This window comes from Furipterus horrens, unplaced genomic scaffold (assembly GCF_987537825.1).
Source record: "Furipterus horrens unplaced genomic scaffold, mFurHor1.1.pri manual_scaffold_10, whole genome shotgun sequence".
Classification (NCBI taxonomy): domain Eukaryota; kingdom Metazoa; phylum Chordata; class Mammalia; order Chiroptera; family Furipteridae; genus Furipterus; species Furipterus horrens.
The window spans coordinates 53962565-54106743 of NW_028327180.1; the positions used below are offsets into that span (position 1 = coordinate 53962565).

At 41.8% G+C, this 144179-nt stretch overlaps 2 protein-coding genes and 1 pseudogene across 2 annotated transcripts; 1 reads left to right on the plus strand and 2 right to left on the minus strand.

The window, feature by feature from the left end:
- Positions 1–263: 263 nt before the first annotated feature.
- Positions 264–28664, minus strand: KCTD9 (potassium channel tetramerization domain containing 9). Its single transcript, XM_090290280.1, has 12 exons — positions 28546–28664; positions 18175–18296; positions 16287–16330; positions 13826–13922; positions 13162–13220; positions 12825–12953; positions 9581–9648; positions 9397–9492; positions 8572–8721; positions 4803–4908; positions 3990–4123; positions 264–2173 (listed from the first exon to the last, which is right to left on the minus strand). The coding sequence occupies exons 1-12, from the start codon at positions 28591–28593 to the stop codon at positions 2057–2059; spliced, it is 1170 nt and encodes a 389-aa protein (XP_090146406.1). The 5' UTR covers positions 28594–28664; the 3' UTR covers positions 264–2056.
- Positions 28665–30520: 1856 nt separating this feature from the next.
- Positions 30521–81848, plus strand: CDCA2 (cell division cycle associated 2). Its single transcript, XM_090290281.1, has 14 exons — positions 30521–30581; positions 30676–30849; positions 32251–32405; positions 47144–47294; positions 48969–49165; positions 50656–50740; positions 55778–55986; positions 58157–58241; positions 59095–59339; positions 64456–64534; positions 65644–65732; positions 67205–67342; positions 77804–77975; positions 80275–81848. The coding sequence occupies exons 1-14, from the start codon at positions 30521–30523 to the stop codon at positions 81390–81392; spliced, it is 2958 nt and encodes a 985-aa protein (XP_090146407.1). The 3' UTR covers positions 81393–81848.
- LOC150000248 (large ribosomal subunit protein uL15 pseudogene) lies at positions 33998–34519 on the minus strand (annotated as a pseudogene).
- Positions 81849–144179: the final 62331 nt, after the last annotated feature.

The following is a 144179-nucleotide window of genomic DNA, read 5'->3' on the forward strand; positions in this document are numbered from 1 at the left end:
GTTCTGGGGGGAAATGTATTTGAACAACCTAATAAAACTAACTGGTAATGTTCATCAGCTAAAGAATGATACAAATTAAATGAATTTTAGAAGGCAGTCTTTTCTTTTTTGAAACGTCTTTGTGTTGTGAGCATGGTGGATTTTAAAAGGATCATAAAATAATGCTTAAATAAATAAACTTACTTTACTGGCAGTTTCAAATAACTAATCCATAGTAAGTGTTATACTGTATTTCTTTTCAAAAGCAAGACAAGAAACTCGTCTTCATTTCACATTGTTTATTAATGCAGTATACATTAGACCCAAACTATGCAGTTTCTAAGAAAACCATGTTTAGATCTTTTGGATTCTTCTGCACTCTTAGGTTATGTATACAGAGGTACCCTTCAGTGGATGAACAACATGTTCCATAATTATTGAAAATATAGTACAGAGTGAAATGACTTAAATATAATTTAGGCACATATTGATTATGAAAATAGATATATCTCTTAATACAATACTTCTCTGTCTTGGTAAAAATAATAAAGCAAAGAAAATAATTCATTTCTGAAGTTGCTTTCCTTGACCTGTAAAGGTCTGATCTCCTCCCACGATGCATATATACCCTTTACTGGAAGGAAAGCTTTGCATATGTGTATACAGAAGAATAAGCTACGTGAATGTTAAAGACATGCCATCCTCCCAAAGGAGACAAAGTGGTTTTTAGTGATTCATTGTCTCCACTTGATGGGTCTGGAGAGTTCAAAGCCCATTTGGACACAGCTTATATACCTGCTCCTGGGGGACAGGAAAGGACACTGTTAACTGGTAAGGAAGGACAGGCCTCTCTCTGCTAAGGCAGAGACAGAAAGACTCAAGGAAATCAGGCGAAAATGTATTCAAACCAAACCAAACCAAACCAGACCCGAGAACAGAAGTAAAAGAACCACAGGTGCTGACTGATTGGTATTACATTTTGGACCAGCCAAATGCTTTTGTTTTTATTTACCTTTTTTTTTGGTGACTATAATCAAACAGTCAATCTAAAAGCCCCCATTCCACACTGTAGGGTTTGAGCTGCAAGTATATTGTGTTGCCTTCTAAAAAATGACTTCGCCGTATCCATCCCTATTTTATAGCTTCGACTGCAATGGATTGAGACTTAGTATCTATTTCTAAGCTGGTCCTGTTTCAACTATTTGGCCATTGGATTAAATATTAGTAACACACCTTGGTTTTTTGGTTTTGCAGTACCTTCCTATGCTTGTTTTGACGGTATAGGGAGGGAATGAGGCTGGTAGTATAAACAGATTAACCTGCCTGGCCTGGTGTTGCTTAGGAGGCAGTTCTAAGGACAGCTCATTTAAAAGCTGTTGCTCTAGGGGCCTCCTTGTTCCACGTGGAGGTCCCCGGAGACCCCAGCAAACATCCCTACACAGTGAGATCTTTCATTCGACTGTCTCTGTCAGCAAGAAGGGAGGAGTTCTTTAATTTAGCTACTATTTTGTTTTTAAAAATAAACCTTATAAAAAGGAACCTGAAGAGCGAGCTACGTTCGCACAAGGTGACGGGTAAAGCTGGGAAGCTACCTCTACAGCTTCTCACAAACCTGAACAACCTCTTGAAAATGTTCATGAAGGTTTACAATTTAAATATCCATATGCCTCTCGAGGCTCAATAAATACACTGTATACGTTGTGCTTCTCATAAATTAAAATCATCAAATTTCAAGCCAAGATGGTACAATATTTCCACATCAAGCCTATTTTAAAGCAAATATAAGATACTATTCCTGGTCACAAAGCCAGGGCAAACCCCCCTACTCCACTCAAAAGGCAGCAATCTAATCTAGCTTCCCTATGTCTGTAAATGCGTGCTTCTCTGGTAAAATCAGAATGTGGGAAAAAGTAACTTTTTCCCCGTATGCACCACTGAGAACAAGCATAGTCCTCTAAATGCTTTTCTTTTTAATTTGCCTACAGTACTATTTCTTATACAGACAGCTGAGTGGAGAAATAAAAGCAACAAGGAAGACATTTTTCATCTCGAGCTTCCTCCTGCAGCCCTGTCGCTCTCATCTGACGCTTTGGGACATGTGCAGCGGGGTCAGCATCTCCTCAAAGATGGCGCCCTTCACGTTGGACCCTCTCAGATTGGCTTCCTGCAGGTCACACCCAGACAGGTCGCAATTCTGAAAGACAGGAACCACACCCATGGAACTAATACAGAGACTTATGACTTGACCTGGTCCTGTTCCAAAATGATTCCTGGGCATGTGAGGAAAATGTTCCTATAGAATAAAACTCCGTTACTTCTGGAAAGCTTCTGTTTCAGAAGGAAGTCAGATTCTCTGGTATCTGTACTTGTTCTCTAGCTGATGCTCCCGCTGACCACCACAAATATATCACACACACACACACACACATACATGCACGCACGCGCACACAGAGGTTAACAAGGAAGCATGTCCCTTCTGATCATGTATTTTAGAAGCAGTCATTTAAAATCCAGAATGAACTCCAATGTAGTAAATATTATCTAAACAATTTTACCACAATCCAAGAACAACAATGAAAGGCATAGGAGGGGCAGGGAGACTATTTTTTAAAATCTGAGAGAGATTTTACTTAACAATTAAATTGTATAATAGATTTTTCCATTCCTCAACCCCAACATTTTTATAGCAGGAATTGCCTATTTTTTAACCCCCCAAATTATGTGTACAATTCAATGAGTTTTAACAAATGTAGACCAAAGTGTAGCTACTTTTAAATTTCTCTGAGATCACAGAGCGACAGATGAGACAGAGAGCCTGACCAAGTCCCCGGGGATGGTGGGGAAAATGGTGAGAGCGCAGGGTGACTGCACATAAGCTTTCAGGACACAGAGTCAGCAGCTGCCCCTCAGCAGTCAGCCTGATTAGTCTTTGTGATCTGCTGGACAGAGGGAGGCTTTGCTGTTTAACCACACTGACTGCAGGGCATCGAAAATCAAGGAAAAAAATCATCATTTTAGGTGACAGTAACAAATAATAAAAAAAATTAAATAACAGTGCTTAAATAGGTTTATATCTTCAGCCTTAGGCTGCTTCTTTTGCCTTTAAGTTTACTAGGACCTGCTACTCTGCTGCTTAGAGCTATCAAAAGAACGAGACAAAAACATTTTTCAACCAATCAACAGCAAGCTAAATTTTGAGGTACTGTTCTCTACAACCTGCACCAGATTTTCTCGTCTGCGGATAGGACTCTACTGTTCAATATGACAGCACCACATGTGGCCACTGATGTTTAAATGAATTAAAATTAAATCAAACTTAAAAACCCATTTGCCACTTACACTGGCCACATTTCAAGTACTCAGCAGCCATGTGTGGCGGGCAGCCGCTGCTCTGAACACACCGAACGTGTCCAGCAGGGCTGTGGGCTGCCAGGTATGGCTGATGCAGGCCCAGCGACAGCTGAGGAGTCGCTGGAGCCCACGTGCAGAATACAGAGCTGACGGGTGAGATGACTGGGCCAAGTTACAAGCTCACGCTGAGATTTAGAGAATATGATGCCAATTTAGAATAGGCTTTCCCTAAATCTGATTTCAAACCTGGATATCGTTTACATTTCCCAAGTAGTTCAAGAAATAATCTGGCCCCATTTAATTGTTTGAAATTAAAACTTAAGAAAAGCAATACATTAGGTTAATAAAGCACCTACCAAACTTAATCCCCATGAGAAAAACTAAGTAAAAGAGAAATGACATCAACTTCAAACGTCCGATGAATCTCCCAGTCCGGAGCTGGTATCCCTGGCTTAGCTGCCAATCCTCCTCTGGAACTCACATTGGTTTAAACAAGCACCTGCAAGGAGACGTCCCTCCAGCTGTGCTGGCCTGTCACCTGGAAGTTTTTACCAGCCAACTGGTAAATGATTTCAATAAATTTATGATTTCAGTAAGTTCTGCATGAGGTACTCAGTGATTCCAGATGAACAAAAACTCTTTAAAAATGGGTGACTCACCTCTAAATCAGTTCCTGCCAGAGTTGCTCCTCTGAGGTTACAGTTCTTCAACTTTGCATTTTTTAAGGTAGCGACTCTCAGGTTAATTCCTGTCATTTGACTTCCTTCCATGTCTACACCTTTTAGGTTAGCACCTAGAGTGAACATATTTGGGGATTAGTTGTAATAAAAGGATTTCTAGTCATTTAACTTCAAAAACACTGCAATACGACTTACATGGAGGCGAATGATGGCAGGCGCCTTCAGCTTTGGAAAATGACCCTGAACCATAACTCTCAGTGTCTGAACCAACTTACGCAGACAAGAGTTCACTGTCAATGGTACGTTAGCTCAGAGCACGAATGAAGAATGTTTCCGTCTCTATCTTTGAGCGAGGACTTTAATTCGGTCTTAGGGTAATTAGCACTTTCATAATTGCCTCCGTAAGTTTATGACAAGGGAGACAAGTGCTCTGTCCTCTCAGTACACAAGTAAACAAAGTGACCAATGCACAGATACAAAAAGGCAGTAGGAAATTCACAAACATTGTAACTAAAAATGACAAGAACTGCTCAGATTTGTGCAAACTGAAGTTCTCAGTTTTGGTTGCTATATGAGTATGCTGTTCTGTTTGAAAGTTTAAGAAGTTGACGTTTAATTCCCCAACTGAGGCCTTCCCGGGTTGTCATGTTGGCCAGCGTGCGATGGTCACCGTGCCACTGATGCTCCCTATATGGTGCCAGAGGAAATCTACCCGGAACAATTGCTTTGCTGGGCTTTTTACTTCACAGCATGTTTTCCCCTTAGAAACGGTAATTAGAGCCAGAATCTCACCTTCTAAATTGGCTTTAATACCAGAAGGATCTTCAAAATTACACTGTTTCAGGGAAGCCCCCTCTGCGTTGGAACAGAGCATCTTGACTCCCTGGAGATTTGCACACTGGCAAAGAAAAGAGAGAATTCCGTGTTTTAAGGTTTAGAATTTTGTTTGGAAAAGAAAAAAATTGGCTTGAACAGTTGTTAAACACTCTTTTTTTTAACTTCCGCAGCTAAAAGTCTTTTGAAAAGAAATGGTGTATCAGGCCATTGCTAGCAATACAAGGAGCCTGGTCCTGGGGCATGGAATCTGACCCACTGCGGTAGGACGAGGCAGGAAAGACAGGCTTGCCCACTGTCCTGGAGTTTTGCAAGTGTTCTTACACATTAAGTAGGTGAAGGAAATGTAAGCCGTTCTGGAAGAATTGACAGCTTTAGAGAAACGGGATGGGCGGAGCTAGTTCTGGGACATGCGCAGCAGAGGCGCAAGGGAAGGTCTGCTCCCAGGTCCTCCGCGTGGGGTGGGGCTGGGAAGTTCATGTGTAAATAAGGGGGGGGGGGCGGGTATCCAGGGGCCCCAATGGCACTTGCTAGTTAGTCTCTCCTTTGTATAATCTCAGAAATAGGCACCTGGAAAAGACATACAGGAATGTGAGCAGTCTTTCATCAGAGCTAGTAACAGCTATTAACAGGCTAACTTCTCTTTCTTTCACTCTCCAGCCACTGTAATTTTCATTTAGAAGGTCTTTTACTTTTTCTCTTGCCGTACAAGAGACACTTCAAGTTTCGATAAGGAAGTTGGGAGTCAGAGCTCTGACATACCCATTTCCATTTTTATAAACCACCCTGGGCTTGACAACTGACAGTTGCAGTGTATGGAGAAGGAAAGCACAAACTTGTTAGGGGTATGGATTTTCTCTTCCTATTACTGTAGCCATCAGTCATGCTATTACTACCTTCAGAATACAAAAGTCAGCAATTCAAGGCATCACATAGCTACAAATCAGTAACAAGTTGTTAATTGGGTCTTTTTGTACCAACCATTGCCACACAATAGTCAGCCTTTAAGCACCCAAATCACAATGCAAAAATACAGAGTAAAAAACTAGAAAGTGGATATTAGAATTTTAAATTATGTCACTTTATCTCAAAGGGTTTAGTGCCATCAGTCAGATCAGAACTTTGACAACTACTAGGTAAGGGAGGAAGCTATTTGTGAGGATAACATTAACATTAGACTTTCACAAAATTATGACCATTGAAGTAGATATGAATGTTAAAGTGTTTAAAATCCAGTAAGGCATATATAAGGGTTCATGCAGTTGATATAAGTAGAACAGTGAAGAAATCTACAAAGCTAAGGCTGATTAAGTTATGTTACAGCTACACCTACCAAGGAAAACGCTTGATTCAGAGTGCTATTTAATTGCCCTGTGGTCAGTTCTAGTGAGAGGGAGGTAAGCTACCGGTCATTCAGACCACAGGTAATGGGCACAGGGACACACATGCCCCTCCATACTTGCACATTAATACAAGGTAGTACAGACACTGAAACTGAGAGATAGATAGGATAAGGAGCACCTAAAAGCACTGAAATAACTAAAAAATAACTGGATTCTTTTTGTACTTAAAAAATCTAGCAAGACAGGAAGCCAAGACACAAAGGTAAATGCCTGGTTCTCTGCAATGCTCCCAGGTAAAACAGGTACAGATTATCACAAGGTCCCAAGGTGATTATGTGAGTGTTGTCCATGCTCCTGGTTGTGCTATGGAATCTTACAAAGACTCAAATACATGAGAAATTCAGTGAGTTCTCTGTCTTCACCCACAGAAAGCGCTTCACCCTCTAGTCATTAAAGGGTAAAGCAGGTCACCAACACTGAGTGCTCAGCTGCTAAGTCTGCCAGAACCGTAGCTGAGAGTTGTCCAAGAGGCGGTGGGGTTCGAGGAAAGCAGTGGGTTATTATGGTTACTTTTTAAAGTATGATAGTGGTATTAACATTATGTTTTTTAAATGGTCCTTACCTGTAAGAGATAAATAAATATTTAGAGGTGAAATAATGAATTGCTTCAAAATAATCTGTGGGGAGGTATAGAAAAAACAAAACGGTTTATGTGCTGATATTTATTGAAGCTGTTATGGAAGTACAAGGGAGCGTTCTTTACACTACTCTATTTTAGTTTATGTTTGAAATTTTCCAAATGAAAAAAGGCATTTAGGAAATGGAGAGAAGACACACGCTTGTGAGTCTAGTTCCAACTCTGCGAACACACTAGCTTTGGGCTTGGGCAAGTCTCTGCTTTCAGCTTCGCAGTCTATAAGCCAGCAGGGCCACACTCGACCAAGGTCCCTTCCTGCTGCTGCCATTGGGCAAGCCTCGGGTGGGAGTATGCGGACTGGATGCCTGGCGGCTGCTCACTGCACCAGCTTCCGGGGAGCCGCCTAAAGCCAACGGCAGTGCGCAGAGCCCGCTGGCAGACCCGATGGGGCGGCACAACCGTGGGCTGTGTAAACGGCGGCAGCAATTGACGCCCCCCCCGGCGGCCGCAGCACTGCAGGGCTCCCGTGAAGGACTCAGAGCCCGGCAGGGGTAAACTGGGTGAGAAGGCCGGTAATGCGGCCGCCTGCTCGGCACCCACTGTGTCGTGCGGACACTGCTGCACCAACTGTGTGTCAGCAGCCGTCGTCACGTGCTGAGGACGCGTAACAATTAGTTGTGGCATTCACAGCCCACACGCTGAGGGCAATGACCTTTCCACATATGCCGTTTTCATCATTAATAATCAAATTTACCATTGTATATAGTTTATCAAATGATAAACTATATGATACCATATGGGTAGAACAAGTATTTACAGATAAAAAAATATGGTTCAGCTTCACATTTAGCAATACTCTAATTAAGTAGAAAAAACAGTTGTATTGAATCATACAGATTGTTTAAGCTCTTTTTTTGTCCTTAAAAACCAACCAAGCTGCCTCTTCACATTTCACTATTTAAAGACTAAGTCCTTCAAACCTTTTCTTTGTGCTGTTCATCTTTTGCTTCTTTTGCTACCAATATGATCCTTCATCATAAAATGGAACAAGGAGAGTAATAAAAGAAAAAATAAAGAAATGTATATTGAAAATATATTGGTAGACTTGGTTACTAGATCTGATATAAGCTTCATGGAAAAACAGGTTGTAATTAAGGAATAAAACCAAAATTATAAAATGTAATAAACACTTATTCAGTGACTACTAAAAGCAAGTATTTATTATTTTAAGTGTTGTTAATTCGAAAGACATATAAACATATATAGATACAGGCCTTGGCATTAAGGATTAAAGTTTTTAGAAGTTAGGAGATTTCACTGTTGGTTCTACATCTTTCATCTAACCCCAAATTAGCACAGGTAATTGCTGCATACGCACATAAATCTACACATACACACATACACATGGACCTACATGTAAACAGATAAGACATATGTAGAGAGAAGGAGCAAGCCAAAGTTATAAAACCAACCTACTTCACTTTCAGAGCCTTCGGTGTTATCAGTGTTTAAGTAAGAGCTTCAGCAAAAGACATGTTATTTTTGCTCTTTGAGAATGTTCAATAGACCAAAGAGGAAAAAGGACTCCTGGACACGGACAAGAGTGTGGTGACTGCTGGGGGGAGGGCAGTATAAGGAGATTAAATGGTCATAGAAAAAAGATACAATAAAAAAAAAAAGAGAGAGAGAGAGAATGCTTAATAGACTAAAAATTTCATTTTCTCTTATAACCAAAAATGATTCTTACGTCAAGCACTGATCCAGAGAGATCAGCTCTTTCAAGATTTGCACAGCAGAGATTAGCATGTGCAAGATTGCAGCGGCTTAAATTGGCCATTTTGAAGTTGATGTACCGAAGGTCCAAACGAGAAAGATCAGCACCACTGAAGTTTAAACCCTGAAATTAAAAAAAAACACAAATTGTCACAACATCCAAACCTTCTGTTGTGTCAATTTTTTGGAGTTTATTACAAAATATGATCAAATGGAACACAGATATATGAAATCAATGTCCTGAATGTTTCTAGAGAAGAAACTGTTTACATGTAGCATTTGAATGCAGCCTAGCTATATCTCATTTATGTACAGAACTTTCTGAAGAGGGATCTCTGTTAGCCACATACCCATTGACAAGTACTATTTTTGTGAAACCTAATTATAATTATATTTAATTTATTTTAATAATTCAATAATTCAAGATAGTTTCATTTTTGCAAAGGCAATATTGTGGTTTTTAAAACCTTTAATGCTATAAAATATAAATATAAAAGTATCTGCCCCAGTCTAGCCATATGTTACTGTACAAACAATTGACATTTTATTTTATTGTTGAAATTTCTATGCATTACTCAAAAAGTTCTACATGTGGTAAAATTGGACCATAAAAAAGGCTATTACACATCTCTTTTTTGCTAACCACTCTGGGATTACATCAATGCTATGGCCCATAATTAAAATTCTGTCTTGCATGAAAAAGGAAAATGAGGCAAAAAAAGAAATCCTAGAAGAATGCGAAACATTATTCACAGATTTGCCGACACAAATAACTCACGTAAAATTCTGCTGTGATTACCTGGCAACGCAGTTCTGATTTGGTTGGGGTGGCTAGCAGAAATCGGACAAATTCCTTTCGAGATATTGGTGAATGATCCTCTGGTGGTTGAGAATTCTTGAAAAAAGATATTAAGAAATTAATGAAGCATTTTGGTAGACAGCTACAATAAACATAACACTGGCTAGTGCAAAAAGAACCTTACCTTTATTGCCACTTCTAGCTGTTCAATCAATGAGTCGATACCAAAAAATCTGGCTTCTTCTAACACACCTATCATAATAAAAATGATTTGACTTTTATGGAAAACTTCATTTTAATATGTCCACAGCTGTTTATGTTAAATTCTCACAATAAAAGAGAAATTCATCCAGTAGGCTATCATTCAATATAGAAGAAAAATAACATGTTTAGAACACAATAGGATATTTTAAAATATTTGTAAAACAAAGAAAGTAGTTTACATTCAGCAAAAGAAAAAATGGAAAACTAATTAAATAGAATGAAAGGCTTCCACATTTCAAAATCATTTCTGAAAAGTACTTTAAAGAAGCCACAGGCAAAAAATCCTTATATCACACATTCCTCAAGTATTGATATAGTGATTTGTGACTCCAATAAAAAATAATTAGTTCACCTACTCTTAATATTCCACTGACCTATTCCAGTGGGGCAGATCTGAATAGGTTTGTCACAAATATACTTACTAAACTAGGAATTTATAGAAATGATCAGGGTAAACTTCAAAGCAAAAGTCAAAAGTATAACTCAGAAAACCTTCCTTACAAGAGAATTAACCTTAAAAAAATGTTTTATTTATTTCTTAGAAAGAAAGGAAGGGAGGGAGAAAGAGAGGGAGGGAAACACTGATGTGAGAGAGAAACACTGATCGGCTGCCTCCTGCACAGGCCCTGACCGAGGACTGAACGGGCAACTTAGGCATGTGCCCTGACAGGGAACTGAACCAGTGACCCCTCGGTTTGTGGTACGACACCCAACCAACTGAGCCACACCAGCCAGGGCTTTTTTTTCCATATCAAACTAGGTTTCAGATAATTCATGTTAACTTCAGGGAAGCAGATAATGAAATGCTAGAAAAGTCCTCAAGTTAGTACAATAATTGAAGTGAGGTGAGATTTAGCTAAAAAATATGGAAAAGATGATTTAAGCAGGGAAAAAGTTTTGAAGACAAATCAAAGAAGAAAAAGAAACATAATTCACTGGAAAAAGTGAAGGTCCTTAAAGGCAGGGAATGAAAAAAACAACGGAGGTGAACAGAAAACATAACGAGGAGAGCACAAATTAGGAAGAGCAAGAAATAAGATTATTTCAGTAAGTGGGAAGAAGATAATACAAACGAGGATGGATTATTTTAAAGCGTGTAATTACTTGGGGTAACTTGTAGCCAATGTAAAGAGTTTGGTGGAAATTGTACTAATTAAAAAGAACAGAGAAATTAATCAGGAGAGAGCTCTGTTTGCTGAACAACTGAATGAAAGAGCAACAGCAGAGAAAGGCAAGAGAGGAAGGAAAGCACCGCTCGGTAATGTGGAGCACCGCTCAAGCCAGAGAGAGCAGGAGACGAGGAATGCTGTCACTGCAATGAAAATGGGAAGCTAAGGAGCCCGCAGAGCACCCGCTGCTGAGGTTTAAAGGGAATCGAAAGAGGGCGGCCATTACAGTGAAAAGCAGCAGTGATGTGGGTACTGAAAAGAAAAGGTTTTTTAACAAAATGGATCATTGATCATATTTACAATAATAATTTCTGCAGAATGGCTAAAATAAAAACAGTTTACAACACCAACTGTAAGCTGCAGCCCCCAAGGCTGATTCTGACACATTTAACATGCAGTTTTTTCAAAATCGGATTTCACTAAAATTTTAGATTTCCAGGTTTTCTTTAAAACAAATCAAGGCTCTGGCACCCCAGGCCCATACCCGTGGCGATACATTCAAGAGCACCACACTGCCTGCCACCCCTCAAGTCAGAACAAATCTGGTCCCATGGGGTCCTGTAAACTTTGAATGTGCAACCACAGAGGTGTGGCCAGGTGGCTCAAAAACGGACAATGGCACTGGCCTGCACTTCTGTCTGGAAGGGAGCTCGCTGCTTCTCCAGTGCTCACCCTGAAGCCAGACACGTCAGTTCCTCCCAGTTCGCCCCTGGTGCTTTCACAGCTGCTGTCCCTTGAGTGAGCCAGCCTGTGCCGGGCCCTTTTAAGAGGACGCCTGGGTCTAAAGCGCCTGGCCCTTTCTCTCACCTCGATAAATCCCTGCTGACTTTCACTCTGCCCAGCACTGGTGTCCCATGGGGGGGTTGGGACCCCTCTTTTCTCACAGGGGGACCTTGGCAGCAGAGATATCCTCGCAATTCTTAACTGCCACATGTGGGTGTGGAATGAGCCCATTTTGGATCTCCTCCCAGTCTGAATGTGATTTCTACTTTATATCCTCACTTACAGGCATTCTGTTCAGCTAGTCTTCAGGTGGTTATCTAGGGTGGTGGTCCTATAGTTCAGCTGTAATTTTGATGTGGTTGTGGGAGGAGGGGAGCACAGCATTTCCCTCCTCTTCCATCTTGACCGGAAGTCTCAATGAGTGTATTTTTAACACTCACAGGGGGCTCTGGGAGACTTTCCACAAGACTACCTACCTGTGCCTCTCTATTTCTATCTATTTCCACACCTTTCACACGGTGCCCCGCAACACTTGTTAACATATGCAATCCCTGACTATTTAGTCAAGGGCACTGACCTCTTTTCAAATAAAAAATGACAACAGCCAACACAATAATCAGTCACCTGGTGTGAATGAATCAAAATTATACCTATTTTTTTGTGTCAGATCAGCAAAAAATATAAAATAGCCTTTGGTGTGCCATAGGACTTTAGTAACTAGTTTATGTGTGCCAGAAGATGAAAAAGGTTGAAAATCACTGCTCTATACACTCATACACAGACCCTTGAACAATGGGGGTTAGAGTATCGACCCTGACGCAGTCAATAATCTGCATATAACTTTTGAATCCTCCAAAAGTTCAGTTGTCCTTGGAATCTGTGAGTGACTGGTTGTAGGAACCCCAACAGATAGCAAAATCCATGGATGTTCAAGCCCCTTGTATAAGATGGCACAGAACAACACAATGGTCAGCCCTCTACAAGCAGGGATTCCCAACCATGGATCAAAAATAGTGTTTCTGAGCTGCGCTTGGTTGAATCCGAGGATGTGAAACCTGCGGATACGGAGGGCTAGCTGTGTAACAGTCACTGAAAACAAGGCATGTCGAAGTGGGCTCCTGCAGCTCAAACACGTGTTGTTCAAGGGTCAACTGCACAAGTAAACCATTTAGATATACCTTCACTTTATGAAAATAGACTAAATTACTAAGCAAGTGAAAACATAGTAAAAATGATACTTACAAAATGCGAGGAATTGTATCAAAAACTCACCTAGTAGATTAATGCCATCATTAACAATGAGCTGTCCGTGGCGCAAGTAGTTCAAAATGGGCTCAAAGTACTCCGGGCTTCGGTCAATTAAGAAAGCTCCTCTATGATCTTGCTTATTTCCCCAGACACCTATGTTACCATTGAAATGAAGAAAGTCCCCCACAGTCAAAAAGCAAAGTTAGCAATGTATGGAAGAAAAACTGTGTAACCTACCAGTAAGTTTTTACTTTAGTAAAAATTATGGATATCATTAAAAAGTACAGAAGGACAAGAGACACGAAGTCAATACAGCTACAAGTCGATCATACAAAATGTGAAAACGGCGTGTAGCACTCACCTTTGTCCTTAAACATGTGGGCCAGCATACTGTCGGGCTCTTTGTTCACTAAAGTGCTCCTAAGAATTCAGGGAAAAAAATTGATTTCTCCATTTGCCTTTACAAACAAACATATTTAAGTCAAGAGTATACTTGATCCCAGCTGCTCTCTCAAACAGATGCATATTATAACCTGGCAGGCGGTGCTGGGGAACAAAAACGTGCAGTAAGTTGCCATTTATCAAAATCCCTTCTAAATGGCACTTCCTTTGACTAACATACTGTTTTCGTTTCCTTTAATTTAAAAACGAATCTATCCACCTAGCAAGCTAGTACATCACAGTAATCTTGATCTAAACTTCTATCTTCGTATCCCTTACTAATGAAAGCAGCTGTAGTTTCCATGAATTTAATCCTGTTAACTGTTATTTGTGTTGCACATACATTAGTGAATACCTAAAAAGCATGTTCTAAAACACTGAAGTCAGGCTTTTCAGGCTTTTCTCTGAAATGGCTTGTAAATCCTATTTCTTCCCTTTTCTTTAAAAGAAACTTTCTAAAACAATGGTTTCCAATCTCACAGTATATTTAAGCAGCCTTTCAGTGCCTTCTAAGGAAGTCAGCAAACTGAAGAACAAGGGTACACAGTGTCCCGACACCCAGGCACACAGGCACGTACACCTACCGTGTGGTGGTAAAGTACCGCCCTCCCACATTCAGCGTGAGCCAGTCCGTGTGAGAGCCTGATGGCCCTTCAGGTGGTTTAGACTCTGTCTGAGGACCTATTGATGGCATGCAGAAAAGAATAAACATCCTTACATTTGGGATCTGGGGAAGATGAAAATAGCATGATGTTCAAAACTAGAAACACACATGACAGTTGTACCAGCATTACTAGGACAGCAAGACTGATACTCACGGACAACATCTAAAACGAAACGAGGTGATAAGGTATCCCATCCTCACTAACAGCTACAAGAGCAGTGCGGGATTAGCAGCCTTGAAGGAAGAAGCGGAGGGAACATCAGGGTAGGTGATGAACCTAAGAATTCTAAAGGAATCCATAAATATTCACATCACAGCTCAGCGGATGCATTAGAGAAAAGCAGACCGAGAGCGGGAGGAGTGTGGCCATTCCTCCTGTCAGTGATGCAAGCAGTATGCAGTCAGGGCTCAAGAGGCTGGAAATGAACTCTCAGAACCCACCAGCCAAACCTTCCTTCCAGGACCAAGACCCATATTGCAGACAAGATGTTGGGAAAAGAACCCAAGTTGAATGGAATACAGACAAAGAAAAAGGGGTTACAGCTAATAGTAAGAAAGGTTCTATATTCTAAAGAACCAGAATATATGAGAAGGTGAGTTCCATATTTTTCTAACACTTCATAAAAACCACAGAAAAAGGAACTCTAGAGCCATGAAATGAGAAAACCTTTCCTAGGTCAGCCCTCCCTTCTCCCGTTACAGAAAACTAACTTCACATAAAACTGAGCAACAGAAAAGGATTGAGATCAAATTCCAAATCAAGTTTTTCAAAAGAATAAGAATTACATTCCTAAGAAATGTGCCAGAAAGAAATGCCTATGAAATAGATTAAAAACTGCAACCTAATTATTCCAAAACATTCTAAAAGAAGTAATAGAAGTTCTGTAAGAATGATATAAACCAGAATTACAGAATTCAGAATGAGGTGAAAGAACCCAGGAGACAATGGGAAATAAAAAGGAAAACAATTTTGGAAATGAAGATTAAACTGGAAGACACACAGGAGTAAATAAACACAACCGATAATGCCATTAAGTAAATGAGTAATTATGTGACATTATTATTCCATCCCCAATGTCCCTGAAAATCAAGATTATTGATATGGACGAAAGGAGATGTAAGACAGAAGTTAAATAAAAATCTTATAATCTGGGTTACATACTGGAAGTATTAGCATTAACCCATGAAATAATGACATGTTATATATAAAGGCTTATATCATAAAAAACATACATATAAATTTTATATCTGCCTAGTATGTATTTCCAACTCCTGTCCACTAAAAAGCCTAGTAACCACGGTGTGCCCAACAACAAGTGGGCCTCCCTAGCACCCAGACTGGTGTTTTGAAATGACATTTCTCACTAAAAGAATTCATGGCTTCTTGGAGAAATCGTCAGTCAGTCTCTAAGACAGGAGAAGTATAAGACTAACACCTTGCTATTCCAGATAGTAAGGAAGCTATGAAAGCCAAACGAGGTTGCATTAAAAGGACTTGAAGAGGTTTCTGCCAGCCCAGAGCAGGATAATCCAGGCATCAATTAATGCAGAGGATGAAAATATACCAAATATTTTTAAATCCAAGAGTTCGCAAGGATAAAACAAAAGCGAACACCAATGATCACTTCTTATTTTGTTTGTATGCATGCAATGAACCAGTTAAGTGCCCACTGCCTGAGAACCACAGATCAGAAAACATGTTTTGCTCCCAAGTAGAGACAGAGAAGAGTATGCACTTACTCCTAAGATGGAAAATGCCCATGTGATGACCCAGAAAACGACCTCCACTCACCAAATACAATTACTGTGATGGTTCAAAAAATCCTGAAATAAAGTGTGATCGTGTGGAACTAAATATATCAAATACCTGATAAACAGTATTTGCTGTCTAAGCCTTCTACACCTGCAGAAGCTTTCTTCCAAGCAGTGTGCAGTGTGCGTGCGCGTGTGTGTGTGGCTGACACAAACTAAATTTTGATTGATTTGATTTGATCATTCTGAAGGACTGTCAAACATTACTTATGTTATGGTACATACTTAACCATATGTAATATAACAAGAGAAATTGTGACAACTATGAAAAAGAAAATTTCAAAAAAATTGTAATTTCTAAAATCCAAACTATCCTATCATGTCATATTTAATGCATCTGTACACTTCCAAAGCACTTTAAAGGCATGTAAAAGGTAAGGTATCTATACCAAAATATGATCTTACCATTCAAATTAAAAATTTAACATGCACACCCAGTGCAGAATCAAAAAGGGTATGGAGATCTGAATATTATCACAAAATACTTTTTAATGTTAAGCTATGTCAAAGATGTCACTTCATCTTTTTTATTTTGGCAGACAAAATTGGTTTTTAAGGAAGTCACTTACCAATGAATGGTTCTCCTTCACACACAAATAAAACATCATCATCCCTGGGGGAGATCAAAATTTAAAAAGCCACTATCAAAATCCAGAAATTACACTGATTATCTGTTGAACACAGGGACTGTTCCTTAGAATTATGTAGATTAGACAGGTTTTGCTATCAATCCATATAGCAAAACTGACTATATAAGTTCCCAGTGCTTTCTCTGTTTAACTGCCTGACTTAACTGTCTTTGGATTTAAATTCAAGTAAGATTCTGCACATGAAAGTACTTTTGAAATGGAAAACAAACAAAGAAAGCAAAACCCACTATACAAATTAGAATTCAGCTTTCTTATGGGTTGAAGAATGTACTGTTATGTTCAAAGGATATGATTAAAGCCACAGCCAACTCTTCTTTTTTATTTTAATTCTGTAATCCTAAGTAAATTACTGGGGTTTTCTCCCAAATCATCATCTGCTTTGTGCTTTGGAAATGAAAATAAACTTTTGTATTAAATGTAGGAAGAATATAGCTAGAAATGACTGCTGTCAACACTCACCTACTCTACACCCACCACTCCCCGCCAAATGTAAATGACTGCACACAATCCGAAATCCAGATTATCAGTGTGCATCCTCCCCAGTCCCAGCCCTCCCACCATCACTATTATCAGAGATTGCTCTGTGGACCACACATTATCAAACAGGGAGACATTTTATAGTTTGGAAGGCTTATGACCTTGTATACTGCAGAAATTTTTATTTCCTGTAAAACATCACAGGAACACATTGAATTTTCCTTAAAAGTAGAGTCTGTACTTGTTAAGAAATTTAGGTTGATGGAAATCATTCAACAATGTGACTCAATTATGCACAAAAACAGAAAGAATCTGGAAGATTCTTTGAAGATATTGAAAAAGTAAGAAATTCTACTTTATTTGGATTTTAAATCTGTATCTCTTAAGTTTATAATCTTCTCTACTTGCTCACTATGCCAGTTAACTTTTTAAGACTAGTATGAAAATTTGTTTTCTTCTCATTAACAAAATTAACTAGTAACTCTATGACCTGTAAGTTATTTAACTTTTCAGATGTTGAGTTTCTTCATTTATAAAATGAAGGACTAGACATGATTAACTTAAAAGGCAGTACACATATTATATTGAAATGTCATTCTGACCTGGGGTTAAATGAAAATTAAACTTTGTATACTATTATAATAAAGAACATCATTATTTTCACTCCCCCAATTTAAAAATACCCATGCTTTGCCAGTGCAATGGGACAACATGGGCAAAGGAAATACAACACGCCTGGCACGATGTCAATAGTAATCCGTGTTCCCTTCCCGTCTCTGTTAAGCCTCGAAGTTCTATGATCCTATGAGGACGGAATGAGGTGAACTAGATACTTGTTTTAAAAAGATTAACTCTGCCAGGAATATTTAAAAACCAAAACCAAAACCACTATTGTGGTGGATCACTGATTAGTTAACTCTGCTTAGCAAGTTTTCACCAAAGTACATCTCTGTAATATTTATATAATTCAAAGTATTCTTAGGAAACCCATTGAACAATAAGAAATAGCACATACATTAGAGGTCAATTACATTTCTAACATTAAAAAATGCATGTCTTATTAGCTCCATCTCTAGTACAAGGAATTTCCTCATAGCTATATATGAACTATGCAGAAAGACTATCAATATATTGGAATGAACCAAGGATTTTCTATCTTATCGACACACCCAAAATCCAAATGATTTAAATTCCAAAGAGCAAATTCAAGGCAATCATTTGCCAAAATCCTGAACTCTTTTAATAGTGATTAAACCATTGCCTCAGGGAAAATAGCATAGAACCAAGAATTATCTTCTTGGTAGAAAGCTTATAAAAAGGTGAAATTTACCTGATCAAAGCAATATCATCAATCAGTCCACCTTTTCCATTATACACACTCGTGGCTTTTATGCCGAGTTTACTGCTGGCCACAGAAAGCAAATCAGATAAAGTCCCATATACAGCGACCACCTGTAAAACACATAAGATTAATGTGAACAATTTACATAACAAACTTCATCACTTATGAATTATAAACTATCACACTATAAACAGGACTAAAATATTAGACTATCACGTAAAAGGAGATTTTGAGAGGTCCTTAAAGAGTGTCCCTTTTTCCTCTATGACTCCATTATTTACTTAGTGCCTAATATTGCTGAAACCTAAAACTAGAGAATCAGAAATTGTGTCTGACTACAAATAATCTACAATCTTAAGGCATGTTCAATAGTTTTCTAGTTCTGCAGATCCATACTTTAATGCAGAGTCTGACATTTCCAGCTGGTCTGGTGACTTGAGATGGTCATTTAAACTTTGTGTTTCTGCTGCTTTCCCTAGAAAGGAAGGAAACTGTGCACCTACACCAGGAGGTCCTGGGGATAATGTGAGTTGAGCTTAGGCAAGTGCCTGAGACCTAGGAAGTCTTTATGATGGTGTTACATTATTCTTCCGGCATAGGAATGGTTTATTTTTAAAATGGGGATAATTTACTGCTGTTTAACTGTGACATTTATTACATTAACTACCATACGAAAGGTTAACAACTTCGTACCTCATTTAATTCTTCAATACTACTGACTTTATAAAAGCCAGACTTTACCTCACATTCTAAACCAGGTAAGTTGTGCGGTTTGATCTATGCAGTTGAATCGATCTGTTCTGCTTTCAGTCAGGCAGCCTAATGTATGGGAAAGATACACACAATTGCTTAGGGAGGGGGTTGAGAATCTATAGATAGTGAATTTCTTGCTCCAGTTGTAATTGTAACTATGGGTTCCCAGTGGATGAGTTGTACAGCTGTACCATTATCAGTTGGGATTTCCAAAAGTTAAGAATAAAAAGTAGATGAGCTGAACATGAAGCACTTACAGCCAATTCACTTCCCACAGGATACTGGGTAAATGTGCCATAGGAAATGAGAACTGGGGCTGATCCTTGGTTTGCCAGTGCCTGGAGCACAGCAGACACTGAATTTTTAGTTAAATAAGTGATTACCAGGGTATGGAGGGACTTGTTTGCTAATAAGGAGCGTGCAATATTTAATAGCAGAGTACTCAGATTCCAACTGTTTTCTCTTGTATCATAAGGATAAAAAGCCAGAAGTGTTGCAAGCTGAGGCATTTTGGTGAAGGGTTGTAGGCAAGCACAATTTAAAGGGGACTAGATGGATTATTAAAATAATGTATAATCCAAGGGTCCATAAATGGATGAATGGATAAATAACATGTTATATATATATACAAGGGAATATTATTCAGCTATAAAAAGCAATGAAATTCTGCTACATGCTACATGGATGAATCTTGAAAACATATGCTAAGTGAAATAAACCAAACAATAAACGGATAAATATTGTATGATTCCACTTACATGAGAGAATTAGAACAGGCAAATTCATAAAGACAAAGTAAAATAAAGGTTATTAGGGCAGAGGGGGAAATGGAGACATTGCTTAATGGGTATAGAGTTTCTGGTTGGGATGATGAAAAAGTTTTGGAAATAAATAGTAGGGAGGTTATACACATTTTGTGAATGTACTTAATACAAATAAATGGTACGCTTAAAAGTGGCTAAAGCGGTAACTTTTATATTATATTTTTCCATATTAAAAAAAATCCAAAGCACTTGGCAGTGTCTTGCACATAGCAGACACACCATGAATGATGAAAACTCGAATAAAACGTGTCCCCCTAATTCCTGTCATTGTTTACCTCTGTAACAGAGCCCGGGAATCTAACCTTTTTGCAGATACATGATCCTGAGAGAAAAGGAAGAGAATTAAAATACAGAAGATGTGTACAGGGTATGGGAAAAGAAAACAGAAAAAAAGAATTAAAAAATGCAAAGGAGCAAGAGACTGACCAAAGCAAATGCAAAACAACTTTTACAGCCTGGGAAGTCTACGGGTGGGAGGTAAGCAAATCCTCCCGTCCAACATTAGCATTCGTGCCATAGCTGTCACTATTCTAGAATTTTCTAGATAGATCTTTCTCCTTCTCCTCTTATTTATCTCTGCTTCTTGTACATCTCTATGTGGCTTTCTTTAGCCTGGCATTATCCCCTCCTTACCCTCACTCACATCAATTTTCTCTTCCGCATTTCTTTTCATTTCTCCCTCAATTGGCCATATCAGAAAATGGATGTAAATTTAATGCACCTGTCTACATAATGCACTTATATTCAAATATTAGAGCGTAACATTTTATGATTTTTCAAAGATACATAAAATTAAATTGTTTTCTACTTCCATATGATGACTTATTTTTCTCGTGTGGCTCAGTTGTCTCCCAATGAAAATAAAGTCTACCCACCTGTTCTAAAAATGCCCTGTCCAATTTGGAATCCACTAGCTAAAGAAGTTATTTACATTCTAGCCTGTTAACATTAACTAAAAATTAAAAGTCAGTTCACTCATCACACTAGCCATAGTTCAGTGCTCACCAGCCACGACAGCTAGTGGGTACCACGTTGACTGGCACAGATGTGGAATATTCCTGCCATCACAGAGACTTCTATTGGACAGTGCTGGTCCAAAGAGCAAAGTAAAATAAAGAACAAAGAAATATCTGTTTTCATTGTTAGGCTTGACCATACCATAGCAATGCACAGCAACAAACTGATAGAATTCAACTCTGCAACCTGTTTGCTTTATACGAAGGGGTGAGTAGCTGCCATCTTTCCTTTCTTCCCCACTGAAGTCAAATTTGATTCTAAGACAAAAAACAAACAAAAAAACCCCATACATAGAGTTTTGCGATTCTCAGGGCAATCAAAGCACAACAGGAGATTCCTTGTAGGTTGCAAAACTAATCAGGAACACATTCTAGGTATCAACTGAGTTTAATTTTTAATTTATTAGCACTAAAATCATCCCTAATGTAGTATCAAACACAATTCACCATTTGACTAAAATATTTTCTGATCTGACTTTCTATCTAGACTATGTAGAGGTTTGATGAAAAAGTTTTAATCTGTAGAAAGCCAAGTGCTACACCCCTCTCTGTAGCCAGAAAATAACCACAGCCAGTTTAAAAAGGATCCACTTGATTGAATGTTACATTGCCTGGCTTATAGTAGGCCTTTGACCAATATCTCTTACATTTGGATGAAATTTTCATTGCTTTCCGAGTGCTGAACTAGCACCTGCGTTTCTGTGTGCCAGTGATATTTAGTTCTTTCCACTGACATACTAAGTTGAAACACAAGACGTACATAGTATAAATGCATATCTAATGACATCCATAAAACTACTGGAAGCGGCTGACTTTGGATAATGGCATTATGGTTGACTTATTTGCTGTGATTTTTCTATTTTGTTTTCCAGACCTGTTACAATGAACTTGTGGTACTTATTCAATAAAGGACAAAAGTTATAATTTATTGTAAGGTCACCACTGCTCTATATGCTTGTTTTTGAAATAAAAATTATCTTTTGCAGTTGACAATTAATCTAGCAATTGACAATTTCCTTTAAGTGAGATAATCAAAGGGTCATCAACTACATAAAATAAAGTAATGCAAAGAATTCTGTAATTCTGTAAATTTGAAGATTTCCCTTAAATTGGACCACTATACCTATTTTCCACTTGGAGTGGATTCTTGGCATTTGTTTTTCAACTAGGTCACTTTAGTTTGACTCAGTTGGGCATATTAATACTAACAAATGAGATGGAATTTTATTGCAAAATTAATATTCTAAAGTTCTCCTAGATAAACTAATCAGAATATCAGATTTAAAAATAGTCTGCTTAAAAAGTTTCAAACAGACTGGCACATGATGAACCTTTTCTATATAAAAACTTTGTTGGGAAAAGGCAGCTTTCTCCCAGACAAAAAAGTGAACAGAGGCCACTGTCCCTTTTCTAAACCCTTTCCCCACAGAGCAGGGAAGCCGGTGCCATATCTGAGACTCCATCAACCTGGCTAAAACTGTTTGACCCACCTTGGAGATCCCCAGACTCCACCCAACTTATGGGCCCACCCAAGCTGCTTTTCTATAGGAATGGCTGGTTGTGGCTCATGCTTCACAACTTCCTAAATCCTATCAAACAAGCCACAGCTGGCCTCAGTGAGTCCTTGGCCCGGCAGAGGCAACAACCGGCCTAGATTCACAGCTTGGCTTTGCCTGGGAATCTCCAAGCCCAGCACAAGTAGGAGCCATCTCAGATCGCTTTATAGCTCAGGCAGGGTGCCCTCAGGCCAAACACAGGTGGAGGGATCTGACCTTGGCCTGTACTACCCAGGAAATCCCAGGGCCAGCACACCCAGTGGGCAGCTACAGAGCACGGTGGTGACACTTCCCTGCACGTGCACAGCTGATCATCCACGAAGGGCAGAGTTTGGTGGTCAGTGCTCACAGCCAGTCCTTGCAGCTGACTAGCCTGGGTAAAACCGTCCCATTGATCTGCCAACAGCAACCAAGGCTCAACCAAGAGGAGGGTGTACTCAGCCCTCACGAAGGGCACATCTCGAGTACCCAGTTTGGGTGACAGGGGAACTGTGTCACTGGATCCTACAGGACACCTACTACGTTAGGCCATACTACCAAGACAGAGTCAAAGCAGCTCTACCCAATACACAGAAACAAACACAGGGAGGCTCCCAAAACGAGGAGACAAAAAACATGGCCCAAATGAAAGAAAAGATAAAACTCCAGAGAAAGAGCTAAATGAAATGGAGATAAGCAATCTATCAGATTCAGAGTTCAAAGCACTGGTTATAAGGATGCTCAATGAACTTAGTGAGGACCTCAGCAGCATAAAAAAGAACCAGTCAGAAATGAAGGATACACTAATTGAAATAAAGAACAATTTACAAGGAAACAACAGTAAAGTGAATGAAGCAGAGAATCAAATCAATGATTTGGAACATAAGGAACCAAAAACAACCAATGAGAACAAGAAGAAAAAAGAATAAAAAAAAAAAAACAATGAGGACTTCCGGCCAAGATGGAGGCTTAGACGGACACGCTAGGTCTCCCTCTACAACTAGAGAGGAATACAACTACTTCAAAACAAAGGATAACTAGAAATTCCAGAAAATAAAACTACACGGAAGCCCAACATATGAAGTTATAAACCAGCGGTGCCATTCGGGCAGGTAAGAGTTAAAGAGGGCAGCGCTGTTTGCGGTCGCACCTGGGACAGCGGCGGGGCGGCGAAAAATTCCGGCTGCAGTCAAGCCCCTGGCAGTACGCGACCCCAGCGCTGGGGAAAGCAGCCACCGCATCGCCTTGAACAGTGAGGTCCAGGGGGGCGGGAGGATGGATCCCGGTCTCCTAGCTGAATAACTGTGTGAATCCATATTGGACCCCCGCCCCCAAAGAAAGCACCACAGGGCTGCGAAATAGGGCGCGGACAGGCGCCGGTCGCTGAATTGTGACGCGTACACAGGCACTGCCCCCGACAGCCGGCCCAAGAAAACAAAACGCATCTGTCAAAATGAGGCAGGCAACTATAGAAATCCTGGTGGCACAGCTCACCAGGCAACAGATAGAGAACCTGACAGATGAACAGATAAGAAACCTGTCAGAGGCTCAGTTCTGGGCCATTGTTATCAGGTGGCTTACAGAATTCACAAAAGAGCAGGAAAAAGATAAGAAAGAAGCGAAAAACATTCATAACGAAAGGAACAAAACCACATACGAGACAGATGGTGAGGAAAAAAAATCCAGAGTTCATTTCAACAAACTGGAATATGGAGAAGGAACAAGCAGTCAACCAATGCAGAGAGAGGAAATGGGAAGCAACAATGAGAGGATCAGAAACCTCTGGGACAGCTATAAAAGGCCCAACATAAGAATCATTGGTTTGCCAGAGAGTGAGGAAGATGAACTAGAACTTGAAAAATTGAGTGAAAATATAATAAAGGAGAACTTCCCAGACTTGGGGAAGGGAATAGACTTGCAGGTCCAGGAAGCAAGGAGAGTTCCCAAGAGACTGGACCCAGGGAGAACCACTCCAAGACACATTATAATCAAAATGTCAAAAATTAAAGAGAGAATCTTAAAAGCAGCAAGAGAGAAGAAAAGAATTATGTACAAAGGGGTCCCAATTAGACTATCAGCTGACTTCTCAAGGGAGACCCTACAGGCAAGAAGGGACTGGCAAGAAATATTCAAAGTAATGAAAATCCAAAACCTACAACCATGAATACTCTATCCAGCGAAATTGTCATTCAGAATAGAAGGACAGAGAAAGTGTTTCCAGGACAAAATAAAACTGAAAGAGTTCATTAGATCCAAACCACTGTTATATGAGATGTTAAAGGGACTGGTTTAAAAAACAGAAGCTAGGGAGATGAAACAAAGGCAAACTAAACAGGCAACGAGAGTGGAAAAGGAACTGTGGGTACGGGAAGCATATTGGGGGGAGGTCAACAGGGAGGGGGAGTGGGGAGAGGGAGGGAGATGATATAGGAATTGGGGATCATGGTAGGAGGGAATGGAATAGATGGAGAGAGGTTGGGAGGAACTGTATGCACAACTAATGGACATAATCTAAAAGGGGGGGACAACTGGAGGGAGGGGGGGCCACCGGGTGGAGGGGAGCAGAGGGAAGGGAAATTGGCACAAATGTAATATTTTAATCAATAAAACACATTAAATCTGAAAAAAAACAAAAAAAAACAATGAGGCTAGTATAAGCAGCCTATGGGACAACTTCAAGACACCCAACATTCACATCATTAGGGGTCCCAGAAGGAGAAGAGGAAGAGCAAGAAATTGGAAATCTATTTGAAAAGACAGTGAAAGAAAACTTCCCTAATTTGGTGAAGGAAATAAGACATGCAAGTCCAAGAAGCACAGAGAGTCCCAAACAAGATGGATGCAAGGAGGCCCACTCCAAGACATATATTTAAGATGCCAAAGGTTAAAGTTAAAGAGAATAATCCTCAAAGCAGCATGACAAAAGAAGTTAATTACCTATGGGGGAGTTCCCATAAGACTGTCAGCTCATTTCTCAAAAGAAACTTTGCAGGCTAGAAGGGATTGGCAAGAAGTATTCCAAGTCATGAAAAGCAGGGACCTAGAGCCAAGATTGCTCTACCCAGGAAAGCTATCATTTAGAATCCAAGGGCTTCCCAGACAAGAAAAAATTGGGTTCATCATCATCAAGCCATTATGATATGAAATGTTAAAGGGACTTATTTAAGAAAAAGATCAACACTATGAACAATAAAATGGCAAAGAATATAAATCTATCAACAATTGAATCTAAAAAACAAACTGAGCAAACAAGAACAGAGACAAAATCATGGATATGGAGAGCATTTTCATGGTTGCCAGATGCGAGGGGAGTTGGGGGAATGGGTGAAGAGGTGAGGGAATTAATAAGTACAAGTAGGTAGTTACAGAATAGCCATCGGGATGTAAAGTACAATATGGGAAATGGAGCAGCCAAATAACTTATATGTATGACCCATGGACATGAACAATGGTGTGGGGATTGCCTGAGGGAGTGAGGGGTGCTGAGTAGAGGGAGCAAAGGGGGAAAAATCAGGACAACTGTAATAGCATAATCAATAAAATATAATTTAAAAAATCTCAGTTTATATTAGGTGCCATTTTTTTGTTGTTGTTGCTTATTAGGGCTTGCAGGGTTAATATTGTCTTCAATCTGCAGCTTCTTTGAAGGAATCTTTTAAAATCACTTGGCATTTGGTGAGGGTTAACTTAGTTACAAATGGATAATACAAATCTTAACCTGGTCCTTGTAAGCTTCCATACATTGCAACATGCCAAAGTGAACCAACCCAGTGAAGAAGCCGTCCATGTGAACACGCTCCTTGTCCCTCAGGAGACTTGGGACCAGCTGACACTATCAGTGACTGAAAGCACCTGTCTTTCCAGAATGGGAAAAAACCAAGTTTTAACATTATTTTATAATTTATAGTAAAAACTATAAGTCAAAGGTATAATATTTCTTCTTAAACTCCACTGGATCCTCCTGGACAGCCTCTGTCGCGCAGCATCTCATCATGGAAAGCACTTTTAGAGAATACACAGCCCTCTCTTCTATCGCAAAACATGCACTAGTTTTACTTGATTATCACTAATCACAGAAAAGGCATGGTGAGCATATGGTGTTGTCCCCTGCATTGACTCTGTGCTTCCCCAACCCCACGCTTCACGGTCCTCTCTGGCAATCACTGAATAAGTTTCATGGGATATTAATTTATTTGAAGAAGAAGAAGAAAAAAAAAAGACATTCTTATGACCAGAAAACAAAAATACAAGCTAGGTAAATACAGAGATCGTGGAAGTGACATGGGTATTCCAACTGGTGGATGGGAAAATCAGACTCTTATTTTGTAGTAATACTTTGCTCCAGCAAGTTTTTCATGAACATCATGTCATGATTACGCCACCCTGGCTAAATACAGTCACTTTATATAAAATTGTAAGCTGTTATGTATTATTCTGCTCTCTTTTGTCAAATAATAGCAATTCTAATACTTTTTTTAATCAGTGAAGAGGAAACGCTTTGGCATAGAATATGTTTTCCAGTTGAGTAGTAAGGATTATGACATGACTTATTTTTATTATTGACTCATACTAGTATTTTCCACTTTAGGTTTTTATGATCTTTCTAAGATAAACATTTATCTTTAATTATTTGAGGTGTGTTTTTCCAGTCTTCTAAGGTTCCCTAGGAAAATATTTTAAAGGAATAAAAATTTAAATCCAAAAATCTAACAGAGTCAACACTAAACAGCTTTAAAAACATATTAAAGATAATATGGCAAGACTAACCCAGCCGAGCTTTGACAAGGGCAAAACTCAGTGGCTTCAGAAAAAATTTAGTCTCGTTAAATATTTATGCCTGGGTCTAAACATCTTGTCTTGCATGGAATAACACAGCAGAAATATTGGATTTAAAGGTCAATCAGAGGTCTGCTTTTGAGAACATATTACAGTTGTAAATTTGGATATACTAAATCTTTCTTCCAGTAACAATATAAGTGTTAGACTGTGAATGTAGGTGACAAACAGGTTGAGAAAGTTAATAATGGTCGGAAATAATGTAAATCTTGGCAAACATCTTTTGAAGCAGCATTTATGAAACTCAAAAACTTGCGTTTATGCCAGTTCTGTTTTATATGAGTATTAAAATTCGAAGGCCGGAAGAACACAAAATTATAGTCAACAAACTACACTGTGGTTCAAATTTTTAGAGGATGTTTACGCAAAACTGCAGAATAGTTGGAAAACCATTTTTTACATCGTGGCACAATTACACTATTTAGAAATTTAGACTGTTTCCAAAATATGCAGGAGACAAAGTATTCTGGCAAGTGATACGAAGCTAATTTACCTTAACCTTAGACTCTTAAGGTTTAGTTACTTGTAAATGTCATTGAGCCACACCATAAATGTCTGCCCTGAACAAATTCTCCAAAAAAGCTGAACAACTTTCATGGGTGGGGCAAGAGCTGGGAAGGAAATGGATTCATTGGGGCTTGCTCCCGCGTTGGAACAATATTTAGCACCACGCCCTCAACAAGGGCCTAACAGCAAGGATTACGGTCAGATCGATCCCATTTGGCCTACTGTCACAGTCCCCTATAAGAACTGAAATAAGGCGAGATTAAAGAGAGAGAGAGCACAGAAGTTTGGCGGCGGCGGGGCTTGGGACACCTAAGGGGGAACCATCAAGAAAATGCCCCTTATGTTCAAGCGTCTCTTCGACCTGGGATAGAAGAGTACTTCCCTTATCCACTGAGAGAGTTCCATTCTTTTTACCCGACCAACCTCGCATGCTTTAGTTGCTAGCACCACTTTCTGCGGCAGACCATTAGTCAGCACGAAAGGGGAATGGGGCGCCTTCTCTAGCCAGGGTTGGGGGCAGCGGGGTCTTCGGGGAGCAGGTGGAAGAGGAGCATCAACACCCGGCGCTTGGACGACAGCGGCCCTCCCACGCCCTCTTCTCTCGGCCCCATACCTGGACTTGGGAGCAATGAAGCACAAGCTGACCTGAGCTAGTCCCGAGAGCGGCTGGGGAGTCCAAGGGCAGGCTCCAGGTAGGAACCCGGAGTTTGGGAAGAGGCCGCGGGGACCCGACCATCACCTCCCGGACACCCCCCACCCCGGCGCACGCCCACCTCCCAGCCCTTCTCCCCAACTTCAGCCCTCTGCCCTGCGAGCGCGCTCCGCACTCCGCTGCCCTAGCGCCCCGCAGCCGGGCCCGCCTCGCCTCCTCCCGACCGACCCCCTTACCTTTCCATTCTTGGGGCTGCCGTTAAGGAACAGGGTCACCCGCCTCATCGCGCTGCCCCCACTGGGTCCTGAGTGAGTCGCCACCCTCCCACCTGGCTCTCCTCCCACCTTTTTCTTCTCCCACCCTTCCCCTCCCTCCACCCACTCGGGCTCTCCTCCCTTCGCCACCTTCCTTCTCTTGCGGACACAGACCACACAAGCACGCACTCTCAGTCCCACCCCAGGACTGGCTGGTCGTCCTGCCCACCCCGCCCCTGGGCGCCTCAGCCAGCCGGGGGCCCTTCCCCCAACTTTCTCGAGTGACTCTAAGCTCCACCAATCAACCGGCAGCACCGGCCAGAACTCAGCCAATCATCACCCTGTATTGGGTGGGCTCATACTAACTCCGCCCAGGCGGAGGGAGGAAAGAGAGGGCTGCCATCCCGCAGACGGGAAGGGTTATCAGCCAATCAGAGCAGAAGCTGGAACCCAGCGGCGGCTCAAAGCTTTACTGAGCAGGCGCAAACCGAGCACCAGGTAGATCTCATCTGCATACGGAGGTGGGGTTTGAGAAAAGTGGAGCGCTCGAAGTGATTCTGAGCGCCTCTAGCTGAAACCCCGCCCATAGCCCAACCCACACAAGAAACGGCTGCCGTCGGAGCTGGCTGATTGGATTAGACCACCCGTCATTCTGTCAGGATTGGTCCAGTGATTCTTTTCGAAGTTTACAACATCCAATTAAAAGACGGGGGCGGAGACCTCAAAGGTGTAACTGAAGGGTTCCTCCGCGAGACTCTCACAGGAAGTAGTCCCCACAAGCACAGGTTAGCTGGTGTTCTCCGTGTTTAGTGAGTCACTTGCAGCTAGCGGTCGCTTCTCCCCGAGTCCACTAGACCACTCGTGTTCCTGGGACGGCGAGGTACAGGCATGGGAGGGATCGGGGTGCGGCGGACATGTGCGAGTGGTGGAGGCGTAGAGAGATTCGTAGAGTAACTGCAGGATGCCGAGGAGGCGGGGCGGGCGATTTGAATCCGGCGGCGGGCGGTGGCCGTGTGGAGCTGAAGTGTAGGTACTGCATCCTGGGGCCGCGCCGTCAGCGACTCGGGACGCTGCAACCTTCCCGGCCACTGGCTCTCCAGGGAACCCTTCAGGGCGAAAGAGCGGAGGTCTAGAAGGCAGGACAGCCACGACGCTCATGTGTTGCGGGGAGTTCTTAATAAACCCAAGCGGGAGGGGAGCCAAGCTGCGTGAGTGAGACCTGGGGCAAGTGCCCTGGTTTGGACTTCAGGTATGGTGCAGCAGTGCTGTTTCTCACAAGTGTGTTCTACTTAGCCTGCCCCACGGAGACCGTGGTTCTCCGGCGTCCTGGACTGGATCACCCGTGTGCTCCTCAAAATGCAGATTCCTGGGGCCCAGCCAGACTTCCTGATTTAGAATTTATGGGAATCCACAAAGCCGGCCTTTAGCTGGGTACCCAGATGATTCAGGAGTTCGCTGAGATTGAAAGACCATTGCTTATAGCAGTGGTTTTCAACCTTTTTCATCACATTGCACACATAAAGTAATTATCAAAATTATGCGGCACATCAAAAAATATATTTTTTGCCAATCTGACAAAAAATATAGGTATAATTTTGATTTATTCATGCTGGTCAGCTATTGTTGTGTTGGCTGTTGTCTTGTTTTTTTTTATTTGATAATCTATGGGAAAAGAGGTCAGTGCCCCTGACCAAATAGTCAGGTATTGCATGTGCTAAAATTCCTTGCAGCACACCAGTTGAAAATTGCTGGCTTATAGTATGGAGATTGCTTTGTTTCATCCCAAACAGCAGTTTCCTCCATTTCCATTTAATTTGAGTTCCTAAAGTACTTTTGACATCTATTTTCATATCAATATACATTGTGTTAGAATTCAGTCTTGAATGAGGACCTAAATTGAATCACATTTATCTGGGGGATGGGTTTCTTTTTCTTTTTTCTCTTCTCTCTTTTTTAGATGGATACTAATTCAAAAGACAGCGAATCCCCTGAAAGCAAGGAGTCTGCTATTAATGCTGGTATGTAGTGATTTGTTGCCTCTTTGTGAAATTACTATTTAGATATCTGTCTTAATAAAGATGCTTAGTCCCCTCAACATGTCATCTGTTTCAGAAAATGCCTCTCTCGTTTTGGGAAATGAGAATCTTGTAACACCTCAGAATTATGCAGCTGAAGTGACTCCTAATCCTTGCACACCAGATAATTTTAAATTACCTTTGGACTTTTCCACAGTAACTGTGGATCAGTTGGGAATTACACCTGAAAGCTTTGTAAAGAACTCTTCAGGTAAGAGAAGTTGTCATTCTAGCGCAGTGCTTGTAAAGTTTAAAAGTAACTTTAATATAACTTAATTTTCTTTACCTATCCTATGTATCTTATTACTTGACATATCTAAATATATTGACTGCAAACTTGCTTGATCAGAGAGACTTCTTGTACATGCCCTGCTCATCTAGCATAGCAGGAGACCAGGGTCCAAGGTCACCAAACATGACCGTGTTCCTAAGTCCCAGTTGTGCTTTGTACCCAAACTGAAAAAAAATGTGTGCAAATCACTTTTTGACCCAACACGTGGGATACAGGAGTGTATGCACTATAAATAGTAAGACATTTTATGGTCACATATGGCAAAAATAAGAGAAATTTGGAGAGCAATTAAGAAAATATTACATCCTGGCTGGTGTGACTCAGTTGGTTGGAGTGTTGTCCTATAACTGAAAGGTTGTGGGTTTGGTTCCAGTCAGGGGGCATACCTAGGTTTTGAGTTTGATCCCCAGTCCAAGTGGGTACCAGAAGTAGGCGATGGATATTTCTCTCTTTCTCTTTCTCTAAACGTAATAAAAAAGTGTCCTCAGGGAAGGATAAAGAAAAAGAAAAAACGTTGAAGGATTGGAGTTTATCTTTTTGAAAATCACAAACGGAAAATGGGCTCACACTAATCTTCAAGGAGTAGAAATGAAATTCACCTTGAAGTCTGACTTAGATGGAGGAAAAATACAGGAGAGGAATTAAATTAGAGAACAGCATTTGGAAATGGAAGGAAATGGGGGGCCGTGAGAATCAAAGGGCACCAGAGTGATTGAGACAAGACTCAACTGGCATGTCATTCCACGTTTTCTTCTCAAGAACATCACTCCTAGGCCTGTAACAATCTAGATCTATTTGTTGTGCTTAGGCATGTCGCCAGTATTCAGGGTAGTGTGCCAAAACTACATAGGTATGTAAGAGAAACAACTTCTCTTGGAGAACTGAAAACAGGAGAGTACACGTAGGGCTAGGTGGAGCTCTTTCCTTTCAACCCACGGGGATAAAACTGGCCGATTCAGAAAAAGAGAAACTCTTGGTCCAAAGCAAGCCGTGATCCCCTTTGTATGCAGGAAATATGAAACAAAAATGATAACGATTAATTATAAATATGTTCTGTGTTCATTTCACACAACTGTATTTACTAAATACCTTCTGTGTGCCAGGCACTGTTCCAGGAACATGCAATAACTCAATGGACGAAACAAAGTTTCCTATCCAACTGATCATGTATGAACAATTTTACCTATAATTCTCTACTTAGATTTCTGTACCATGTGTTTATCATGTCCTTTCTCAGGCTGGTACATCACAGAGCTTCAGGACATGATTACTGACAATTGCCTTGTTTTGTTACAATTTAAAAGAGAGTTTTTATTTTAGGAAAGTCATTATCCTACCTTAAAAAATCCAGACGACGCTCTACAATTGGTATCCGGGGCTCTCCTGAAACAAACAACCTTATTCGTTTCATTGCTCAGCAACGGAATTTAAAGAATGCAGAGAAGTCTCCTTTGGCACAGAATTTCCCTTCTCCGGTATGATTTTCTTTTAATTTCTGTCATGAATTCTTTTGCTGTGTTACAAAGCTTTTGTAGTGTTTCTATTTTCCTGTTTGGATCTGGAGAGATGGCATTTTCTCTGTCTTATAGAGAGTGTACAGTTAGCAGAAATGATGATGTATATCCAGTTGTTTACCTGGAAAATAATATAATAATAAATAATAATACAAGAAGAAACTCTGTGTTTAGCATACACAAAACTGCAAACCTACTTTTGCCCACCCCTGTATTAAAAGTTATAAGATTCTGGCTAAAAATGGCTCTCTAGAGGAGATTTTTTATTTTTGTAATATTTTTTCTGTAGCGAGATGAGGCAGGGGTTTTCAATCTTTTTCTTTTAATATAGTATCTCTTTATGTGTAATTTTTTTGTGATGACTATGTGTTGGCCTATAGGGCAAGAGCTCCTCCAGAACAAAATATATTTGGGATAACCTTATGGCAGGAGCAAATTATTTGTCTGCTTATGGGAAACTATATAGATAGTTTTGCAGATTTTTAGTAGAATAATGCAGGCTCCTAAAAAGTCAAATAGTCGTACGAGTCTTGCTATGAAAGACACAGTCCCCAGTTTATCCATCTGGAAGGACAACTGCTTTTCACTCTTGTGGCTTTGACCTTCATGTTTTAAAATGTACTTACATTGCCACTTCCTTATTGTTCAGGTTTAGACTGTATGCGTGCATGAGGCCGATAGTGCAATGCAGTGGTTCTAAGAGGTTCTCCATCTGCAGATCCCTGGGATCCCTGAGATCCCTGAGTTCCGCTCAAGAGGTCAAAAAACTGGTTTTTGTAAGAGTCCTAAGATGCTATTTGCCTTTTTCCACCGTCTTGATGTTTACACCCCTGGTGTAAAAGCAGTGGTGGGTACACTGATGGCACCAAGCTGTCCTTTTATACATCACTGACAAGCATTCACAAGAAATAATAATAATGCCAGTTTCACTTAAAATCTTTGATGAAGCAGTGCAAATTATAAATTTTATTAATTCTCAACCCTGGGTATTATGTGTGATGAAGTGGGAAGTACGCATCAGGTATTTCCAAAGTACGTACAGGAATGTGGCTGTTTCAAAAAAAATCATGTGTAATTGCTTGAGCTGTGAGCTGAACTAACCCCTTTCATGGAACATAATTTTTCCTTGAAAGTGACTGACAGATACCTTGTTTCATCAGACTGGGAAATGTGGCTGACATTTTCTCAAAAATGAATGTGCCACTTCAAGGGAAAACATATTTCTTGCCAATGAAAAAATGGAGTTTTCAAGAGAAAATTAGAATTTTGGAACAAATTCACCCTTAGTTTGATAACACTATATTTTTCTAATAGATTAGTGGAGATATTAATGAATGTGTGTTTTTTTTTCTTCCACTCAATTTAATTCAGAGTACACAATGCAAACAGGCCTTTCAACTATTTTACATTTGTACACACACACACACCAAGGCCTCTTAAGTATTGGTGCTAACTCTTGCACACTGTCTTTCTCAGGGAGCTTGGCAGAGGAGCCTCCAATCTTCATACCTTAAACTCCTAAACCTGTTAGGTAGATTTCTGACATAGGTAGAGGTGCCAAAGAACCTACACTCAGACCAGAAGACAAAAGCACTTGTGAAAATTTAATGAACTCCCCTCCATGTGGCTTCAAGCTACCAGCACACAGGCCCCACCAACACTTTTAATCTTCTCCTCAGTTCTTCTGCTGAAGAATTTGGCCTTCACAATGAAAGGCTGCTTTGGGAGCTTTCCCTTCCCCAGAACTTTTTAGTAGCCCAATCGCACCACATCAATGACGGGAGCGGCTCCGGTCTTGCTTTTGGCAGCATTTACCCGTGTCTGCTCACTGACCAAGGTCCAGGTTTGTCAATGTTGACAGTGGGGCAGAAGCTCTAGTTCCTCTTTGAGTGGTAATGCCTCATACCAGCTTTCCCAAAGTAGCCTGGGTGATACTTGTCGAAGTTGATCCTGTGATGATGCAAGCCGCCAGCATTACCTCAGCCTCCCTGGTGCTTCCTGTGCTTGCCGATACGGCCGTGGCCGTGGCTCACATGGCCCCTAAGTTTCTGGGTCTTTCTCAGTCTGGATGGCATGTTGGTGACTGAGATGCAAGAGAGCTGACTGTGTTTCGATATTGCATAATAAAACGTGCTAACATTTGGAAGATCTGCATTGCTAAGTGAACCGATATTTTTCTTTTTAAAAACTTTTAAATTCCTTTTTAAATTTTTTGTTCTATTACAGTTGTCCCAGATTACCCCCTGTTGCTTGAACCCATGTTTTTCAAATGACCAGTGTATGCAAAATATGCCCTCAAATTGCAAGATAGGCCATGAATTTTTAAAAAAATATATTTAATTGATTATGTTGTTACAGTAGTTCCAATTTTTTTTCCCCTTTGCTCCCCTCTCTGCCCATTACCCCACTTCCCTCCAGCAATCCCACCCCTCTTAGTTCATGTCCATGAGTTGTGCATATAAGTTCTTCGGCTTCACCCTTTCCTATATTATTCTTATTATTTTTAACTTCCCCCTGTCTATTTTGTACCAACTGATTATGCTTCTTAGTCCCTGCACCATTTTACCACTTCTCCCCCTTCCCCCTCCCAGGTGATAACCTTCCAAATGATCCCCATACCTATGATTCTGTTCCTGTTCTGGTTTGCTTAGTTGGATTTTGTTTTTATTTTTTAGATTCAGTTGTTGAGAGTTGTGAGTTTGTTGTCATTTTAGTGTTCATAGTTTTCATCTTTTTCTTAAGTAAGTCCTTTTGACATTTCATATAATAATAGCTTGGTGATGATGAACTCCTTTAGCTTTACCTTGTCTGGGAAGCACTTTGTCTGCCCTTCCGTTACAAATGATAGCCTTGCTGGATAGAGTAATCTTGGTTGCAGGTTGCCTTTCATCACCTTGAATACTGCTTGCCAGTCCCTTCCTGCCTGCAAAGTGTCCTCTGAGAAATCAGCTGATAGTCCTATAGGCACCCCCTGTGGGCAGCTCTCCGCCTCTCTCTTGCTGCCCCCAGCACTGTCTTTATCTTTCACTTTTGGCTTCTCAATCATGATGCGTCCTGGTGTGGTCCCCCCTGGGTCCAGCTTGCCCAGGACCCTCCTTTTTCCTGGACCTGTATGTCCATCTCCTTCACAAAATTTGGGCAGTTTTCCTCATTTTTTTCAATGCTTGCTTCCTCATTCTGCACTGGTTGACTGTGTTTTTTCTTCCTTATGTTCCAAATCATTGATTTGAACCCCGGTTTCCTTCCTTTCACCATTGGTTTTGTGTGGATTTTCTTTCGTTTCACTTAGCATAGCCTTCACTTCTTTTATGCCTTTGCTGTACTCAAGCATATCTGTCAAGCCAGTGAGCATCTTTATCACCAGTGTTTTGAATTCTGCATCTGTTAGGTTGTCTGTCTCCTCATCTGTTAGGTTGGATATCTCCAAGTCTCTTAGTTCTCCCACTGGAACCTTGATCCTGTTCCCTCTTTGTGGCCATACTTCTGTGTCTCCTCATTCTGACAGGCTCCTCTGTGTGTTTGCCTCTGCACATCCCAGATAGGGCTGTCGCTCCTATTACGTTGTAAGGGACGGAGCCTTAGGGATCCGTCAGTACAGGGTGATCTGTTTCACCATGTTGTGGCGCTGTATGTGGGGGAGGGGTCCGGGAGGGAACAATGTAGCCTGTCCAGCACTCGCCCCTTTTCCAGGCACTTCTCCCACTTCTGTATGGGACTGGCACCTCTCTAGCTGTTGTCCTGGCTGTCGTTCCCAGAGTGGGTGGGTCTGCGGATAATCTAGGACCGTGGGGGCCCTTTAAACAAGTGGACTCTGCTGAGAGACTGGTAGTTTCTGCCTCCACCCCAAACCCCACTGGTCTGCACAGTCAGAAGCAATGAGGCTTGATTTTCCCCGGTGCTGGGACTGTGCGCTTCGAGGTCTGGTGAGTAGCTGGAAATGCTCCCCAAGTGTCCCTTCTGACTTTTTAAAACGTGTGCCTGCGCTTTCTGCTGTCCTGCCGCTGCCGCCACTGCTGCCTTTTGTTGGACTTCCATGCAGTTTGATTTTCTGGAACTTCTGGTTGTCTCTAGTTTTGAGGTAGTTGTATTCCTTCTTAGTTGTGGAGGTAGATGCAGTGTGTCTGTGTACGCCTCCATGTTGGCCAAGGCCATGAATTTTAACATAAAAGAATATAAGAAGTTTACTGATATGATTTTATATTTGACTAACCATAATGTAATCTTTGTTATGTTTTGTGTTCCATTAAAGAAGAATGTCCACAATTCTGAAAAGGCTATCAAAATACTCTTGATAGATAGTCGTCGGCGGCGGCGGCAGCCGTCCGTCTCGAGAGACGATGGTGTAGCTTCTTAAGAGTCTATCTGCACCGCCGAGAATGGCTGTGCAGTCCAACTCGGGAGTGACACGGTATCTGTCTCCTCCCGTGTTGAATCGACATCTTGTGATGACGCTGGAGTGTCCTCTCCAGTGAAGCTGAAGCTACAGAGCCTGGGCAGGGTGATATGGAGGGTCTGCTGTTGCCCATGCAGCAGACCCCCCCTCTCTTCGCAGCTGAAGGATCCAAGGGAAAGACGGAGTCGATACAGCTTGGCTTCAGGTGCGCCGCAGGAGTTGCCGGTGTTGACTACAACGTCAAACCGCCTTAGGGACTCCGGCTCCGGATTTTCTGTCGGGGTTTACTCCCTTAGCCTTTCCCCTGAAGAGGTATGCCGCAAGGCAGCGGAGGTTTTTTGGAATCAGAGTTTTCTGAGTGTTCTTGATAGATAACAACCAACATAAACTATGAGTTTTTGGTGTTTGAATAATTAAGAGTGTCAAGATTTTTGAGAACTTTTGTAAGAGCAGAGACAGGTATGGACAGTGGAACTGTATTGCGGGGTGTGGTTCTTGGCTTTATTATCAATTGTGACTTTTGACAAGTTAAATTCTCTGTGTCAGTTTCCTCATGTATAAAATAGGGGTGATAATAATAACAAGGGTTTTGTGAGGATGAATAAGTTAGTAGCTATGAAGCACTGATAACTGCCTATGATAAGGTGTGCATGAGACTCACTGTCATTATTTCTGAGAAAAATGAGGCTTTTGCTTTCTCACATCTCCAGCCATAGCTGTCCCAGCACTTGCCCCTTTTCCATTTCTTCCAATAGTCAGTTACAATTTCTGGTTTAAATTAGGGTTTAGCATGCCTATTTTAACCACGTAGACATTTTTTTACAAGCTGCTTTGAAGTGTATTATGGTCATATTCCTTTCTTGCACAACTTCTGTTTTTCCTGTAGTTAATAATTACTGTTATTTTGGTTTAGTCTTTTAATTAATACTATAATCCCATCCCCAAACTCTGACAAGAATTGTAAACCCTAAGAGTCTGTCAGTTCTTTTCTTGTTTCCTGGTATCCTCTGGCTTCTTCCTCCTGTTGGCTTGGTTGTCACTAGATTTGTTGGATAGCTGTCATTTTGTGACTTCTTTTCACCATCCTCGGTAATTTCCTTTTCCTCTCTGATTTGGATTCTGTTTCCTGAATCACATATCTTTCTCTTTTCTTGGTTTACTAGCTCATTTTTCTGGAGCCTTTGCACATCTGACAATATTGCACCAGCACATTGACTTATGAATTGTCTTAGTATAACTGAAATCTAGGTTGCATATATTTTCCATTAAAACTTTGAAGGCATTGCTCTGTTGTATTTTAGGCTATAGAACTGAAGAACCCTGTTCATTTATTCAATCAACACATATTTTGATTCCCTATCTTTTATGTGGCCTGCTTTTTAAAAAATTTAAAAAATAGACTTCTGCCAAGATGGAGGCCTAGACTGATACGCTTTGTCTTCCTCCACAACTAAGAAGGACTACAACTACCGCAAAACCAGAAATAACCAGAAGTTCCAGAAAATAAAGCTACATGGAAGTTATAAACAAGGGGTGCTCATCTGGACAGGTAGGAGGGGCGAAGCTGGGACAGAGAGGTCAAGCTGTGCCAGCGGCGGCAGCTGCCGCAATAGGCGGCGGGACTGTGGTAAGCACAGACACCTGTAGTTAAGTAGAGGCAAGAAGCGCCTGGGAGCACCCCTAGCTGCAGACCAGACCCGTCAGCTCGTGATCCCAACGCCGGGGAAGGCAGACACCCATTGCCTTGGACTGTGAGGCCCAGAGGGGGTGGAGATGGAGGAGGAAGCTCCCGGTCTCTCAGCGGAGAGACAACGGCAGGAATCCCTCTTGGACCCCCGCCCCCACACAAAGCGCCACAGTGTGGTGAGAAGGATCGCCCGGTAGTGACAAGTGCATGGGGCTCTGCCCCCGATAGCGTAGGAGGTGTGACAACCCTGCCCAGGAAGCAAAAAACTGGCAGGATGGCAGGGTTAATGATAGAGATCCCAATCATGCAGCTGACCAGAAAGCAAATACGTGAATTAATGGACGAACAAATAGATAACCTTTCTGAGGCTCAGTTCAGAGCTATAGTTATAAGACAGCTTACAGAAATAACAGCGGGACTTAATCAAGACAAGGAAGAAATGAAGGCTAGTCCTGCTGAAATGAACGAAAATACATACAAAACAATTGGTGAGGGAAGGAAAACCGGAGATCAAATCAACAAATCGGAACATAGGGAAGGAACAGTCAACCAGTGCAGAAAGAGGGAACAAAAAGTGAGGGATATGAGAAGCTCAGGAACCTCTGGGACAACTATAAGAGACCGAACAACCGAATTATAGGGTTGCCAGAGGTGAAGAAGAACTAGAAATTGAAAAATTATGTGAAAAAATAATGAAGCAGAACTTCCCTAACTTGGGGAAGGAAATACACTTATATGTCCAGGAAGCACAGAGAGTTCCAAATAAACTGAACCCACAGAAAACCACACCAAGACACATTATAATCAAAATGTCAAAAATTAAAGATAAAGAGAGATTCTTAAAAGCAGCAAGAGAGAAGAAGAGAATTATGTACAAAGGGGTCCCAATTAGATATCAGCTGATTTCTCAAAGGAGACCTACAACCACGAGTACTCTATCCAGTGAAGCTGTCATTCAGAATAGAAGGGCAGAGAAAGTGCTTCCAGGACAAAGTAAAACTGAAGGAGTTCATTAGATCCAACCCACTGTTATATGAGATGTTAAAGGAACTTTAGAAGAAGGAGGATCAAAACTATGAACATTAAAATGAAAACTGTATCACAACAACCAACAGCAGAAGCTAGGGAACCGAAACAAAGGCAAACTAAGTAGGCAACGAGAGTGGAAAAAGAATTATAGGTATGGGGAACATTTTGGGGGAGGTCAGCGGGGAGGGGAAGGTGGGAAAGGGAGGGAGATGATGCAGGAATTAAGAAGCATAGTAGGAGGGAGTGGAGTAGACAGGAAGATGTTGAGAACTATATGCACAACCAATGGGCATGGACTAAGGGGTGAGGGCATCTGGAGGGAGCGGGGGCCAGTGGGTGGAGGGGAGCAGAGGGAAAAGAAATTGGGACAACTGTAACAGTATAATCAATAAAACATTAAAAAAATTTTAAATAGTTAAAATACAATATTGTCTTAGATTCAAGTTTACAATCTAGTTGTGCAACTTTTATTTACCTAATGATGTGGTCACCAGGATGTCCAATGACCGTCTGACACTGTACATTAAATCCCCACAACTTGCGTAGAACTGGACGTTTGGACCTCTTAACTCTTCTGCACCATTTCTGCCCTTCCCTCAAACCCCTTCCCCTCTGGCAGCCATCACTTCGACCTCTGTTTCCATGAGTTTGTTTCTGTTTTGTTTAGTTCGTTCGCTTTTTTAAAATTCCACATATAAATAAAATCATATGGTATTTGTTCTTCTGTCTTATTTCATTTAACATAATACTCTCTGGGTCCATCGATGTTGCCCCAAATGGCAAAGTTTCATTCTTTTTTATGACTAACAATTCACTGTATGTGTGTGTTGTTTACATATTAGACTATTGTAGATAATGCTGTGATGAACATCAGGGTGTGTGTGTGTGTTTGTGTGTGTGTGTGTCCTTTTGAATTAGTGTTTTGTTTTTCTTTGGATAGATCCAAAATTGGAGTTGCTGCATCATATGATAGTTTTTAATTTTTTGAGGAAACTTCATACTTTTTCCATAGTGGCTGCACCAATTTGCCATTTAACCAAAAGTGCACGATGGTTGTTCCCTTTTCTCCACATCCTCACCAACACCTATTTGTAGGCTGATAATAAACTGACTGGTGTGAGGTGATTTTGATTCGCATTTTGGTTTTGATTTGCATTTCCCTGATCATTAGTGATATTGAGCACCTTTTCATATATCTGTTGGCTATTTTTTTATTTTCTTTGGAAAAATATTTAGAACTTCTGCCCATTTTTAAATTGTATTTTTTTGTGCTTTTGCAGTCGAGTTATAGGAGTTTTTTAATATAATTTTAATATTAACCCCTTACTAGATATAGGATTTGCAAATATCTTCCCCCATTTGGTAGGTTGCCTTTTCATTTTGTTGATGGTTTTCTTTGCTGTATGGAGCCTTTTTAGTGTGATGTAGTCCCACTTGTTTATTTTTTTATTTTGTTGCCAAACCAAAGAAGTCTGCCAAAAATAACGTCAAGGAGACTACTGCCTGTATTTTCTTCTAGGAGTTTTGCGGTTTCATGTCTTAGATTCAAGTCTTTAATTCATTTTGAGTTAATTTTTGTGTATGGTGAAAGATAGTGGTCCAATATCATGCTTTTATATCTGTCTGTCCAGTTTTCTAACTCCACTTATTGAAGAAACTGTCCTTTTTCCTTTGTATGTTCTTCGCTTTTTTGTCATAAATTGACAATGTACACATGGGTTTGTTTCTGGTCTCTATTCTTGTTTTATTGATCTTTGTGTCTGTTTTTATGCCAATACCATACTGTTGTAATTACTACAGCTTTGTAATATAGTTTGAAGTACGGAAGTATGATGCCTCTAGCTTTGTTGTCTCTCAAGATTATTTTGGCTCTTCAGGGTCTTGTAGTTTCATGCAACTCTTATGATTGTTCTATTTCTGTAGTGAATGTCATCAGAATTTTGGTAAGGATTGTATTGAACCCATGGATTGCTTTGCATGCTATGGACATTTTAGCAATATAAATTATTTCAATCCATGGGCACAAAATATCTTTACCCTTATTTGTGTCTTTATCAATTTCTTAAAATTTTTAGTGTACAGCTCTTTTACCTGCTTGGTTAAATTTGTTCCTAGGTATTTTACTCTTTTTTTTTTTTTTTAAGTATATTTTATTGATTATGTTGTTACAGTCATCTCAATTTCCTTTCCCTTTGCTCCCCTCTTCCCAATACTCCCCTTTCCTCCAGGAATTCCCACCCCCCTTAGTTCATGTCCATAGGTCAAGCATATAAGTTCTTTGGCTTCACCCTTTCCTATATTATTCTTAACTTCCCCCTGTCTATTTTGTACCAACCAATTATGCTTCTTAATCCCTGCACCATTTTCCCATTTCTCCCCCTACCCACTCCCAGCTGATAACTCTCCAAATGATCCTCATACTTATGATTCTGTTCTTGTTCTGGCTGTTTGCTTAGTTTGTTTTTGTTTTTATTTTTTAGATTCAGTTATTGCTGGTTGTGAATTTGTTGTCATTTTAGTGTTCATAGTTTTGATTCTCTTTTTCTTTAATAAGTTGCTTTAACATTTCATATAATAATGGCTTGGCGATGGCGATGATGGCCTTCTTTACCTTTACCTTGTCTGGGAAGCCCTTTATCTGCCCTTCCATTCCAAAGGATAGCTTTGCTGGATAGAGTAGTCTTGGTTGTAGGTCCTTGCTTTTCATCACATTGAATACTTCTTGCCAGTCCCTTCTTGCCTGAAAAGTTTCTTTTGAGAAATCAGCTGATAGTCTTATAGGCAACCATCTGTAGGTAACTCTCTGCTTTTTTCTTGCTGCCTTTAAGATTCTTTCTTTACCTTTAACCTTTGGCATTTTAATTATGATGTGTCTTGGTGTGGTCCTCTTTGGGTCTAGCTTGTTTGGGACTCTCTGTGCTTCCTGGGCTTGTATGTCTTATTTCCTTTGCCAAGTTTGGGAAGTTTTCCTTCATTATTTTTTCACATAAGCTTTCGATTTCTTGCTCTTCCTATTCTCCTGGCACCCCTATGCTTCAGATGTTGGCATGTTTAAAGTTGTCCCAGAGGTTCCTAAGCCTCTCCTCATTTTTTCCAATTCTTGTTTCCTCATTCTGTACTGGTTGACTGTTTTTTTCTTTCTTATGTTCCAAATCATTGATTTCAAACCCGGTTTCCTTCCTTTCACCATGGGTTTTGCATGGATTTTCCTTCGTTTCTTTTAGCATAGCCTTCACTTCTTCCCTTATGCATTTGCCATACTTAAGCATATCTGTCAAGTCTGTGAGCATCTTTTTCACCAATGTTTTGAACTCTGCATCTATTAGGTTGGCTCTCTCCTTGTTGCTTAGTTCTCCCACTGAAACCTTGATCCGTTCTCTCTTTTGGGTCATACTTTTCTGTCTCCTCATCCTGACAGACACCTGCCTGTGTTTGTTTGCCTCTGTGTCTTAGGTAGAGCTGTCACACCTGTTACATTGTAAGGGACGGAGCCTTAGGTATTCGTTAGTACAGGGAGACCCATTTCCCCACATGTGGCACTGTGTGTTGGGGAGGGGTCTGAGAGGGAACAACGCTGCTTGCTCAGCACTTGCCCCTTTTCCAGGCACTTCTCCCAATTCTGTATGGGACTGGCGCCTCTAGCTGTTGCCCCGGCTGTCGTTCCCCGACTGGGGCATCTGCGGACTTTCTAGGACTGTGGGGGCCCTTTAAACAAGCAGACTCTGCTGAGAGACTGGCAGTTTCTGCCTCCACCCCAAACCCCACTGGTTTGCACATTCAGAAGCAGTGAGGCTTTGTTTTTCCCAGCACTGGAACCGTGAGCTGTGTGGTCTAGTCTGGTGCTGGGAGTGTTCTGCAGGCGTCCCTCACAACTTTATATGTTTGACTGCGCTTTCCACTGGCCTGCCGCTGCTGCTACCACCACACTGCATCCTCTCCGCCCCAGCTCCACCCCTCCTGCCTGTCTAGATGAGTATTTCTTCTTTATATCTTTGTTGGACTTTCATGCAGCTCAATTTTCTGGAACTTCTGGTTGTCTCTAGTTTTTAGGTACTTGTATTCTTTCTTTGTTGTGGAGGTAGACACAGCGTGACTGTCTAGGCCTCCATCTTGGCTGAAAGTCTATTTTACTCTTTTTGATGCAATTGTAAATGAGATTGTTTTCGTGATTTCTCTTTCACGTAGTTTATTGTTAATGTATAGAAATACAACAGATTTTTGTATGTTAATTTTGTTTTCTGCAACTTTACTGAATTCTTTTATTTCTTCTTGCTTAATTGCTACTTCTTAATCTTTCAGTGTTGAGGCATTAGCTAATGACTTCCCATCATGGAAGATGGAAATCTAACCGTCTTTCTTCCTCATACCTGTTATTACTTACACTGTGTACTTCCCATCCTCTACAGCTTCCCAGTAGGTTGATTACATCAGTATACAAATGTTTACGTTATTATGACTGTGTTATTCTGAGCTGGTTTTTCTTTTGCAATTATGTTCCCATTTTTGGCAGGGTTGGGGGAGAGGTGGGGGGGCGGTGTCAGTTTCTATTAGCACAAACAAACCTTAATATCTCTAACTCTTCTTAGACCTCCACAGTGTCTTATTTTTGTGCCAATTCTACAGCGAAACCCTTGAACAGTTTGTCCCTCTTGTCTCGCTCCATTGCCTTCTCTCCTGTCCTCTCCACTATTGCTAGCCACTCCAATTAGACTCTTGTTACCACCACTCCATTGAGAATATACTCATCATCATTAATCCCAAATGGTCAGGACAAAGCTAAAATCTCCATTTGCATCTTACTCAACCTTTCCTCAGGTTTTTTTCCTTCCCTCAGCTTTTGATATATTCCACCACTCCTTCGTTGAAACATTTTACTCACTTGGTTTCTGGACCACCACACTGTGTCACTGGCCAGTCTTTTGTGTTCCATTTGCTGATTCCATCCTTTTTAGTTTTCCCTCAAAAATACTTAATTGTCCCAGGGTTTTTCTCTGCCCCCTTTTGTTTGCTTTCCTCAGGCAGTTTAACCTTTTCCCATGACCTTGAACATCATCTGTAGACTCATAACTCCAAAATGTCAGACATTGACCCAGACCGCGCTAGGCAGCAGCCTATTCAACATCTCCACTTGGGTTTTTAAAAATAAGCATTTCAAGCATTACATGGTCACAACAATTACAGATTTAAACTCCTTATCACATTCTCTAATCCACTTCCCCATCTCACTACATGCCATCATTTTGCAGTTGCTCAGTCCAATGACCTCATCTTCCATATGCAACCCATCATTACATTTCAGAAGCCCAGGTGAAGCTCCTCATGTCCCTTGCTACAACCAGAATGTGATTCCCACCAAATCACCAATCACTTGCCCAATTGCTAACTTCACTCTAACTGGTCTCCCTACTTCCCCCCTTTCCTGATCCATCCACCATTTCACAGAGCAGTCAAAGAAATACATTTAAAGTATAAGTCAGGTCATTCGCTCTGCTTCCCATGACTTCCTGTTATAACTTGAATTAAATCAAACTCCTCTGAAGCCTGCATCCCGCTCCCTCATCTGAGCTTAGCCCGCCACCTGCCTCATCTCCCTGCCACCCCACCCCGGGCACTCTTGCTCTTCCTTCTGCTGCATCCTATTTCCATCAGGGCCTTTGTTTTTGTTCTGCCTGCTCTTGCAGAATGCCTCCCTCCCCTACTGTCTTCTCTTCACTACTACTTTCTTTCTTTCTTTAATAAAAATTTTATTTATTTTTAGAGAGGGGGGAAGAGACCAACATCAATGTGCAGGAGAAACATTGATTGGTTGCCTCTTACATGCCTTCAACCAGGGGCCTGGCCCGTAACCCAGGCATGTGCCCGACTGGGGATCAAACCAGTGACCTTTTAGTTGTGGGACGATGCCCAACCTGCTGAGGCACAGCAGCCAGGGATACCACTTTCTCATTGTTTTGGCTTGAACTCAAGTATTTCTTCAGGTAGAACCCCTTTTAGTTACTGAATCACCATTCCTTTTTTATCTTCTCAATAGCACCTCTCGTCCCTGAAACTTTATCAATCTGTTTTCAGAATTTCACTCTAGAACATAATTTTCCCACTTCATCCTTGAGCCCCTGGAATAGTTTCTGGTATGTGGAGGAATGTTGTGACTTGCACAATTCATAAGACAAGAGCATCAAAAAAGCAGTACCTTTGAAATGCTTTGTTTACTTTGTATATTGTTATCCTCCATCTGGAAAAACAGTTTTGACTTGGAGAACCTCAAGTTTGTTTTAAGCAGCATTTCTGAGTGCTCCAGATTTCTAGGATACTGAACCTACTCTTTGCCATACTCAAATATGAGTACCAATAAAAAGCATATTTAGGAAAATGGAGGGCTTTGGGGTAACTCCTTTCTCCATATTTTATAGAGATAAGGGCTGCCCCAGCTTTAATGACTGTTGCATGCTGTTCATGTCACAAAGGCTGCATCACCAATCATATTTGAACTTTTTAATATTCTGTTATTGGGTAACACAGTTTGCTTTATGACGTATTTAACTGGGAATAGAATCAAATATGTGAGCAGATTTACCATCAAACATGGCTTCAAAATTTTAACTGATTTTCCTCCATACAGTATCTTAAGGGGAGTATTTTCTTACTTTAACATTTGCCTGTTGATGTAATTTCGTTAATTGCCACAAGCTGCAAAGCAGGGAAAATGTGTTCATAGTCTAAATAATAAAGGGAAAAAAAAGACCTTGGGTAGAGAACTTAGTCATTTGTTTTATGGCTAAACAGAACTCTTAAATTGTACATTACTTTCATTTTTCTAGCACTTCCATCTCTGCTTGAATCAGTTTCATTTTGTGAAAATTTGGCTGAAATCCTGTTTTTCGAGTTTGCAGAGAGCTCCTGTGTTTGTTGTACCATCGAACTATTTAGCTGAATGGCTGGATTTCAGCTCTAAGTAGAGTCCTGTGAAATGAGGAAAAAGTTAACTGGGGAGAGCTGGAGATGAGGGTAATGTGAGCGTGAGTACCTGAGCTCCTAGGGAACATCTGTGAGTTCTTCTGGACTCTTAGCAAGAGGGTATGTATGGATAAAGAAGAGTAATGAGACTAGCTTGCATTCAACTAGGACTCAGACACATGGCAAAGGCATCATGCAGCCGATTTTTGATGGACTTTGTAAAGAGTTATTAAGTCCTCAAATAATTGGGAGTCTGTTTTGTCTGGGTGCCTTTTTAAAGCATTTTCCAGCTACTCCAGATTTATTGTCTGGTCCATAGACGTACTAGTATCATTATTGACCAGCCCACAGCTACACACATATACATTACCACATAGCTATTCCTCTGTTCAGGTTTTCCCAAAAACTCAGGGAGGGTCAGAGCGAGAAACTAAGACAATGGCAGCACATGGAATATTCAAACTGAAAATGTGTGATTTAAGGGAGAAGAGACTCTCTTGCACTAATTTATTACCTCTGGGCTTCCAAAAGCCTTTGTATTCAGTTTTAGAGTCAGTGTTTTAGGCCTAGAACATAGAAACTATGTTTGATTTTATTTATTAATATAATATTCTCTATGTCTCTGTATTTTAACAGGGCAGCCCTATACTGTATCGAAATGTCAATTCTTTAAGAGAGCGAATATCTGCCTTCCAGTCAGCTTTTCAGTCCATACATGAAAAGGAAAAAACTACTGATCGTCCTGAGTTCTCAGAGGCACAGGGAGAGTTCGAGAAAACAGGCTTGAGTGAGTAAAAATTTCAGTCCATTTGGACTTCTGTATTTATTCAGACAAGCCTCAGATAGAAAAAAGGATTTAATTCCACAGTGCAAAAGTGGTCTTTCTGAGCAGAGTTGTATTTTTATTTTTATTTATTGATTGATTTTAGAGGGAGAGAAAGGAGGGGAGAGAGACATCGATTTGTTGTTCCACTTATTGATGCATTCATTGGTTGGTTCCTGTATGTGCCTGGACCAGAGATCAAACCCACAATCTTGGCTTATCGGGACAACGCTCTAATGACCTGAGCTACCTGTCCAGGGCCACTGGTTGATTCTTTTATTTTAATCCTGTATTTAAAATCAATATGTTTATTGATTTTTTAATCCTATGTCTAAAATCAATATTTATTGACTTTAGAGAGAGAGGAAGGGGGAGAGACAGAGAGAGAAACATCAATCAGTTTCCTCCTGTATGCACCCCAACCAGGAATCGAACCCATAACTTTTTGGTGTACGGGATGATGCTCCAACCAACTGAGCCACCTGGCCAGGGCCCATTGGTTGATTCTTGTGTGTGCCCTGGCTGGGGATCAAACCCACAGCCTTGGTGCGTGGAGATGACAGTCTAACTGATCTAACCAGCCAGGGCCCAGAGTTGTATTTTTAAATGGGACATTTTATGAAAAAACCTGCATTTCTGGTTTCTCTTGAACAAAACCTGATACCAAACATTTCTGAGCCTACATTTCCACGTGGTCACATGGTTAGCTCATTTCATCTTTACAATAGGGTATGTGGCAAATTTGAGTGTACAAACTTGATTTTTAGAGGGTTATTATTAAGTTTGGCAAGCATTTATAATGAATACTAAATACCCATAGCTGATATTATAAACAGAAATATCTAATCTGACATCTTAATAAGCTTGCCATAATCTTTATCACAACTTTTAGATTATAATTCATTTGATTATTTTTTTTCTGTCTCCTTTGATTTTCCAATCAAAGCATTTCAAACAGAGAACTAGGCAAATCTTGGCCTTACTGTAATCATCGCATTCGTATCTAGTGCTCTGCTCCCCCAAGGAAGGTTCCAGGGATTTTGCTTTGGCTTCTTGAGCCACCTTCAGGTCCATTTCCACAACCGCTGGTGTGCAGTGCCCTGCAGCTCAGATTGCCTGTGAGTGCGTGACCCACTCCGATGCACTCATTTGTATTTTAAGTTTGTAACTTACCGATTTTTCATTATTTACCAGGAATTTAAAATACTTTAACATGATTATTATAATTCTGTAAAGAGTAAAATTATTTTTTGTAGCTAAAAAGCTTGGTCACATTGTGACTGTATTTTTCACAAAATCATACACGACCAAAGCAGGACCAGTGTTAGAGCACCACCACATCCTGTGAAATGTTCAAAATAATAAGTTTCAATGTAAATTTAAAAATAGAATAGATACTATATGACCAATGCGAACTATGTTAGCATACCTTTCTTCATGTTAAAGTCTGAAAAAACTTATTTCTAATTAAATTTGTATTTTTAGTAGTCATGTTCTCTTGCCTCTTTGAATTAAAAATTGTGCTAAATTTTCCTTTTCATTGCTCAAATCTTTAGACTCGAGCATTATGATGATGTACAAAGTGTAAAATGATACTGTCAAAAAATGCTTGAGCCTGTGATTTTGTTCTGTGTGTAGCTGCAAAGGAAAGTCTCGGTGCGTGTCAGCCGTCTGCGTTCCCTGCACAGCTACCCAAACGGTGGGGCGTGTCTTCTCAGAGCATTTCCAGCAGCCCTCTCACTGATGCAGTTGATCTTCAGACGTTCAGTGTTGCTGCTCCTCCCAGTACAGGCAGAATGGGCGCTGCTGAAGCTTCTCTTGCAGATCTTCCTGAGGTATTGGAAATACAGGACAATAAAGCTTTGATTTCCTGGGGAGGCAGTTTTAAGACTCTCAGGATCCTTTCAAAATTACAAGCGCACGCACGCGCGCGCGCGTGTGGGTGTGTTTTTCCTACTTCTTAATTTGGCTTATTGGTTGTTACAGACTGTTGGGATGAAAAGCTTTTTGAAAAAGGCTTTATGGAAAGATGAAGCAGTGTGGTCTTTTCTGCTTGTGGGGCAGTGTTGTCGATGCTGATGGTACACCGGGAAGCTCCTGAAGGAGGCAGACATGTGAGCATGTTATTTATACAGCACTGGTGAATGAGAGGAGGATTACATTGCACTCCTCCTGCCTGGTGGCCTCTATCTGGTTCAGCGCTGGCCAGGAAGCAGTGTGCTATTAGCTTTATTATTCCTTTGCTCTGCTCACTCGCCTCAGGGAACTGGAGGGATTTTTGTTGCTGATGACTATCCACAGCCTGTCAAGATGACCAAAAGGCCAACAGAAATTAAATAATACTATTGACTGGCCTTGACCTTAACTCAAATGCAAACAAGGAATCTAGTCCTCTCATGAATACTCCCTGCTTTCTACTGTGAGCTTTGGTTTGATTGGCAGGTTCATGGTTCTTTAGTGAGGAGACACCTTTACAGCTGAAATTTAGCACTTCCTAATGACTATTTGGACTGGTATAAATGTTTGATGGTCAATTAAAGATTCTTCAGGTGCAAATAGGTTCATTTTTATCTCAGTCACTTATAATCTGACAGAACCAGTAACCATTGTTTCTTTTTTTTTTAATAACTTAATTGTTTGTTTGTTTATTTATTTATTTTTAGATAGAGGGGAAAGGAGAAAGAGAGGGAGAGAAACATCACTGTGTGGTTACTTCTCACTTGCGCCCCCAACTGGGGACCTGACGTGCAACCTAGTCATGTGCCCTGACTGGGAATCGAACCAGCAACACTTGGTTCACAGGCCGATGCTCAACCATTGTTCCTTAACCAGAACTTGGATTGTTTGGACCTGCACCATGATTGAGAAATGGCTTCCACATCAATATGAGTGTGTTTTCTATCCCAGCCATTAATGGTTTTTGCATCCTAGCTATGGATCTCTTTTGTTGTTTGATTAGTAATTACATAACATTTTCTGTCATTTGGAGAATTTCCTCTTTAATGAAGGCAGTTACTAGTTTCTGGACTTCAAACAATAAGGCAACGAAAGTGTGTCCTATAAACTTTTCTTAGGGAACTAAATATTGTTTGGTAGGATATTTAGAACACAGTTAGATTGAATATTTTTTTTTAGTTATATTCTCCTGTACTTTTGTGACTAGATAATTAAGTTGATAAAATTGCCTCATCACTTGATTGAGTGATTGGTTTAACATTAGATTTCTAGGTAATCTGTGATGCTTACTCAAGTCTTTATAAAGGTATTAGTAATTCTGTAATTAATAAGATTTAAAGCTTTTTTATTCTAAACTTTTTCCCCCAAGAAACCTTCTGAACCTGGCTTAGCACTGTCTGGGTGTCCATTCGGAAAGTCTGCTCCGCGCCCAGAGCTCACAGAGGCTTCAGCTGGTGAGTAGTGGCTTTTCCTCAACACACATGCCAGTTTACCCACACAAACATTCGCACAGTAGACGTGGTCTCTGTATCTACACGCAGAAGTTTGGGAAAACTAAGACGTTCCCTACGGTGTAGGAGCTCTTGGTCTAATGGAATTTTTAGAATTTCAGAATTTTTTAAAAATTATTTATTGTTTTCTTTATTACCGTTGTCCCACTTTTCTCTCCATTGCTCCCCCCAACCCCACCCCAGAATTCTCTTTATCTGAGAGATGACATTGTCTTCTTTGAATAAGTAAAATATTTCCAAGCTGATAAAATGTATTATAAATAATAAGATCTCTGAACATATTAAACAGGTGTATTTTATTAGAGAAGACACTACAGGTGGCCTTTTTTTGGTTTTAAAGTGTGTGAAAAGGGACCACCATTCAAAATTTATTTAGTCTTTTCCAAAACCAGAACAGTATTCCCTCACTTATCACGTGTATTACGTTCTAGAACCCCCCGCGATAGGTCAAAATCCACAAAGTAGGAACCTTACACTTATTTTAGTATTTATATATATTTTAAGGCTTTATAAACCCTTCTCACACACTTATAAACTGTTCCCAGTCCCTTATTAACCTTTCTCACTCCCTTATTAACCTTTCTCACACTTTTATAAACACTACTTATGTTCTTAAACATATTCTACACTCTTAAACCTACGTAACTTTAACAACATACGTATACAGTACCGCAAAATCCCACGATATAGTGAAAAATCTGTGATAAATAATTAAGTATAATATTTTTTTAAATCTCACAATACAGTGAGGCCATGATAAGTGAACCATGATATAGAGAGGGACTACTATATGCTTGTGTTGAATGATAAGTCACCAGTCAAGTATTAGGTTTACTTTCAACTTACCTACATCTCTCTTTAAAGTAAAAATCTTGTATTTTATTTTTAAATCTATCTGAGATTCTGTGCCTTTTGAGTATTTGACTCATTAACCTTTCAAGTCATTTTGATATGGTTTGATTTAATCTGTTTTATCATACATTTTCTGTTCTCTTAATCTTGTTTTTGCTTCCTTCTTCATTTTTTTTTCTTTTTTTTTAGGCTTATTTGAATTTTTTAATTTTAGAAATTTAATCTATTTTCTCATTGCTTTTTATTTATTTTTTGGGGGGGTAATCTAGGGATTACGACGTAACATCCTTAACTTTCCACAGCCTCCTCGGAGTTACAATGATATCATGCAACTTCATATAAATGTGGGAACTCTGCAAACTTGTATATCTGTTGTCTATCTACCCATTCATGGCTTTTATGGTCCTTCACACTATTGATGGCATCTGTATTACATTTACATTCCGTTAAACCCCACAAGAATCTTTTCTTTAAGCAGTCATGTGCATTTTGGGGGGCAATAGTCTTTCCTAGTTAGCCATCAAGACACAATTTCTGGTGCTCTTCCTTTCTTCCTGAACATCTAAGGTTCCTTCTGATACTATTTCCCTTCAACTTGAAAAGGAACTTCTTTTAGCATTTTTTTAGAGCACACACCTGCTCTGACTTAAGAATCTTAATCATATGACAGATGGATAAGGCACAGAACTGGGTTATGAGCTTGTTACATAGGTGAAATAAGATGCTTTGCTTTCAGCATTTCTTACCAGTAGGCTTGCTTTACTCTTATAGGACTTTGTTTTACAAGTGTCATATTCTTTTTTTTTTTTTTTTTGGCTTAAAAACCTCAACTTTATTTTCTCCCAGTTCTGGAGGCTGGACGGCCATGATCAAGCTGCAGGCTAGGTTGTATTACTCTGAGGCCTCTCTCTCCTCAGTTTGCAGATGGCCACCTGCTCGCTGCCTCTTCACATGGTCTTTCCTCTGTGCACGCAAATTCCTGGTATCTCTGTGTGTTCAAATCTCCTCTTCTTTTATTTATTTTTATTTTTATTTTTGGTTTAATCCCTTCACCTTTTTCATCCAGCCACCAAACGCTCCTCCTCTCTAACAGCTGTCAGTCTGTTTTCTGTATCTATGAGTCTGTTTCTATTTTGTTTTCTTGCTTATTTTGTTCATTAAATTCTACATATAAGTGAGATTATATGGTACTTGTCTTTCTCTGACTGGCTTTTTTCACTTAGAATAATACTCTCCAGGTCTATCTATACTTTTGAAAAAAAGTAAGATACCCTTCCTTTTTGCCGCTGATTAGTATCCCATTGTGTAAATGTCCTATAGTTGTTTTATCCACGCCTCTGCTGATGGACAGAAGTGTCACATTCTTTGACCGTAGCTATAGAATGTCTGACGTGTGGCCATTAAGAACAGCCATCACACCAAACACCTTCCTGCACAACCTTCTTTGGGTGGGAATATTACAACAAGAGCCAACAAATCGCATTTTACACCTCACTAGGCCCTTAACAGAAATATTGTATAAGACAGAGAAAGATAGATCGACCGTAGGTGTGGGCCTTGATTAAAAGAACCGACTGCTGAATTCAGTGTTTTAAACTGGTTATTTGGTGGTACCCCACAGGTGGTCCTATATCAGACAGTACAACTTTAGGAAGAATGAGAAGATGCTGTCAAGTGGGGCAGAAGATACTTAGTTCAGGGAGAGCTGGGAGAGGGGACCCGCTCGGCGCCGCCATTGCCTCCCCTGCCCTCTCCACTTGGTCCTTTTCACCACCTGCCCAGGGTCCAGCCTGGTGACTGCCTGCTCGGCTCCTCTCCCAGGAGGGTCTGTGCCCAACGTGCAGTTGCTGATCTCGCCAAACTGACGGCATCACATGGGCCTCCAGCACCTGGTCATCTCCTTGCCTCCCATTCCTTCTGGGTCCAGCACCACATAGGCCTTGGTGGCCAGCAGCCTCCCCTGCCATCCGGAGTGGTTCTTGGTGTGTTCCTGTGTGCAGAGTCTCATGAGCATTGAGGTGGCAGTGGCCTGGGCCTCCTGGGAGGGCTGGCCCCCTCCCTGGGCATCTGGACACCACTCCCTGTGGTTTCCCCAATTTCACGGAGCTTGTCTTTGTGTAGTTTCCTTGTTCCTCTACCATTCTGACCTTGAAAACATTTGAGTGCCCTGGGTGCAGTGCTTGTTTCTCTCTCTCTCTCTCTCTCTGTCTCTCAACTCCTTGGGTGATTGCAGGCATTCTCAACAGTAAATACGACCTATGTGCTGCTGCCTTCAAAATTTAACCATCTGTCCTTGACCTCTTCCCAGAATTCTAAACCTGAGCATCTGGCTGCTTTTCCTGGCTGTCTGTCTAATGAACACCTCAGACTTAACACACTGAAAAAGGCTATGATGTTTCCTTCCCTCAGTCTACTCATTTCTATTTTCTTCATCTCAGTAAACAATACTGCCATTCACCCAGTTCCTTGGGCCAAAAACCTTGCAGTTATTTGGACAGCTCCCTTTTTCAGGCTCAACTTCCAGCCCCATTAACAAATGCTGCTTGGCCTTCAGCATATCTCGAATGTCTAACCACTTCTCACCTCCTAACTACTGTCCATGTGGATCAGGCTACCAACTTCTCTTGCCTGGAAATCTTAAGTGATTTCACTGTTTACCATTGTTCCATCCTATTCTTAGTCTCCTACACAGTGGCCAGGGTGCTCCTTTTAAAATGCAAGCCACCCTGTTATTCCCCTTCTTTAAGTCTTTCATTGGCTTCCCAGCGTACTTAGAATAGTATGCAGTGCCCTTTCTGCTAGACCCTACCTGACCAAGTCCTTAGCTTCTCTCTGAACTTGCCCCGCCCTGTGATGTGCCAGGTACATTCCTGTCTCAGGTCTTCGCTCTTGGCTTGGTGCGTGTCATGCTCCTCCCTGGGTGTGCACATGGCTTGCTTTCTCTCTGTTCAGATGCCTGCCAAGGAAGCTGTCCCTGAGCACCCTGAAGCAGCAGCACCCTCCCCCCACCTCATCGTACCCTATCCCCATATCTCAACGTTCCTTTTCTTAATGGCTGGCTTTACCACTTGTTATATATATATTTCTTTAACTTTTTATTTTGAGGTTCACATACAGTTGTAAGAAATAATCTAAAGAGATCCAGTATACCCTTGCCCCAGCTCTCCCCAGCAGCACATGTTACATAGCTGTAATACAGTGTCACACCCAGAAACACAGTATCACACCTGGAAACACAGTGTCACCCCCAGAAATACACTGTCACCCCTGGAAATACACTGTCACCCCTGGAAACTGGCTCTGATCCACTTCACTGGGTTGTTTCTGGTTGCACCAGGTTTACAGCACTCGTGTGCATACTCGGTTCCGTGTAACTTGATCCTGTGCAGACACGTGACGCACCGCAGTCAGCAATAGGACAGTCGAATCACAGGGCTCCCTCATGCTGCACTCTCAGGCACAGCTGCCAGCCTCCTTCCACCCTCTGTCATCATGTGTCATTTTGTCTCTTTGTCCCTCCACTGTGTGGGGGCTTTGTGTGTTTTATGCATCATTGTCTCTGAAGTGCCTGTCACATCAGAAAGCATGATAGATGTTTGTGAAATGCTGATCCTAAGGCACTGCTCTCTCATGAGAAAGACTTTGCAGGGGTAGGGGTTGCTTGGTTTGGGGGCACATACAATATGTTAGTTTTTTTCATTTTATTATCTTTCTCCTCAGCATTCTGTCCTCTCCCTCCCACCATCCTTACAAACAGTAAAATTGGTTGTTCGTTGTTGTGCTCAGGTTAGTTTTATGGTGCAAGTCATAGGTGTCATGAGTAGAGGCAGACAGACAGTTATTAGCTGACTCATGCATGGATGCCTGCTCAGCTTTCCAAGGGAGCCAAAACTCCCTATCACTTTTATCCTCAGTGGGTAGATTAGAATTAAAAGCTGCCACAAGTGCCACTTCTCTGTCTTCTCTTTATGTTTCCTGATGAAAAGCCAGATCTTGTTCCCAACGCAGGATATATTAGGGCTGAATTTCTTCATAGAGTGGTTTTCCCTTTGCAAATGCATGTGTTTGGAGCAGAACAAGCTGACTCAGGTGTCTTCCGGCTCTCATGCTTACATGTTTGCTTTGAAGGAATCAAGGCTGTTGACTTTGCAGAGGGCAGAGGATCAGGAGATGCTGTTTCACTTGACAAATTCACAGACGTGAGCGCAGGCCCGCCTCCTGAAGCCGGGTCCTTAGTCACTCCACTGTGCAAGAGGGACATTCAGTCCTCTGAGACCTCTGTCCTTCGCTCCGTGCTAAAGAAACCCTCCATGAAGCTCTGTCTAGAAAGCCTCCAGGTGAGTGTAGGGCTACGTGTCCTAAAGCAAATGGAATAAAAATTCATAGAGTTCAAAGCAATGCCTCTGAAATGTTAAATGCCGTGCTGATTTAAAAGGAAATGTCTCAGCCTTTTTTCCCCTCCTTTTTTCATAGCTCTGTGCAGTTTGTTTTGTTCTTATTTTTAAATACTCAGTATGGAGTATAGCATGTAGACTTTAATCTAGGTGGACTATAATTTATAAGGGTTTCATAGTTCTTAATGCCTGGGTCTGTTGAATGATTGGTCTCAGATGCGCCTCGCACAGGCACGCGTCTTCCTCCAGCGCAGTCGGCGCTAGGGAGGAAGGCCTTGGCGGGAGCCGGCTGGCATCCACTGAGGACTTTCTGTGGACTTCTGCCCATGTCATGTGCATGCAGCCTTATTTAGTCCCATTTCACAGCAGCTTATGCTGGAGGCTGTTCAGTGAGCCCCTGGACAAAACTGATGTTAAAATCCATGATGGACTGTAAATGCTGTGCGAGGCTGAGGGGCTAGGCTCTGGAGTCAAGGTGCCAGCTTTCAAATCCTCACTCAGGTTAATAAGCTGGGCAAGTTAGTTACCCTTTTTGTACCCTGGTTATTTATCGACAAAGTGGCAATATTTGTAACTGACAGGGTAATTTGAGCACTAAGTGGGATAATAATGTGAAATTAGTACCAACCAGCACCTGGCAAATGAGAAGTATGTTTTTTTTTTCTGTGTGTAGGCATTTAAACATCCAACTATGCCTAGAAATCTGTTTCTCAAGCTAAAATGAACTAGCCTACCTTCTACCTACTATATGGATAGATGTTCAATTATCATTTTAAATGTTATAGCAATTTTCCAGATTAAGAGCTGTTTTGGGTCTCTTTACAGCACAGCTCAGTCACATCTTCTGTTTGTCTTATCTTCTCCTCCGAGAGACTTAGTACCCTAAGTCTGTGTGACTTTTATTGGTTAACAGTGTTACACAGCAAAACATCATGCCAAAACTTTTACAACTAATGATCTTTTTACTAAGCTGCCCAAAATTTGGAGATGTCTACAGTTGAAGTTTTTTGCTGACTCTCATGGTTGTAGTTAAAGATAAGTCTAAAAATTAACATGAACTTTGTTTTGTAAGTTCACTTAATTCACAAATATTGATCAGGACATTTTCCTGGTGAGGAAAATGAAACTGACTCAGGAGATAATTGGTCAGGGATCTTTGCTCGGGCAAGACCGTCTAAGAGAGGGCATTGCCCTCTGAATGGGTGTACGAGAGGGAACGAGGCGCTCCAGAGAGCAGACTCATCGGGACTGAGGGAGGCTGGGCTATCAGGTGATCCAGCCTTGGCCCTGGCCCCAGCCTCCCTTTCTGCTCCAGTGGCCCTGTGTTTAGACTTGCCCCATCTTGTTCTTGAGATTCACACTGTCCCATCCTCACCAATGTGCCTGCTCTGTAATCGTCCTTCTGAAGAGCACCAAGGGGCAAAAGGCTGCCCTCTTTCCTTATTTCTAACTCAAGAATATACTCATGTAGACAGGAGATTTATACACTTAAAAAGATATAGTTCCATGTTTAAAGACAGAACACCCGCCCTGGCTGGTGTGGCTCAGTGGATTGAGTGCTGGCCTGAGAACCAAAGGGTCACTGGTTCGATTCCCAGTCAGGGCACATGCCTGGGTTGCAGGCCAAGTCCCCAGTGAGAGTTGTGCAAGAGGCAACTACACGTTGGTATTTCTCTCCTTCTCTTTCTACCTCCCTTTCCGTCTCTCTAAAAATAAATATGTAAGATCTTAAAAAAAAAAGAGCATCCAGTTATACCATTTACCTATTTGTTCTTTGTTTAGTGCAATTCTTGTGCCTCAGGCATTTATGTAGACTGCCTCATCCACTCAGTTTCCTGAGCTTCACTTGCCAGATCGGAAATGAGGGAATGAATCTAGTCCACATTGTGGTTTTCTGTCTTTTAATTTGGGCTTAAAATACTATTTATTAAAGTTATATTCAGGGAACCTGGTTTTTCTTTGACTAGTATGGTGTTTCAACCAGAACAATGATGAACATAATCTGTAATATTATAGTCTCTCCCCTTGGCAGCAAAAAATTCAAAGTTGCCATTTGTAATGACTGTGTATATTTGTAGCATGTGTAAAATTCACTGGTGTCCATTTTGTGTAGGAACACTGTGACAACCTCTGTGATCATGAGACTCATCCAAGCTTAGTCTCACATCTTGCAAACTGTTGCAGAGAACAAAAACCAGGTAAGAAATTCATATTTATTTTGAAGCCTAAGGATTTCATTGTCTTTTTATTTTAAAAAATCTGATATAGTACAGTAGTCCCTCTATATCACGGTTCACTTATCGCAGCCTCACTGTATCATGGCCTCACTGTATCGCAGGATTTTTAAAAATATTATATTTAATTATTTATCACAGATTTTTCGCTGTATCGCGGGATTTTGCAGTACTGTATATGTATGTTGTTAAAGTTACGTAGGTTTAAGAGTGTAGAATATGTTTAAGAACATAAGTAGTGTTTATAAAAGTGTGGAAAAGGTTAATAAGGGAGTCGGAAAGGTTAATAAGGGACTGGGAATGGTTTATAAGTATGTGGGAAGGGTTTATAAAGCCTTAAAATATATATAAATACTAAAATAACTGTAAGGTTCCTACTTCGCAGACTTTCACCTATCGCGGGGGCGGGGGTGGTCTAGAATATAATACCCGCGATAAGTGAGGGAATACTGTATGGTATTTTCAATAACTTGCTACTGCCTCAATGTTTCTTTAATTACATGGGAACAAAGGACAATTGGGAGAGAAGGATGCTCTTTAGAGGGTCTCAAAATTGGTTGGTCTATCCATTTTTGCTTAATAGTGCACTTGATATTCCAATTTTGTAAGCTTCTAAGATGCTTATGCAACCTTTATTTTAAAATCTATTACTGTATTTTAATTAGAAATACTGCTTTTTATCATTTTGAATTTTTTTCTATAAATTTTTATACAAATAATAACGGAATCTAATCACATTAAAGGATTCTAGGATTTGCCTTTCAGACAAGAAATTGAGTTTAATTTTTTAACATATTCCTATTTATTATATCTACAGAAGGTCAAGAAAATCATAAAGTTATGACCTTTGTAAATATGAGGAAGAGAAAGAGGGTGACCTTTGGAGAGGATCTGAGCCCGGAAGTATTTGATGAGTCTCTGCCAGCAAACACCCCGCTGCGGAAAGGAGGGACCCCTGTCCGCAGAGAGGACTTAAGTAGAATCAGTCCTGTGCTGCGTGAGCAGTCACCAGTTCCTGAACAGTTGCCTCAACCGGATTTTGATGACAAGGGGGAAGATCTCGTAAGTGCGGAAAATGTGGAACAAAGTTGTATATATTTTAATCAGACCTCACTTATTTTACACAAGCAGTAGTTATGCTTTGAAATTATGAAATGGGCTAAATGATGTGTCATGGTATATATAAATTAATGCATTTTTCTAGGTAAGTTATTACCAGTTTTCTTGAATTAAAAACAATATAAATAAAGAAAATTAAAAAAACAATATAAAGGTAAACTGTGACACATGAACTGTAAAATGTACAATAGTCCCCCCCTCGTCCACGGTTTCAGTTACCCACGGACAACTAGTCTAAAAATATTAAACAGAAAATTCTAGAAATAAGAAATCCATAGGTTTTAAATTGCATGCCATTCGGAAGTATCTCACTTCATCTCATGACAAAGCATTTTGTCATTTCACGTCATCACAAGAAGAGGGGTGAGTACAGTACAGTAAGGTGTTTTGAGAGAGATCACATTTATGTAACATTTATTGCAGTGTCTTGTTATAATTGTTCTGTTTTATTACTTGTTATTATTGTTAATCTTTTGCTGTGCCTAATTGATAAGTTAAACTTTAACATAGTACATACAGGGTCTGGTATTGTCCATGGTTTTAGGCATCCAATGGCAGGGGGGTGGGGGGCCTTTGAACTTATGGCCCTGAGGACAAGAGGACCTACTATACTCAGATTTCAGAGGTGTTAAAATGTGAAAGAGCAGCAGACTTAGAATTGATACACTATAAATACAAACTTTTTCCCCTGAGGTGAATTTGTACAGGTGGAATTACTGGATTAAAGAATATGAAGTATTTGATGAATATTGCTAAATTTCCTCCAGAACATATATACAAAGTTGAACTTAATGCAATATAAATGGTATTCTTTTGCCATACCTTTGTAAATCCTGGATATTAACCATACTTATTTAAAACAGATTAATAAAAGAAAGAGGTGACTTGAAAATTTTCAGTTATTAGTGAAATTTGAACATTTTTCGTATGTTTATAGGTCACTTGAATTCCTTGTCTTGAGAACTGCCTGTTAATCTTTCTTACCCATTGTTTATACTGAGCCCATGATTCACTCTCTCTCTTGTTGTTACACTTGGAAATGGAATATTCTGCTTTTGGCTGGGATGGAATAAGAGGGACCTAATTGTACTCTTATGAAAAACAAGTAAAAAACTAGAGAAAATACATGAAAGAGTTGTTCTCAGATGTTTAACTGAAGGCAGCATAGCATGGTAACCCTGAGAGGAGAGTAGCAAATGAGGTGAGCTGCTGAGAGGCCCAGCTTACTGCCTGCACTGAGTCTCTAGACTGCAGCACAGGCAGGGGGTGTCACAGTGGAGCCTGGAGGTCTCAGGATCTGAGAAGATGGACTTGGGGTCTGGAAAGGCAAAGGAGGCTGGAGTTCACAGAGCAAAGTACCAGAGGAAAGAGCTGCACAGAGAGCGCTAGAGATATGCCAAGGGTCCCACTTAAGTCTTTTCTGTTGCATGCTGGTCTACACATGCTTGTGAGTCAACTGCCCAGGGCCAGGGAAAGAACTGCCCCAGTGGAGCAGAGGGAGCAATGCCCCAAGGTCACACACAAGGGCAGGAACAGTGTTCCCACCACCCTGGACAGAAACACCCCATAATTCAACAGGGTGTTGGCTGCTCAGGAGAGTGTGGCTTCATTAGTGGAGCAGAGTGAGACTTAAAATCTAGTGGAACTTAAAAGTGAGCTATGAAAAGACCCAACTTGTATTCAAGTACTTACCGTATTTTTCGCACTATAAGACTCACCTGACCATAAGACACACCTAGGTTTAGAGGAGGAAAACAAGAAAAAAAATAGTCTGAACCAAATGGTGTACTAAAATGTTTAATAAAGTATAACAAAATAATATTTCAACCATGTAAAGTCAACAACAGTCAACAGTGGTATTAAGAACCATCATCACTGTCGTTAACAAATGAGGAGAAACTTTAAGGTTCAAGTACTCTTCTAGTTTTCTGGGAACCCCAAGAACTCATCATCGCTAGTGTCAGAATTTATGAAACTCATTTTCTCACAATCACTGATATCACTTTCTTCGCTATCTTCATACTGACCAGACACCCTGAGATTCAGCAATAAAGTAGGACATTTAAGCATCCCTAGGCGTTTCGCATGGGCCCACCAATTCCTCTTCTAACAGCTGTCGCCACCACTGACAGGTCAGGTAATACACATCACGGTCTGTGATGCAATATTTGCTCCATAAGATGCACAGACAATTTCCCCCCACTTTTGAGGGGGGAAAAGTGCGTATTATAGAGCAAAAAATACAGTACTGCATTGAAGAGCAAAGCTCAAGAATAGCATAACAAAACTATGCAGTACAAAATGATAGATTTGAAATCTGACATTTGATTAAAAATCAGTAGATGTGTAGAAAAAGATGCCCCATAACAAGGAGAAAAGAGTCATGAACTTGAAGATGTAGCAATGGAAGTTATTCTCAGTGAAACAGTAAAAGAGGCTAAACTAGATGGAGCAGACAATCGGTGAGCTTGGACAACTTCAGGCAGCACAGTATGTGTGTAGAGACCCCAAAGGAGAGGAGAGACCCAATGGAACAGAAAAAAAGTATTTGAAAAATAATGGCTTAAAAGTTTCCCAATGTTATAAAATTATAACCACATAGATTCTAACAGTCAATGAATTTGCAGCATTCGAAACATGAAGAAAAGTACACTAAGACACATAATTGTTTAAAATCACTGATAAAGGGCCTAAAATAGCTAGGAAAGCAGACAGGCGACATGACGAGGAACAAGCAGAAGACTGTGCAGCAACAGCTTCTAACAGTGTACCCAGGAAAAAGTCCTGTCAACCTAGAAATGTATATCCAGTGAAACTTATCTTTCATCAAAGCAAAGGTGAGACCTGGAACAATTAATCACTATAGCAGGTTAGCGCTGGAAGAAATGTTAAAGGAAGTCCTTTAGTCAAAAGGAAAGTAGTTCCAGATGGAAATCTGTATGTAACAGGAATAAAGAACACTGTAAATGCTAAACATGTGGGGAAAGGTAACAGACTGCTTCCTCTTCTTAATCTGTGGAAGATAATCATTCAAAATAAGCGTAACAACAATATGTTGTTTGGTTTGTAACCCATGTAAATAAAATATAAAATAAAAATAACATGACATAGCCCTGGCTGGTGTGGGTCAGTGGATTGAGCATTGGCCTGCAAACCAAAGGGTTGCTGGTTCGATTCCCAGTCAGGGCATATGCTTGGGTTGTGGGCCAAGTCCCTAGTTGGGGGAGTGCAAGAGGCAACTACACATTGATGTTTCTCTCCCTTTCTTCCTCCCTTCCCCTCTCTCTGAAAATAAATAAAATCTTTAAAAAAAAATACTTAAAAAATAAAATAATGTGGCATAAAGGCTGGGAGGAGTTCTTAGGCTATACACAAGGTTGTGTAAGTTACAGATGCATGCTATAAACCTCAAACCACTTTAAAAGGGCAGCACGAATGTGGAATGCAACTAAAGCAGTGCTTAGAGAAAAATTTTTAAAAATTAAAGACTTATTTCAAAATTTAAGAGATGTCTCAAAATAATCTCAGAGGGGAGAGGGGATGGGGTTAAAGGTGGAAAGAGGGGAAAGGTCTGGTTGAGGAACAAGCATAAATGACCCATGGACGTGGACAACAGGGTGGGGATTGACTGGGAGCTGGTATGGGCAGGGTAGGTGAGAGCAATGGGAAAATTGAGACAACTGTAATAAAACAACAAAAAATAAAAAATGTCAAATTAATCTCATTTCCCACTTTAAGAAAGTAGAAAAAAATAAAATAAAGCAAAGTAAGCAGAGGAAAGGGAGTAATAAAGATAAATACAGAAATCACTGGGATGGAAAATTAAAAAAATTATTGAAATCAAAAGATTGTGCTTTAAATAAATAATGTTAGTAAACTTCTAATCAGACTTTTCAAGAAAAAAGACTACTCAAATTACCAGTAAAGAATGTAAGAGGTAACTATATACTAGCACAGTAAAAGAATAAGGGAATATTATGAACAACTTTATGCCAATAATTTGAACAACTTAGATGAACTAGACACATTTCTTGAAAGACACAAACTACCAAATTTCACTCAAGAAGAAATAAATAACCTCATTAACTAATCAACTAAAGAAATTTAAGTTGTAGTTAAGCCTTCTCACAAAAAATACCCTGCATGTTTAGATGATTTTACTAATGAATTCTACCAAACATTTAAGGAAAATGTAATTTTAATTCTATATACACTCTTCCAAACAAATTGAGGAGGTGGAAGTACCTCCCAGTTATTAATGTCAGCATTATGGGAAACCATAATCAGATTGACATTACAAGAAAACTACAGTCCAATATCCTCATGGACATAAGAATATATACACACACACACACACACACACACACACAAAGAATACATCATGACCAAGTGAGATTTAACTTAGAGATGCAAAGATGGTTTAATATTTTAAAAACAATTTGTATAATTCACCATTTTAATAGACTAAGTCTGAAAAACCATATGTTCATCTCAGTAGATGTAGAAGTATTTGACAATATCCAGGATTGATTTCTGGTAAAAACTGAGCAAACTAGTGAAAAAAGAAAGTTTCTTCAAGCTGACGAATCTTATCTATGAAAAATCAAAGTTACCATTATAATGGCAATTATGTGGGAAATAAAAGATTTGACATCTGTGTTTATATTGTTATTTTACCCTGAAGTTCCCCTGAATAATTTGTAATGTTATGTTGTGTTTATTAATGGATTATCTTATTTACTTTTATAGGTTTTGTAAGTTACCAAAAAGTAACTTTAGTGGATTGTTATGGCTACTTTCACTTTGTTTGTTTTGGTGGATTGTAGTTAGTAAACATGGTTTCAGGATAATTGGTAAATATTATCAAATATATTCTATTTTTATATCCAAGATCTTTTGTTTTGCTTTGACTTTTTCCTTTTCAACCATTTATTGCTTTTTTTCTATATTTATGCTTATTACGATTTTACTTACAAAAATAAATCCATATTACTTTCTTTGGAGCACATAATGTACCTGTCCACTGAATTTAAGGACATCTAATTTCTATTTTTTTTAGGAAAACATAGAACCTCTTCAGGTATCATTTGCTGTTGCGAGTTCTCTTACTATGTCTTCAATCTCTGAGACTCTTTCAGGTAATAACTTTTGTTTATTTTATAGTCATAAATATCATTTGCAATATCTGTGTATGAAACTTAATTTCCTTATTTTCTTTTTTAAAAATATTTTGTTGTTATTCTATTAGGTTTGTCCCAATTTTTCCCCCTTTACCTTCCTCCACACAGCCCTTATTTTCTTTTTAAAATGTTATTGCAACAATGCATACTTGGTTTAATAGACCAGATAGTATAGAAAGCTTATAAGAAGTCTCTTATCCATTCATTTCCATTTTGGGTCTCGCACTTTATCGTTACCCACATTTAACTTCCTTAGAAGGAAGCTCCTTTCCCAGTTAGCACAGTTGCAGTGATATGGATGGTAAGGGTCATTCTTAAATATCCAAAATTGTTCATTGACATTACCATGGCATCTTCAGCACACATGTGCTTTCCAAAGTTTCTGGCTTTTTTATGATCATAACAAGGCAGCAAACATTGCTGCACTTGCCTGAGAAACCAGAACTTGGCTGGCAAGCCTGTCACGGGACAATCACTTTGGATAGGAGCCATTATTCTTGTCTTTCCCTGGTTGAAATCTTTGAATGGCTTTTTGTTGGCTGGAGGACACAGACCGAGCTCATTAGCACAGAATCAGAGACATGCACTGTCAAAGTGGAGCCCAATTGGAAGCGTTAGTCTGTCACATTCCAAAGCATATGCTCTTAACACATGTATACTGCCTTTCCTTTATATCATGAAAAATAAATTAAAATTTTTCTGAACTTTGTGAAAGTATTTTCATGTTCATCTTAATGCCCTTTATTGCAATTGCATTGTACAAAATGTAGCTTGGAATAAATAGACATAAATGAAAATATGGGTATTATGTGATTTAATCTGTTATCTTAGCAAGGTAACATGTTATATAGTCTCCATGGAAAGCGGCGAAAGTTTCTAATTATACGGTAAACTTAAAGTTTTAATATTTTTGAATCTCAAACTGTATTCCTCCTGGTAATAATTATGCTTAGATATGACAAGGTAGTAAAAGCAAAGATGGGTATTCAGAAGAGTGGGCATTGAATATGAAAGATGGCAGAGCTTCCAACCACCTACCTTAATTTTGCTTGTGTCTTGCTCTTCAGACGCTGATACCTTGAGCTCTTCAAATAGCCATGAGAAAATACCCTCATGTAAAGATGGTAGAAGAACGCGGGCCTCTAACAGAAGAAGCGTAAGTGTTGGCATTTGGCACAATGTATTTTTAAATCTTGCAGTAGATTTCTTTGTTTTTCATGCTCAGATATTTATGGCCAAAATCTTGGCTGGGACAGTGTTTTTAAGAGCTAATACCTTATTCTACCTATCATGTAACCCATGGTAATGATGTTTTCCTACTTTGGTTTTATTTAATTTAGAAGAAAAAGCCAGTGAAACAAGAAGCTTTCAAGTTTGTGTTAATGTGAAAGATAATCTGTTTGAAAAGCTTGTTTGAGATCCATGTGGTTTTATAAATTTTGTACAAAGTAGGGAGGAGTAGCATGTAATTAGCAGAGTCAGAAAAGGGCATAAATATGGTCTTTTTATAATCTGTATCTTGTTTTGTGTTATTTTTTAACAGCATTTCAGTTATTTTCAGTATGAATGTAATTTTCACTGAATGCATACCTTTTGCTATTTTATTAGATAAAATTGGATTTTTTTCTATAACATCATAATGCATAAACATATAAGTACAGTATTATAGGGTTTTTAACTGCTATTTGGATGATAAATCCAGAATTCAAATTCAAATTCAGATAATCTAATAGTTCTTTTTCTTTCCCCCTAGATCAGTGGTTCTCAACCTTCCTAATGCTGCAACCCTTTAATACACTTCCTCATGTTGTGGTGACCCCCAACCATAAAATCATTTTCGTTGCTACTTCATAACTGTAATTTTGCTACTGTTATGTATCGTAATATAAATATCTAGTATGCAGGATATATTTTCATTGTTACAAATTGAACATAATTAAAGCATAGTAATTAATCACAAAAACAATATGTAATTATATATGTTTTCCGATGATTTTAGGCAACCCCTGTGAAAGGGTCGTTCGACCCCCAAAGGGGTCACGACCCACAGGTTGAGAACCGCTGCTCTAGCCCAACAGCAGTTAGGTGCTAACTCGTAAGTGCTTAATAAATATTTTGATGAGTAAATAAATCAGCCAATTCTTTCTTTTTTTTTTTTAAGAGATTATTTAAGGGGAAGGGAGGGAGAAAAAGAGGGAGAGAAACATCAGTGTGTGGTTGCCTCTCGTGTGCCCCCAACAGGGGACCTGGCCCGCAACTCAGGCATGTGCCCTGACTGGGAATTGAACTGGTGACCCTTCGGTTCACAGGCCAGTGCTCAGTCCACTGAGCCACACCAGCCAGGGCAAATCAGCCAATTCTTTAGTTTTTTTTTCCCCCTTCAAAATAATTTGGCAGAGTACATATGCTTCTGAGTCTATGCTTGATAGATCAGAAATTAGTAATTACTATTTCCCCTACTTGAGGTTAAATTGGTTAAAATACATCTAATGGAATTTGTGGATTTAGAGGAAATGGGATATAAGAACAGTAGAAGCAACATGGGAAAGAAAATAAATGTGAGAGACCATACATTAAAACGTAACTGCCTGCATTGTATGGTATTCCTACTTTAAATTTTCTTTATAGCAATTGATCAGTTTTGCAGAAGAGAGTGTTTGCAGCTTACTTAACACGGAAGCTCAGCCTGGCAAAGAAAACAAAGTTAAGAGGAGGAAATCTCAAGAAAGCAAGCGCACAGACAGAGTACCTCCCAGAAAGAATCCGGTGAGTGTGTGTCTAAAGATATTACAGAGTTAAAGTGCTGCATTTCTTTGTTGTGTGGTTAGGGAAACATGGAAACAGCTTGTTTTTGGTTAACATTAGACCAAGAGTGTTAAATCATCTTACCATGGAAGAGAAAGGGCCATTAGAGATGGTATACTATCATAATTACCCCTGGGCCATTTTTGCATCTTTTATTGTGTTATTTAGGTATATCCAGCACAGTAAATCATTGGCACTCACATGTTAAAATTCTTATGTTTGAATTGAATGTAACGGCACCCTATTTGGGAACTCCTCTCACCATCTGCCACTGTTTGACCTGGCTTCTGCCAGAGGCTGGGTCTCTTCCCCACATTTAAGAAAGAATTTAGAAACCACCTCTCAGTCGGTGTGTCAAGGCCTATCCCAGCTCCAATGACTTCATCGTCTCTATGAATAACCAATCCCAGCCCCCAGTGAGTGGTCCTGTCCCATCCCCAGCACCCCTTTCCCTGAACTGGACCTTCCTCTTGATGCCCACAGCTGTTAACAGCCATGCCCTGCCCCCTTTACCAATGTGCCTTTGTATGTCCCGCCTTTCGAGCCCGCCTTCTGTCCATCAGCACTCGCACCCCCCTTGCTCCTGTCCCTCTGTTGGTGCTAATCACCTCTGGGCCGCTCTCTTTACTCCCCAGCTTTCAGGTGTTTCTTCATTTCCCGTTTCCTTGCTTATCCTAAACCACGTGAGCTGTTGTCAGCCACTCTCGTTAGTCTCAGTTCTTCATCCCTTTCATTCGACTTCCACTATGGACTAGTCTAACCACGACCCCTCCTGTCTGGCACAGCTACTGGAGAGATAGGTGCTCCATGTGGTAGCTGACATGGGGTCACATTCGCCACTTCACTTTAACTATTTTTCCGAGGTACTCAGTGACTTAGTGACTGAAGTCCAGAGCCTCGTGTGAGGTCGCGTTCTCACTCATCACCCAGCAGCATCTGCCATCACTGAGAATGCTCCTTCACAGTCTGTTGAAGGTTTCTTTTCCTCCACCCATCCTTAGGTGTTCGTATTACCCAGAGTTCTACTCTTTGCGCTTCCAAATCGTGTATTTTCTGGGTGATTCCATATGCAGCATGGCTGGTAACTCCCAAATCTTTCTGATCTAGGAACATTGGGTTCAACTGCCTACTAGGGACTTCTTCTTAAACCATCCTACAAACACCTAAAAATCAGCATTTCAAAACCAACATTTTCACTTCAACACACACCCACCCAAAATAGTCAGTAAACTTATTTCTGCTTGCTAAACAAAAACCGCTGCCTCTCTTGGTACATTCACTCCCAAGTCAACAAAACCAGATGAATCTGAATGTTTTCCTGGCTCAGTCCCTTTTTCATGTCATGTATTTCTTTGAAAGATCCCTTTGCTGAAAAAAATATGCATAAGTTTGGAAATACACATTCATCCTAAATTATTGCATTAGAAATTGGTTTCTCTCCTACTCTTTATAAAACTCTATTACAAAGAATGTACACCTGCTTTTTCACAAGAAATCAATAGCCAGGAAGTAAAGGAAGGGTTGAGCATTAAGTTCTGCTCCAAACCCTCCCAGGACCGCACTGCATCAAAATATTGATGTGATACAAGGGGTAGGCTTAGAATAGCACTGAGGAGGGGTATTAAGCAACAGATGACAGCCATCAATGAGTTTTTGGAAGACAAAGCAGATGGAAGCATGTTGACAGATACAAGGTGGAAAGATTTGCAGCCCAGAATGTGCTAGGAGGGAGCTAGAGAGGTGCTGGGAGCCAGCCTGTCTGCTGAAATCCCAAGAGATAGGCCCGGTATTGGCAGGTACAGTGGGTAGTGAGAGTGAGAAGGGGTGGTGAAGAGCGGATTAATTGAAGTCCTGGATGTGAAACAGTTTGCACCAGTTGTCACCCCTCCCACTACTCCCACCCTGAAGCGCAGAGCAGATGTTATTATCTAGGTTAAAGCCTTCATCTGGCATTTGGAAAATCCCACAATCTCAAACAGACAGCTCTTGCCCTAAAGCAAAGCCTGCAATTGACTCCCCTTTCTCCTGTCCCACACAGAGTTTCCGGCAGAATTACCATGCAGGAGAGCAGAGGAAACTCATACCCATATCTAATCTTTTTTTAGGTAGGAGTCAAACAACTGAGTAGAACCATGAACATGAAAGACCAATATTAAAAAGTTGAAAAACTGACCTCAGAGAGCAATATTATTCAGCAAATGGAAAGAAATGTTATAAAATAAATAAATATTCTGATCTCAAATTTAAGAAAGCATAAAACTAAAATGGGTATGCTATGAAAAAGAAGCCGAGAAAAAGCATTTGCAGAAATATAAACTTTAGTATTTGGATTAGAGAATAAAATTAAGGAATGTCTCCTGGAAGGTAGAGCAAAAGGGAGACAGACTAGTGGCGAGATGGAAGACTGGGCTAGGAAACTTCATGGGAATCTCAGGACAAGAAAGCAGCATGGAAGATATTGTCAGAATAAAACAAAAGGATTTCTCAGAACTGAAGAAAGGAATTGAACAGTAAGAAGAAGGAGAAAAGTGGACTTTCCCTACCAGAAAACAGTAATCAGAGTGGTATCAGGACATTTAAAGTTCTGAAAAAAATTTAATTACAGCCCAAAATTCTGAACTCAGCCTAATTTCATTAAGTGTGTAAGAAAGAAGACGTTCAAACATTTTGAGGACTTTGCAGGTTTTTCTGTGGTCTTGCCGGGGGTGCTGCTCAGGCAGAATGCAGTAGGCTGGAGCAGTCAGGACTTGGTGGATCTGCTGATCGATCCAGGAGAGGAGCGAGCAGAACCTCTGGTGACCAATGTGCATGCGCCGGAGCGACCGACCAGGTCTGTGCAAGAAAAGGGGTGCTCCCAGGACAAGGTCTCAGGGGGAAGGCAGAAAGGCCTGTGATTGAGAAAATGGAAGGTGTGCCATAGAAGGAAAAGAAACATAGTTCTATATCCTTTCAAATAGAAGTCTGTGTACAAAAGTTTTGAAGCAGAGTGTTCCAAGCAATGAGGAAGTGTGAGAAAAAGTGTATTTGAAAATGCTTATGCAGGCCTGATAACGTCAGTGCTATTGTTTTCAACTGAGGGCGGAGCCTTAACAACTCAATCTAGGTGTAGCTAAGAGCGAGCAGAAAGGAAGGGGTTGAGGGAGTTAACACTAATGGCGCAGGGTAAGAGCGCAGACTCTGGAGCCAGGTAGACCAGGGTCTGAACCCTCTGCTTCCTGACCCTGGTGTGGTGTGCAGGAGTCTTGATCCCTCTATTGGTCTTAAAATGGAGGTATCACTGGTACTTATTTAATAAGCTTATGGGGAATAATAAATGAGTTAACACATGTGAAACGCTTAGAACAATACCTGGCCATACAGTATAAACCTCCACTCATCCCAGCCATGAAAGTAAAAGCTATTGCTCACTCAAAAGAAACCTTCCTCTTCCCTGATAGTTTTGGCTCATTGGTTACCTTTGAGCTAACAATTGTATTTCTTTGCACCAATTTTTAAAATATATCTTGAACCCCTAATTTGTAAGATGATAATAATAGTAGCAGCCATAGTGCTTACTATGGCATGCTTGAAGTGTTCTACGAGAATAAATCTTACACACAGACACCTAAAAAATGGTAACTGGTAAACTGTGTGAGGTGATGGATGTGTTTATGAATTTTATTTTAATAATCATTTTATAATATATGTGTACTAATCATCATGTACACCTAGAATTGTGTTGTACAACCTAAATATATATAGTTTTTGTCAATCACCTCAATAAAGCTGGAAATTTTTTGAAAGTAAATAACATTGCTAACTTGGAAGTAGCTTTAGAATTCATAAGATTGAATTTCTTTATAACCCAGAAATGGAGAAGGTTTCCAAAATATGACTCAAAACCCAGAAACTAAATTGAAGACTGGTAAATTTCATACCATCTGACCCAAACAACATGGAGCATGCATGGGGAAAAGAACTATAAGGAAATTTAAAAGACAAAGGAGAAACATGGGAAAAATATCTTTAATTCATATCAAACACAAAGGATTAAGATCACTAATATTAAAAAAGCTTCTAAATTGAGTAAAAAATGAACAACTAGAGAAAAATATCCAAGAGATATTTTTAAAAGTTCACAAAATTGAAATGAAAATGGCCCTTAAACATGAAAAAAAATGTTCACAGTTGCTCATAATAATAAGAAAACTATGTTGAGATGCCATTTCTTACCATTTTAGATTAGGAAAAAATCCAAAAGTTGGAGGTGTGCCCTTTTGGTGAGAGGCTAAGGGTTAACAGACACACACATACATTTTCTGGTGCGCAAAGCTCTGTGGAGGGCAGTTTGGCAACATCAAGTCAAATTAAATATTCATTTACCTCTTGACCCAGCAATTCCCTTTCTAAGAATTCATCACAAAGATCCAATGACAAAAAAGACAAAAAGGCATTGTAGAGAGTTAGTTATTGCGGCACTCTTGGTAATGCCGGAGACTGAAAGCAAACCAAATGTTTATCAGTGTGAGACTGTAGAATAAACCAGGGTGTGCTCACAAAGTGAGTATTTTGTAGCTCCAGAAAGTAGTGAACAGAAATTCCAAATACTGCTATGGAATGATGCCAGGAAATATTTACTGTTAGTGAATAAAGCAAGCTGTAAAATGATGGGTCTAGTCAGCTACCTGCTAGGGATGAACTGTGTTCCCCAAGAATTCTTATGTTGAAGCTCTAACCCCCACTCCCTGGCAATGTGACTGTATTTGGAGGTAGGGCTCTTAAAGAGGTAATTAAGTAAACAGGAAGCCCATAGAATGGTTCCTGATCCAGTCTAGCTGGTGTCCTTCCAAGGGGGGAGGGGAAGGGGTGAAGGAGGGAGATAAATGGTAATGAGAAAAAAGACAATAAAAATTTAAAAAATAAATATCCAGAGATTTTACATAGGCAAAAAACAAACAAACATAAAAGGAGACAGTGGGGCACAGAGACAGGTAGAAGCCCATGTGCACGGGCGGCAGGAGGGCAACCCCCTGTGCGCCAGTGACAGGCCTCAGAGGAGCCCCACTCTGCCCACACCTGGGTCTTGGACTTTCAGCTTTCAGGCTTGCGAGAAAACAATATTGTTTAAGCCACTCAGTCTGTGGTATTCTGTTACGGCACTTAATTCGGCCACCTAATATGTGCCCTTTTTACCTAAAAAAGGAAACATTAAAAAATAATATAAGTACATATATACACAAACGCATAAAATCTTCTAATTAATAAGTGGGAAAATAAGGCAAAGACCAATAACAAGTGTCCCCTCCAGGGAGGGACACCAGGAGGGAATGGGAAGGAATGAAAGCTAGACTTCCTGCAGTGTTTTACCTTCTGACATTGAACAGTGCAAATGTTTTTATGTAACTATCAAACACTATTAAATCAAATTTAGGAAAAAGAACAGTCCCTAAAAATTATAAACAAAATGAAATAAATTATCTTAGCTGTATATCAACTTGATGGCTTAACCTCAGAAAGAATTTTTCAAGCTTAGAAATTTGAAAAATCCCAGTGAGGTATATCCTAAGGACAAGAATAACTGCCAAGAAGGGGGTTATCACTCATCTGGACAGGGGAACTAAATCTAGAATAAAGAAAATAAGAAAATGAGCAGTTTTCTAAAATTGTCATTAGGAATGAAGACTTGTCTTTATGAGACGAAAAACAATTTAAAAATCAAATTCAGAACCTTGCTAGACAAAATTTGTGAAATATCAGTAAGAACTCATGTGTTTTCCTTTGAAATAGTTTTCTCACTATATATATGTGTGTGTGTGTATATATACACACACATATATATATATATATATACATATGTTTGGGGTGTTTTTTCCTTCTGTTGGTAGAGATTAGAAGTGAGCCTCTAGTCCCTTGATTGCTATTTCTACATATGTTTCCAGGGCTCCTTAGTGAAATGTACTCTCAGCTTCACAGCAGAAGTAGGAAAGGAGCTTGGGTCTGGCCTAGTGCGCGAGCAAGGAAGGTTAAGAAGCTGCTGGGGCCCTGCTGGAGGACACAACCATCGAGAAGGGGCTGTCCCTGGCCAAAGGTGGGGCAGTGCGATTGTTGGAAATCATGATTGTAACAGTGCAACACAAACATCAAATATGAAACAAAGCTTAAGTTCATAATTAAAAATAACAAAACTTGAAAGCCACCTTAGCTATCTGGGATATCAACTACTTTTTCTATAAATTAGAAAGTAAAGTTTGAGCTCTAGTTCAGTTAAATAATTGATGAGGAATTTCCGCTAACAAGTAAAAGTGACATGTTCATGAAAGCGGTGGAATGTTAGGAAGAAGGTGGCAGGGAAGCACAGTGGATGGCTCAGGCTGAACACGGCCTACAGGGCCTAATGCCACAGGAGAGGGGGTCTCCTGAGGCTGTGAGGAAGTACACAACATCCGTGAAATACTCTTCCCGAAAATACCTGTGTGTATATCTCAATGCTGAATGTAATCAAGTCTAGATCTAACGACCAGTTTATGGGAGGTACAGGGGATGGAGGGAGAGAAAGACCTTCGTCAGCCTGAGCTAATTAGTTTGGCTAATTCTATGGGAGAGATGCCCCAGTTTACTTCCCAAATGGCAAGTGGGGAAAATGAAGAAATCATAGGTTTTTAAAGAGACATATCAACCAAATGCAGTGTGTGGAGACCTGATGGGGGTCCTGATTTGAATAATTCTAAAAAAAGGTTTATGGACCAGCTGGAGGACTTTGACTTCTGATTGTGCCGGTGACCTCTCACAGCACTGGCACAGCATCATGGAGTACAGTGTCAACAGACGCTCCGGGTACCGGACGCTGCTGCCCCAAAGCTCTCTCCTGTGTCCTTTGGAAGAATGTTACTCAAATGGAATCACACACTACGTAACCTTTTTCGCAGCTGGCTTTTTCACTCAGCAGGATTCGCTGGAAATTTGTCCAGGTTTTTGTGTGTATCAGGTAATTCAGTTTTATTGCTAAACAGTATTTACTGTTAGAAAAAGGTAATTTTGGAATATATATGTATATACCTACATATGTATTTATATATTTGTATGTATACATATATGTATACATACATATATATGTATATATAGAAACCAAATGATTACATTGTACATATACTTCAATCTTATATGATGTTGTATGTCATTTATATCTCAATAAAGCTGAAAGAAAACTCCATTGAAAAACAGGAAAAAATCAATAAAATACAATGTCAGGTAATAAAATGTTTTATTTTCTTGTAGAAAATAGGAGCCCTTCCCTCAAAAATACTATAGAATTTTCAGATAAAATCTAATGTCTGGGATTTGTTTTAAAATAATTGGCATGGGGGGGGTTATAAATGAATCTTGATTTCTGTATGTTAGTGATTGTTGAAGACAGTTGATGAATACATAGAATTCAATATACTATTGTACTTTTTGTGTTTTTGACATTTTCCATTATAAAAGTTAAAAATATAGCAACATGACCCCCTTATTTAAATAGATGGAGCTACCTACAAAACTGAAACCAGAGCTACTAAGTAAACAGCAGGAGTAGCGAAGTATATGCTTTTCATCTTAAGCTTTCCTATACAATTTGATTAGTTGCCATGTATATAAATCTTAATTGTGCAAATAAAAGATAAGCATTTGCTATTTGCTTCTGTTGCATGACTTCTCCCACTGTCCGAGAAGAGAGAGTGGTGATTCTGGCGGAAATGGGAGTCCCTTCAGGAGTGACCCCTTCAGTCCTTTGCCGCAAGTCATGCACCAGCCTAACCATCTTCTAGACTGCATGGCCTCCCTAGGATTCCAGTCATGTGCGGTGCTATTGCTGATGCCAGCAAAGGCAAGGCTTTTGTATTGGCTTAAATTCAAATTCTGTTAAAGTTGAAGCCTTTGTAGATGAAACCTTCTCATGCATAACCCAGATAGATTTTCACAGCAGACCACGGGGACTGTCTTTTCTTTTTGGGTCCTTTACCTCTGTGGACCCATGACCATGAAAAAACAGTATTCGTCTTTGACCATGTTTAGCAAATTTATGAAGTTTAATCGTACTTCTTTTACATTTATTCATTCATTCTTTTGTTCATGTTTGTTGATGAGCCACTCACTATGTACCAGGTACTGGAGACTTTTTATATCAACAAAGATTTTCAAAATCCAGCGAAAAAGGGATTTTCCCTACATATGAATCAAACTCTTCTTGAGGTTATAAGATTGACCATAGTATATTAATTGGCCATGTAGGGCCTATGTCACACAGTGATACTAAGAGCATATGTTTTTCTTTTTGTTTTTTTATTTTTTAAGAAATTATTTATTTTTAGAGAGCGGGGAAGGGAGGGAGAAAGAGGGGGAGAGAAACTGTGTGATTGCCTCTCGCGCGCCCCCAACTGGGGACCTGGCCCACAACCCAGGCATGTGCCCTGGCTGGGAATTGAACCAGCAACCATGTGGTTCTCAGGCTGGCGCTCAATCCACTGAGCCACAGCAGCCAGGGTTAAGAGCATAAGTTTTAATGTTAAAAATATTTCCCACATATCATTCCTCAGAGTAGGGAATTTAAAAGAACAGCTAACACATGGGCCAAGCCCTGTTTTCACCATTTCACCTAAGTTAATTTATTGAATAGCAGTGCTATGTGATTTACATTTTGCAGGGGAGATAAGAATGCGGAACAGGGAAGTGAGGGAACATCCCTAAGGCTAAAGGGCAGTTAAGTGGCAGAGGCAGGACTTGGATAGGAGGCTTCTGGCACCAGAGACCAAATACTTTTCTTTTGCAACATGGAGCCAAGTTATGGTTTTCTCTCACCTTCCACCTCCATTGGCCAAGCTATCATTTCCCCATCTGTTTCATGGAAGTCAACAGAAATTCCATGGGGGGAAAATGTTTCACAGTAAAATATTCAACCCAGCATTTTCCTAATGTATATAGAGATTATTTATACCGAGGACTTCTCAGAACTTAATGTTAAATATATATTATAAACTACCAAGAGGGACATTTATCTTGTACTGTTATAAAATTATTTTTCCATTCAATGTTTTGTTTCGTTTTTACAGGCTATCTGTAGATATTTCAAGGAACATACAGTTCTGGGTCACTTCTGTACTCTGAAGATCACTCATTCTTTCACACTACTCATTTCTGTGCTGTCACTAAGTGCCTTTTCTTAAATGTGACGTCAGTCGTTGCTCCTGAATCCCCATGCAGTGAGCTCTTATTCAATGCCAACAGGGCCCTGAGTGCTTTTGTTTGTTTCATCTGCCACCCCCATGCCGGCCCACCCCCACCCACTGCTGCGCGCCCCTCCATCTGCAGGGCCCCACAGAGCGCTCTGCGAGTGCCCTTCTCTTCCCTCTGAAGGGCCATCTGCACCACTCCCGTCTGTGGCCAGAACAGTTCTCTCTTGTGTAAGAGTTCACTTAGCCGTCCCATTTCCTGGGGAGCCCTCCTCCAGCGCCTCCCGCAAGCCAGGCCATCTTCTAGCCTGTGCAGCCTGTCTCGGTCTGTGCTATTACCATTACAACTGCCGGTAGACCGTGTGCTCCCCAAGGCCACGTCCAGTGTGTTTGTATCTCACTCCTCGCAGGTCAGTCCGCTCCCAGGCCGTAGCTCTGAATGGTCGCGGGCCTGCCGTCTCCTACGGAGTCTTGTTAAAAGCATGTTCCTTACCTTGACCTGCAGCCTGGACTCTCCAATATTATCACACTGAGTGTATTTCTTTTTGTTCATGATCTATTATTTCCATACAGTGTGTCAGTTTCCCTCAAGTCTTTTCTCATATAAACCTTCTACTTAACATAGAACATTAATTCTGTTACTGAAATGGCTGTCAGAACTAGATTTAATACTGCATTCCAGATATTAAATCAGTTTTTTATTTTTATAGATACTTGTATGTTTTCTATCAGTTATTACCACCCTTTGCCCCTCAACTACTTATGCTTGTTAAAAATCCATTTTATTTTGACCGATTCATTTAAATCTTGATGGAATCCTGTCAGCCCAGGTGGCTTTGTGTTCTCTTCTGTGTGCGTGCCTCTTATTTCTTCATCCATGGCCTCCCCCGGCTTCCAGTAGTGACTCCTGGCTAATCCTGTGTCATCCTAACCGCATCTTAGTTACAGCACCTCATATCTTAATTCTGTCCAGTCTTTCCATCTACTCTGTTTTAGATTTATCCAGAGCTTATTTTGGCCAATGCAGAACATTACGCTACCATTTGTCAACTTGAGTTCTGCTTTACATTTTCTCCGGCTTCCTGTACAGTATCAGGCCCCTACCCATGATTCAGATTCCTGAAATCTGAGATGGCATAACTGGTTGTAAGTGTTTCTGAAGATATTAAAGGGTCAGGATTGTAATATATGGTGCTACATGTTCCTCACTCACCATGTTTTTAATACATTTTCTCAGGTTTTAAGAAGTTCCCGAAAGAAGAAAGCAAGAAGAAAGAAAAGTGTTGCGAAGACCCTGTATGGAGAAAGAGACATCGCATCTAAGAAGCCGCTTCTAAGTCCAATCCTGGAATTGCCCGAGGCCACCTGGACTCCCCCGCCACACCCGGGTGTCCGCCGGGCATGCGCAGGTATCCCTCTGCCCCGGTTACCTCTTCGCCCGCTCTGCTGCTATTTTCCTCTCTTTTCCCTGTTTCCCGTTCACTGTGTAAATTGCAAATAAATAAAAAGTAGCAACTTTTCATATTACCATGAGAATGTTAAGGAAGCAACAGTATAACTTTTTAGGCTCTGACGGGAGCTATGATCCTCCTCCCAGAGAATCTTAGGCACAGGATACTGCATATAATTTTGGGGGAAATAATTGTTTTCTTTCTGTTTCTTTTTCCTTTTCGAATCATTTGGTTAAAGTAAACTGAATTCTTTTTGGTGGTGTAGTTTATCATCAGAAGTGAATGAGCTGAGGCTCAGCACTCGGTGTAACTTACATGAATTAAGGACAAATTTTTAAAAAACACTTGCCCTGTGCTTCAGTAGAGTTGCCAATATGAGCATCTTCTAAAAGTGACACTTGGAAATTGAAGTTGATTACCTTGAAAGCTTTATTTAAAAGCAAACATCTTTGCTTGATATCCTAGTTAGATACCAATTGGATTAGAGTTGCATCCGGTTTGTAATGCCTGGATTTTAAATCCACTGAATCATGCCACAAATAATAAGAGTATGTGTTCGTTTGGTGGGTTAATTTTATATGGAATCATTTAAAAAATAGCTGCCTTTGCCAGTCACCGGTACGTACTGCCTGCACCCCTTCTGCAGCGTACCGTATAGGGTTCATAATAGACCCCAGGGGGACTGTGCTCCGTGCCGCTGTACACGCCGGGCTGCTGCCTGCTTCTTCGTTCTGGGAAAGCACAAAATTTAAACAAACACGGGACCACCCCAGTCACACACACGCTTCTCCAGCCCCTGCGTTCCATGTGGTTCATGTTGGGACGGGGCATGGGCCACCTCACTGCTTTTACTATGGCCTGCTGTTGCTACCCTTTGAGATTAGCTGTGCCGGCTGCCTTTTCAGGGAAACTGTTCACAGTGCACCTTCAGCGCCTGGTTCCTAGGGACCTGTTTACCTCCATTCCCTGCAAATGGCCGTCCCCTTGAGACTCGGAACTCTTATTTTCATTATATCCCCAGTTCCTAATGAGGTTTTTCTGAAGATGTTAAATGTTAGTTTATATTTTCCATCTTGTATCTTATCAGAAAACTTGTTTTTTAAAATAACCTGAAGCATTTTTTATCTATAACCAACTGTTAAAGGGTTTAAAGCAGTTCTCTCCCTCCCTTTCTCCCTCCCTTCTATTTTTTCATGTTCTGCTCTCTCTGCCTTTCTCTTCCTGCTTTTATCACTGTCCCCTGCTTTCCTTCTTTAGTATGTTAATTTCATGAACAATACATAAATGTCCATTTTTTTAAGTTATATAAAGAGCCAATGTGACCCTAAGTGGACCCTACATGTTCACCTCTAGCTTCCTATGATGTGATTTTAATCACCCAAGTCATGGACATACCTAAACACTGTGTTTCAGATTTTTGTTCAGTTTTGATTTTGTTTAGAACATTTTATATGCTCATTTGACTGGCCAATTTAAAACTTCCTTATCTGAGCTAAGGAGAGAGGCGGTATTGAACGGTATGCGCTGGGAGTTAGCCACATCAGCCTGTGTTCATTGAGGCTGTGATGTGTAACTTAAAAACCTTCATGGTGTTGCCACCTGTGATTCCTTCTACCTTCGATGCCATACAACGTGCCAGAGCACATGAATTCCTGAGGATGAATTTTAGTCAGCAATTGAGGCAGAGGGGGGGAGATTCTTAGAGTATTGGAACAAATGTGGCTCTATTGGAGAGTACAGTGCATTTTATAATAATTTTTTAACTCAGAGCATGAGATCTGAAGTCTTCAGGGAGAACCCTGTTAGCCAAGTCCTTAAATCCCCCAGAATTCCAAGTTTTCTTTCCTCTATTTCAGGAGAAATGCTACTGGAAAAGTTTCAGAAGCACAACGTTGCCCATTTTCAGTGGCTTGTTTTTAGGGAATTGAGAAATGTAGCTGCCTCATGCTAATTGACCTTGTGGTGAGAGAAGTATCTTAGAATAGAGGAAGAATTTAAGAAGCAGTCCTCATTTTCCTGGTCTGCGGTTATGTGCTTTATTAATTCATGCATTACCCACCTATCTTCTTAACCGGTGGGTTGGGAAGGAAGGACCAGAGAGAGGACAGTGACAGACCGGGCAAGTACAGTGTGATGCTTTGTAGGTCTTGTGAATTTTGTAGGTTAAAACACTATAGTGTGGTGTCTATTTGATTTGTTACACTTTATTTTTATGGCTAGTTTTTAATTAGATTCAAACTTCTTTACATGCCCATAGATGATTTCAACTCCAGTGGTGAACTTGAAGAAAGGAAGCATCCTGAAAGAAAGAATATTTTCCCTCAGAACTCAGAAGAATTCGCTAAATACGATGTGTCTGAATTCTGCAGCTCATACATAAAGAGCTCCTTGTCACTTATTAATGCCGCTTTTGATCAAGATTCAAATATAAATACTGTTGGAACCCATGCAAATAAAATGATTCCAAAAGCAGAACTTAAGTTGGAAAGTGAAAATAACCTAAAAACTGAGACCCAGACTGAAAATAGTCATATTTCTTGCGCTTCTGTGACTAAAAAACCCACTGTGTCAGATGGTCCACAATCTGATTTTCTCGGGCAGTCCCAAGATTTTTCTGCTGCTGGTCAAAATGTGGAAAATCGTCAGAGCTTTCACATTCCAGGAGATGTAAAGTGTGAGCAACAAAATAACTTAACAGTAGCTACTGAAGGAAAACTGCAGACCAAGCACTTCATGTCCGGCTCACAGAAAGAATGTGGTCATTCAGAAGATGTCTTAATTGACGGTAGGAAAGAAAAGAAAAGCCAATGTGAGGTTTTAGGAGGAAGCCGTGGAGAAAGTGGCAGTAGTGCGGGTTGTGAGGGGAAACAGAGAAGACGCTCTGTGTGTCACCTTGATGGCCCGAGCTCACACCTGGGAAACAGTGGAATGCACCGACCTTCCTGCAGCGTGGGCAGCTCTGGAGAAGTGAGTGTGGAAAATTCTGAACTGTGTAAAGACTTATCTGACTCCATAGAGCAAAGCTTTCAGAGAACAAGCAGGGAAACAAGGGTCCGACGCAGCACACGGCTGCAGAGAGATTTGGAAAATGAAGGGCTTGTGTGGATCGCACTGCCAGCTCCTTCCACTGCCTGCCCCTCCCAGCGAGCCAGGAGGAGAACAGTGCATATGCTGGACAGCACAGGACTGGAGAGTGTGTCCCCTGGGAAGAAACCTGTGTCCCGCGGACAGAAACCGGGGACCGCCTGCTCGGTATCTGATGGAAAAACCGGTGACGGCTTGGCAGCCCCTTCCTCTCGGTTACCTGGGAAAAGGAGGAGGAGCTTTTGTGCGTCTGCACTGACACGTACTGCAGACACGAAACCAAAATGCTAAACAAGAACCTTTCTCAGCCAGAAGGCAGAAAACTCCAGCGTGGTGGAAAGAATGAACCTCGTCGGAGAACTACAGCAATAAGTGACACTTTCTGCAGAACGTGCAGCAGCCCAGCCGGTGACCTCCGTGCTTAAGGGATCCTGTCACCTGGTTCCTGTTATTGTTCAACTTCAATGTTTTAAAGACTCCAAATAAAATCATTGAGTTGAACCTCCTTTTAAGTAGAAATAAGCGAATTTCTTTATCATTCAATAAGAAAACATTCTATTAAATATCCTCCCCACAAATGGTAAATGCTTTTTTATTTGTATCTTGCTAAAAAGGATTGTTTTGAGACCCAATAATATATCTTTTAAGTTTTATTTCACATTAGTACATATTTCCTAATGAAGGTTTAGAGTCTGTTGGAAAAAATCTTTTAGAATTGACTCATTACATCTGGATGAGAAAGGTTTTTTTTTTTAATTGATATAATTAATATAACTATGAAAATGGAGGTTAATACAAGGTGGAAAGCTGTTTTAAAAATGTGTTTTTATTTTTAAAATACTGCAAAAAAACTGGTTAAAAGTTTTAGCAATTAGGGTAGATGGAAATTATAAAACTTGTTTTCTCTTTCGGTTGAAGTTAAGAGAAGCTTAAAAGACTTGCTTTAGCTGTCTGAAATGAAATTTTTAATTCTTAGGTTAAAATCAAATCTCCAACATGGAATTTTGGAGAAGTCTTTCAATGACCAGAATATAGGGTGGAACCAAAATAGGTTTAAAGTCGTTTGTATAGAAAATAATAAGTAATTAATAATACAAAAATAAACTCTGAGTGTACTCACAACTGTTAACCTACCTTTGCCTATATGATGTCTGTCATAAAATGAAAATATAATTTATAAATAACTAATGTGATGAAAGCATTTTGTTCTTCAAACAAGATTCTTAAATGTTTTGTGGGATGAGAGGTGGATGATTGGTTTTTGGTGAAAATATAGCAGTTTAGTTGAAGACTCATTTCCCGGGTTATTCAAATTAGTCACAGGTAATTTGGGATTTATTTGGTAATTCGCCTTAAAAAGTTGTTTTTAAGTCCAAAAAGGTTATTCAAAGCAGCCCTAGAAAATGAGTTCACTGGCATGAAGCATGGTGGTAGGTCGCTGGCTTCTTTTTCAACCAGGCATTTTCTAGCCGTTCTAACTTGATTTCACAATGTCAAGTACATACTATCACTTGCCCCGGATTTTCCAGTTATGCCTCAGCCATATAGCGATATATCCTATTTCCTGTTGCCGTTCTGGTGATAGTAGTTTGAAAATCTGAATTGTTACATATCTGGAATTTATGAATGTGCATAAATCATCGTATCATTAAACAATTGTCTTTGGGATCCTTGAAATCATTAAACTCTCCCTCTCCATGATAGCAGAAGCCTGTTAACAAATAGAGCTCTCTATAAATAACCCTCCAGGGGAGAAAGCCCCTGCTGAGGGCCCATTTCCCCTCTGCAGATAGAGACTATTTGTTACCTTCTTGGCACCAACAGGTCTGGGACTCCTGCTGGCAAAGACTAATGTATTTTACATTAACACTCAAAGTGATCCCCAATTTCTTTGGCTAAAGGGTGGATTGTTTAAAACATTCTTTTATCTTTACACATAAATTACTTATGGTTTTAGTGGGGTTGGCAAATGTATGCCACTGAAAACCGCAAAAAAAAGAAAGGAGAACTGATTATAAAGCTTTTTGGTTTTGGAGTTTAAAAAGGAAAAGAAAACTTTCAGAAATGTAAGATGTTAGAGGGTTTTGTTTTCTGTTACGTTTTCGTATTCTTTGTTTAACATGCAGGTTATAAAATGTTGTTTTTTTCCTTTTAATTGTATTATGATCTATAATCTCAATCTCAATTGTCTTTGAATGTTTATAATTTCACGTGCTTTGTTTTATTCCTCAAAAAGTGCTGATGAGGTCAAGGGAACGTTTTGGTGTGTGATTTTTTTTTTTTCCACTTGATTTTTCAAATGTGGAATTGTTTTCATTTTCTTGTATTTACACATAAAAATACAGACACTTGACAAGTTGTGTTGGTTTCAAAATGTTTCAATGTGAATATTTTGTTATTTGTAAAGAACAAACAGGCAGTTTTCCTAAAAAGATCAGCTCTGAGAAATTAAAGCAACTTAAGCCCAGTTTTACCCTTTTTGTCTTGTTTGCATCATACAGTTTGTGAAAAGCTGATGAGTTATGTATTTGGCATGTGTGCTTGTTTTTAGTAGTTTCTCTTTACTTGTGGTTCAATCAAAAACTTGACTCCAATTCGTTTTTTCTGGCCTTACCTTTTTACGCTGTAACCATTGACATTTGGCCTTAGTTCTGAGGTTCCTCTTCTCAGCGTCCTGCTTCTGCAGTTCCCTTTTTGTCCAGGAGATGGCAGCCTGACACCTGGAGTTTCTCCTGCACCGGGCGCCTTAGAGCCAGGGCAGCTCTTGCTTCGGCCGGTACTTCCCTTTCACTCTTATGTTTACTCATTTTTATTACAAAAGTAACATGGCTATTGAAAAAAGTAGAAAACTGTACAAAATTAAAAACTGTCTTCTCGCACCCCGTGCCAGCCAGCGTCCTACAGCCATACCTTCCTCTTTGCGGCTCTCTTAAATGTAAACACTGTTAACAGCCCAGCATAGCGTCCAGCCAGACCTTCGCTGGTGCTGTCAGGCTTTTTCATTATGGCCATTCTAGTAGTTACGCGGTGCTGTCGTAGCCCCTTGTAGCTTTGATGCACATTTCCCTAACGGGCGTCTTGCTGTGTCTGTTAGCCGTCCTCACGTCCTCTCACTCGGAGTGTCAGTTCAGCTCTTGCTCATGCTTGCTTTTGTCGTTACTGTCTCGTCGTTGAGTTGAAAGAGCTCGACACCTTTATTGGATATATGTCTGCAAACATTTTTTTTCCCAGTCAGTGGCTGGTCTTTTATTTTCTTAAGAAGTAGCTTTTGAAGAGCAGATACAAGTTTTTCTGTAATCTAATTTGTTAATTTTATTCTTTAATGGTTCATGCTTTTGTGCCCTAACCAAGAAATCTGCCCCACTCAAGGGCACTAAGATTTTCTCTCATGTTTTCTTCTACAAGTTTTATAATTTTAGCTCTCAGGTATTAGATCTACATTGAGTTATTTTTTGTGTATTGCATGAGGTGAGGGTGTTTTCTTTTTTAATGGATATCATTTGTTGAAAAGATTATACATTTTTCACTGAATTACAGTGGTCTGTTTGTTGAAACCAGTTGGCCTTATTTGTATGTGTAGGTCTATTCCTGTACTTTATTCTCTTCCACTGATGTATGAGTCTGTTCATAGATCAACATCATACCAGTTTGATTGCTATAAGAAAGCTTTTTTGAAAAAACTTGACTGTGAATCTGTATTACAGTAAATGTTTAAAGTTCTTTTTATGAGGGAAGAGGCCAGCAGAAGCAAAGAATTGACCAACCAATTCTATTGGGAGCCTACAATTATACCCAGACCTGCGTTATCATTTAGGCAAAAAGTCAATAAATAATATGCAATCAAAAATATGGTAAGGAAACCAACCTCCTTAGGGTACTGATATATTCAGCCTAATCTGGTAAACTTCTTTGCTGCAGTTCATAATTTAACATTGTCACCCTGAGTCACTGTGGGATTAGTCATTGAGAAAGAACTCTCTTGTGAACATTGTACAGTTATCAGTAAGAAAATGAAGTGAGTTGAATGAAAATAAGGTTCAAAATTAAGTTTGCCAAAAAATTGAATTATCTAATCTGATTCATTTCACCTCATAAATTAAGGTTTTATTTTTAGTTTGGTTTGGTATAAAAATTGTCACACAAAAAATGTCAGAAAGTAGCCTTAGCATTTAAGAATTACTTCTTAACATGGGAAAGTTCCCCTGCACCAGCTCTTCCTAGGTAGGCAGATGGTGGATTCATTAATGTGTGTGCCAGGCATTAATTTCTAAACGTGACCACTGCCTTCAAGAGGGACAGAATTATACTGTAGGATATGATTATAAAGGAGGGCTTGGGGCCTCTCACCCTCAGGTGGCACTGACTTCAGACCAGGTAAGGTGGTTTTGTATTTTCCTGGAATAGGCGTTTCAGGGGAACGGGGATCCAAAAGGCACATTCTGTTACAAACAGCCTTTCGTGTTTACTTACTGAGACTCAGCCATGTAAGTTGGCTTCCTCTCATACACATTTTTGTTTTTAAGTATTTTTCTCAACTTCCCATTATATTCTAACCTGTGAATACATCTGGACGAAGCATGGAATCAAAACTAGAGTAGAGACTGTAGATTTCTTTAAAACCTAACAGCTCTGTCTTGTTTTAAAGAAATCTCCCCTCTTGAACGCTGAAGAATCTCTGGCTCCTGCGCTGCCAGGTCATGTAGCCTTGCTGAAGGGCTGACCCTGGCTTGGAGCCCTGGATCAAGCAAGCAGTACTAGCATGAAATTAAATTACAGTAAGTCATAGCACATATGAAAACATGGAAGCTCTTGTCTTAAATGTATTTGAATATTATTTCATAGCCTGGGCTTGACTCTCGAATGGACTAATTACAAATATGCTCTGGCTTCACCATTTCAGGTGTGTCTAATATTGTACTGACATTTTCAGTTTTATACATTCTTTGCTGCCTTTATGCTTTTTGTGAGATCATGACAGACTACAAGTAACACAATAGCTTTGGTGCAAAGTCACTACTGCTATTCTCCTGATACATACCTTTGTCCCACGTCTTCAGCCGGAGTTATACTTAGCCTCCAGTGGCCTTAATTTTAAGATTTATTAGAAAGGCTTTAAAGAATCTTAGGATATTGGGAAGCAAGGATTTTCTGGACCTGCTTCTATCTCACTTATTTGAAAAGGGAAAACACAAGTTTGCATTTTCTAAATTATCAAAGACTAGTGGAGAGCGACCTTTCTCATTTGTCTGGTTTAATTCATATTCTCTACAGTGAAAGTGGCCCGTGGGGTGCCAGCTGCGGGCATTTTGGATTTAGAAGTAATGCAAGAAAATTCAGATTCTGTGATTTTTTTAAAGTTTCAAATTCCTAAAAGTGTATTATTTGTGTGTGAATCTTAAAGCCCCGAAATGTAAAGATAATTGTTACAGCTCTTTCCCACACCTAAGTTTTTATTCTCATGGCTTTACTCACCCAATTAAAATTTGCTTTTTAAAAAAGTTTCTTCCATTTTGGTCGTGTTTACAATGTTAACTGTAGTGATTTGTTAGTGGCATTTCTATTGTTGTCATTTAACAACCACCTGTGTTCTGATATCCTGGATAAACACATGGAAAATGTCATTGTTTTCTCAAAAACTGCAGGTAGCATCAGGTGCTTGCAGAAACAGGCTCTTCCAAATGTATGGTCCAGTCAGGGAAATAATTTTTTTTTTCAGTGTAAAATTGGTGTCAAACTGTTGAATCTTCATAAATAAAGTGAGTGAAAGGACTTACCAGTTCAAGGAAGCCAGGCACTTGGAGGGCAAACATGGGATTTCATGCTTTGAACACAAACGTGTCCATTTTCTAATTGCTCACAACAGAGCTATCATCCAGCGTGACCCGTCTTCTTGCTTTAAGTAGACACTGGGAATGCAGATTGCAGAAGTGTTCCCTGACTCAAACCTGGAAAACCCGGTGTTAGTCTTGGGTGGTTTCCAGTGACCCCGTGCTCCCTTCTTCCTGCCCCCTGTGCAGATTTGGGGCTGGGCAGCCATTTTTGTTTTTGGAAGGGAAAGGAGACAGATATAATGAATGACTTTTATTGTGCAATATTTCAAACTCTCTTGCATGCACTCGAATGGGATGGAAACTGTCCTGCCCTGTGTCGTAGCCAAAACAAACAAAACATATCCCTAACCCTGCATGTGTTTCTCTCAAACTGGCAGCGGTTAGAGCTCAGCTCTCAAACAAGAATTTGGTTTGACAATTTTTAGCCCTTGTTCATCTGAACATTAGAATAGGTCACAGCCAAAGCAAATACTGTGGGGAAAAATTAATACATATATTTACAGCTTGCAGGTGGCATTTAAAAAAAAACATACTTGTCTTAAAGAATTGCATTTGTGGTAATGCTTTTAAATAGTCTACTTTTTTTTGCTGATATTTTTAAAATGAACTTCTCTCCGATAATAGTAACTACAAATGTAAATAAATTCTACAGAGGTCCCAGCAGAGTGATAAATGCTTGACTTTAAGTATTTAAACGTTTAGAAAGATCACTAAGAATCTGAGAATTCTGGGAATATCAGACCATGCAAACGTGCAGTGAGACCCCCTTGATGGGAACCTTCAGTCTAGTGAGCATCAGACCCCCTCCTGATGGCCACTGACCTCGTCTATGGACTCCAGCCACCCCCACTGAGTTGGTTGTGTCCCCACTCCTGGGATGTATGGGGAGAAAGTACTCTGCACAATCAAGGTAAGTCACTTTGTAATGCGCCATCGTACTTCCTGACCCTGGCAAAACATATTTGTCATTGATCACAATCATAACTTGAAACTTATGGTCACCTATGACCAATAGGCTCTTGGTTTGTGCCTTACACCAGAAATACTGGAAACACGTTTTGAAGCCCAGCAAGAAGCCTCTTAGGATGGTAGCAAAGACTTCATCCACTTTTTAGGCCCTCCCTTTGAAATACAGACTTCTAACTCCCATCGAATGTTTTGGTGTGTGACTGGAAATAAGCCACTGGGCCATTTCACTGGGCCAACAGTCGTCCTGTCAGCTGGCCTGGCCTGCACGTTGTGTGGGAGTGGGTGCTCGACTCTTAACGGTGTTCCCGAATGGTGGGAAGCAGGCCTGGGGGGTGGGGGTGGGGGAGGGGTCCTTCCTGGGCCCTCAGGCTGATGAGAGGTGTAAGATTCAAGAGGGGCTGGAAAGGAGCGGGATACAAACTTACTGGTAAACAGCTGGCTCTTATTTGTCTATATTAAATGTTCCTCTAAGTCCTTAGTCTTCAAATTTAAGTGGGGTTCTTTCATTGGGTAGCGTAGGAATAATTTGGACAGTCCCTGTGAGAGAGTTGAAGAGCTCCTTTTTTTACCTAAGTACACATTTTTTTTAATCCTCACCCCAGGATATATTTCTTGATTTTTTTTTTTTTTCCTGAGCGGAGAGAAAGAGAATCATAGATGTGAGAGAGAAACATCAACTGGGTGCTTCCCATACGCGCCCGACCAAGGATGGAACCTGCAACATTTTGGTGCCTGGAACAAGGCTCCAGCCAAGTCACCCAGCCAGGGCTAAGTAAACTTATTTTTAGTTGAAAGGTAATATATGTTTTGCAATCAAGTTGGAGGCTCTTAATTCTCCCTGTGGCTTCCTTTCTCCTCAGAGAAACCACCCAACTTTCCTTTAAAAAGGTAGCCCAGACCCACCTACCTAATCTCATAACCCTTGATCGAGGCTTTGACTTTCCACCTTTTAAAATTTTTTTGCAACCTACACACAACATATAGGTTTTGTACAGTAAAACACACAAAACACCCTTCTAACAGATCATGTAGTCTCCTGTCTCTGGGAGTAGAACATGCCATCGTTCCTGTATTATAAGAGGAACCAGAGGGAAGTGATCTTCTGTGTAGGCAGCAAGGAATGACAAAGCCAGGGAAAGCTAGGGGACCTCCTGCTGGTGGGCTGTTGTTCATCCACTTGCTTTGGGGACCTCCCCTGCTCCAGCCCCTGGGTGCTTCCAGAGATCAGGCCACTTGGGCCTTGCCAGCTGTTGTTGTAAACGCTGAGTCGGGGGAGCCCTTGAAACCAATAGCTACAATGGGGTTATTGAAGCTGTCCAGAACCTCACAAATAATCAAAGTTGCATCTGTTTTCTCTAAGTGATGATGAGTGTTCATTTACATTTTCTTCTCTAATATTTTTTGGGAGAAAGGGGATTGGGAGCAGGCAAGAAGCCAGAAGAAATGCTGTTTAAACTAGAAATCACAACGGCATCTGCATTTAGGTGCCGACACTTCCAAGCAACATTGTCAACTCCGTCCCTGAAGGATATACCCGGTGTCCTGGAGCTGTTCTGTTAGAGTCCAGCTGGATTGATGACCTCTGCTTCTCCGGGAGAGGAGAGCCATTCCGGGCATGTCCCGAACACTTCGCAGGCCTGTGTCCGTTGGATGTCTCACTGTCTCCCTGGCTCCTGCTCTGCTGTTACCACCAGGCCAGGGCTGTAACAATATTAAGATGTTTTCCTCAACCTTGTCCCCAGAAAGACACTGTTTCCAGAAGATTGTTCTCCCCTGGGCATTGCATCATGAATTGATTCAGTTCTTGGAGGAAGAAATTGGACAAAATATAATAGATTACCTCCTGGGGAAACATACTTAAGTTGTTAAGTATTCCCACCAGAAAACGTAAGAAACTGCTTATATGTGACTGCTCTGTCCACATTTAACCTTTCACCTTATTGCAGCTGAGCAGGGTGCTTTTTTCTCTAAAGGTTTTTGTTGTAGTGGGGGTCAGACAGAGCATTTCTCCTTTGTTTTTTTTAAGGAATACAGAAGTATTCTTTGTTTTTGCCATTACCCAGAGTTCCTCAGTTTCGTGAGCCAGGGTGTGCCACCCAGCCACAAACCAGGGTAGGAGGCGGCAGCCACCACGAAAAGGTGGCCTTTCGCTGTTTCCACACTGTCTCCCAGGGGGCAGTAAGAAGGGGGACAGCCGGGATGGGGGTGCTGCTTGGTACATCGAATTTTCCATCAGGGTCCCTTGGCCTCTGGGCATCGTGGCCATCAGAAAAGGAGGCCACAGCTGTTAGGTATCTGCAAGGCATCGGCCCGGCCTTGAGGACGGTGTGGCCTCACAAGCAATATCCGGGCTGACAGAAGGTCCGAGTTTCCCCTTCCTGGGAACCTGTTCTCTGAGAAGGATGCCCGTGACTGATGACATGACTCCCCACAAATAAATACTGCAGTGAGAAATGTAGGAGCGATTTTATCTTCCAAATTCACAAGTTGGAGAAGGGAAGGAAGGGGCGGGTAGAATTGGCCCAATCCATCAGCTGGCTTCAGAGAGCACGAACTTGGACTGATCCACACGCAATGGAGGGAAGGACTGATGGGCAAGAGGGACTGAGGTGAAACAGCAAGCCTTTCATCACCCAGTGCCCAGCTGGTGCCAGGAAGCTGGGCGGTATCCCGAGCCCAGTTAGCACGATGCAGGGCCATGCACAGAGCGGTCCGTGGCACAGACCAGTGGATCCGTAGGGCCAGTTCCTTTTTCGGATGGAGAAGTGTTCTAACCGTTTCAGTGAACCTGTATACTGTCTTGCCTCCCAAGCCTCCAATCAGAATATTAGTGCAGGCTCCCCAAGCACTGAAATCGGTTCCTGTGTTTATCCCACTGACAGCACGGCAGCGTCCCAATAGTGACTGACTGCAGTTCCGGCTTCGGCTCCCTCTTCCAGGGCCACCTGAGGACCTCGACAGCCTCCCTGAGCCACAGCAAATGAGCTGCGGGCCCACAGAGAGCTGCGTGAAGGGGACCCGGGACCTCTCCACTATTTTTGCAACTTTTTGTGATTCCATACTTATTTCCAAATAAAATTCAAAAAAGTAAAGTACTATCTACCTCCATACCACCCTGCCTGCAGCTAATCTCATTTGATCTCAGAAGCTAAACAGGGTCAACACTTGGATGGGGGACCGCCAGGGATGAACCAGTGCTGTAGGCTTTGGCCTCCCTCTCTTTTGGCCTCTGCCCCAGTGAGCCTACACACATTCAAAAAAAGTAACCTGTGTAGAAAACAACGAAAGTCAGTCTCAGTTACCTTGTCTGTAAAGTGAAAATACTGCTGATACCGACCTTATGTGGCTGCTGTGGAAACCAGGTAACACAGATGTGGCACCTCCTGTGGTCATCGGCCAGCATGCTTCCACTCTTGCTTGTTACAGAAGCCATTTCCTTGGGCCACAGGTGACTAGAGAAGAAGAGCACTTCCTTGTATTGCTTATCTACAGTGTAGGGCCCTTGTTATTATGCCTCTATTTCAGTTAAGGAAACTGAGCCTTAAGAGGTTCACGTTAGGCAAGTACACAGCTAGCAAGTGGCAGAGTTGGAATTAGCAGTCTGTTTTCATCTCAAGTCCGTTCCCTGATGAAAATGCTCTCACCAGAGGCCAAGACTTGGGAGTTGTGCAAGAGGACATGTTCTGCAGGGAAGATGAGGATTTCTCTGTGCTGGACGGGCTGAGATCTGAAATATCCTCGGTGGGGCGCTGCTGCCCTCTGCTCCACACCTTCAGACGCAGCGGCCCTGTGCTCTCTTTGTGGACATCTCACACTTTTAGTCTTTCTCTCTTGTCCTTAGCCCAGAGCCGAATCCCACAGGTCCTCGAAAGGAAATCAGTCCCAAAGAACGTATATGCACGACCCATGGACATGAACTAAAGGGGATGAGATTGCTGGATGGAAGGAGGGTACTGGGCAGAGAGGAGCAAGGACAGAAAAAATTGGGACTACTGTAACAATATAGTCAATAAAATACACTTAAAAAAAAAAAAGAAAGAAATCAGTCCCATGAGTACATCAGTTTCAACCACTGCACTCCTCACTCCTAGTTTACGTTTTTCTGTATTAAACTTGAGGGCAGCCTTGGTTGGTGTGGCTCAGTGAATGGAGCACCAGTCTGTGAACTGAAGGGTCACTGGTTCGATTTCAAGTCAGGGCACAGGCCTGGGTTGTGGGCCAGGTCCCCGGTTGGGGGTGTGTGAGAGGCAACCACACATTGATGTTTCTCTCCCTCTCTTTCTCCCTCCTCCTCCCTTCCTCTCTCTCTAAAACTAAATAAATAAAGTCTTAAAAAATAAATACATAAATAAACTTGAGGGGAAAGGTTACGTGTATTCAACAAGTTGTTTGGTTGTTAATCCTGTACTGAATGCACTCGCTCTTGCTAACATTTTATACATCTTATTCAAAAATCTCAGCCTTGCTCTACCATTTTTCTCGCAATGAAAATGAAATACATGAATATTTTCACCCCCCCAAAATGTACCCACATCTGGTCTTGCAGAGTGGGTCAGGTGTGCCCTTTAGCCAGGGACTGAAGAAGCTTGCTAGAGGCTTTTGCTATAGTCTGGTGCAATAACAGAGTTTCCGTCGGGGGTCTTGCTCGTCCTAAATCAGTTCTGGGGTGAGTCAAGTTGCACAGACATCCCTCAGCTCTGCTGGACACATTAGCCCCAGGAGGAAGTCTGCCTGAGCTGTGAGCTCAGGTGTCCCAAGTCCAGGAGGGGCACGGGCACAGGGTGGCCTATGCCAAAGGAAGTCCACTAAATGGTCATTAGTGACCAGAAAGTGAGCCCAGCACTAGTTGCATGTTGGCTGCGAGTGGAGAAGCTGATGAGAGCTAAGGAGTCCCTCCAGCCCCTTGCTCTGTCTAGCTAAGACAATGGTACCAAGAAATTTACAGATGACAATGGAAGCTCCCTTCTAAAGGAGTCAGCCTCCAGTGTGGGGACAGCTCACCCATCTTCCCCAACAGCTTCTGCCAAGTGCGTTGGGAATCCATCTTTTAAAAATTTATCTTGCATTTCATGATGCCTTTGTTTCACCGTGTCCCCATGTGAAGCAGTTTCACAGTTTGTTTATTTCCTTGACCCACATTCAGATCATGATCCAGCCAACTTTTACTGAGCACGTATTATGTCAAGACGTAGTGCAGGATGCTTTGAAAAAAATTCCATTGAATTCTCTCCACAGCATCGTCAAGCAGACATTAGTTACAACATTTTGCAGATCATAGCAACTTAGGAGACTCAAGAAGTTAGTAGATTGCCCATTTAGTAACTAAGACTCGAGGCGGTTAGTATGTTGCCCAAAGGATGTTACTAAGTGGTAGGCTGGATTTGAACCCAGTTCTCAGGACCCTAAAAGTCCCGTGTTCCTTCCAAAACAACACTCTTAACAGAAATGGTATTCTTTGTAGTAGATGGATGACCACATTCTATAAAGAAAACAAGAAGTGACTTTGCAGGGGCCCCTGGGTCAGGGTTGCTAATCTCCACTAAAGTGTGACCTGCTTCTGTGGCCTGAGCTGTAGGGGGCTTGTTTTCACAGTTCTTTTTCATTCTGATGAGCTCTCCAGAACTTCATTTCAAAATAATTGTAATCCTTCAACACAGCTTTGTGGATGGCTGGAAACCAGCACTTTTATTTTTGGATACCTTTAGTCAGGTTTATTTCTGAAATGAAGGTTTATTTTCCCAGGAGTCCTGCCGGTACAGTGAACATTTTGGGGTTAGGATTGAGAAACTGGAGTTGTTGCTAGCAGCTTGGCTTTGGCTCTGGGCAGAGACTCCAGGAGCAGTCAAGAGCTCTTCATTTGTTCTCTCATTTTCCGGCTACACGTGGGTGGTTGACCCGGCTCACTCTGCTCATCCCTGAACATGGAGAACAGCAATGTTTATTGGGGTGATGTGTCCTTTAGAGATTTTCAGTACAGAGGGATTCTCGCTGGACCCTTTTTGTACCAGCATTAATTCTACTTCAAATAAAGTCCTGTGTTTTAATCAACAGCCTTGATTCTCAGTTGTATTAATTCAATGGGAAAAGAATCTTAATTCAGAGACCATGAACTTTAATAGAGACTTTCCAGGTCGCTTGGAAACCACTGGTTAGCCGCTGTGGGCCACGTTGAGAAAGAGCATCCGCGAATATTTGGGGGCCCTGCCTATAGAGCTTTGAACAGTTCTTTCAGGAGGTCGGAACTCAGACTCTAGAGTCAGCTTGACCTGGGTTCAGAGCTCAGCTCCCCAACTTAGCTGTAAGACCCTGAGCAGGTGAACCTCAAGGTCATGGTCTAAAATAATGACAGTGTCTACCTTCCAAGTGTGTTTGTGAGACTTAATATAAGCCAAGCACTTCTTATAGTCCCTGGCCCTTTGAAAATTCTCAAAAAATGGTGGCTAATAATATTGACAATTAACCGATGGCAGAGATGCAGCGTCCCAGTGAAGGTCACGTGGGCTAGCAGGTCGCAGGGCTGGGCCTTGAACCCAGAGCTTCTACTTCAAAGTCTCATATTCTTTCCTATGGAGTGTGACACTGTCCCCCTGCTCAAAATGCTTGCTGTCAAGATGAGATGGGTACCCAGGAAACGACATAAGAGGATACGATTAAGCATTAAATCTGAGTGGTATTTTCATCGACTTTCATCAATTATAGCAAGTCTCGCCTGATTTGCTCCATTTTAAAAACTGAAGTTCAAAGTTGGAAAGGAATTCACCCCCATAGTTAGTGGCAGCTGCAGAAAGAGAAGCCTGGAAAGATGGCTTGTGCTCCAAATGAGGCATAAACATCTACCGATGTAGCCCAAGCAGCAGTGTCGTGAGGAGGCCCGAGCAAAGGCAGCCCGTCCCTCTGTCCAGATGTTCAGAAACAACAGAATGTAATGATTCAGAGGGGAAAAGGCTTTTGTTTGGTTGTTGACTTTTTATTAAGCCTTTACAAAATCAGTGATTCTCTTCAGGGTCCTCAAAATCATTGATTCCTTCTACATAGAATGCCAAGAACTGGGTGCTCTTAAATAACTAACATCTTCCTTCTGATCATCCAGAATAAGACTGGGGGGCGCGGATAAGGAGGCTATGGGAAGAATGAGGGAAAAACAGGAACAGACAGAAGGAGCAAAGAAAAGAAAAGAATACAGAAAAAAATAATTTTTGCTATACTCAAGTCCTCCACTGTAAAATAGAGCTGATATACCCAAAAGAAGGTTATTGTGAGGACTAAGGAAGATAATATGGCACTTGGTAAAATTTTTAAACTGTTCATTATCGTTCATTGTATTGCCCACAGAGCCTACACTGGGCAAGGTTAAATAAGTTTTTATTGAATACCACCTCTTTTCAGAACAAAGCTACGATTTTTGCTATTATTGATTTAAAAATCACTGAAGATGAGTATTGTAGGCATAGAATTAAAATGGATTTCATTTCCAGTGCAAAAATTTAAACCAAAAATCAACACTTTCAAAACCAGTAAAGGCTTTGAGTAATGTTGTGTAAATAACATTGATGTTAATACTTTCAAGATGCCTTAAGATTTATGTGGTAAGAAAAAAAATCATCAAAATTAAACCTGAAATGAAATACTACTGCTCTCTCGGTGGGATTAATTCTGTTAGGTTATCATTGAATAAGTACATAATTCTTCTTAAATTTGCATAGATGAATTTTAAATTATTTTCTTTTTTAAATATGCTTTATTGATTATGCTGTTACAGTTGTCCCAATTTCTTTTCCCTTTGTTCCCCTCTACCCAGTGACACCCCTCCCTCCAGTTGCACCCCCCTTCTTAGTCCATGCCCATTGGTTGTGCATATAGTTCTTCTCAACATCTTTCTATCTACTCCACTCCCTCCCACTATGCTTCTTAATTTCTGTACCATCTCCCTCCCTTTCCCCTCTTCCCCTCCCAGCTGACCTCCCCCCAAAATGTTCCCCATACCTATATAGTTCTTTTTCCATTCGTGTTGCCTACTTAGTTTGCCTTTGTTTCGGTTCCCTAGCTTCTGTTGTTGGTTGTTGTGATGCAGTTTTCCTTTTAATGTTCATAGTTTTGATCCTCTTTCTCCTAAACAAGTCCCTTTAACATTTCATATAACAGTGGTTTGGATCTGATGAACTCCTTCAGTTTTACTTTGTCCTGGAAGCACTTTCTCTGACCTTCTATTCTGAATGACAGCTTTGCTGGATAGAGTACTCGTGGTTGTAGGTCTTTGCTTTTCATTACTTTGAATATTTCTTGCCAGTCCCTTCTTGCCTGCAGAGTTTCTTTTGAGAAATCAGCTGATAGTCTTATTGGAACCCCTTTGTATGTAATTCTCTTCTACTCTCTTGCTGCTTTTAAGAGTCTCTCTTTATCTTTAATTTTTGACATTTTGATTATATTGTGTCTTGGTGTGGTCCTCCCTGGGTCCAGTTTTTTTGGAACACTCTGTGCTTCCTGGACCTGTAAGTATATTTCCTTCCCCAAGTTAGGGAAGTTCTGTTTCATTATTTTTTCACATAATTTTTCAATTTCTAGTTGTTTTTTTTTCTTCACCTTCTGGCAACCTTCTGATTTGGATGTTGGCCCGCTTATAGTTGTCCCATAGGTTTCTGAGCCTCTCCTCATTTTCCTCACTTTCTGTTTCCTCTTTCTGCACTGGTTGACTATTTCTTCCTTCCCTATGTTCCGATTTGTTGATTTGATCCCTGGTTTTCCTTCCTTCACCACTAGTTTCATATGTGTTTTTGTTCATTTCAGCAGGACTAGCCTTCATTCCTTCCCCATCTTGTTTAAGATCTGCTGTTAGGTCTGTAAGCTTTCTTATAACCAAAGCTCTGAACTGTGCCTCAGAAAGATTTCCTATCTGCTGAGCCGTTAGATTAGATATTTGCTGTGTGGTCAGCTGCGTGATTGGGATCTCTACCATGATCCCTGCCATCCTGACAGTTTTGTGTTTACCTTTGCTTCCTGGCTGGGGTTGTCACACCTCCTACGCTACTGGGGGCGGGGCCCCATGCACTCATCACAACCGGGCAACCCTTCTCACCACACTGTGACGCTTTGTGTGGGGGTGGGGGTCCAAGATGGTTTCTTGCCATTTACATTCTGCTGAGAGACCACGAGCTTCTTCCTCTGTCCCCACCCCCTCCAGGCCTCACAGTCCGAGGCAATGGGGGTCTGCCTTCCCTGGCGTTGGGATCACGAGCTGATGGCTTTGGTCTGCAGCTGGGGGTGCTTTCCAGGCACTTCTCGCCTCCCCTTAAATACAGTGTCTGTGCTCACCGCCGTCTCGCTGCTGTCGCTGTTGTTGCCACCACCAGCACAGCTTGACCTCTCTGCCCTGGCTTCACCCCTTTTATCCGTCTAGACAAGCACCACTTCTTTATAATTTCATATGTTGGACTTCCATGTAGCTTTATTTTCTGGAATTTCTGGTTATTTCTGGTTTTGCAGTAGTTGTATTCCTTCTTAGTTGTGGAGGGAGATGAAGTGTGTCAGTCTAGGCCTCCATCTTGGCCAGAAGTCTCTTAAGTTATTTTGTAATTATAGAAATAATATTGTAGAAAATAGTAAAAGTATAAATGCAAAACTAGTTGTATCAGAGTTCTCCAGAGAAACAGAAGTAATAAGATATATTAAGGAATTGGCTCATGCAATTCTGGAGACTGAGAAGTCCCAAGATCTGTCCCTAGCAAGCTGGAGACCTCGGAGAGCTGATGGGGTAGCTCAGTCCAAGTCTGTGTTGAGGCTGAAGAAGATCAATGTCCCAACTCAAAGACAGTCATCTGGAGAGGTTCTCTCTTATCCAACCTTGTTATTCTACTCAGGTCTTCGACTGATTGGATGAGGCCCATCACATTGGGGAGGGCAATCCTCTTTACCCAGTCTACTGATTCAAATACCAATTTCATTTAACACACCCTCACAGAAACACCCAGAATAATGTTTGACTAAATATCTGGGCACCCTGTGGTGTGTCACAGTGGCCCAGTCCAACTGATGCATAAAATTCACCATCATACTAATATTACAAAACATTTGGGAAGTACTGAAAAGGAAATAAAACCTCCCTAAATTCTGCCACCCAAAGATAACCAATATTAGAGTTTTGACACGTTTTATTTCAACTCTTTTTTTTTTTTAACATACCACAGATGAGTTTTTAACCACCTGATCTATTTGACTAGAGATTTCATGTTGTCTTAGGAAAGTATCTAAAATTTCCATTATGACCCCAATTTTGTGCTGTGCAACAATTATTATTAGAAAACCTGCCTCAAATATATAAAAGGCACTGTTATTTTCACCAGATAAAGCGAGCACACCCACAGCCTTGTGTCTCAGAGAAGGAGAAAGAAGTGACAATGAAGTTAAGGGGACTGGGTGGGGTAGGGAGAGGTTGTGGCAATGCCTGAGCGACACCAGGGAGTCCGTGTGACCTCTACAAGCAGATGCTACCTCAGGGAGCGGCACCAAGTGTCAGCCTACTGCTTCCCCCACTGGAGCAATGGAGATGTTCATCGCCCCCTCCTGTCCCAGCGTCCCAGGGCTGAGGTGTGAGTGAAGGGGAAGCTCCCAATGCACTAAGGGCGCAGCTTCTCTGAGGAGGGCTATGTGGCTTGTTCACCATTTTAAGCCTTTTAGTTAGTGTCCATTATCACTGGTGAATTGATTGGATATTTGTGCAGGGGCAAGGGGATTTGAAATATAACATGAACGCTTCCTGAGATGTCAGGACTTTAATGTTAGTGGTCTGAACAAGGATGTAATTCATATCTGCAGGTGCTTACTCTAGTATCAAGTACTTCAATAACATCATGCCTGTGGAATGCATGGTTCCCAGGTGCCCTATTTGTATTCTGATATGCCCACGTCTTTTCCTATGTGTGTTTTCCTTTCTTAAAGAGTGCTCATTTCCTTCAATAGGATATGTTTTATTTCATCCCTTTTCCTGTATTTACTCATATTAATGTCACCGCACTCACTGGTAATAGCTGGGCCTGGAAATAGCCTGAGTAGCCACATAAATACTAGCCCAAAGCGCGGTGCCTGGGATGCATTACCGTGAGAGGAGGGACTGGAATGTAGTGGAAGCAGAAGTTGCTTTTGGCGTTCTACCTGAACACTGGCTAGTGAGAGAACATTTGAGGGGACGTGTCAAGAGGGCACTGTGGCCTCCTCTGAGAGCCAGGAGGACAATTTGGGTTGTGGATACTTCATTTCCACACAGGAAGTACCTGGCTGATTGACAGAAGCACAGCACAGTCAAGACATCCACTTGGGTGTCGTGTTTCTCTTATTTCTGTCTTGGTGCAATACCTGAATGTTCACCATTGGCCAAAGGTTAAGGCTCCTAGACCTGCAGGGCTCAACTATGGGGACAAAGAGCCATCTTTTGGGCAACGTTCCCTCTTCCTTTCTCTCTCTTTTCCTGGTTCTTCACTTACACATATCTGGGAGATTGGTTTGTGCGGGTGAGAAGCCTTGCTCAGTAGAAGGTATCTGACCAGGACCACAGGCAAATTTGTTTTATCTGCTCTCCAGCCCCCAATGCTTCCACCCGGGACATGGAGCTAGTGACCTGCCTGCTGCTTCTCATGGGGAAGTACGGAGAGGAAACGTGTTTGGGGGCCGTCACTGCATACAAGGGGAACAAAGGCTGTTTAAATGACTTGTTTAGAACACAACATGAGTTTTCCTCCAGAAACTATGACTCAATGTGGGGTGCAGATCATCATTGCCCTCCGCTAAGAGTAATGTGATGACAGATTCATAGATACTTTAATTCCCACCGCGTTGGTACACTCCTCACTCCATTGGGTGAATTCCTATCGGAACTGCTAGTGTAATACAGGGTGAAGGCACCCTGCCTCACTGTTAGGAACAGAGACTCAGAGAGAAGTCATGAGGATACAGGGAGACAGGCAGGGGCAGCTGTTCATGGGCATGGGCTTTTAGAAATCAGCGAATGTGATACATAGCGTGTCGTGTTGTTATATATTATCTGGGATGCGTGTGTATCATATTATATTAGATACATGTCTGTGTGTCCTGCAATGAGTACAGACTGGAAGCCCTGGGGCCTGCTGTGGGTGGCCAGCTTCCCTCTTTGGATGCTGGCTTAGAAATATTCCCGTCGTGCTTGAATTGCTGGGGTGTCAGTAATGAAAAAAGGAAGTACAAATATAGAACTTTAGGACAAATATTTGTAGGTTGTGGAAAGACCAGCTCGGTGGAACCTTAGTTTTGCAAATTTGAAAATCCTCTTTTTCTTGGAAAAGATAGATTTCAAACAAGTTAAAGTTTCTAAGAATAATCAGAATAATTTTAAAAGTTGTCTTTGTGAGCAAAGTTGTGTCTCCACAGATTTCCTTTCCTTTTTTCGGAAAATTTTTTCCCTCTGTATGGATTTAGGTAGTCGTCTTGCTAAAAATGATTGTTGGTTCTTGATGAAACCATTCTCCAGCAGGAAGATAGGGGAAAAGACCCTCCAGGTAACGCTGCTGAGGGGACCCTGGCCTCAGGCCACACTGGGGACCTAAAGTTCCCTGTGCGAAGACCCATGGGACCATCTTCTGAGCTAAACAAAATGGGCCCAGCAGGAGGCTGGTGGTGGGTCCCTGGGCACTGGCTGGTCGGGGAGATTCAGGAGAAGCCACCTGAGACCAGGGGCCAGGTTTTCCCTGAGCGTGAAAGCCGCTGTCGTCAATCACCCACCACGGGGACAGATCCAGGAGTGGAAAGGAAGACGGGGTGGTGTTGGAGAGCAAAGGAGATGGGGTATTGAAGACATGAGCTTTCATGGAAAGGGAGTTGCTAGAGACCCCTCTAGCTGCAGTGCTGGGAGAGGATTCCACAGGAGGTGGGACTTGGGACAGGCTTCAGGCTGGGGAACAAAAGGTGGGGGTAGGGGGTGGTGGGGGAAGAGTGAAGACCTAGTTAGATTACAGATATTCCTGCTCTTTGAAAATTCACATTGCATCCTGTCACTTTTATGGAAGACCCACATTATTGTCACTGACAGAAAGAAACCCAAAGAGGATTTTGCATTCATGAAAAATATATATATACAGGTGAAAAGCGGCAGCATTCAGCATTTGTTTGGCACAGAGGCAGCGCACCTGAGCAGCAGAAGCGGCCGGCCAAGCTCCTTCCCTGGGAACCACGCCTGCATCTCAGCATCAGCCTGCTGCTGTGAACAGTGGCTCTGAGCATCTGGGCTTCACCTCAATTGATTTTGTCCATCCGTTAGCAAGATGTGACCTAGGGTATCAGAAAAGCTGAGAGAGCTCGAGAGGGTCTTAATGATTAGTGTCAAACTGTACATAATGGTGAATGAAATAAAGGCATTGTGCACATGTTGAATTAATGATAATTGCCTCTTCTCTCTACCCCATCTTGGCTTAGGGAAGGTTTCACAGCAGGGAAACTGGCCAGGGCAATGGGGGAATCGAAAGAGAATTTGTCCAGGGGAGATGTTTTCTGTGGCTTGAGTTGGTCGTAGGGTATACTCTGGGAGCTGTTTTCAGCATATGAGTATTACATATCTTTTGTTAGATTTATTTCTAAGTATTTCAGATTTTTTGTTGCTATTATAAACGGTATTTTAAATTTCACTTTCTGATTGCTCCTTGCTACTATGTAGACATACGACTGGTTTTTGTATAATGGCTTTTTATCCCAAACCCTTGCCAAAACCACTTATTAGTTCTAGTGGTTTTGTATTTGTTCTAATAACTTTCTGGCTTTGGTTCTTTCTTTATAAGTATCTTTTATGTCTCTATTCAGCTGTTTCTACTGATGCTATTGTTGGTGTCATTCCTGACTCAGTCTGCATTGATATTTCCTTCCTGTTATGGACTGCATATTTTTTCTGTTTTGTATGTCTGGCGATTTTGTTGGATGCCAGACATTGTGCATTGACATGATTTGGTGTTGGACTTGTTTGCATTCCAACCAGCAGCCCTAAGTTTTGTTCCGGGATGCAGTTATGTTGCTGAAAAATGGTTTGATCCTACCCTTTTGGGTCTTGCACTTAAGCCTTTTTAGGTGAGGTCAGAGCAGTGTTTATTCTAAGATGCATCTTTCTCCAGCGGGGAGGAACGCCTCTCTGGGGCTCGGATGCCTTGCACGCTGTGGGATTTTCCCTATGGGCTGTTTGACAGAGGCACCATTCCTGGCCGAGTGCCAGCTCTGGGCATGGTTCCCTCTGACCCTTTCCTGTGGGTCTCTTCCTGCCCTCAGGTGGTTTCCTCACACCTGTGCTGAGTAATGTGTACTGCTTCCCTCAGTTCAGGGAGACTGCAGTGTCTGCTCAATTTCTCCCCGTGCTACAGACAAGAAACCTTTTCCAGGTGTTACGTCTGGGCAATCATGGGGCTCACCTTCATTTCCCCCATTCAGGGACACTGCCCTTTGTTTTCTGATGTCTTCTGTGTGGAGAGCCATTGCTTTGCAAAAATGGTCTGGTGTTCTAGGTTTCAGGTAGGAGTGTGGGTCTAGCCCCCACTCATCTGCCTTAGCCAGACGGGAATGTGTGTCACCGCTTAAAAGCCGACACCTGCACAGTTGTACTGACTTCTTAACAAAATTACAGTTTTATTATAAAGGATATACGTCAGGACCACCCAAATAAAGACATATGGGATGAGAGCCTCTAGGGTCCTGGACACAGGGCTGCAGCGTCTTTTCCCCATGGACTCAGGACACATGCGGTCGCCATCCCGGCACAGTGATGTGCTCCTCAGCCAGTAAGCTCTTCTGAGCTTTGTTGTCAGAGCTCATGCTGGGGTTTCATTCCCCACGTGCAATTAATCGAGTTGCGGGGCACAGGCCTGAGCTCCGCCTCCAGCCCCTGTCCTCTCAGGAGGTGAGGCTGGCTGAGCCACACGCTTGTTCTCAGGGGACCAGCCTCCAGGCTGAGTCGCCTCATCTCTTAGTGAACTCAGGTGTGTCCCAAGAGGCTCATCAATAGCAAAAACACTGCTATGACTCAGGATATCCAAGGACACGGAGTCTCTCTCTTGAGAACCAGGGACAGCATGTCCACTGACTGTTGGTGGCAACTAGTCACATACTCCAGTGCGTACAGTGCAGGTGGGGAAAAGTGGTTTCTGGCTGAACAATTACTTGGCAGCGAGGACTCCACACTGGGAAGGACAGATCTTGGGCAGGTAGCTCTGTCCTACACTGCTCTTCGTATCTTACAAATGAGCACACAGAAGCGTAGTAGAAGGAAAGGTTTCTTTTTGTTGCTGTTGTCTTAATCCTTACTGGAGGGCATTTTTTCTTTGCGTTTAGAGAGAGGGGAAGAGAGAGAAACATTGATGCAAGAAAGAAGCATTGATTGGTTCCTGGACCGGGAATTGTGTGCGCCTGGACTGGGGATGGAACCCACAACCTTACGGTTATGGAACGATGCTGCTCCAACCAATGGAGCCACACTGGCCAGGGCTGAAGGAAAGAAAGTTTCAACCAAGGAAAGTTACCATGGAGGCAATGGGCATGGTGGGATTTGCACTTGCAGCTCCTTCAGACTTGTCTCCTGAATCTTGTTTTTGTTCAGGGGATTCTGGAAGCCAGCTGACCTCACAAACTATCAGTTACAGCCAGGAGCAGTTTTGATGTGAGAACAATTCCCCTGGTCTTCAAAGTGGGATTACCTATGCGGTGAAAGAAATTTTTACAGCAAAATGGAGTTCAATTTCTAGGGAGCCTCGCTTTGTTTTCTTTGTTCGACTAAAACCTCAAGTAAGAGAAGGGAATGTAGTGGGAATAATTAGCCGCAGCGGGTGGTATAAATCCAAAGAGAAAAATAATTCATCAACTTTAAAGCAACTCATTTAAAACTGCAAGTGTGGTTTATTTGACCTGCATTAGGGAGCAAATATTAATGAAGAAGTAAAGGCAGCTTATGGCTTTTTCAGTTCTTTCATTTCCCACTAGATGCCTTTGATAGAAACTAATTATCAATGCTCTTGATTTAATTTGGAAAAAATTGGATGAAGGTTTTTCTTAAGTCCCATGTCAATGTTCGTAACCCAGGAGAACTGAAATTAACCCCGCTCCCTCCTCAGTAACTGCTGTAGTCAGTGGGGGCCAAGGCGTTCACTTGGAAAACAAGAAAAATTATTATTATTATTATGGTGATTATTATTTTTTAAATAAAAATTTCTTGTGGGAATGCAGGAAGACCAGAGGAAATTTGTGCAGTGCTAAAGTTCTTTTATTAAGCTACTAAGCAGATACCACAAAAACTTTCATTAATTGAAAACCAATTAAATGGAATTCATTTTTTTCCCCCTCTATATTCTACTTTCAAGAAAAGAGTCAAAGACAAGGAAATGAGATACTGTCAGGAACTTATCTTCAAATCAACTTTCAATAAATGTCATGTTTAAGATCTATTACCTATGCATCTCCACCATGTACACTTTCTCCTTTTCTCTGCAGAACATTAATTATTGATGTTTCCCAGGTTATGTCTTCAGTTCTTTCTCTCTGTCTCATAGTGTGAGATTGGGTTCGAATCCTGGTATCATCCTAGTGAGCTCTGTGACATCACCTGTAGAATGGGAGAAGTGTTACTACCCACTGAAAAGGTTGTCTAGATGATTAACTGAGTTACTACAGGCCACGAGCTGGAGTAGCGGCTGGTACGGAGGAAGTCCTCAGTATATGTTTGCTGTTTTCGTTACTATTATTGTCATTATCATTGTAGTCATCATTGTCATCACCATCAGTGGCTATCCCTAGAGGGCACTTCCCCTCCTCTAAATCCACAGCTACAGCTTCCATTTACCACGCTAATATCAATAGCACTCAAAGAGAAATACAAAAATGTGCGTGCGTGTCTGTAGCTATGATTCTTTGTCCCATGGTTAAACTGTCACCTGGACTTTCCATTGACCTCCCCCTTTGATGGAGTCACAATATCATTCCGAAGGAGTCAGCCATATATACATATAGGTCCCGCAGCTCCTTAAATCCGTCCGCGGCAGGCTAATGTCATGCTGCCGCCCAGCACTGTCGTAGTCTCTTGGCTGCTGCAGTCTTCCCGCAGGGAGGACAGGACGGAACCACTTGTCCAGCAGACTGGGCCTCCTGTGAGTGGGATGCACTCCCGGCCCGGCAACACAGGGTCCAAGTGCCCCTCTCGATCTTCACCAGGAGACCGCCATGACTTACTCTTTCAGAAAACTCACTGCCAATAAGTCCGCTACGCCTTCTCTCCCTGTTATTCTGGGTCACCCTCCAAGATCCTCTGAGCTTCTTGCAGTTTCACAGTTCTCTGCTCCCTCCCCGTGTACCTTCCGGTGGCTCTTGCGCTCCCGTTCCTTCATGCCTCTCATGGTCCCACGGTGAGGAATTCTCTGCACCCTTAGCCTCTTCACTAAAGATTCCCGCTCCTTCCAGGCCTTCCCTAAAACCAGGCTGTCTCTAAGGACACTGCTTTCCCAGGCAGCTGTCTCAAATGGGTAATGCTCATGTCCCCACTCCTCCCACGCCTCAGGAGGGTAGAAAAGCCCTGATTCCCACCTCCCACCCCACCCCCTACCCTCTGCGTCGGCCACAGGACTAACCCTTCTGGTTACATCACTCTCTGTGCTCCTGAGAATGCCTCTCGCCCAGCGAAGATGCTGGCGTAAGATGAGCCTGCAGATTTCCATGCTAGGTCCTGCTCGTCACCCCAACCGTATCCACTTCTCATCTGTCACCCTTTCCACAGACACAAATGCAAAGTGTCCCCTGTCATTCCCCAGAATGCTCCAACCAGGACCTCTGAAGCATCTGGCTGTCTCACGCGGTCACTCAGGTTCCAAATGGTCCCTGATTGGATGGTATGCTGTTGTCACTGTCCTCCTTCAGTGCCCTGCAGCCCAGCTCTTTCCCTCTCCGCTGTGCACTTCATTTCCTGCCCAGCCTAGACTTCATGGTTTGTTGTTTCCACCTTTCTCTTGGTGAGGAACTTCCTTGCCCCCATATCCTTTTTCTGTTATGTCTACTTAAAAAACAAAACAAAACCCTGAGTCAAGTATCTGCCTTCACCTTGCCTAAGCCTGGACTGCTGCTCCATTAGAGAAAATAACATTATCGCAGGGATTGGCACTCTATGAATTTATGTTTTTCAGCCTTAACTGGGTCCTCTGATTCTCTGAAATAACAATTTCAAAACATTATAATCATTCTCAATGGCCTATGATGTCAGGTCCTCTGTTATTTCTCTGACTTTACCTCCATGACCTCCTGGCTGAATCTCGAACATCTGTGATGGTCAGTTTATGAGTCATCTTGATGAAGCTGTAGTTGCCTGTTAGTCAATCAACCATTAACCCAGGCATTGCTGTGAGGTGGTTTACAAACATGATGGAAGCCCCAGGCAGATCATCCTGGATACTCTGGGTGGCTTTAAATGATGCTCTAACAGACTGAGACTTTTAGGTATGCTGGGATGGAAGTGAATGTCTTTTGCACAGTGGAGGCATGGGAGTCTTTGGGAGCCAGATGGTAAGCTGCAGAATAGACCCCAAATATATCCAGGTCCTAATCCTCACAACCTTTGAATATTATCTTACATGGAAAAAGGGATTGGCAGATGCCATTTGGTCAAATCTTGATCTGGAGATGGAGAGACTATTTGGATTATCCTGATGGGCACCAAATATAATCACAAGCATCCTTATAAGAGGAACGCAGAGGTGGATTTGACCCTGGAAGAGTAAATAGGAAATGTGAGGATGGAAACAAGAGGCTGGAATGACAGAAGTGGTCATACGAAAAGAAGTACAGGCAGCCTCTAGACGTTAGAAAAGGCCAGGCACTCAATTCTCCCCTTTGTTCTTCAGAAGAAATCAGCCCTGTCCACACTTTGACCCTGTGAAACCGATGTTGAACTTCTTCTTCCAGAATTGTAAGAAAGCAAACCTGTGCTGTTTTAAGTCATGTGTGTCACAGCAACCTGTTACAGCAGTAGCAGAAAACTTATACAATTCCGACACTCTCATGTGTCATCATTGTGCGCTACTAGTCCTTCCTCCTTAAATACTGCTTCCTCAGGCGTCCCGCCGGCTCCTGCATCATGCTCCAGCCTCGGCTCATATGTGCGGCTCCCGGAGGCCTCCCTGCACCCCCCACCTGACATGGTGCTGCTGCCTGTGCCCCCCACCCCCCTGCCAAGCACTCTGCAGCACCCATGCCCTGTTTTGTTTTCTCGTGGCACTTAGAACCTTTGAACATACTGTATAACTTATGTATCATGTTCATTGCTTATTATCAGTCTACCCACACTGGAGTAGGAGCTCCACATGGCTGGGACCTTTGTTTTGTTCATGAAAAGGTTTCTAGTACCCCAGGCAGTGCCTGGCACATAGTAGGTTCCTAATAAACCTTTGTTGAATGAACAACTGAATGAACGATACGCCCTCCCAATCCCTTCACGGCTTATCTCTGCAGATGATCTCACCTCCAGTCTCACAGAAAAGATAAAAAATAAATAAATAAAACCGATCCGGGAGAGCACCATCAATTTCCTGCCATCACACCTACTACCTGTCTCCCTCCTCCCACCATGTCCAACAGATAAGGACCCCACACCAGGTTCTGGCTTACACTCACTCCCACCTATTCAGAAATATCAGGCTTAAATGATCCCCTCATTATCATTCTTTCTCTCTCTCTTTTTCTTGGCTTCCACATCAATATTTAAGCATGCTAATGTCTCTCCCAATCTAAAAACAACAACATTCTCTCGAGTCTTTTCTTTCTCTAGACACTTCTTCATATTGTTGTTTGACTACTGCCAAACATCTTAGTCGTCATTATTGTTATCTCTGCCTCCTCACTACCCATGCGTTCCTGTATCCCTGCTCTCTGGCGTCCGCCCACCATTCTCCATTGAGTCTACCGATGCTGAAGTGAAGGGCGACGTCTGCGGCTGGATTCACGAGCCGCTCACTCTGTGGCCTTCAGTAGATGAGCTCTTGGCACCTTTAGGCAATAGTGGCCACACCCTTGCTCTTGAAATAGTCTCTGCCTTTGCTTTTTGTAAGAACTGCTTTTTAGGTGCTCTCTCTGTTTCTCTGTACTTTATCAGTTAGCTCTTTTTCTTTTTAATAGGTTTTAATTTTTTAAAGCAGTTTTTAGGTGTACATCATAACAAAGCAGGAGGTATAGAGTTCGTTCCCATATTCCCCCAACCCCCACTCACACAGTCTTCCTCATCATCAACATTCCCCACAGTAAGGTGCCTTTGTTACACCTGATGAACCTACATTTACAGGTCATTAGCATCTGAAGTCCCTAGTTCACATTAGAGTTCACTGTTGGTGTGGTACCTTCTATGGGTTTGGACAAATGTGTGATTGTGTGTGTTCACTATTGTAGTGTCATACAGAGTAGGTTCATTGCCCAAAACATCCTCTGCACCCTCTCTACTTCCCCACTGATCCTTTTGATGTCTCCATACCTTTTACCTTTCCAGAATGTCCTACAACTGGAATTGTATAGTAGGAAGCCTTTTCGAATTGGCTTCTGTCATTTAGTATTATGCGTTAAGTTTTGTATCTTTTCATAGCTTAATAGCTCATTTCTTTTTAGCACTGAATATTATTCAACAGTCTGAATGTGCCACAGTGTAATTATCCATTCATTTACGAAGGACATTTTGGTTACTTCCTAGCTTTGGACATTATTATGAATGAAGCTGCTATAAGTATCTGTGTGCAGATTCTTGTGTGGACATACATTTTTAACTCCTTTGGTAAATACCAAAATGTACAATTGCTGGATCACACGGTACGAGTGTATTTTGTGTTGTAAGAAACTTCCAAACTCTCTTCCCAAGTGGCTGTACCTTCTTGCATCCCCAGCAGCAGTGAATGGGGAGTTCCTGCTGCGCCACATCCCCACCACCGTTTGGTGTTTCAGTTACCTTTTTAGGTTCCTCTCTATTTCTCCCTTAAATGTTGCTGTTGCCCAGAGTTTTGCCAATGACCCGCTTTTCTTTTCATGCCACACATCCTTTGACACCCATGGACCATCTAGAAACCAGCTATCCCATATGCATTACTTCATCAGATGTGTGCCCGCTGCTGGGCTGGGCGCTGTGGCCAGAACAGTGCAACCAACCGATGCCGCGTGTAGAGTTTCTACCTGGCATCTGAGTACAAAACTCAAGGAAGAGTTCACAAGGTACGCAAGATCACTTAGAGTAATAGTAGTGCTATTAAAACAGATTCAGGGTAATGGTAGAGAGGGAACTGGGTGGCTGCAAGGCTGCATGGCTACTTTGGATACAATGTCAGGGAAGGTCTCTTCGGGGAGACGGCCTTTGATCTGAGTAGGGCTGGGGCTGAGTGGGGCCGGTGAGCACAGAACTGAGCACAGAATTTAAGGAGGCACCAACATCTGAGTACTCAAAATAAACATTACTTTAAAACTGTTTTATTGATTGATTTTATTTTTTTAAAGATTTTATTTATTTATTTATTTACAGAGAGGGGAAGGGAGGGAAAGAGAATGAGAAGAACATCAACATGAGAGACAGACATCAATTGGTTTCCTCTCATACATGCTCCATCCAGTGACCAAACCCACAACCCAGACATGTGCCCTGACCGGTAATCAAACCGGCAACCTTTTGGTTGGCAGGGTGATGTCCAACAACTGAACCACACTGGTCAGAGCTATTTATTGATGAGAGACAGAGAGAGACAGAGAGAGAGAGAGAGGGAGACAGAGAGAGAGAGAGAGAGAGAGAGAGAGAGAGAGAGAGAGAGACCAGTTTGTCATTCCACTTGTTTATGCGTTCATTCGTTGATTCTTGTATGAGCTCTGATGGGGGATAGAACTTGCAACTTTGGTTTATTGAGATGATGGTCTAACCAACTGAGCTGCCCCACCAAGCAAAATAAATACTATTTTTGTATGATAGTTTTATTTTTTGTGTGTGACATTTTTTAAAAAGCAAAAGTAAAGTTTTAAAAAAAAACATGAAGAACAAAATATAAAAGACAAATAGAAAGGATCAGTAAGCTGAAGCTAATTAAAAATTATTTAAGATCATCACTTGGTCAAAAAATGTCAAATATGACAATTCTCTCAACTGAAAATGAGATAAGCGAAGAAGGAGATTTTGAACATATTGGTGATGAGTTTGCTTCTGTTGAAGCCAGGAATGTAAAATTACAATAAATTCTGGTTTTGCTATAAATAAAATATTTAAACTTAAAATAATGCTTTAAGTTTAAATATAGTATTTACTTTTCAAGTTTTCAGTATTTTTTCAACTACTTTCATGTTCTGCAATATTAAACGTATATAGGGGAGTATATTCTTCCTCTCACCACAGGCTCCTGTGTGCTCTTGTGTAGCACAAGACGCCAGTCTCATGGCTCTGTCTGGAAGAATGCTCCAGACAGAGGGAGCACCCTGGGCTGGCGCTATGACAGAAGAAGCTCCATAGAGTGAAGGACCTGACAGCAGACCAGTGTGGAAGCAGAGGAGGAGATGTATGAGATCAGATAAGGTACAGGCAAGGACCAGATCTTGTGGGCCCTTTAGATCAGAGGAATGAGTAAGTGTGAACATTCTTTCTAGTTACATTAAGGGGTCATAGGTTTCGAGAAGGAAGTGATCGATTTTGAGATATGATGGACATATAATGTTATGTTAGTTTCAGGTGTAGACATAATTCCATATATGTATAGATTGCAAAATGATCACCACAGTAAGTCTAGTTCACATCTATCACCACCCGTAGTTACACATTGTTTTTTTTTTATTGTGATGAGAACTTTTAAAATCTACTCTCTTAGAAACTTTCAACTATACAATCTAGTGTTATTAACTATAGTCACTGTGCTGCACAAGACATCCCAGGACTTACTTAACTTATGACTAAAGTTTGTACATTTTGACCACATTTACCCATTTCATCAATGCATTCCCCCACCCCTACCATGTCTGACGATTACCAATCTTTTCTCTGTATCTATGAGTTCAGGTTTTTTTTTTTTGTTGTTGTTGTTGTTTGTTTGTTCTTTTTAAGATTCCATGTGTTAGTGAGATCATATGGTATTTGCCTTAGACTTATTTCATTGAGAATAATGCCTTTAAGTCCCATCCATGCTGTTGCAAATGGCAGGATTTCCTTCCTTTTATGTCTGCATCATATATACATACACATAGACACGTCACAGTTTTTAAAGTTATTCATCTATCAGTGGATACTTAGGTTGTTTTCATGTCTTGGCCATTTTAGGTAGTGCTACAATGAACATGAGGATCCAGATACCTTTTCGAGGTTTTTTTTTTTTTTTTTTTTTTTGTTAAATACCCAGATGCCAGATCATGCGGCACTTCTATTTTTAATATTTTGAGAAATCTCCATACTGTTTTCCACAGTGGCTGTACAAATCTGTATTCCCACCAACAGCACACGAGGATTCCCTCTTCTCCACATTCTCACCAGCACTTGTTGTTTCTTGTCTTTTTAATGACAGGCATTCTGACAGGTGTGAGGTGGTATCTCGTTTTCTTTTGATTTGCATCTCTCCATGACTAGTTGATGCTGCGCACCTGTTCATGTGTTGTGTTCTTCTTTATCTTGTTGAATGCCATCACTATGCACCTAACTGCTGAATCTAGAAATCTTATCCTTGACGATGGCTCCTGGGCTTCATAACTTATTTTGAGTCCAACTCCTAATTCAGGCCACCTAGCCTTTCTCTTGTCCAGGCCCCATGCCATCTCTCTGATTCAAGTCACCAGCACCTTTCTTCCTATTGCTGCAGAAATTGTGCTTGCTGATGCCACATTGCTTCTCTCATATCTCTTCTCCATTCTCCAACTTAAATGGTCTTTCCAAAAATAAATTTACTTGCACCTCTTCTCTACTTAAAACTCTTCGATGGTTTCTTTTGCTCTCATTATAAAGACTGGACTGCTTAACAGCGTTCATAGACCTTTCACAGCTCTAACCTTGTTCCCTCTCGTTTGCCCTGCACAGTTGATACCCAGCATTGCCATTTCATGTGCTTGGACACACCATCTCTCTCCTGATGTCGGTCCAACCCCCTGGTGGGTCCTTCTGCCTTCTCTCCTCTTTTCTCAGATTTTAGGCTTCAGCTTAGATAGTGTCCTCTTGACAGCCTTTCCCAAATGCAAATCTAGCTTAGCACCCTCTCTTCATTGATCTCAGCCTGTATCACACAATTTCATAGCAGTTACAGCATTTTAAATTTTAATTTAATTTAATTTTTTTGCCTGCAAAACCACTCCTCTGTGTGCTCCAGATGGGCAGAGAGTCTGTCTTACATGGTATGGTTCCCAAGAACACTGGCTGAATCTCTCCATCTTTTCCTTGTCAAATTCTGATGGGAGAGGAAAGCTGACCTAGCTAATTCTCTAGGGGATAGGTTGTTTCACGCCAGGTCACCCCACTGATTGGGGATTAGCCTATGCATTGGCCAGCCCTGGATCAGGTCGCCATTTTTCATTCAATTAAAGGTTCTCCTTTGCTCAAGGGACATCTGTCACTGGAGGACTGTGGGTGCTGAAGTCTCCTTAAAAATGGCTGGACTGCTTTTTAAGCATTCAGAGTGATATAGCCGGCATCAGCTGTAGCTTTGGAGCAAGAAGCTGAGCTCCATCAGTCCATCTTCCATTTATTTCATGTAGTTTGTTCTTCCCAAATGAGAGTATTGGGATGGATCAAGTTGCCGCTGTCCAGCTGAGAGCACTTCCAGTGGGCAGTGTTTACCTGCCAGTCCTCCCCAGAGGCGGCCGGCCCCCTTCAAGCCCAGAGGACGTGTTGCTCATTGTTTGTGTTGATCCTGGTCCCCTGTGGCACGTGTCGGTTCACTTACCAGGGAACACAATGTGACGTATGTACGGGGAAACCCTCCTGGGGCTACTTTCCTCTCTTCAGAAGGAGGCAGTAGAAATGGAAGAACTCTGAGCATTCTGCAGCTCTCTGGAACAAGTACATATCAGTCATCATCAGACAACGAGAGGCCCTGCCTCTGTGAATCATCCAGATGGCTGACTGTTTTCCATTCTAAAGGCAAAACTTCAAAAACAAATTTGAAGCGTCTTATGAGATTCTTTCTGGATGTATTTGATTCTTTCCTTCACTGAGAACACTGACGCAGTGAGTTACGGAACCTCTTAAATGTTGCTCAGGTGCTTTGTCACGTGTGTCACTAACTGTCCTAGGCCCTGTGGGCTGAAGGGCTCTTTGCTCCAGCACTTACTAGCTTCAGACTGCTGACTTTTATTGGTTTTGCAGATGCTTTTAATCATCATCAATATTTTCCAGACTCTGTGTCTTCCTCTAGCATCTATTCTCTGATGCACCCTCCTCTCTTCCATGTCTATTGTTGGCTGAGGATCCATAAAACCAAGGCTGGGAGAGGGGGCTGTTGAGTGTCAACTTCTGAGTGAAGAAATTCTCCTGTCCATAAGAAGTGTGATTTTCCATCTTAGAAGTATTTCTTCCTTACCTCCTCACCTACTTCAACATCATATTTCAGATTCTTGGGCCTGTACCATGTTACCTATGTGCTGACTCTTAGAAGTTTTAATTGAAAATTGCAGAGTCCAAATCTAGATTTGAAAAGATATTTCTCCCCCCCAATTTTTTATTGTGCTAAAATACACATAGCATAAAATGTACTATCTTAACTATTTTTAAGTATACAGTTCAGTGATATTAAGTACATTCACATTGTTGGGCAGCCATCCCTACCGTCCATCTGCAGAACTTTATCATCTTCTCAATAAGAAACTCTGTCCCCGTTAAACAATAATCCCCTACTGTAACTAATATAATATTAAATGTCAACTCTAATTGAAAAAAGATTTTTAAAATTGAAAAACATAAAATAAATCCCCAGGACTCACCCTCCCCCAGCCCCTGGCTACTACCATTATACTTTCTTTTTCTTTCTTCTGCCTTTTAAAGTCTCCCCTTAGGTTTGAAAAGATCCCTATTGTCACCAGGTTACAGCTTCTCCCCACTATCATAGGTTCTCTCTAAAGCATGCTCAGAGACTAATCAATTACTCAATATTCTTTATCTTGGCCATTTCCTTATTTGTCCAAGGAAGTACCTTCCAGCATTGACATTGTAAGTTTTCAGGAAATAGGAATGAGGCAATAACAATTAAAATAATCATACCTTTCCGGTCTGAAGGCAGTTGTCTGAACCAGATGAAGTATGTGTGGTTTTGGACAGAGATCACTCATGATGCAGACAGGATGCTCTTCTGGGAAGGGTGGCCCAGAGGCATGGGAGAGTAGCATGGAGTCACCTTGGGACTGGATAGCCAGGGATACAAGCCAAGGGATGGAGGGAGGCCCAGCCCTGGAACAGCAAAGGGCAGATGCAGGAAGACGGATGATCCTGGTCAGCATCTTCCCTATTATCACTCCCTCCTTTCTCCATCCTTCTTCCCATCCTGCGATAAGAAGCACCCAGCCAGGTTGTTGTGCAGGTTTTGGTGACCGAGTAATCAAGGGCACCTCCACCACGCTTGGCTGTGGCGTCCTGGAATGGCTCCCAGCTGTGGAGAGCAAGGCTTGGGAGGGACGCTGATCCGCTGTCCTGAGTCTGATAACAGGATGGGACTGAACTCATATGTCAAAGGACCCAAGGGAGCAAGGGTAAGGACAAGGATTGTTACACATGATGATGAGAATTTTGGAGATCCCAGCAGATATTTACCAGCTGTATCTTCAGAGAAGGAATAATCTTGGGCTTCCCCAATTTTCCTCTGCCTGTTCTTGCAAACTTAAAAGGAGAGGCCATAGATCTTCTCTAGAATATATTCTTGGAATAGTAGACAAGGAGAGTTTGGAAAAATAGCCCAAGTTAAATCAGAATATACTTATAAAGCTAGGGTGTAAGGAACCTTGAAGATTTTCTAGTTAACCACATGCTGGCTCATGACATTACAGATAATACATTGTCTCCTTCTGACACTTCTAGCAACACGGAATTCAGGAAATCCTAAGGGAACCCAGGCCAGTCTTGCACAGTTTTAATTGTTAGAGATTGTTGTGAGAAACCTGATTTTCTGTAGTTTTCACCTATTGATGCTTGCTTGTCTAGTAGGATAACTCCAATCTTTCTTCACATGCCAAACCTAAAATCTGTGGACAACTGTTATGTTTTTTTTTTTCAGAGCTAAACATCCAGTTTTCAACTTTTTTGTTATTTAGTTGACTTCAAGTCTCTGAACTCTTCAGCCATTCCTCTCCAGGGAAAGTTCAACGTTTTAATGTTACTCCATGTGGTCCCCAGCATGGTCTCATGAGCACTAGGAGGAGCCATATCATCACCTCCCTTGTGATGGGGTCCATCGTCTCTGACAGCAGAGCTCAGAATCATATTGGCTTTGGGATCAAAATCAACTGAACACAAGCTACTGCTGTCCCAGTGGTACCGGCTTTTGAATGTAACCAACTTCAGTTGTCTGTTATAGGTCAACAGGATATCATCCCAAAGTGTTAAGGGGCAAGGCAGGGTTGGCTGAGGCTTTTTGATGACATCAGAGCCTGCGGGACAGAATGTAGTGCAACTTCACACATCATGCCCAGGAGGACCACCCAGGACAGAGCCTTCTTCAGCACCATCACAAGGCAAACAGCAAGAACTGGTTTTGAGAGTTCCTCACCAGGAAGAGAAGACAGTGGTGTGGGCTGCAGCTGTAAGTTGGAACTTGGAAACTTCTTCCTAGGGAGCAGGGTGCCAAGACAAGGGATTGAGGAGTTATCCTGAGGTCAGTCCTAACAAGAGCCAAGGGGTGAAATGGGAGATGTTATGCATGTTATACTGACCACAACACCACAAAGGCCAGGAGACTGGAAGGCAAACTGTTCATTGTGGTTGGATCATGGAACATCCTGGAACTGAGTTTTAATTACTCAGGTCCTTTTTCAGGCTTCCCCCCAACCTGATCATTCAAGGAGCAAAAGGAGGTGTTGTCATTGTGGACCAGGGCAAATCCTCAAATTGAAAATTTATTAAAGTTGGCCCATTATCTCAGACTGAGAAGAGTTGGGGCCTGAAATCTGTTATCTGTCCCTCCTAGTTTTTTGTCATGCACTGATTTACTAAACATACCATCACTGTCCTCATCTAAGTCATGCAAATGTTTAATGGAGTGGGCCAAGGACAAATAGTTCCATGGCACAATATAAAAACGTCCGTTTAGGTTGACAGCCATCTATTAATCACAGCTCTTTGAGAAAAGCCATCCAAATGCTTACTGATCCATCTAATGGTACCAGCATTTGGCTCTAGTTCCTAAATCTTGTGCATAAAGATGGTCTCTAATGGGAGACCCTGTTAAATGCCACGCCAAGGTGTAATTTAGTATGTGGCTTGCAATTCTCTGTGCCAAAGCAGCACAGAGGGTCAACTGGTATGATTCATTCTTAGTGAACCCATTCTGGCTCTTGGTGATCACTGCTTTCCTCTCCAAGTATGTCCACAAACCCTTTCCTTTAAAACCCCCTTTGATTGTTCCAGACATTATCATCAAGCCTATTGGTTTTTAGTTTATAGGATTTGTTTCCTACTCTTTCTTGAAAATTGGGGAAACATTCAGTCCTCTCCAGCCTGCTGAGTCTTCTTTTATTCTTCATAATTGCGCAGAAAGTGTCCATTGCCATTCTGCTTTCATTATTTCTACAAGATCCTGATGGTATGATTTGTGTAGATCTCAGACTTGAACTTGCTGACAGTAATAACTTGTTATAAACAGCTTTGGCTTCTTACAATGTTTGCATTATCATTTCTCTTATGAAGTTTGATTTCCTAGAGATAAAACAGGAGGAAAAAATAAACTGGAGCCAATAGTCCTATTTCATCCAAGGTCAGTTAATTATCAACCTCTGCCCCAAGCATGAACACTTCCTTATTCTTCTTGCCCTTGATATATCATTTAAATTTTTTAAATTTATTTTTTTGAGAGGGAAAGAGGAGAGAGAGGGAGAGAAACATCAATGTGAGAGAGAAACATTGATTGGTTGCCTCTCATATGGACCCTGACTGGAGACTGAACCTACAACATGGGCACGTGACCTGACTGGAAATTGAACCAGTGACCTTTTGCCTTCTGGGATGATGCCCAACCAACTGACCCATACTGATGAGAGCTGATATACCCTTTAAAATCCCTTTTAAAGTTATTTTATCTTTGGTACTTATTAGGGCTAAAATCCAGAAAAGCGCTTGTGCAGTTTTTACTAGTATCTGACATCATGTTAGTTTTTTTAAAATAATTATTGAAATTTATTTCACAGCCATCCAATCACCATTAGGTCAAGCTCTATTTAGCTCTTGATTTGGGAGGTCCAAAAGAGCCTAACCCCTGTCTAGAACAAGTACAGCTTTTCTACATCTACTGCCATCATTTGCTTAAGCAAGTGGGGGTGGGTCTCTGTTCTTCACAATGACCAGACAAGCCAAGCCAGACCAGTGGACTCCTGCAACTCTCACTTTAAGGTGGTCCAGGTGCTTGGTTTAGGCACTTCTTGCAGAGGCAAGTCATTACAGCGTGCATCAGCTCCTTTGTTCTCTGAGGAACCGCCGTTTATAGGCCAAGGTGAGCGAACACCTCCCAGACCCCATTGGTGGCCATTGCAATTACCCAAAATGTTGGCACTGGCAGACACTCAAAGTCTGCCATGGTGAGGAAATGACTCGGGAGAGGTCTCTTTATTCCCTGAAATGCTCTCTTGAAAAGCCTAAGAAAATTACAATGGACTTAGGCAAGAAGGAAGAGAGAGAGAGAGACTAATTTTAACGAAGAAAGATCCCACACCCCTATGAATTTCTCTCTTCTCTCTCTTTATTGCTCTGCTTCTACATCAGAGAGAGGCTGAGAGGTGGGCTGGGATGCAGGTTACAGAGGAAGAAAGTAGAGAATGAAGAAAACACAAAAGGAAATCATCGAAGTGGGACAGTCACAGGATTTTAAACCCAGAAAAGACTACAGACTCCATTTGGCCTAACTCCTCCTGTCATTGATGAAATATGAATATTTCACATGGCATTTAAGACAAATATGCTGAAAAAAAAATGAAGCAGTTGAGGTCAAGAGACACAGGTTAAGTGACTTGTCGACGGTTACAAAGCTAGTGAGTGTCAGAGCAGAGGCTGGAAGGTGGCCCACCTATCCAGTGCCTTCCCACCAGCCGCTCTGCTCCCTTCCCACCCCAGGGGGGCTGAGGAAGGAGGGAGAAGAAGGGTGCGAGGGCAAGGGCAGGGACTGTGGGGTGGGAGAGCTGAGGGGAAGAAGAGGGTAAATTCGTCTGTCAGCTCTCTGCCTCCCTTGTGACTTCCTTTTCTTGAAGCGGAGGGACATTTCACGGCCACTTCGCCTACTCAGCCCAAACTTAATGGTTTCTCCAGAGAATTCCAGTTTCCAGGGGGTCTTGCCCACACTGCGCTGGGCCACAGTGAGCTACATGACCTGGGCAAGGTGTGCTCTGTGGACTAATCTACACAAACAGGTTGCTTTTAGGTTGCTAAGTGCTTGTCCCTCGTAAGCTTGGTCCAGATCCTGATTTCTGAAGCAGGTTGGGGCTCCTAAAATGTCACTGACACTAGAACATGAGAATATATCAAAGCAGGATTTGATAAGGATTTTAAACAGAACTTTCATTCCCTCCCCCATTGGTTCCAGACAAGCAAGACCCAGAGAAGATGTTTGAAAATGTTTCACGTTCCCTTTACTTCTCAGCTCTAGAGTACTGTCCAGATCTAGAACGTTGGCGCTGGAGTATGGGGTTGGAGGTCACACAGAGCTGGTTTAAAATGCAAGCTGTCACTCAATTGGGTCAGCATGCCAAGGGAACTTACTCTCTCTGATACAATTTAGATAGTAATAGCAGTGTATAAAGACTGTGAAGACAGTCCGTAATACTCTGCGGGACCACAGCATCTAGGCGACATCCCCTGATTGGCACATGCTGATGAGACCTGGATTTGAGTCCTGGCACCCTTGCTTTCCAGCAGTGTGACCTTGGGGCAAGATCCCTGATTTCTTCGATCTTAATTTTGTTTTATGGTTTCCTGGTGGTGTCCTCCTAGCTGTGAGGACACACTGAGGTAGTATGCGTAGAATGCTTTGCACGAGTCCTGGTCCACGTTCAACGCGAGCTATCATTATTATTTCCCAATGTCGTATGACTTTGTTCTGTATACCTCATCATCCTTGGGGACACCAGGCAAGCCAGCTTAAAATCCTTGGTCAAAAACCTGTGCCCAGTGGCAGTTTTCAGACCACACTTGCGATAAATGTCCTAACTCCAGCCCACCTTCAGCTGGGCCCAGTGAGCCGAGCATCAGGTTTTATGGGTCTGACGAAGATGTTTGAAATATTGTAGAGGACTGTCAAAGACTACTTAGACCCACTCCACAAAAGGGCCGTTCTTAATTTTCATCTTTCCTGCAAGTCAGAAAGATATATACTCTCCAAATAATGGCAGTTTCCTCATCCTGAAGTTATGGCAGCTTGGTGACACGATAAACAGCACCCTGTCACACGGCCCACATAAAACATGGCCTGACGTTTCTTTACAAGTAAAAAGAAAGACGGCTGCAGCGGATGACCTTTCTCGCGAGGGCACAGCTGTTTTGTGTGGTTAGAGGGACCCGTCGTTTCAGACTCAGGGGCTACGATATATGACTGGCTTTTCACAAAGTGTTTCCACGAGAAATGGCAGTGTGTTCTAAAAGGGAATACCAGTTCTGCTATGTTCACATTAGGCAAGAGTGTGTTTTTCCCCTCTTGATGTTTTCCAAATGATATCATGCTGAGTATTTGTGATTAGAAACTTCTTTAGCATGTGATGTGTGAGCGGAATCAAGAATACTGAGATATCTTCTATATCCTGGGGGACTTTGATTGTGGGCCTTTTGCTGAGGTGGTGGGTCAGCGGCTCTGTCTGCATTTATGAGGGGTCTCTCAAAACACAGTGCTTCTGTGGGTGAGGACTGGAAGTCTTGGGGGAAATGTAGTCACTTTTTAGAGATGGTAGATGATTTTTGTTTTCTCTAGAAAATGTGGATCCCCTATAAAATGTTACTCGTACAATGCATTAGTGTGGCAATGAAAAGTGAGTCTAAAATTCCTAATTATGCCTGTGTTGTGCTGGTGAGAATGGATGTTTCCTTTCTTGGCTGGTTTTCCAAATTATCTTTGATATGTTTGATTTACTTCCTAATGAAATTTTAAAAAAAGGGTTACATTGCCATTGGGTTTGTTGAGACTCGCGAGGCATCAGTGGTTACTGGAAACATTCCCGTTGAAGCTGGACTCCCCATCTCCAGCCTCTGAATTAGAATAATAAGCCCCTTGAGGCAGGAGTTTGGCAGCCCCTCTGCAGGATGGTGTGGAGGGTATCCCGAACCACTGATGGCCCTCCTGCCAATGTAAAAATGTACCCTCCTTGCTCACACCTACAGCCCTGCTCCTGACCTGCCGACAGCAGGGCATCGAGTCGTGCCCAGTGTAGTGGGTGGTCGTTCTGATTGATCTCTGCTCTCTCCCCGCGTCCCGTGCATGACTGAAGCTGGGCATGTGCAGATGCTGGCTTGGTTTAGAAGCACAAGCTGGGGCCCTGAAACCGTTGACTTATTGGTAATTAAACCACACTGGTATTGAACCCATGACCTCAGCCTCATTAGCACTCTATCTAGGCCAACTGGGTTGACCAGAAACAGATTCACAACAGTGAGTGATAGAGGTATTTGGTGCGGAGTCAGAGGCCTGTTCACATGAACCATTATCATACATGGATTCTTACTCTCCCACGTTGAAGGAGTAGCAAGAGACAAAAATGGCCATGTGGCTAGGTCACCACTCCCTGCTTCAGACATGTGGAGGTAGCCAGCCTTGCTCTCTGGCCACCTCCCAATTCTCCGTGTGACTCAATTAGGGCAGAGATTAGAGTTTCAACAGGAATTTTTAAAAAAATTTTTAATTTTAATTTTTTATTTTATCTCTTTCAGTTTCTAATGGAGAATAGTGACAAAAACATTAGATTAAAGCCCATTACTTTAGAGATACTTTTCTCTGAAATGACACTCTTCAATTTAAAATATCCATGGTTCGTTATATTTTCACTCTTTGCTTTTCAAGGAGATCTAAAAACATTTTGTACAGAAAAGGAATATTTTTTTTCCAGTGGGGGGGCAGGATAAATGGAAGAGGAAAAGGCAGGGCACAGAATAGTGAGAGACAGACTCTGTGCTCAGTCAATGAAATGGAATAGAAGTAGACTTGAAATAGAACAGAATTTCTGATGTGATAATCAACACTGGTATTTCAGCGTAGTGCCTTTTAATCAAGGTAGATTCCTGTTTCAGACCACACCCAAAGTAAAGATTTAAATGTGAAAGTAAAACTTTACAGTGCTAAAAGATAAGGAGGTGCCGTAATTTTAAAAATAGCCTTTGAAGGCCTTTCTAAGTGGTATGAAATTTTTATGACTCCATAAGAATTTATCATGAAAACTTATGTATATCAAGTACTAAAAAGTATTAAAGGCAAACTGAGAGATAGTATTTCTGATAGCTAAATATAATAGATATTATATTTATGATGCATATGGGAGATTTTATAAAAAGTATTTCTAAAGCAACAAGAAAAAGAGAAACAAGTTAATAGGAAGGGACAAAGAAAATAAACATCACTTTATGTAAGGAGAGTAAATGGCCGGCAAACCTACGAAAAAGATAATGAACCTACTGGTAAATATCAAAATTTGCACGTTTTAAACACTTGAAAGTTAATTTTTCTTCCAATCAGCACAGATAAAAAATGAAAATACCAGCAGTGTTGCAGGGAAACTGGTCTTGGTTTATACCATTTTAGCCATATAAATTGCTATAGCTTTTCTGTGCGAATATTTGGCAAAACAGAAGTAAAGTCTTAAATTTTTTCATGTGCTATGACCCAGAAATTTTACTTGTAAGAATCAATCTGAAAGAAATAATCATGACTATGTACAAAGATTTTTCTATTAGAATGTTGATCAAAGCATATAATAACTACAAATTAGAAACTGCTTAAGTCTTCAATAATAGGGAAGCACTAAATATATTATGATGTAGGAGGTATGTGAACAATGTTTGATAAAATTATATGTCACCTTAATACCTTATAAAAAATTATATTTCATGTCCTAAAAAATATTCACTATGATCTTGTTCAGAAAAAAATACCTTAAAAATTGTAATCTTATAAATTATATGTTACATATACACAGAAAAATACAGTAGAATGATATATATCACATATATCAAGATGTTGAAATACTTTTCTCTAGGCACAGGAATTATAGATGACTTTTTAAAGTATATTTTATTGATTATGTTGTTACAGTAGTTTCAATTTCTTTTTCCCCTGTGCTCCCCTCTGCCCAGTAACCACCTTCCTTCCAGCAATTCCACCCCCCCTTAGTTCATGTCCATGGGTCGTGCATGTAAGTTCTTTGGCTTCACCCTTTCTAATATTATTCTTAACTTCCCCCTGTCTATTTTGTATCAACTGATTATGCTTCTTAATCCCTGCACCATTTCCCCATTTCTCCCCCTTTCCCCTCCCAGCTGATAACCCTCCAAATGATCCCCATAACTATGATTCTGTTCCTATTCTGGCTTGCTTAGTTGGATTTTGTTCTTATTTTTTAGATTCAGTTGTTGATAGTTGTGAGTGTGTTGTCATTTTAGTGTTCATAGTTTTGATTTTCTTTTTCTTAAGTAAGTCCCTTTGACATTTCACATAATAATGGCTTGGTGATGATGAACTCCTTTAGCTTTACCTTGTCTGGGAAGCACTTTATCTGCCTTTCCATTCTAAATGATAGCTTTGCTGGATAGAGTAATCGTGGTTGTAGGTCCTTGCTTTTCATCACCTTGAATACTTCTTGCCAGTCCCTTCTTGCCTGCAAAGTTTCTTTTGAGAAGTCTGCTGATAGTCTTATAGGCACCCCTTTGTAGGCAACTCTCTGCTTCTCTCTTGCTGCTTTTAGGATTCCCTCTTTATCGTTCACCTTTGTCATTTTAATCATGATGTGTCTTGGTGTGGTCCCCTCTGGGTCCAGCTTGCCCAGGACTCTCCGTGCTTCCTGGACTTCTATGTCTATTTCCTTTGCAAAATTTGGAAGTTTTTCTCCATTATTTTTTCACATAAGTTTTCAATTTCTTGCTCTTCCTCTTCTCTTCTGGTACCTCCATGATTCGGATGTTGGCACATTTAAAGTTGTTCCTAAGCGACTCCTCATTTTTTTCAATTCTTGTTTCCTCATTCTGTACTGGTTGACTGTTTTTTTCTTCCTCATGTTCCAAATTATTGACTTGAACTCTGGGTTCCTTCCCTTCACCATTGGTTTTGTGTGAATTTTCCTTCGTTTCACTTAGCATAGCCTTCACTTCTTCTCTTATGTGTTTGCTGTACTCAAGCATATCTGTCAAGCCTCTAAACATTTTTATCACCAGTGTTTGGAATTTTATGTCTGTTAGGTTGGCTATCTCCTCGTCACTTAGTTCTCCCACTGGAACCTTGATCCGTTCCCTCTTTTGGGCCATACTTCTCTGTCTCCTCATCTTGAGAGACTCTTGTGTTTGTTTGCCTGTGTGTCTTACGTAGAGCTGTCATTCTTGTGACGTTTAAGGGGCGGAGCCTTAGGGATTAGTCATATAGGGTGACCTGTTTCACCATGTTGTGGCGCTGTTTGTAGGGGAGGGGTCCGAGAGGGAACAATGCCACTTGCCCAGCCCTCGCCCCTTTTCCAGGCACTTCTCCCACTTCTATATGGGACTGGTGCCTCTCTAGTTGTTGCCCTAGCTGTCATTCCCAGAGTGAGTAGGGCTGCAGATATTCTAGGATCATGGGAGCCCTTTAAACAAGCAGACTCTGCTGAGAGACTGGCAGTTTCTGCCTTCACCCAACCCCCACTGGTTTGCACAGTCAGAAGCAATAAGGTTTGATTTTCCCCAGTGCTGGGACCGTGACCTGCGCGGTCTGATAAGGAGCTAGGGATGCTCCCCAGGTGTCCCTCCTGACTTTTTAAAACATGTGACCGCACTTTCTGCCAGCCTGCTACTGTTGCCACTGCTGCCACCACCACACCGTGTCCTCTCTGCCCCAGCTTCGCCCATCCCACTTCTCTGGATGAGTATTTCTTCTTCATATCTTTGTTTGTTGGACTTCCATGCAGTTTGATTATCTGGAACTTCCGGTTGTTTCTAGTTTTGATGTAGTTGTATTCCTTCTTAGTTGTGGAGGGAGATGCAGCATGTCTCTCTATGCCTCCATCTTAGCTGGAAGTCTATAGATGATTTTTAAATGTCTCCTTTTATTAGCTTTTTTTTTTAGAGTGAACCTATATTGCTTGGAGAACAAAAGGTAAAGTATTTTATGTTTTGTTTCAAACGTCATAGCTAGCACAGTTTAATCATGGAGAGTAAATGGGGTAATATATAAGAAATTTCCTAACACAAGGGTAGGAAGATAAGGGGGGGGGGACTGATACCTAAGGCCTGAATACAAATCTAAAAAGTTACCACGTGGTCCAGGGACTTACAATTTTCTTTTTTAAAGATGGACTTCCCTTGTTTGGTGGATTGCCCAAGTCCCAACCCACTGTCATTTTCTTTTGCTTTGCAGCTAGGCTTTCTATTTTAAGGTCCATCTATGTCTCCATAAGATGGCTGGCAAGGGACAGAGAAAAAATAAATACATTCTAGCCTGTCATTTTAAGATGATTTTTATTGTATTGACCTTCACTACTGTGAAGCATGGGAACATGAGCCTCTGTTTAAGGCAGGACAAGATGAGGAGTGTTTCTTCTAAAACACTACTGGATTCAGTAGCAATTATTGTATTATCTGCTGTGCTCTGCAAAATAGAAATTGTGCCCGTGCAGCCAAAATATCAAAGTGAAGCACAGGCTTGTGACCCACAGATTAATTATGGAGCCCAGGGACGTTTTCGATGGCAGGAGGGGAGGCGCCCTGGGCTGGTGAAGTGTGTGTTCCTGCAGTGGGAGTTGTCTTGGAGCATGTTTTCCTATTAGCACCACAGAGTCACATCTGGGCCCATGGGAAATACAAAAAAAGTAACTACATATGAGAATGGGAAAGAATGCTCTGTCCAAAGGATCCCTTTACAATTTAGGGTGTAATACACCCCGCCTTTGAGGTCATGATGACAGATCTTGTTAGTAAGAGGTGTGTGTGTGTTGGGGGGAGGGGGCGGTTCACAAGGTGCAGTGCTGGTGGTCAGTGGCTCCTGTCAGTGGTGTTAGGAGTCAGAGGAAGAGTTTTCCGTACTTCTGCGGCATGTGGTGTTGGTGCATTGCAGTCCTTTCTGGTGACATTTAAGGAGCAGAAGGAGACAGGATGGAAAGAGTATGGAGGTAGACTCCATCCTGTAGCTGTCAGGGCTTGTTTTTGTGTATTGTAAAATCCCCTCAGAGGTCCCAAGGCATGATTTTGGGGAACTTGTTGGGGGTGGGAGGATGGATATTCTGTTTGAGCAAGCAGGGTGGAAAAACTCAGCAAAATGTGGATTGCTACTATTAATGTAACTTCCCTTTAAACCCAGAGCTTAAGTGCCCTGGGAAAATGTGTGCTACACAGACAATTGCTCATTTTTATGATTAATTCATCTGGCTCGAGCTAGTTCTAATGAGACTAAGGCCAAGGCCAAGGCCTTGGGCTCTATCCTCTCAGGAGTTGTTAGGGACTCATGGCTCCCAAACTGAGGTGACACCTTTGCCCTTGCCCATTGTGGGGACTGGGTGAGAGAGGACAATGTCTGAGTCCACCTTTCATGCTTCTCCACACCCATGCTTCCTTTCTGACTCAGTGACGCTTCTCTAAGCGTCCTGAGTTCTGTAACATGACAATCTCATCTATGACATTGTCTCCAGACCACATTGCACTTCCAGAGCAGAGGCCACCTGCATTAGAGACAGCACAGGCTGCCATGTTGGGCCTTTCAGTGGATACAGGTTGCTCTAACAATTGGTTTTAATGGACAAATACAGCTTGAAAGAAACCCTGCCCAACATACCCTGTTGCCTGAGCGTTTGATAAGGATCTTGCATAAAACTAACATCTGCTCTTTCTCCGACTTCTAAGGATGAGTTGGCAATCTGCGGCCGTGTCCTTCTGGACAGGGATCCAGATGGATATGTCACCTGAGTTCCCTGGGTCCTGAGTCTTGAACTGTCCCTTCACTCTAGTGTAAAGCCTTTCATTTTGTTCTCCATCCTATAGGACTTGCTTTAATCACCTCCACATTCTCTCAACCTCTTGTGTTTGTAAGGATAGTTTCAGTGGCAAGGAAATGAAACTCGAATCAGACCAGCTATATTTATGGACTCATACTTGGGAAAGGTCCTAGTCTTGCTCAGAGATGCTCAGAGAGACTAAGTGCTTCAGAATCAGTCTTAGAAACTGGAATTGGGACACACCTACAACAGACCTCTCCCTCTTTCCCTCCCCTGTCCTTGTCTGGTTTCATTGTGCAGTAGGGGTCTCCAGGTGGTGGCCCGCACTCCCCAAGCACATTCTTCTGGCTCAGCAAATGGCTGGAGAGCTCCTCTCCGCAGAGCCTTTACAGTAATCCAAGAGAAGTGCTCTCCTGTGTTCATTTCTGAGACCAGACATTGTTGACCAATGGATTAAAGTACAGATGACCCTTGAACAGCACAGGTTTGAACTGCGTGGGTCCACTTATATGCAGATTCTTTTCAATAAATGCTACAAATGTCTTTTCTCCTCCTATGATTTTCTCAATAACATGTTCTTTTCTGTAGCTTACTTTATTGTAAGAATTCAGGTATAATACATATAACACACAAAATGTGTGTTAATCGACTATTTATGTTATCAGTCAAGCTTCTGGTCAACAGTAGTTAAGTTTTTAGGCTGCAGGGGGTTGGTGCAGTACCTACATTGTTCAAGGGTCAATTGTACTAAGTGATCAGCTGGGTCTAGGTGGTGTGTTCACTCCTGTAGCTTACATATCTATGTCAGGCATGGGGAAAGCAGGGAAATTGTGTGAAAAAAAACATTGTTACTGCACTTCTTGACATTCCTGAAGACTTAACTGGTCAGTCCCATTGCTTAGAGCCCAGTGTAAAAATGGGATCTTCTGAAGGAGCCCAGAGCCATCCAATGCAAATCAGGGGAGTAAAGAAGACTCTGATAAACTTGGAATTTAATTTTTATATTGTCATAAGGAATATCAGCTCGGTCCTTCTTTAATAGATAAGGACAATGATGAGCAGATAATTGAAGTGAATTGCCCAAGATAAACTGCCCAGTTGGTGGGGAACTGGGCAAAGAACCAAACATCCTACACCCAAGTTACTGTCTTTTCCTCTGCTGGCCTGACTTTAGCAGGTGTGTTATGAAGCTCATTATTGACTTTAACTGGAGGAATTTCAAACAGTGGGTGAAGGTCAGCCTTAATGGTCTTCAAATCCCATGGCTAAGGCAATTCTCTTCCCTTGCTTTTTGGTCAATAGGCAAATATGCTTTCACGGGTCATTGACACACAGGGGCAGCCAGCTGTAGACCTAGGACTCAAAGGCTAGACCTGGGTCTCCCTGCCTTGGTTATGTGGGCTCTCTGGGGCCTGGGTCACTGCATCTGGTCAAAAGGAAAGGGAGAGAGAGATCCAACTTCAAACCCAGTCTGGGGTTCCACTTCCACTTAAGATGTGGAAAGCCACCAAGAATACTGCTTCTGCCCTTACAATGAGAAAACTCTAGATAATCTGTAAAACCACAACTTTTTTTTGAGCACATTAGAGAGCTGAGGTCACAAGGCAAACCAAACTGAATTCCCTTGTAGGAGAGGTAGTGAGAGTTTCCCAGGAGACACCGGACACATGAATTGCTGTGAGTTTTTCAGAGCATGGAAAGAAGAGGTAGCAGCCATAAGCAACTAAAATTTTAGCAAATTCTTAAATGCCACATGTGGGCTGTTGTTACTGGTTAATTATTCGCTCACTGACAGCGTGTTGAGCACTAAGAAGAGTGTTTTTTTCCGAAGAGGTCAGCCTGATTTTGACCCTTTTCCTTCTAGAGTACTCAAAGGTGGGCGAATCGGTTATTTATTGTTGTGTAACAAATTACCCCTTTAAGCGGTGTGAAATACCAAACATTTATTATCTCAGTTTCTGTGAGTCAGCAATCCTAGAGCACCTTAGCTGGGGTCTGCTGGCTCAGGGTCCCTCATAGGCTTCAGGGGAGGTGTGTGTTGGTTGTGGCTCATGGCTGTGACCATCTGGAGGCTCAACTGGGGAGGGACCTGCGTCCAAGCTCACACATGTGGCTGTTGGCAGGGCCCAGGTCACCCCTGGCTGCTGGCCAAAGGCAGAATTTCGTTATGTGAAGTCTCCGTAGCATAGCTCACCTCCGTCAGACGGGGAGGGTAAATGGGAAACAAGAGAGGATGCCCAAGAAGAAAGCCACATGCTTTTGTCACCTGAGACATCCCATCATTTCTGCTGTACTCTGATCATTTGGTTCATCTTAAACTCCAGGGAAGAGAGCTACACGAGGACACGAACACCAGGAGGCAGGGATCACTGGCTGCCTGCCCCAATGGGGGAGATTGTATCTGTGGACTCAAAGCTAACAACCGCATCCTTGAGGGAGAAGGTGGTAAGCAGGAGCATAGGGTGTTCATGTGCCATGTTTTGCAGGGACTATAGCTTTGAAGGAAATGAGGCGGCGGCAAGCACCAAGGACTTTAGACTCAGTTGGGTTAGAATGGAAGGGTACCCCTCAACCGAAGGCTGATTGAGGAGGAAGGAAACAAACACATGTCACATGCTTTTGTTATATAATTAAATTCTCAGAACCTTTGGGAAAGGTATGAGCCCCATTTCACAGGTGAAGAAATTGAGATCCAGAGAGGATTAGTATCTTTCTTAAGATCACACAGCCATGGATGTAATGGTTACAAAACTCTGTAAATACACTAAAAAGCATCGAATTTTACACTTAAAACAGACGCATTCTTATTTTTCAACGAATTATTTTTGTTTTCCTTTTTTAAAAGACCATGCAGGTAGCATGTGGTGAAGTAGGAAGTGTCAGACTGTTTGTTCCACTCTGTATCAGTCAGTTCAGGCTGCTATAACAAAATACCACACCCTGGGTGGCTTAAAGGACAGACTTATCTTCTCAGTTCTGGAGGGTTAGCAGTCTGAGCTCAAGGTGCTGCAGATTTGGTTCCCCCTGAGCCTCGCCCCTCGGCTTGCACACAGCCCCCCTCCCTGAGTCTTCCGCGTGCACAGACCCTGCAGCCTTCCTGTGCTCCCACATTCCCACTCCTTCTAAGGAGACTGGTCAGATTGGATTAGGACCCACCTTCATGGCTTCATTTTAACTTAACCACCTCTTTAAAAACTTTATTTTCAAACAGGGTTATATGCTAAACTACTGGATATTATGACTTCAACATATCAATTTTGGAGGGGCACCATTCAGCCCATAACAGATTCCAAAGCTTATATTTAAAAATATATATATATATATATATTATTTATTTATTTATTTTTAGAGAGAGGGGAAGGGAGGGAGAAAAAGAGGGAGAAAAACTTTGATGTGCAAGAGATACATCAATCAGTTTTGGTTGCCTCTTGCACACCCCCAGCTGGGGACCTAACCTGCAACCCAGGCATGTGCCCTGACTGGGAGTCGAACTGGTGACCTTTTGGTTCGCAGGCCAGTGCTCAATCCACAGAGCCACAGCAGCCAGGTCCAGAACGTATACTTTTTTATATACACTTTTTCCAGCAATGCAAGTAGCCTGTAGTTGTATTTGTTAATAAAATTTGCTGATAAACATCATCCTACCTTTATTAGTAGAGTATTTGCTTTGTTCGTGTAGAACAGTATTGTGAAAATTCTGATTCTTGCAGATAACTGTTTGCAAATGGCAACAGTTTAAAATGAGCTCATATTGTATTCTCTAGGTACTCTTCAAATAAATTGATGCAAAGCCCAAAAGAGGAATAGTTGGATTCTTAAAACAAAAAAACTTCAGTTGAATTATTTCCAATATTAAACATCTGTTAATATCATTTATCACAGAGACAAGTTAACTAAAAAGCATCCAAAATGTATAATGAATGCTAGAATTATTTGTAATGCAATGTTCTCACGAGCCTTGCCATCTCTTTACTGGTTGCCGTACAGTGGTGAGTGCTGAGACAGCACAGCCTCTGAGCAGACGTGCTGAGCCTGACCTGGCATTGCCTGAGCACGGCAATGTACACACAGAGAACATACATGGACACTGTTGTATGAGCAGACATGCATAGACCTAGGTTTCTAAAGTGTAGACATACAAATTAGCTCATTGCTGTCCTGATGTGTTAAAATTTAATGTGTAGGGCATTTGATAGTGCATTTTACTTTTGTTTTTATCCTCACCGGAAGACATTTTTCCATTGTTTTTAGAGAGAGAGAGGAAGGGAGAAAAAGAGATACACACACACACACACACACACACACACACACACACAGAGAAAGAGGGGGGGTGGAGAGAGAGAGAACATTGATGGGAGAGAGCAACATTATCTGCCCTGACCAGGGATTGAACCTGCAACCTGGCTATGTGCCCTGACTGCGATTTGAACCTGCGATGGTGTTCCAACCAACTGAGCCACCCCACCCAGGGCTTCATTATACTTTTTAAAAATAAAATAATTTTTAAAGATACAGGAGCCAAACATTTACGGGACCCCAGTGCAAACTGGGGTTCAGGGGTACTCAATTTGAAACTACCTGTGATATATGTGGAGGTTCCTCACGCCTCCTGTGTCACTGACACTCTACCTGGGGACCTGCCTGGTGTAGACAAGGTGGACAACTGGCCATGGTTTAGAAAGACAGGATCTGGCTCCTGGCTATACCATCTGCGTCAAAGCGTGAATCAGAGGATGGGAGACCCCTGAGGGACAAGCCAGGTATGAAACACGAATTCCAGGACAATTTGAAGGAAACACTTCATTTTGGGTTAACTAACCCATGCATTTAAAGAGTGGTGGGAGAATCCCTGTTACCTGCTCTCCAGATCAACCACAAACATTACCGTTCCTCAGGAAGAATCCAAAGTCACTTAGAACTGCCTTTTTTTTTTTTTTTTGGTCTGCCTCCTCCCTCAATTAAAGAAGCCTTTGTAGAGCAAAGACCAAACGCGTCCATAAAAAGGGCTTATTTCCCATTTGGCGCTGATGAAGCCAGGCTCTCCCTCCTGGTTCCCATCCATTCTCTCTCCACGTTCCTCTCTCCCACCTTTTAAACCAATTAAGGGAACTGCAGATTTAGTGCAAGTGCTGCCAAAGCTGGTTTTTATCCTTAAAAAAAAAACTGAGTTTTTCAGTCAACAAGGAGAGGTCGGGTTCTCCTTATTGCAAAGATGAGCAAAGGCAGCTAATGAGGGAGGAGGGAGGACAGGAGAGCAGAGGGGAAATTCTGGAAGCTTTAGTAATTCTTCAGAGGATATAACAGGATCTTACGCAGACTGCTCTGCATGGAATCATTTCAGGGCTCAGCCTGGCCACCTGCAGTACTTGCCCACTGGGTGGCAACAGAGAGCCATCCATGCCTTCATCCCGGCTCCTGCAGTCCTTTTACCTCCGCGTCGCTGAAGTTCAAAACCCTTCCCCTGTGTTTATTGAATGGAACTATACCAAGAATTTTGCTTAAGAGATGTCTGATTCTTGGCGCTCTTGACTCGACCTTCTCACCCTTCGCCCTATATCTTCAAGTCCAACCGTAGCCACGTATGTATTTGTCATTGTTTGGAATAAATATGATTTGGTTACAGTCTGTCACTCACGTTTTAGCCTCTGGGGGAAACTGTCAAGCAGCATTTTCCTCTTTCTTTTTTTATACAAGAGGATTTGTTGCTCTTTGAAAATCTTTGTTGTTAGTGGTGGTGGTTGGTTTCAAATTGAAAAGAACTAGGTAGCCCGTCTTGCTGGTTACGAAATTGTTTGCCTCCTACCTGCGGGCAACAATTGGACCTGGCCCCTGTCTGACTCCAGGCAACGGGTCTCCTGCCTTGGAAAAGCCACTGCCCCTCAGGGGTCTGACCCCCAAGGGGGCAATGTGAGGTTTTGTGGGGGGCCTGAGAAGACCGAGGAAGGTCCAATGGCTTTCTGCTCACTGGAGAGAAGACCTGGGCTCGAGGGGAACTCAAGGCCTGCAGGGCCCGAGGCTCACCTGGGACTTAATGGAAGGTGGTGTCCTAATGGCAAAACATTGCTGTGGGGTTGTTGGAGCAAGTGGGGGAGAGGGAGAACACAGGGGCTGCTCGTGGCCATTTTGCAAGTGCGAAATAGCCAGGAAAGCAGAGAAGGGAGAAGAAAATTAAATAAGAAAGAGCAGACAAGAAAGGAGAAGGGGAGTGAGCAGAAGAACGCTGGAATGTTCTTATGATGAAGGCCACCTCCTGATGCTTCTCAGACGACACTTGCTGGAGCCCCAGAGCCTTCTGCCTTGGGGTCAGCAGCTGCCCACTTGACTCTGTGCCCAGGTTGGGTGTAGGGCACATCACCAGCCAGATTCTGACCACTGAGAAGTCCAGATGGCCAAGGACTAGTGGGGGGGCCAAATGGCTGGTGGATGAGCAGCTTGAGAAGCCCCAGTCTGGGGCCCAGAGTGGAAGGCCAGAAAATGCCCCCAAGCCGCATCTGTTTAGCTGAGAACTCCCGCAGGATCGTGCAGGTTCCATGGGATCCTGAAACCCCCTTGCCCAGGGTTGGCAGCTGATCGTCCCTTGAGCCTGGAGGTCAAGGAAGGGAGGTCCGGGAGGGACAGGGGGCTGAGGAAGTGTGCCTGACACAGAGCTGAGGAGCGAGGAGGGTCTGAGAGAGGCCCAGGCTGTCCAAGGCAGGGACTTCTCAGCGGACGTCTGTGGAGTCAATGGAATATAATCTCGTATGAAATGAAGTAACACTACTTTGTGTCTCTGTAGCCTTCTAAATCTTCCAGGGGGTGGGGTGGGGGGGCAGAAGTAGGTTTACAGTTGTGAGCATGTGAAACGCAGTTTATTCTTGTATTGTTATTTCCCATATGAACAACTGTACACCTACTCTTTCTCCACCCTGTATAACAAACAAAACAAAGAAGAGAGTTCTTGGCTAAAAGCATTTTGGAGGACAAGAGAGGGGATTCCCTTGAAAGATGAGAGAATTTGGTTCTGTTTTTTTGATCAAATAGAAAACCACTTTTATATTTAAAAGCCAGTGCATACCCATGTGCTGGGTTTAAAGCATTTTAGATTTTCTGAATGTTTCATGACTTGCAATATTGAGGTCAGGGATGTGTACGTGTGAATATATATATATTCAGACCATTTGATGTTTCTGATTTGATTATGGAATTATTTTTGTTTACTTCCACCCTCAGGGTAAAGAGCAGCATGTTGGCACAGGCTCCCCGGTTCCGAGCCTCCTGTCCGCTGGCCGCATTGCTCCGCAGAGCAGCCCCGAGGTCCTCACTCACCAGCTGCAGTGACTGTGGCCCAGGAGGAGTCAGTCACTTATCTCTGGTCGCCTGCAAGGTGCTAAAAGAGTGGGGCAGAAGTCAGGTCTCCTGATGTGCATTTTACTTGTTAAAGTGATAGTTATTTTTATATATTTTACAAGATATATTTATGTTTATAAGCATTTCTTAATTTTTATTTTGTTAGCTTGATAGTCATTCTCAGCTTTCTTTCTCTATAAAGTGGCACCAGAAAATGTGACATCAAAAGGAGTGTCATGATGTCTTATTGCCATCTTTGGCTGTGTGGTGGCAGGGGACAGTCAAGGACTGGGTTGACCTTAGAGCAGGGGTTGGCACGACAAAAGCTGTGGACTGGTTTTGTCTCCTCAGTTTGGGAGCAAGCATCCTGATAGTCGCAGTCCCAGGCATGCTCCCTCCCTTCCTGCCGCTCTGACAATCGTTCCCTTCATCTCAGACACGGCTTTGGTGCTTCTTCACGTGACCAGACAGTGAACTAGAAGAACTTCTGCTTTAGCAAACAAATCTGATTTCTAAAAGTCAGAGGTGTTTACCTGATGATTAGAAGGGAGAGTCTTTTTCTTTTTCTTTTTTTTTTAAGGTGAACATAGCTAAGGTATTATTATCCTGAAAGAGTCTTTGAATACATGTTGATAATTTTCAATGTAATGAGTTTGGGAACTCTCTGAAGCCGTAGGACTGCACTGGTTTTAAAACTCTTCTTCAAGTTAGCCACTCTTTGGTTGCTCTCCTAATTCTAAATCACCCAGCTGCCCAGCGGGAGCCAGCCCTGGCCCTGATGGAACCCCTGGCAGCAACACTTCATTAGACCAGCTCTCATTTAATCTTCTCTTGTAAGACATTCTTAACACTCGGTCCCCTGGCAAACACCCTAAAGAAGTTTCATTTCAATAATATTGCTTTGTATTTATATAACCTCTACATCTAAGGAGCTTAAAAACACTTATAGCCCATGCTTCATTACTTAGTTTAACCAAAAAGAAAGTCAACCTATTTCATATTAACAAATTTAAACTCTCCCCTTGGAGATAAGTAATAATAATAACACTGTCTGTATGACACATTTCTCTTCTTATGATATTTGAACAACTGAACTACTAGAGAAAATGAAGAGCAGATAAGGCAGGTGGTTGGCCTATGAAATGAGGGCAGAGGGGAACTGGAGACAGAACTGACCCTCCTGTCACACTTCCGTTAACACTGGCTACAAGTACGGTGATAGCAAATTTTTTACCAAGTGGAAGGTCGGTGTCTTCCTTTTGTTCCTTGTTACAAATCTGCACAGTTTTCGTTCTTTTTTCTTTTTTTCTTTTTTCCTTGACTAAAGAAAAAGTCTAAATCCTGCCTCTGCCTCTGGATGCGAGTTTGAATTCCTTATCTTTGTGTCTGGGTTAGTTCTCTGAGCACGTTTAACAGAGACGGTGCAGATGGGAGGCAAAGTCCCGATGGGCCCAGGACTCGGGGGTCAGGCATTTGGGTTCTGGGAATCGAGTAGTTCAGTGCTTGTCATCTAGTAAACCTTCTCCTTTCCGTGCTTGTCACTGTCCTTCTCAAGTCTGGAGCGGAATTTCTCCCTGATGGTCCAGGGTCTGAGAGCCCTCCACGGCTCTACATTGTCAGACCTACTGAGACAGCAAGCATGAGAGACTGTTAGACAGAAAAAGGGTCTCGAAGTCTAGGCAGTTCTTGCTAGTGGTTATCTTGCTAAACGTTAACAGGTAGCACAGGATTTTGCACACCAACTGAAACAGGATAAGCTTGACAGGAAGGCAACTCAGTTAAGTGTAGCCGACTGAAATCAATATGCCATTGACTCAATAATGTACAGGAGCAAGCAAAGCCTCCCTTGCAGGAGGCAGGCGTTTGGATATGAATCTGGGCTCCCTTACTTGCTGCAAGTAAATAAACTACCTTGCAACAACTATGTCTTGTCTTTGAACAGAGCACCCAGGGGGCGATCGCCTTGAGTGCAGTAACAAAATAGGAACCACCGTGTTTGGATCTCCAGGTATACCCCAAATACTGCAGAACCTCTTTGCTTCTGACATTTACCTCCCCTCCTCTTCTCTCTTCCTCTGGATCCAGTTCTTCCCAGGGGTTGGCTGGGTGACTGCACCTGCAAGGCTTCGCCACAGCCATAGCGCACACTGAGCGTGGGACCTGTGTTTGTGGGAGCCATGCGCACTGCGGTGCGGCTCTGGGATTTCTGTCCTTCGTACCTCATCACTTTGTTCTCCCTTTGGGAAAACACAGAATGCAATTTGGGAAAGGCAGAGCTTTGCTTTGCTCTGTCTTTCTCTATGTGGTATTTTTTAAATTGAAATATATGTGACATATAATGTGTGTAAGTTTAGGCAGTGCAACATATTGATATGATACATTTACATATTGCAATATGATTACCATTGTAGCATTAGCCGGCATCTCTATCATCTCAAGTATTCACATAATTATTTCATTTTTGTGGTGGGAACAATTAAGATCTAGTCTCAGCAAATTTTATGTTTATGTTCATATTGTATTTTTCAAGCCTCTCTCAATGCCTGATCTTGTAACCTGTGCCCTGTGACTACATAATTCCTGTATTTGTCATTGAAACTGAAGGGAAAAGAATATATTTTCAGTCTCCTATAAAGAACATTTCAGTGCCCCCTAAGAGAAATCTGTCTTCCTGTTCCCTTTAACCACATGAGCCAGTGACTCAAAGACAGCCCAGCTAGGAACTCCTTGGGGGCAGCCCAGTGTCACTGGCCCCTCCTGTGCTCTTGGGGTGGGTGTTCCTGCCCCCAGAGAAATCTGATTTAAGGTAACGGGCAATGGAAGCTGAGGGATCAGTAGTCTAGAGACTCCAGGCTTCTTTGAGCAAGTGTTCCACATAGAGGCCCCTGGGATGTTGGCACAGACGTGGCAAACTGAACTTGGCCCCCATCTCAGTGCACGTATGGCGTTCCAAGTCAGGATCACACACAGCAGTGTACCATACTGTGCGTGGGGAAAATATTTAGGGGATAATGAATGTGAGCAAAGCAAGTCTGTGCTCTGCGCATAATTGGCAGAATATGTAGATGAACAATTTCTTATTTTTCCCTTTAAGGGCTGTGACCAGCTGCTCTCTTAGACACGCCCAGGGACACATGCCTGGGCTCGGGGGCAGGACACTGTTAGCTGGCTTAGGACTAATGCTTGCCAAGGACACAAGGACTTCTTCCATGGGTGTCCTGGCTGTCCCAGTAACATAGAATTTTTTCCCCCTCTCAAAATGAATGATATATTTTCTATATGTAGAGTGTGGATCTACCCTGTGAAACAGACTTTCTATGTATACCCTTGTAAGCACCAAGGAGAAAGTTAATGTGATGGGACCATTGTCTTGGCAAATGTGGCAAAAATTCAGGAACCAATTGCCTAACTCAGATAAACTCTTTTTAAGGTACAAATCTCATTGTTCAGAGATTTTTAGAAAGAGTTCAGAAAGTGTATCTTCAACTACATAACTGCATTAGCTACTGTGCACTATTCCAACATTGCTGCAATGTTATCAAATAGTTATTCTAAGACCCATAGGCAGAACAACAACAACAAATCTCAAAACACAAATTCCAACGGTTAGATTGTTAAAAAAAAAAATCTCACTTTCTGTAACTGTTGTACAAGTATATTAGCAGAGGGAGCAAGTTTGTTAGACAAAAGAAATGTTAGCATGCAAGTATAGTTTTTACAATAGTCATGTAGTCATGTACATTTTTTAATGAAATCGAAAACTGAGGTTGCATTTCTTTCTGTGAAAGAAATCGCTTGCAGTTTTCCTGCCCCCTTGCTATTGTTATATAGTGGGTAGATTTCTCCTCACATCCTTTTTGCATTATTGTAACAGACAAGTCTAAGACACTGTCTAATGTTAATTCTACACACTGCTGCCAATTATAATCAGAGCTAGTCAAAATAAACAAATTAAACAAATAAACATGTCAAAACATCTTGAAGTTAGCGAAAATAAGCCAAGTCTGGACTCTCCCGGTGTTTCGGCAGAACTTATGGGCTGTGGGCTGTAAAACTCTCCATAACATTTTTCCACCTTTGCTAGGGGGAAGGTGGGTCAGTTTAGAATTACAGTGCAGCTCGACTTTGAGAAAGGGGTCTGCGAATGAAGACAAATCAAACCCAAATGTTGCCGGCTGCACCTAAGGCAGTAATGATCTGCCGCATGCTCGAAATGCTTTAAACCAGAAAGAAGGGAAGAAAGGAAAAAGCAGTCGGTGCTCTGAGTACGTGATGCCAGAACCCCTAAATCATGACCAAGGGTGAACACAACGCAGGTGAAAATAGACCAAAGGCGGATGTACATTTCAATATGAAACATACCATCACTGTGACATTTTCCAATCAGCACATTTAAAATACTAGGCAATTAAGTTAGAAAGCTCTGTTGGCTTCAAGGAAAATATAAAACATGAATCCGCTACCCAAGTAGGATATCTTGGCCAGAGCTTGTAATAATGAGAGCGGTATGAGGCAGAATGTGTGTGTGTGTGTGGTGATATGTTAACCTATAAAAATATGGAGAGAGGTTAGGGGAGAAGGCTGTCACTCCGGCAGGTGGTTCTTGTAAAAAGGTGATCGCTTGAAGTTCAAGAAATTTATAAATACCTACACCCATTCCTGGGCAGCATGCCACAAAGCAGGTGATTTGTGCAAACCCCACAAGTGATCTTCATTCAACCAACACTGATCTAACACCAGCTCTGCCCGAGGCGCCTGGCAACACCGACAAGCAGGGCTCCGTGCATGCCTTCGAGGAACCGCACTTGGTCCTCGCTGAAAAGTTGCAATGTTGGGTGTCAGAGGGAAGAAGATGGGCAGCAAGGAAGAGTGAGGGACCTGGGCTCTGACATCTCTTATGGCTGCTGTTTCACCGTCCATGTGGGGGGAGGAGGGTCTGGGGAAGGCTGCGCTCCAAGGAGAGGGGCTTTGGGAAGGAGCGGGGTGACCCTGGCTACCTCCATGAGACCAAGGACTTGATGACTCCTCTCGGTGTCCCTGGCTTTTATTTTTTATGTGTCCTGCATTTGGAAGGCAAGGAGCTGGGGGGTGGAAATCATTGTGCCTTTGAAATGTTGTTTTCTGAGGACAGTATATAGAATCTCAGTTATTAACAACCTCTCACAAGACAGTTATTTTTGGAGTGGCCTCTTAGGAGGCAACCTCTTGGAAGTGAACTCATTTATTTTGCATCTCACTGTCCTGCCATTTCCTGCGGAGAGAGGAGAAAAGTGAAACCACATGTTTTGAGGAGCGAATGGAGGAAATCCCTCCGAAGACAAATGACGACTCCTCTCCCCTGGCAATTAGTCAAACCTGGGCTTCGGGCCAGCCCAGGTGTTCCCGACTGTGTATAAATTTGCCAAAGAACAATGAAAATAGCAGCTGATTGTGCTGACAGATTCTTCTGGTAATTTCCTGTTGTTCGGCATCTTCAGGTTACTTTCCCACAATTACGGCTGCTGATGAAGCCCGGGGCCCTTGAAAGCATTTCTGTCTCTCCCTTTGCCCCTTTCTGTCGTCCCACCAGCAAGCAGCCTCTGACCCCCAACCGAAAAGAAATGAAACTATCAAAGCCTAAAACCCAGTTAAAAAATATTTCAAGAGTTGTGGATACTGCCCCCCACCCCCAGATGTTTGAATTTAATCCCCTTGCAAAATACATATTTTAATGAGTCTGAATTTAAAAGAGGGGGGAAAATGATTTGCACCTGCATCATATAGAGTTTCTTGGCAACCGTGAGCTAGGATTTAGGTTCCTTCTGATTCTCTAACGTCCAAGTTGGAAGGGTTCCTTTTGTTGTCCATGTGTAGCTAATGGCCATGGAGCTGGACTGAGGTCCTCTTGCTGAGAGACTGGACTCCAGCCGCCGCCAGCCGTGAGGGGCAGGCAGCCCCGCAGAGGACCACGGGCCGTTTTGTGCCCCTGCCCGAACTGGGGCCTCTTCTCACCTCTTCTCAGCTACTGCTGCCCACTCCCCCTCATCAGTTTGGGAGAATGAAACTACTACCATTATGTGTGGGTGGGAGTTACACCCAAAGCATTTGGGGGTGAAATGAAAATGAGGGGAACTGCACAATTTTCTCAAATCCCCACGTTATCCAATCTGTCAGGAAACTATGCATATTTTCTGGGTTAGAGCAACTATGTAAAAGGTTTTTTTTTTTTTTTGGAAGGGGTTGGGGAGCTGGAGCTATTGTTGAGAAGCTGCCAAGAAGCTGGTTTCTTTCTCTTCACTTCTCCCTTTCCTGGCCCCTCAAACCCCCAGAGGAGAGACTGAATGTGAATGCTACAATGTGGGTTTGCAAGCGAGTTGCTGAGGATGTATTGGACTGGAGCATAATGTATTGAATTTTTCTATACAGGACTCCGTGTCCCCTATTAATCAGGACTTCGAGTCAAGAAAATTGCAAACCAAATAAAAAATTCCAGGATAATCCACTGCATTTGAGAAGAGAATAAATCTCAACCTATCACATCTGAAAAATGTTTTCGAGATCACTTTGAAATAAGTAACTGTCAGTCTACTCTGTTCTGAAGGTACTTTCGGTAGACAGACTGCATTTCTTTTTGCATTAAGGTGAGAACTATGGAAAAAAAAAACTCATTGAATGAATATAGTTAAAGTCCAAATGCAACTGGAAAACGTTTTTCTAGATTCCTGGACCTCGTAAAAATAATCACAAAGCGGGCAGGCGGTGGGAGAGCGGGAGGGCGTCAGAAATGACACGGACATGGAAAGCGCTGGTTATCTGCGGCCCCTTCACTGCCAGCGACACACTTTACTGTCACATCCTTGGGGGCGTTGATAAAGGGCACGAGTTACGTTCTTAGAAAAATTCATGTTATTATTCCTTTCATCATGAAAGCCATTCACTTATTCATTTTTTATTAATCTATTCATTCATTTACAGCTACTTGAACACTCTCCACTATTTCTTCCACCTATTTCACCTACACTATTGACTAGTTAATCTCTTTCCTTCTTTGAAATCCTACCCATTACAAAGGTCCAAGTCAAAGAGCACCCCCTTCATGCAATCTTCCTTTCTTTGTATTCGGTCTTTATTAATTTTCATTTTCTCTTACTATCCACAGTGGACATTCATTCATTCCAACATTGAGTGAAACTTTAAAAGGGCATTGAGTCTGGGGTGGGACTACTGTGTTAAGATGATCATGGTTCCTGGCCTCATAGATCTTCAAGGAGAATAGTGGCAACGGACATTCAAACAACTACTTACAGTGCGGGTTACTCAGTGCCGTGATGTGGAAGCGCAGGAGGCTGTGGGAGCCAGGAAAGAGGCTGCAAAGGGTCAAGGTGTTTAGGCTGAGACTTGCAGCATGTGCAGCAGGCGGCGGGTGGAGTGTGTTGGTGAAGGTTCTGGGCAGAGGAACAGTGTGAACAGAGGCGCATGGTGGGGTCAGAGCGCAGGGGCCCCGGTTGACATCTAGCCCCTGACTCCGGGCACACCTGCAGAACCAGGGAGGAAGGGGAATGATGGGAAGCGAGATCCCAGAGGCCAACAGAGGCCCAATCCTGTATGGCCTTTAAAACTATGGTGAGGAATGTGAACTTTATCTGGAGTTGGAGCTGTTGAAATGCTTTGAGCAAGGCAGTGACTCGATTAGCTTGATGAGCTTTGTGTTTCAGAAAGTGTGGAGAATAGAGGGGTGAAGGTTGTCTTAAAATGGAAGTCACCAGTTTTGTGCTCAGTCACACAGTTTTCTCTCTTTCATTGCTCTGCATGAATTCGCCTTTACTTTCTAGCTTGATTACAAACATCTTGGGGCTAGGAATGCTATTTTATCTTTCTGTGCACAACTGATAATAGATGCTCAGTAAATACTAAAAAGTAGTTTGATTTTGTTTTTATGCCACTTTCTTTCAGTTTACCATTTGAACACTTGGCGGAGGTGCAATGGCCCTTTGGTGGGTGATAAACTGATGGAGACTTTTTCTGGGTGAGTCCCATAAAAGCCTGATCTGAACCTCAACTCACCAAGACAGAAGTCCATCCTGTGCCTTCCTGCTTTCTTAATTTCCGGCAGAGGAGAGTTGTGATTTTGTGCACCTTGCACAGTCCCCAATATTAAAAGTGCTTCTGCCAAAAGGCTGGGCAAATACCAGTTAAAAGACGTGGGGCTTGTGGAGTCCGGCAGAGGCACGCTGGTGTTTGAAAGGCCTTAGAGGCACAGGTCACTGCTCATTCCCCTCTGCTTCCCAGGAAAGGTGGCACCCTCTGCCTCCCACTGGCCACATCCTCAGCATTCCCAGGGACCGGACTCCATTAGCGCCGAGCATTTATGACCAACATTCACCAGTGATTATATTAACAGTCAAATGATTATAACTCTAACCTCAATTGTGTGTGTGCACACACACACCAGGGGGAGGTTGGCTAGCGAAGAAAGTATTCTTGAAGCAAATATATTGTCTCTTTTAAATTGTGCCCCATTACTAGATTGGAAATTTTGGTAATGCACTTATTATGGGATGTAGAGTCAAAGAATGGAGTAACTGAAAGGGACGGTTCACAGGTGAGGATGTTGAGGCCCACAATGAACGCTCGTCTCAGGCCACAAGTTAGAGACATGTAGTCGGAACTCAAACCGGGTCTCTTGGCTCCCAATTCAATGGTGTCTCCATGGCACCCTGGCATTCCTCTATGTGCTTACTGGCTTCATACAGAGCTAGTCTGCATTTGAGCCTCGGGGGGTTAATACTTCTCCAGACTCTTCATCTTTCTCCCACTTCCTTGCCATCTTCTCAGACACCTGCAGCTGCTGTCTGCTGGAGGGCTGCAGGGGATGCCCGCCTTCTGTACTTGTCCCTCTTGTAACCATCTAATGGAGTGCAGACCCAGGAGCCCAAACTGCAGTCATGGAACACAAGGCCCTGTCTTTCCTTCGCTAACCCTCAGAGCCTGGTGGCCAGTTCTCCTGACTCCCTCCTTCCATCTCCACAGCTCCTGAGTCACCTGCATGAACTTCAGTCTGTGCTCACAGACTTTTAGATGTGTTTCCTAACCTTCATTCACTGATTTGTCACTTTCCCAATTTTTGCGATAGCCATGCACAGACCATGAGGAATATTGATTTTTAGGTCAACTAATTGCTTTAACCTAAGTACATTTATTTAAAACTGTATAGCAATACCATAAATTGATAATCAATATCACTGGCCAATAAAGAAGGTATCTATAAAATAGATGAAAACAAATAATGTTATTAAATTCCAGTTTGGTTCTCTTGAGTGCTGAAGGCTCTAAAGTTGAGTCCTGCTCTCTTTTTGTTATGTGCTGGCAAGTTTGTAGAAAAAGTCTTTCCCTTCAATTTAATTAGAATCATTAAAAGGCAACCGAGAGGAAGGTTTTCCTATCACATGAACCTGTGTTTTGCAAGCACTCAAGTATGTACTACCTACAATCCTCAACTGGCAGCACCATGCTGGGGCTACCCTGGCCCCTAGAGTTAGCTTGGGATGTAGGGGAATCACGAGCTCCGTGGTCACGCTGATGAGCCTTGTCCTGTGTCCCTCCCTACAGTAAACCATCCAGGCCACTGTGGGTTGTAGGCTGTGATCCTGAGGTCAAGCTCCTGGTTGTGCTGGTACTAAGTGTGATGCCCTTTTGGATATGTTTGATGTGAATAAAAATAGACTCAGGATCAAGCATTTTTAGTCAGTTTAGAGTTTATATTTGGTTGCAGGAGAAAACTTTCATGGCTATAAACATTCCCCATCCCAGGTCAAAGCATTTTTTGATAAAGAATATGGAAAATAAGGACGACACTGGCATTCTCTTTTCTTCTTCTGTAGCACCTGTTCCCTGAGTGTGTTTTGCATGCAGAACATTGAAATATAAGAGATATACAGTTGATTCTTGACCAACATGGATTTGAACTTTGAGGGCCCACTTATAAGTGGATTTTTTTTCACTAAATACAGTAAATATATTTTCTCTCTTTTATAATTTTCTTAATAACATTTTCTTTTCTCTAGCTTACTTTATTGTAAGAATATAGTGTATAATACACATAACATACAAGATATGTGTTAATTGATTGGTTTTGTTATTAGTTAAGACTTCTGGTCAACTGCAGGCTATTAGTGCAGCAGCCAAGTGTGGCTGAGTTTTTGGAAGTCAAAAGTTATATGTGGGCACTTGACTCTGTGAGGGATTGGTGTCCCTAACCCCCAAGTTGTTCAAGGGTCATCTGTATGTAACATAACTGCTTACTTCCAGAAGTCTAAATACTCCTGTTTGGGAGAGGAGGTGAGGCTGGGTGGAGAGCACTGAAGGGGGCTTAGGAAATGATTCCAGTTTAAAATGGCAAGAGGCAAATGGCTCTGTGTAGCTCTTGCAGGTTCTGTCATTTTGTGGTCTGTGAAGGGTGCCCCTGGGGCTGTGCAGGGCATGGCCAATGTGGCTGTGCAGTGGTCCCGGGGGGTAAAGTGTGCATGCTGAAGTCTTCTGGGGGAGGCCTGTGAATGCCTTTACCCAAATTCAACTTGCCTATCATCCACTCAGCACGTGGTATTCTCAGCACTAGTCTAGGAAAGATGGGGAGCCAATGAGGGAGCCAATGTGATGGAAGATGTGCCCTTGGCCTTGGAGAAGCTTGCAC

Bases quoted from the DNA above. Each gene is read 5' to 3' on its own strand.
- KCTD9 (XM_090290280.1), bottom strand. From the start codon at position 28,593: ATGAGGCGGGTGACCCTGTTCCTTAACGGCAGCCCCAAGAATGGAAAG. The intron at 12,954-13,161 runs GTGAGTGCTACA...ATGGTAACATAG, and splicing joins CCACATGTTTAAGGACAAAG to GTGTCTGGGGAAATAAGCAA. The intron at 9,493-9,580 runs GTAAGGTTCTTT...TCTTTTTTCAAG, and splicing joins AGCTAGAAGTGGCAATAAAG to AATTCTCAACCACCAGAGGA.
- CDCA2 (XM_090290281.1), top strand. From the start codon at position 30,521: ATGGATACTAATTCAAAAGACAGCGAATCCCCTGAAAGCAAGGAGTCT. The intron at 55,987-58,156 runs GTGAGTGTAGGG...CATTTTGTGTAG, and splicing joins TCTGTCTAGAAAGCCTCCAG to GAACACTGTGACAACCTCTG. The intron at 67,343-77,803 runs GTGAGTGTGTGT...ACATTTTCTCAG, and splicing joins TACCTCCCAGAAAGAATCCG to GTTTTAAGAAGTTCCCGAAA.